Raw genomic sequence first — 144,179 nt, 5'->3', positions numbered from 1 at the left:
AAAGGAATTGTGACTTTTATTTTGCATAGTTTACAAAAGGCAGTGTATACCGACCTAGAAATATTGCAGATCATCAAGATATTCATTTGAAGGTTGTTTAAATAGCAATTTTTACAGAACTGGCAAATAATGTATTACTCTGTGATATATGTGATTATTTGTGGTTTTCATTTGTATGTATTCCTAAGTGCTGACAGATAAAGAGATCATTTCAAAAGATTTAGACTATTTTATGTATGCATGAAGGTACAAGCTTTATTTCCGAAAATAAACACAGATAGAGGGTCACTTGACTCAGGAAAACAAACTGGAATCTTCCCTTGCTGAGAGTCTGGACTTGTCTGAGCATTGCTCTCAATTCAATTTTTGTAAAAGAAATAATATCCAATGTGGAGGGAAACAGTGAATTAGGAATTATTACACTGATGTGCTGCTAATGTGTTTTCCCTTTTGAAATTAGGTAGGATGAGGCATGAAGTGAGAGTAAAGTGAAAAAAAAAATTGAGAGCATTTTTAGAATATCCATTTTGGAAGTTTTTGGCAATGAAAGCAAAAATGGAAGTTTCATCTGAAAATATATTTCATTAAAAAGTTTTTCTTTTTTTTTAATACAAGACATACCTATTTATATATGTGGCCAAAATACTTGCCTATATGTAAACATCTACTTATTTAAATTTATCCCTATCCTGTATATAGGACTCTGGGCTGTGCAAGAAGACCAGCAAAGACTGTGCTCTGAAAAAGGATGCAATTTGGGAGGGAAGACAGGATCCTGCAAAGCATCACAATGCAAAATGGAAGTGAGAACTACCAGCAAGTTTTAGAGGAAATTCCTGAATAGTCACAAAATTTCTCATAGCTACTATAGCAACTTCAGGATACAATTTCCTTCCTTAACCTATCCTTTACTATCAACTGAACTATATATATATTATTTGAACTATGTATTATTTGAACTATATATATATAGATAGTAAACTATCCATATTTGTTTACTAAATTTTGATAAGGCACTAGATATCTTTTTAGACTTTTAAATTTATACATAAATAAAATTGGATGTTATTAAATGCTAGAGTGGTCCTCACATACAAAATGATATTTTATCACTTCAATATTCTTAAATATACATTTTTTTTTCTTTGCAGAAGTCTAGTCCCTGATAAACTCACCCTGATCCCAAGTCTACAGCACAAAATATTGCTGGATCTAATTTTAATTATTTTGAAAATAAATCAGCATAGAGTACCAGGAGATCTGTGCTCATTCTGCAAGACTTGTTTAAATCCCCACCTATGTCCAATTATCACCCTACATTCACCCATATAACCCATCCATATATAGGATGCTTAGGTTTTTGTGAAATAACCCTAGTTAGTAGACATCAAGGCAGAGTGTGTTTTCTATTCATTAAGAATCTCTGATGCATAATTTTTGGCTAGTAAGTACTCAATAAATAATTGTCGAATGAAAGAACTTTTTTGAATTGTTTATAAGGACATTTGTGTAATACATACAAACACTTGACTATTTGGTCATTTGTTTATACTATATACTATGCATATACTATGAGTTACATGTATATTTAAAAAAAGATAATCCCTATGTTTACAGACTCTGAGTGCAAATCAAGATGTACTGATGATTTTCAATGAAATAAAAGCCATCTCATGAAATCTGTGGTATTATGAGATGGCTTTAATACACAGGTTTATTTTTCCACATTCCAGGAGACTAAAATTCATTTAAGATATTTTTGATAAATATCTTAAATGATTTTCAATGAAATAAAAAGCCATCTCATAAAATCTGTGGTATTATGAGATGGCTTTAATACACAGATTTATTTTTCCACATTCCAGGAGACTAAAATTCATTTAAGATATTTTTGATAAAATTGGTTTATTAATGGAAAAAATTGAAAATGTATCAACTTCTCCATAGTATAGATGCATACGTTTTTTTTATCCGAGTCAGAGTCACTTTTTATGCATCAGAAAACCAGCAATCTGGCCACACCTGAGAAAAATATCATAACAGAGGAAATACTATAAGCAGTCCCCGGCCATCTGAACTTTCCAGAGAAATGAGGAGGGGCATAATAAGAGGGTATAACTTTAACACAGTCTTTATAAACATTTTCACTACTGCCTTCGAGCTCTCTCACTAATAAGTATTTTTTGAAAAAAAGAAAGTCAAGATTTTGACTGCAGGGGATTTCAAAATCAGGAAGATGTTGAATTATTAATGAACCAAACTGGTCTTTTTCATTTTCTTTCTTAATCCAAGAAATCTTCAGGGTAGCTGTTTGAAGGATTTTTTTTTTTTTTTTTTTTACCTCCTGCTTTAGGCATTCATAAATATACTTGAAAACACTATCTCAGATATCACCCAATCAAATGATCAAGGTCACTTAGAAGAGTAAATTAAACTTCTAATACGCATTCACTGTTGTCATTTCAGCACATTTCTGATGAGGCTGTGGAAGTGCCTGCTTTGAATGTCATTTCTGCTTGCTTGCTAATGGTTTGTCGGCCAGTTTATTACACATCAGATTTCAGAGCCTTACAGAATGAAATGAAACTGTCTTCCTCAAAGTGATTTTCCTTCATACTATATTAATTCTTAGGATAGTGCATCAAAGATTTATTTTAAATTATAGTGTAATTAGTTAAGCTCTTGAGTTACACAGTCACTCAAAATAAAAATCCCATCCTGACTATTCTGTTACTGGAGGGAAAGCTCTGGTAGGGATTACACTGAAGCATAGCTTGTTGACAGCATATGCAAATTTGGAAGACAATTTGGTTTAAATGTCTGTAAAAGCAGAAATCAACATCTGTGGGAATGATTTTCAAAACTACAGTGGCATAGAAATTATTGCAAGTGGTGCGTAGGTACGAGCGGAAGTCTCGCAGTAGTCCAAAAATAAAATTTTCTTTTTTTTCTTTCCAGATAAGAGGAGTTCAAATAATTTTCTGGTTTGGAATTATGTACTAGGGATAGATTCATCATTAATTTAAGTCTGACTCATTTTGGGTTTTACCTTCTTTGCCTTCTTTTCCACATCCTCCGGAGAAAAGTCAGAAAGAGCAATGAAATACAAAAACAGCAGCACTATAGGATATAATGAGACAAAATGAACAAGCTAATAAGATTAACTGAAGGTTGTTGTAAAATGTCTTCTCAATTGTGAAATGTTATCTTTTCAAAATTGCGTCTCTATAACTGAAGAGTTATCCACATAAATACAAGTAATATTTTCCTCTATAAAGTATAGGTACTCTCAATTTTCAAAAACATTTGATGTACAGCTAAGTAATAAATAGAGTATCTCATCAAATGAATCACACACAGAGTTAACTAATGGTATTCTTTATCTATTCTATTTTTATAAACAAATATGTTGGACCAGACTGAAACCACTCCAGTGAGTGGTTTCCTTACTATTTCTTGGTATTTTCTTCTTCTTTAATGGAATATTCATATATTATATAAAAATGTATCCCTTGTATAAGGTTAAAAAACCAATATAAAACCAATGTATACATTCCACATAGTGTACCTAATACACCATCTATTTTAAAAGTTTGAATATTACACAATGCTCTTGAAAATCATGTTTTTCTTCTTTGTAGTAATCTTTATTCCAATAATATATAACCAGTATTCTCAAATTTCATTTACTTCCCTTATAAATTTAACTATTAGGTATTATACAATTCTAAACAATGTGTTGTTTATATTCCCATGCCTTGAACATATCAATTATAATAGATATGAATATATCCTACTATCAGCTTTTTAACATCAATGGCATCATGTTTATATTTGAATTTATGGTTCATTCAATCATCATTGTATATTACAATTGCATAAATATACTAAAATCTTTTATTCATCATTTGGGAGAATTGTTGGCAAATTTTGTTTTCTTGCAATAAAAATGTCAAAAGCATCAAAACTCATTCTTAAAATGTAATTTTATATCTATTTCCCACAGTTCCTTTAAATTTTATTCATTGTGTCTAAACTGCCCCTGTCTCTGATTTAACTACTAGAAAAATGACTTTTCAATCCACTTTTCAGTATTCATTTGAATTTGCAAATACAGCCATGCATCAGTAATTACAGCACCTAGTCAAAATTTTTAATCAAATTCTGACACGAGTTAATGTTAAATCAACTCCTGTTCCTCAGCCTGGAAATGGGAAACTCATGAAGAAATAAGACTTGCTGACATGTATTATCTGTTAATCCCTCCTATGCCACTACTTTTGCCTTTCAAGGTAGGTATATTCTTTTCATTACTTTCTTCAAATTCTTCATAAAATTTCACGTAAGGATGGAAGTAGACATAAGTAGTTAATCTTTGCTGCTTACCTGAAACTTTTCTTATCTTTATGATTCAGAATTTATTAGATTTTTTTTGTCTATTCATTGTTCCAGTTCTCATTTGCTATCATTTTTTGTGCTGTTCTTTTTAAAATGTGTAATTTTCTCCCATTTTAAAAGAGACTTATAAAGCTTTCAGTCAACTCAAAACTGCATAGATCTTTCAGATACCTGCCTTCAGAATAATTTTATTTTCTTTGAAGAGTAGTATATATTAATTCAATCATACTTTCTGAACAAGTAACACATATGTGATAGTATCTTTAATTTCCTTTCATCTTAAAATTAGGTAGCATATGATAAAAGTGTTTTGAAGTATATATTACTACAAAATATTTGATGACTATTGTTCAGTAATCAGATTAATTTAATAATTTAAAGAAAATTGTTTCATGATGTGCTTTTTTAGTAACAGCTCTGAGAAGTCTTTTACCTCCTCAATGAGTCACATACATTTTTAATGTGAATTATTCAGTATCTTCTTGACGGAATTTAGAATTCTTTTATGTGAGAATATATAAAACTGAATGAAATAAATAGCAATAGCTACAATTTACTAGTGCTGATTGATGCACTGTTCATTGAAAGTGATTCAATACAAAGCATTTTACTCTGCTATGTTGCAAAGGAATCAATGATATTTAGTTAAAAATCTAGGAATAAAGACATTTTTGCTTCTTTAGACTTTTTCATTGACAAACCACTGAAACAACAAAAAGAATGAGAAACAGATGAAATAAAAAAGGAACAAAATTAGACAAAATATTTGTTCTCCAATGAAGTCATAAAAGACTGAAAATCAAAAATAGAACTTAATGTCATAAATAAAGTTAAATCTGGTCAAATAGGGAGAAAATGGAATGATTCTATGTTTTATATATCTATATTTATAATCATATGCATATTCTTATTGATCATTCTATCTAATATATCTGATTATCTCTACTTTCAGTTCCCCCCTTTGTGGTATGATTGATAGAGATGACAGATATAGACAGAAATAATAGATATTGACATAGACATAGATATAGGCATATCACCTCAGAGGATACAGACTTCTAAACAACTCTATAGTTTTAATGGCCCTACAGGAACTACCTTTTACAAGTGATGTATAGGTAGTGGTGCAAGGTCTGGAATGATGTCAAAACATTATTTTATATATATATGTATTTAAAAGATTTATTTATTTATATAAGAACTGAGGTACAGGCCAGATGTGCGGGAGGGTGAGAGGATTCACCAGAGACTGAGCAGGGAGCAGAACAGGCAGACAGACTGAAATACACTGCTGAGGGAGCAGTGGACAAGACAGGAGAGGTCTGTCACGCCACATGGGTTTCTCTGTGGCTGGCTGGGATTGAACCTACACTGCAGAAGCTGCGGACACCTTCGCAGAGCATTCAACTGCCTGAGCCACCAGGGAGGCCCCAAAACATTATTTTTAAGTATCAGTCACACCAGGTATAAAAGCAGAAAGTGGACTTAAATCAGGAGGCCACAAGATTGCCTGAAGTTTGATGATTTGATAAAAGGTCAAAAAACTATCAACAGTTAACTTACAGTAAATGAATACAGATTGAAATTAGCCTACATGACCTAGCTCAGTGCCTCAGGTTGCAGCTCATCACCCTATACCCAGAGAAAAAAGAGATATACACAGAAATAATAGTGTTAAGGTAAATTAATCTAGTCAAACTGGTTAACTTGGGAATGGCTAAAGACCTCAATACACTTTATTAGGCAGAATATTCCTAGTAGTCACTTTATCAGCCTATCTCCTAGTAGTCAGTGAAAGCTGAACATTTCTTTTGGGATGTGTAGGATTTGAGCAATCAGTACATGTTGATTTAACCCTTTACTTCCCTGTCCACCCCATCTCAGCCCCCACCTCAGCCTAGGATAGTGAAGAAAAACTATTTTTCTGATTATGCATTTAATTTAGCATTTATATAACAGATACATCAATAATACCTACATAAATATTCCCCAAATTGGGAGAAGCTGGTACAAGGACACATGTATTTAAAAGAAACAACTTATGTGTCCTCAGAAATCATTAAATACATTTCCATACTTTCATATTAATTTATTAGTTATTTTCTCTTTTGATCTAATTGCTGTAAGCCTTATGATAAAGTTGGCAGAACTATTTAGCATTGAATTTAGCTGACAGATAAATTTAGTTCTTCTTTTAGTCAGTCATTTTCCATTGGTAATATATGAAATTATTATTTTATATAATAGGAAATTTTAACTTGATTCCCCAAAGCATTTGATCACAATTTCATCATTATCATATGACTTATTTACACAAGGTTGTTGAACCTCACTAACAATGCCAGTGTTGTCTATATTGCAGATAGGTCATGGCACAATTTAGTTTCATTACAGAACAAAACAGTGAGAATTATATAAGTATTGCTATGCCTTACCATAGAAATAGCCTTTGCTCATATATTTTTATGGATAAGAGTCATCACTATTGACCAAGATTTGGTTATTTCTGAATTCCAAGTAAGTCAAGGACAAATATCGGTCACAGTCATAGTTCAAGACTCGGACTGAGTTGGGTTTCCATTGTGTGTTGCTTTGTAGCAGGGCTTACTTCTCTTCTATGGGAGGACACAGTATTGTTCAAAACATTTCCTAGCTCCACTAACTGTACTGTTGAATATGATTTATTCTGATCCATTCTTCAGGCAAGAGCTATTGACAGTGATTAATAGTGCATCACTGTGAATTTCCAGTGTCCCCAGAGAATTTATGTAAATTAGGAAGCCCCTAAGTTTCCCTAAAGTGTGTCCCTTGATCCTCAGTAGGTAGGATGGAGAGCCACTGTCCCATAGTGTTAGGCCTCTATCTGTATTATAATAGGCCAGATGTCTGTTTGATCAGGGAATGAGCCCTTTTGTGAAGCTGTTCCTGGTATTATTCATCAGCAGTTGCTGAATCTGTCTGTTGTACTTCACTGAAGTCCCATATCTTGTAGAACTTTTCTTACCTTCTTTTTGGAAGAGTATTCATTCTAATCTGCTAGTTCTAGTTAATAAATCTTTTTCTTCTGAATATTGTACCTCATTAAAAAAAAAATCAGCATGTCCTACCATGTCTAGATAGAAGCCCTAAACGATTTTCTGTACTAGAGGATAAGGGTTAATTCACCACACAAGTTGTTGCCATTGTGAACTATTGGACTGAGTGTCATGAAAATGCAAGATTTGTACCCCAACATGTTGGGTCACCCCATACTAGAGTAAGATATAGTTTGAGTATGCCATAACACCTCCCGCAGCTCACCTCATCTTGGGGTACAGATATTCTCTAGGGAATTCAGATCCTTCGTGAGGTTTATTGCTTTATCCCCATAAGAAATCCAGTGTCCCAGGGCCTCCCTGGTGGCACAAGGGGTTAAGTCTCAGCATTATCAAGCTATTGCAAGCCACTGCAGCATGAGTTTAATCCCCAGCAAGGGAGCTGACCCACATGGCACAGCAGGCCTCTCCTGTTTGCCCACTGCTCCCCTCAGCAGTGTATTTTAGTCAATCCACCTGTTCTGCTCCCCACTATGTCTCTGGTGAGTCTCTCACCCATGCATCTCTGGCCTATACCCCAGTTCTATACATAAATAAAAATAAATCTTTACAAAATCCACTTTCCCTCTTTTCCTATTCTGTTTAAAAGCTTATTACCCATAAAAACAAGGACAGTATGTATTTGAACATGGACTATCATGGTATGGGGGGCTACCACTACTATATTTCATTCATTATAACCAGAGACCTAAGCATCTGAACATCTTGGTTTAAAGATACACAGGAGGCCCTCTCTGGGGGCACAGTGATTAAAGTCACAGTGCTATCAAGCTATCCTAGCCACTACAACATGAGTTTGATCCCCCACCAGGGAGCTAACCCACCTGTCTCACCCTCTGCTCCCCTCAGCAGTGTATTCCAGTAGATCCACCTGTTCTGCTCCCACTCTGTCTCTGGTGAATCCTCTCACCTCCTGTACCTCTGGCCTATACCCCAGTTCTTCTATACATAAATAAATAAAAATAAATGTTTAGAAAAAAAAGTTACACAGTGGTCATTCTGAGTGCTGTGTACTGCCTGATCAACAGACCAGCAGATGATGGTTCCTAAAACTCCTTCCCAAATGATATCCTATGTAGTAACCATAACACGAAAATTGAAACAGAAGATTTCAAGTTATCGGTTTCTCTCAGTTATTAATAATTAGTCCTGTTCATGATTATCTCATATGAGAAAAATGTCTCCCTGATCAAGTTCACTGAGGTTTTCAGGTTTCCACTTGACCTGGTCAAGTTTCAAAAGCAGGCTTGAGATGGCAAACACATGGTTTCACACTTTCATTTTTTTTTCTGACCCTCTCCAGATTATTCAGGTAGTATGGCATTTTTCTTGTTACATAATCCTTTTATTCATTTCTTTCTTTCAGCTATTATTTATCTCTCTTAGCATTATGAAAAACAGATGTAAGTGGAGCCTCCTTAAAATACAGTCATAGTTGTCATGGCGGAAAAACTACTGTCTGTATGGCCTGGGCTGAGACTTTCAGATTCAGCCAAACAGCAATTGTTTCCCAAACCATTGTTTGAGAAACTAGCAAGAAAACTACCATCCTTATCACAAAGACAGATGGCGATGGACTTTTGACAAAGCACAGAATCAGTAATCAATTATGTACGGCCAAGAATAGTGTAAGCTTGGTAACAACAATTCTTTTCTTTAACCATTCACCTCATTTTCCTCTTTTCTTTCCTTAGAAAACTTCAATTTCTACCCGTCCTTTCTACCAAATTGTATACCCCCCATTGCAATTATGAATCCCAAATGCACACATGATTGCCTCTCATTTCCACTTCATACTTTTAGGTGAGTACTATTCATCACTGAATTTAATCCAAAGATGTCTATATGTATAAGGTGTATCTGGTTCAGCCATTGTGGTTGTGGTTGCTGGCAGCAACACAGAACTTGGAAGTGCTCCCTTCAGCCCATCCCCACACATAGAAAGAGAGGTTATACAGGTACAGAACTAGTTGCTATCTCCACAAGCAGGCAATCCAGCTGCATTCACTATTCATTGCCAGCCCCGATTTTGTCAGATGGTGAAGGTACAATCTAGTCCATCAAGTGCTCAGCAGTTCTGATATAAGGGATTAAATGAACACTTAGTGTTACCTGCTTAGGGATCATTTCTGCTTCTGACTCCCATGATTGTAGCTCTGGTTTCAGCACCATTATATCAAATTGGAAAGAAGAAAATTGAGGTGACGTGGAGAAGAATCATATAGTTATACTAGCATTTTCTCTCACTTTCTCTGTATCAGAGTTTTTTTTGAGGAGGAACAAAATAAGACGCATATATATACATATATTAGATCATGTCATTCTTCATATATTATGACATGTATATGATAAAAGAGAGAAAGGGAGATGATGAGAGAGATTTCTTTCAAGAAATTTTGGCTCATGTGATTATGGAGATTGGCAAGTGGAAAACTGCAGAGCAAACCAGTAGGATTAAGACTTAGGGAAGGAAAATGGTTCAAGTCTAAAAGTATTTCCTCTTCCTAGAGAAAGGTCAGTCATTTTGTAATTAAATAATTAGTATTTTAATTAAGTAATCATTCCTTCAATTGATTGGATGAGGTTCATCCACATTATAGAAGATAATCTGTTTTATTCAGAGTCTACAGGTTGTATTGTAATTTCATCTAAAAATTTATGGCTTCACAAAAACATTTAAATCATGTTTGACTAAATATTTTCAAATTTTTAATTTTTTTTTTTTTTTTTTTTTTGCATAGAAGAACTGGGATGTAGGCCTGAGGTACGTGGATGAGAGGATTCACCAGAAACAGAGTGGGGAGCAGAGTAGGTGGATCTACTGAAATACACTGCTGAGGGGAGCAACAGGTAAGACAGGAGAGGTCTGCTGTGCCATGTGGATCAGCTCCCTGTCCAGGGATCAGACTCAAGCCTTAGCAATGATAGGCTCAGACTAAACCCCTAGGCTACCAGGGAGGCCCTAAATAATTTTAAGATGTATATTAATCTCTATATTTGTTTTAGATTCACAACACAATCTATGTCTTCAAAGTCCAAAATATGTGGTTTTCTTCCTGAAATAGAAAATAACTTTCAACCCACTTAAGTCAATAAGTACATTTAATCCTTGCATTAACTTGCAATTTCTTTAGATCTGTAGTCTGTTTATTCCTTTAAGAATTTGATGAAGCTTTAATCAGTTTAACATTTCTGAAAACCTGGATTTCAGTTGTGTCTCTGTGGGAAATTACTTAGGGATTGTTTGAAATTGCCTTAAAAGTCTCATCACACTGCTAGTTTAGTCCCCCTGCTATTTATAGTCACATGCCTAAAACAAAATTAACTATAGAAAGCCTGCAGGACTCCTCATTTCTAAACAAGTCTCCTAGGAGCAATGAAACATCACATATTAGGTCCAAAATCCATTACTAGGCATACAAAATTAATCCTGTTGAGGAATACATTTCTGCATCTTCCACTCAACAAGTTGAGAGAAGGAAATGTTCTATAATAAGCAAAGTATAATTTTACTAGGGAAAATATTTTTTCACCTATGTAATTCAGTTACCTATTGCTGGGTAATAAAGCATTTAAAAACTTAGTGACTTAACAGGGAATATTTAATATTTCTTACTATGTTGTGGTTGACCAGGTTCAGTCAGATAGTTCAAGTCCCTGTGTCCTAGCTGAGGTCACTAAGGCAGGGCATTCTGTGGGAGTTCTGCAGGGCTGGAACATCAGGATGGCCTTTTTGCTTCCAGGATCTTTTTCTAGAAAAAAAAATTATATTTAATAATTAAATCTGAACTCCTTTATAACATGGCAACTGGATTCCAGAGAGAGCATTCCAGGAAGGCAATATAGTTGATTACATAAAATATATAGTTGATTACATAAAATATATAGTTGATTACATAAAATATTTATTTACTTATTTAATTTTTGTAAACCTACATCTACTAAGCATTATATTTTTTGTTGTTTTAGCTTGATAACTAAAGTTCCAGTTTTTCTTTGAATTAGAATTCTTTAGGTCTGTTCCTTATTAATTCTGTTATTGAAAAAAAGAGCTATCATTTCTGTACACTATTCCATAATTATTTAAATGGATTTTGTGATGATCAAATAATATACTTAAGGATGCTATCTATGATTTTTCAGAGTAGGTACTGTAAAAAGTGCTGCATCTTAGCACTATTCTCACAACATAGATTTTCATTGTTCCAATGTTCTTATATTTTAATATAAAATTATGCCCAGACATGAGCAATTTATGACAAGAACTTTTTAACAGCTGGGAACAAGCTGCCTGTGTTAATGAAAGCAATATATTGGAACAATTTCCTAAAGCAGGACAGCACTGTTATTATTTATTTTAGGGTCATTTGTTTGATACTTAGTATCTGAACTCTTATACTATGTTTGAGGAAATTCCCATTTATGAATCTTAGTGAAAGATAAAAACATTGAAAGCTGAGATCCCCAGAGACTAATACTAATTTTTCCTACATCTTTTGCAATTGGACAAATGTATAGAGCCTAGGATTCACTCAGCCCAGACTTCGAATCAGAATTTTGTGGGGCAATGAACCAATGAAAATGAGACAGGTTCTGGCAGATAGGAGGTAGCTTCTGGGGCTACGTATGTGACTATGGAAGCATCTAGTGTTGATGAGAGCTAGTATCAGTTGTAGCATCAAATTCTGAGAACTAAGGATATGAAGAGTAGCAGAATATGCCACCCTAAAATATTCTGCTTTGGAATAAGGATGATTTTGAGTTGCAAGCAAATGAGAGGAAAACAAGAAAAATTCCTTCTCCCCCAACCCCTTTCCCATAGACCAGGAAACACAGGATGATTTTTACTAAGGACAACTCTAGACTCTTTCTAGCCCAGAGATGGTACCAGAGAATCTATGTAACAAATTTTACAAAGTAGTCCTTATCTTCCATCAGAGTCCCTATATATTTACTTTTTCATATTTGTCCTTCCGATGAAGCTCAAATCCTCTTTCTTATCTGGCCATTTCTCTACAAAATGTATAGTTCTTTTGTTAAGATGCTATCTAAGGCCAAGTTCTATAACCTCTTTTAGTTATTCATCACCGAGTGTTCCTACATGTATGAATAATGCATGTATCCACATATTTGTTTTTCCTTTTTTAAATATTTTATTTTTTAATATTTTTTACATCTGTTTTTCTTTTCTTAATCTAACTTTTTTCATTGTAATTTGCATGGCTCCAGTCAAGCAACCTAAAATGTCAACATGAATATGTCAGCAATGCTATCTGTAATATTTAGCAAAACAATGGCAGCATTGTTATCATTTATCAGTTCTTTGGATTAAATTAATACATCATTCTTGACAGCTGGATATTAAGCTAGTACATTTCTGATAATTTAATCCTATACTTAAATAAGATAGTACTGGACTGCATTTTGTAGGACAGAGGTCTATCTGAAAGCAAAATTGAGCCAAAAGGAATTGTGAATACTAAGTAATTGAACCTAAGGCTAAATGAGACTATATGAGGTGAAAACCATTAGGAGATGTGGTTTGAATAGACCCTGGCACACAATGGTGATGCAATTACTTCAAATTTATGAGATACATTCTCTGGGTTAAAAACAGTTTTGGTGTTGCTGAGTCTCATCAGCTCTTTGCAGATTTTTGTGATCAGTCCTTTATCATTAGTGTTGGGTGCAAAAATGTTCTCCCAGTTGGTGGGGTTTCTCTTTGTTTTTGTTATTGTCTCTTTTGCTGTGCAGAAGCTCTTTAATTTGATGTAGTCCCAGCTGTTTATCTTTCTCTTCACTATCACTGCTTTGGGTGATGTGTCTGTAAAGATGTCTTTGATGTGCAAATCCCGTAGTGTTTCACCTATATTTCCTTCTATGTATTTTATGGTTTCAGGTCTTATGTCTAGTTCTTTAATCCATTTTGAGTTGATTTTTGTGTATGGTGTGAGGTAGTGGTCAAGCTTCATTCTTTTGCATGTAGCGACCCAGTTTTCCCAGCACCATTTATTGAACAAACTTTCTTTGCTCCAATGCATAGTCTTTGCTCCTTTGTCAAAGATTAGTTGACCATAAATCTGTGGGTTTATTTCTGGATTTTCTATTCGATTCCATTGGTCTGTATGTCTGTTCTTGTTCCAATACCATGCAGTTTTGATGATTATGGCTTTGTAGTATAGTTTGAAGTCTGGGAGTGTGATGCCTCCATTTCCTTCTTTTTTTTTCAGTAGAGCTTTGGCTATTCGGGGTTTTTGGTGATTCCATATGAATTTCATCAATAATTGTTCTATTTCTTTGAAGAATGCCATTGAGATTTTGATTGGAATAGCATTGAATCTGTATATTGCTTTTGGTAGGATGGCCATTTTAATAATGTTTATTCTTCCAATCCATGAGCAGGGGATGTCTTTCCATTTCTTTGTGTCTTCTTCTATTTCTTTTAACAGTGTTTTATAGTTTTCTTTGTATAGGTCCTTTACCTCTTTTGTTAGATTTATTCCCAAATATTTGATTTTTTTTGTTTCGATAATAAAAGGGGTGGTTTTTTTGATTTCTTCTTCTTCAGATTTATTGTTTGTGTATAGGAAGGCTACTGACTTTTGCGTGTTGATTTTGTATCCTGCCACTTTACTGAATTGATTGATGAGTTGAATTAGTTTTTCTGTGGAGATTTTGGGGTTCTCTATGTATGTTATCATATCATCTGCAAATAGTGATAGTTTGACTTCTTCTTTTCCTATTTGGATTCCTTGGATGTCTTTCTCTTGTCTTATTGCTCTGGCTAGGACTTCCAGTATTATATTGAAAAGCAGTGGTGAGAGTGGACATCCTTGTCTTGTTCCAGATCTTAATGGAATTGCTTTCAGCTTTTCACCATTGAGAATGATACTGGCTGTTGGCTTGTCATAGATGGCCTTTATGATGTTGAGGTATGTTCCTTGTATCCCAAGAATTTCAAGGGCTTTTATCATGAATGGGTGTTGCACTTTGTCGAAAGCTTTCTCAGCAACAACAAAGAAAATAATCCAGTCAAAAAATGGGCAGAAGAGCTAAAAAGAAACTTCTCTGAAGAGGAAATGCAAATGGCCAGCAGACGTATGAAAAAATGTTCAACATCACTTGTAATCAGGGAAATGCAAATCAAAACTACCTTGAGATACCATCTCACACCAGTGAGAATGGCACATATTAAAAAAACTAGCAACAACAAATGTTGGCGAGGATGTGGAGAAAAAGGAACTCTTGTGCACTGTTGGTGGGAGTGCAAACTGGTCCAACCACTATGGAGAGCTGTGTGGAGATTTCTGGACCTACTAAACATAGAGCTTCCATATGATCCAGCAATTCCACTCCTAGGTATTTACCCAAAGGACACAGAAACATCAATTCCAAAGAGCACCTGCACTCCTATGTTTATAGCAGCACTGTTTACAATAGCTAAGCTTTGGAAACAACCCAAATGCCCAAAAATAGATGACTGGATCAAGAAGATGTGGTACATATATACCATGGAATATTACTCAGCATTCAAAAAAGATAAACACATGCAATTTGCAGCAACATGGATGGCACTGGAAGGGATCATGCTCAGCGAAATAAGCCAAAAAGAAAAAGAAAAATACCGGATGGTCTCACTCATAGCAGGAATCTAGAAAACTTAAATAAGGGACCAGGAAAATGAATATAAGAAAGTGAAAATCAAAATCAACAAAAAACTATGAACCAGAGACACTTTTTGGGGGTGGGGGGCGGGAGGGGAAGGATTGGGGTCAGAATGGGGCATTTGCAATTGTATGGGGGAATATAAAAATAAAATTTAATATTAAAAAAAATAAAATAAAATGAATTTTCAAATAAAAAAAAAAATAAAAACAGTTTTGGGATCTACTTACTAGCTATGTACTATGGACGAATCATACAATTGTTCAGTGCTTTGATTTCCTTACTATTAGATGGGAATAAAAACTAACTCTGGACAAGAACAAACATTATAAGAGTTTATCAATGTAATAGTGTAGAATAGAACATGATAAAAACAACTTTTATGCAAATTTTATTGTTATATTGTTTAATGTTCAAATTATTACCTCTGGTTTCCTGAGTGTAGTTACTCAGTGATGAGTGACTAAAAGTAAGTTAAACTAGAACTTGAACTCATATATTTTTAACAAAGGAATGATAAATTTTGGGGCCTCCCCAGTGGTGCAGTGGGTTGAGCACAGCGCTGTGAAGTGAAGCTGTCCACAGCCTCTGCAGCACTGGTTCAATTTCCAGCCAGGGAGATTCCCACATGGTGCGGCAGACCTCTCCTGTCTCACCTGCTGATCCCCTCAGCACTGTATTTCGTCAGTCTGCCTGTTCTGTTCCCCACTCTGTCTCTGGTGAATCTTCTTACCCCCACACCTCTGGCCTGTACCCCAGCTCTTGTATGCATAAATAAACAAATCTTAAAAAAAAAGAATGATAAATGTTGTAAAGAAATGCAAAATAAGAAGAATTTGAGCTTGAAGATATGTCTTTGATGAGCTAAAGGGCCATTGCTATGGAACAAAAAGTAGGGTACAAAATAAGGATAAAATGAATGAAATGGAAACCATAACCTTGTTACAAGGCAGAAAGAGGGGCACCCTGGGATCTCCAAACTGGCCAGCTCTAAGTGGGTTCTGCCATCCACCACATAAGGCCTTCAATGGAAAATAACTTTAACACAATTAGTGTGTAATACAGAGAACAGAATGAGAAATAGTATACTTTCCAAATCAAGTACCCAAAGTTACCCATCCCCTCATGGGCAAATACCCAGACAAACAGGGTTGGCCCAAAGCAGGGCAGCTAAGGCCCAAAAAGTTTGCCACAAGTCTAAGGCACCTTCTGGTGGGGACCCATATGAATGGGGCAGGAGGGGACAGGCAAGTCTGGAAGAAAAAGAACAAAATCAAAATAAAGATAAAGACTGCCATTGTCAGTCTCCTCACAGTTCTCTCTACCCATGTCTGTTTCAAGTGTCTCTTTCCATGTCCCCCAAATCTAATCCAAGGCTAAGAAGCAAATGTGTCTTTTTTTTTTTTTTTAAAGATTTATTTATTTATTTATACAAGCACTGGGTACAGTCAGAAGTGCGGGAGGATGAGAGAATTCACCAGAGCCAGAGGGGAGAGCAGAGCAGGCAGATTGATGAAGTGACGAAGTACACTGCCAAGGGGAGCAGCGGGCGGCAGGAGAGGTCTGCGCCATGTGGGACCCTTGCTGGTGGCCGGGGATCAAACCAGCGCTGCAGAGGCTGCAGGCAGCTTCGCAACCCCGCACTCAACTGCTGCGCCACCAGGGAGGCCCGAGAAGCAAATGTGTCTTATTCCCATGTCTGTTTGCTCCATGTCCCTCCTCCAGTCCTCTTCTTACTCCATGTCTCTGCTTCTTCTCCTGCTGCTCCTGTCTCTTCCCTGCTTTTCCCCTTCTCAGTTCCTTCTCCCAGTCCTTTCTAGTTTACTTCCTTGCCCAGTTCCACCCTTCCTTAGGGTGGGGCAGGCAACCTTGGAACCTCCCCATTTCTTGGGGATTATCCTGTCAAAATCTGACAACTCAAGAAAAGACTGAACTATGAAGTCTTCTCATCGTTAAGTAAAACCATCTTTGTTTACAAAATTAAGTGTAACTTTTTTAATTTTTTAAGTGAACTATAAGTCTGTTGAACTGATTGCTCAGACATATATTTTATATTAATGTTAGGACAACTGGGGATGAGGAATCCTGAAAATGTGGATGGCTATTTTTGAGAAAATGTGGAGAATGAATCAGATTCTACTTAATTTCCAACTACTGATCATTCTAGAAGGTGAAGGCAGCCCTTGATATCTTGTGTGATAAGCCTGTCTTTCATTATCTAGAGATCCCTTAAAAAGTTAGCTGACAGGAAAACTATGTCATTTCATACTCCTCCCACTATCCTCCTTTGCTCTAGACCTTTAAATAGAATCAAAACCTGACCTAATACAAAATTACAAGAGGGAGCACTTTCAGAAAAAGAGTAAACAAAAATGAACTATAAAAGGCAATTTATATCCAAAAAATCTAGTGAATACAAATGGGGGAAAATATGTACTTGGTGGCTAAGTGAAAACAGAACAAATGTTTAACTGGATTCAACTTATAAATACAGATGCCAGATAGCAGAGACTTGCTAACTGAATTTGTAATTTGAGCAACTGGGAGAATTTGTAATTATTTGCTAAGCTGATTGGTTGACACCTGTACTCAATTGTGGCCCATATCAAATGAAGGTAAGATAACAGAAATAATTTATTATAAATATGGGAAGAAATATGATGTAGGCATACAGGAATATCGACCAATATTATCATTTACAATTCAAATAATTCATGTTCTTTAATTATTTTCCCAAAGGACACAGGAGATTTTTTTCACTCAAGCATTATAAAACAAACCCTAACGTTGATTGCCTTTTAGTGGATGTTCTTGATAGTCTGAGAAAGCTAGTGGAGTGTTGCAACTGAAATGGACTCCAAGATTCCTAAATATCTATGTATGAATCTATCTAGCTATCTGTCATCTATTACCTACCTCTCATCTATACAGATGTTCTGACAGAGGCAAAGGAGCAGACCAATTTTTTAGGTAATTTTGATCTGATTACCTTGGTAGGAGACAAAACAGCCAAAATGGGTTCATCAGCAGGGAGCTTGATTGAAACTAAATATTCAGAAAATCCCAGATAAGCAGTCCACCAAAGTTAAAATGCTTTCCAGCCAAGGAGAAGCCTGGCATGAAGTCCAAGCAGGTAAAGTCAATGGCAGACATTCAACTCATCCAGAGTCAATTCACATACACAATCCTTCAAGGAAATAGAGGTTTGTCTCGAGGAAAATCCCCATAATCATTAAAAGGGTACAATGGAAATTTCCTTCCGAGTCTTCCCTGTTTCTTCTGTATCATTCACCAACAATACTAGGCAGTAGAAAAGGGAAAACTCACACAGTCTGGAGGTTAATGTAGACACTGGCTCTAAATTTATATTTTTTTCCTGGGGAAATCAATGCCATTTCCATGAAACAGTATAGTTAGTAGAGTAGCCGGGAAATGAATGGATGTGTTTATTTCATTCAAATTTGCTTTATGGTAGGTCAGTGGGAAGAGAACTTTCCTCAGTTCCACTGGGTAATAGTAGAATCATTACATAGGAAACATAACCTTTAATGTAGGACTATATTTTTACAAGAAAGCTTAAGTGGAAGGTCATTGAACTATCTTTCCATTCAAAAAAGGAAACAACAAAAAACAATACTGCATTCTCTGAAAGAATGATAAATTTAGCTACCACCATCAAAGACTTACAGATTGAGGATTGGTGATTCTTAACAAATCTCCATTAACTTGCCAATTTTGCAATTACTAAAGATAGACTAATGTAGCACAATGACAATGAATTATTGAAATCTTAATCAGATGGTGACTTCAATTACAGCTGCTATTCTAGGTTTGGTTCTTTTTAAGAAAGCAAATCAGCACAGCTGCTGGCACTAGAAACACAAGTATTCAATTGCGAAATGCTATTTTTCTGAAAGTCAATACACAGAGAAACAAGTACTTTGCCCCACCCCGCAAAAACACTATTTTTTTTTTTTTTTTACTCTCTTGCCACATAGTTGAGTCAGTTCATTGGCCTTGTACCAATTTTAGTCCACGGGGACTTTGATTTTTTCATTGCCTTGGAGTTCATTATGCTAGTGCATGCACAACTGATATAGTAATGATAGGACGTACCTTATGTTTGTTGCTCATTCACCATCCATGGGTCTGATTGTTATTTCTTTTGAAAGCTGGAACTCTGTAGGGTAAGAAAAATGTCAGGCTTTTCTGCCCTCCCGCCATCAGGATAGATGATGGATCCTTGTGGTCCCGAATGCATGCCTGATGGCGGGCGCCTGGAGTAGGGTGTGGGCATAGGTAGATGGGATTCACATGGGCTGAGACTGTGCTTTTAAGGGCGGCATTACGGGGATGCCAGCAGAAGCTGAGAAGAGCAGAGGAAGCCGAAAGAGAAGCCGAGAAGCAGCAGAACGAACTGAAGATCAGAGAAGCAGAGGGAACGCCAGAGAGCCCAGATAGAGTGAAGACTTGCTGGGGGCTGGGAGGCCTGCCAGCCTCCCGGCCCCCCAGAACCCCTGCCTGCCATGTACCTGCTAATCCCAATAAAAAGACCTGCAAAAAACCATTGAGAACTCTGACTCCTCCTTTACCCGGTCTGCATAGGATCAGAAAACCTGCACCGTGTCTGTTCCTGCCCCTACAAACTCCTTTAGGACTGTAATCTGAGGCTGTACCCGGACACCGACACATTTGACTTTCATCACCATAAAAATGGTGACAAAAATTGAAAGGGGGAAGTTGTTGGGGTAACTGCTAGCCCTTATAGTGCCAGCAAGGCACAGAGCAGGATCTCTATGATCCAGGCAGATGGGGATAGGAGAGTCTTGGAGCCCTTGGTGGCTTTTTCAGGCTTTTATTGAGCTTTTTACACCATTTGTAGTCCAGCAACCAGGTACATGGAAGGTGGGGCACTGGGGAGTCGGGAGGCTGGCAGGCCTCCCAGCCCCCAATGAGTCTTTAGTCTTTCTGGGCTCTCTAGCCTACTCTCGTGGGATCTTCTCTCGGCTTGTCTGCTGCTGCTTCTGCTGCGGTTGCTGCTTCTGTTTCTGCTGGCATTCCCGCCCTTATATGCCCAATCTCAGCCCAGGTGTGCCCACCTATGCATGTCCACACCCTACTCCAAGTGTCCGCCATAAGGGCGCATGTGTAAGAACACAGGTGTCTATCATTAATACTGATGGCAGGAGGGCAGAGAAACCTGACAACTTTAACTTACCCTACAACCCTGAATGAACTCCACCATTGATGTTTTATGGACTCCACCCCCACCTCTATGTCACCTCCATATCTGTGATAGGCACCAAGGAATACAAATCTCATCATGCCATGACTCTGTCATGACCCTTCGCTTCCTGAAGAGGGGACTGCTGGGAACTACAGGTGGAGTTAAGAAGCCACACTTGGTATATAAACAAAGACATGTAGGCCTGCACTATCTTGGTTTTTGCCTGCCTTCACTGTGCTCTCAGAGTTTCAGCTCAGACAGCATTACCAGCAAGAGACATTCACCAAGTAATTTCTCTGTCTCACTCCCTGGATTCTCCCTCTTTTCATTTCTCTTTGTAAACCTTTTATTAACGTTTTAAACCTTTTATTAATGTTTCTATGTGTGCCTACAGGTGGGTCTTATTCTGTTTTTCTAAGCACGCAGGTGAGGACTCACACTCAGGCCAGCCCATTTCCTTTTGGAGTTGCCCTGTAACAAGATGAACAATAAATTATCAAAGAATAGGAGAACTCATGCAATTATGGGGGGGACAAAACAAAAATTTTTTTTTTAAAGAGGGAAATAGGGAGATCTATCCTTAGATATATAACCTTAGTCAAAGGGTACAAACTTATTATAAGATGAGTAAGTTTGGAGGATTTGATATTCAGTCTGGTGTCTGTACTGTATTATATACTTAAAATCTGCTAAGCGAATAGCATAACACACATGTTATTATGAAGTGATTAGGTGAGAGGTCTGCTGTGCCATGTGGGTAGCTCCCTGGTCGGGGATCGAACTCGTGCTACAGTGGCTGCAGATAACTTCATAGGTTGCGTCTTAACCCCTTGAGCCACCAGGGAGGCCCCCCAAATTTTTTTTTTATTTTAGAGAGGAGGCACTATCATGTTATCAGCCTATTGGATAATAAATTATTTTTAATATATTTGAATTAATTTAATTGTTAATAGCAAATGTTATTTCTACAGTTAACCAACATATCATGTTATATTACAAATGAAACTATTCATTTATAAAAGTAGACATTTATGTTCCATCTTTTCTGAAAGAAGTCTGTATATTGTCATATGTATTGATATTTATTGAATCTTACTGATTGAGATGTTGTGTGTATTGACATTGCAAAGACCCTAACTGTGAAATGGAGGCAATTGAGATAGAGCAACTTATCAAATGAAAAGCAACCGCTTGTTTACAAAAAAATAAATATATGCAAAGTCAAGGACAGATTAAAGCCTGGGTGTATTAAGAGCCCCATCTAAATTCCATCTAAATTAGAATTAACAGTGATCCTGTAATTTGCCTCTGAAAATACAGACACCAAATTTAAGCCAATTTGAGATGCTGATGGACTCCACACCTGTGGTCTTGAAGATTTTGGCAGGAGATAGGGACTTTAGCCTGAGACATTGGGGATGTTGCCAGAAACATTCCTGGCCCCTCTGGTTGCCAGATTCTCAAGCTTTGCCAAGAGCTTATTAACCTTACCCCTTTTGCTATCAATTGGGTTGTAAGCTAATATTGTTGTAAGGTAGATCCCCCCACCCCTACCCCAATAAATTCATATTGTGGCTATATGCATCTGGTTTGAGTCATAAGTGAAACCTCCCCTCTCTGGTAGTATTTTTGAGATATAAAACTAATATAACACATATGGGTTCTACAATTTACCTTGATTTATTGCTTTTCGCCTACAGAACTATGTATCCAGAACCTTAAACTTGTTTCTTTTAATGATTGTGTTCCAAATTTTAGATTTTTGAGTGTTTTTGATTCATCTTTTGATGAACAGAAAGAAATTTTTGGTTTCAATGTTGTAGAAAATATAACTATCAATAATTTCTCTCATAATTCAACTTTTTACAAAATTTTAAAAGTGAAATAATTAAAAATAGGGATCTTTCTGGTTTCTTGTCTCTACCTCTTATTTACTTTCCTTTCTTATCCATTAATGATATCTGCTTTACCCCTAGGCAACTGCATCGTGGTTTAGTTGTTTTTTTTTTAAGATTGATTTATTGATGCATACAAGAACTGGGGTACAGGCCAGAGGTGCAGGGGGTAAGAGGATTCACTGGAGACACAGCGGGGAACAGAACAGGCAGACTAACTGAAATACACTGCTGAGGGCAGCAGCAGGCGAGACAGGAGAGGTCTGCTGCACCATGAAGGTAGCTCCCTGGCTGGCTGGGAATCGAACTTGTGCTACAGAGGCTGCAGATAGCTTCACAGTGCTGTGCTTAACCCCTTGAGCCACCAGGGAGGCCCCATGTGGTTTAGTTTTTGTCCTTCTTTTCTTGTCCAACCATATTCTCAATCCAAGAACTAAAAATACTATCAGACAATTCAAATGACTGATATAAGTTTTCAGTCTTAACTTTGCAAGAAATATTTACATTTGAAAACTTTAAAACCACAAGACAAATCTGCAGGGGAACATCTTTAAACCATAGGTATAAAAGTTGTTTCAGGATGGGTAATACCCCCACAGGGAGATCAGAACTGACACAATTCAATATAGCAGTCAAATTTTTGCCTAAATTGAAAATATTTAAATGGAGTTTCAGATACTACAAATGTTTGATGGAAGCATGTCATTCAGTTTGATGGTATTTCAAATCCAAAATATGAAACTGATTCAAAAATCAATATGAAATTATGGTATCACAATAACTAAAATGACAATTCCTAGATATATGAATAGGTTTTCTTCACATTGGTATCTATTAAATAATCCAATTTTATATCTGCATTGATCTGAGATATAGAATTTTCTTTCTATTTAGATTATAATGTAATCCTGCCAGATGTATGTAATAGAGAATAAGAGGGAGGAAAAAATCATGTGAATCAAATAGACAATTTCACATTACAAATGCAAATAAAACTTTGAGTGTTCAGGACCCTTTAAATTATTGTGTTGATTCTAAACATGTTAGAGGTCAGAATTTCAGGTATGGGTGATACAAAGAAATGCCAGTGGGATACTATATGTAATTTTAAATGGCCATTGGAAATGCAAAAACTTTAAATTTGAATTGAAAGAATGATTAGATTCACACATTGACTATTACATTAAAGAGATGAAATATTGTAAAGATACATGTATGCTATTCATTACAAAAACAGTACATATAAATATATTGAAATAATTTTCCTTATAATTAATGATTAAATTAATGGTATATCTTAAACCTAATGATGGTTTAGGCATTAATAAACCTAAATAAATATAGGCATTATCATTTATGTTAACAGTTCAATTAATTAAGTTATTGCCCTAAAATTAAAGAATTCCCCCAGCACAATTTCCATTCATTGTACTAGATGACTCTTACTACAATTCATGGACTGCAGTGCTTCAAGCAACAATCCCAAACAAATATGATTTCATAGTTTAAATTGGCTACAATTTAGTCCAGCTGGCTGGCCATTCTACTGACCACGATATCTAGTTCTATAGCTTTGACCAATGTAATTGTACCTATGTAGCTCAGCTGACATTTTATTCCAAGATAGCAAGTTAAGTTTAAATGTGTATCTTTAAAATGGTCAATTTTAACATGTTTAATTAAAGTTAAAATATTCCATTATTCTTATTTAGTATATATTTATAATTTTTATTAAAAAATTAATGCTAGATGTCTATAATATTTGTGACTTTCTTAAATGGCAAACAATAGTATAAAACAGAGTAGTCTTTGCATTATGACAGGCCTCTCAATAGGAGTTTTTAATAACACATTAATGAGGCTGTTATCCTGCTAACTTCCAGTTTTCTGAAGTCATATACAAAATATTTCACAATCCGATCCGTCATGGTAACAACTGCAACAAGAAGATTATAGGAATACTGTTATATGCTGTCTAACCAGTAATTAAATCTCTCTTAAAAATGAATAGTGCATTTTTAATAGTTTCTCCAGAGGTTTCATGAACAACATATGTTCTTTTAAGTAAGAGCTCATCTTTCATCAACACCTAAATTCATACCAAGGCTCAGTGGCTTTTTTCAGTTGGGCGGCTGCACATTATGTCATCCATCATCCTGGCACAGCAACAGCAGTGGAACAGAGGCATTAACCTGTCACAGTGTGATTCAGGAAGAAATGTGCTTTTCAAAGGAGCTTCAGCTTGGTTACCAGTTCAGAGCTCTAAAGTGTGTGGAGTGTGTGCATGTGTGTATACAAATATGTGCCGAACAGGGCGTTTAGATTCACATTGGAAAAAAAAAAAAAAAAACCTCAGACTGAGGAAAACAGCTTGGAGCAGAGTTGAATGTTTAATTAATTTAAAGCTTTATGGACAAAGCTCCTTCTTTATTCCACATTCTGTTCTTCTTTTGTTTAACACATTTCTATGCACATGGACGATCCCTGGGAGAATTCCTATGGTCTATTTATAAACAAGGAAAATGGTCCCAGAGACAAGGAATTATTCAAAAAGTCAGCCTCACCTGTGTATAGAACTCAGAAAATCATCCTGGGACAGACATTCATTAACAATGGCTATTGTTTCAGCCCAGGTAATTGAGCACTTTTGCTCTGTAACAGTCTGAATGTGTAGTGAACTGAAAAGGGGTATCTGTCAAGCGATCCAGTTTTAAAGTACATGTTAGTGAGCACAATCTTTTAATAAAGAGTTCTGAGAATGTTTACTTTCTGGGGCCCAGAAAAAGATCCGTGAAGGAATTGTTATAGTTAGAATTCTATCCCTACAACATCCTAACTTTATGGCTTAGATAATTTGCTCAAGCTTTCTGTGTCTCTGTTTCTCCTCTTTAAATTAGACATACTATCAGGGCCCATTTTACAGGGTTGCTGAGGGTTTATTTATTTATTTTTTTCTTGGGTATATGGCATACAGTCCACCAAGTTATCAGATACGAAGCAAAAATAATCACAGATAATTTTATATATTAGTAAAACCAATGTCTTTTCCTTTATTGGTCACTGGATGCATGCATTTTGGCTATGGAGAGTTTTTTTTTTTTAAATTATGCATACAAGAACCGGGGTGTAGGCCAGAGGTGCAGGGGGTGAGAGGACTCCTCAGAGACAGAGTTGGGAGCAGAGTAGAACAGGCATATCTACTGAAATACACTGCTTAGCAGAGCAATGGCGAGACAGGAGAAGTCTGCTGTGCCATGTGGATAGCTCCCTTACCAGGGATCAAACTCATGCTGCAGTGGCTGGTGATAGCTTGATAGTGCTGTCTTTAACCTCTGCACTACCAGGGAGGCCCCTGGGGAGGCCTGTTATGCTAAATTTTGTTCCCCAAAAGGATACACTGAAGTCCTAACACTGAGTATCTCTGTATTTATTTGGAAAGAGGATCTTTTCAGATCTCATTAGTTAAGACAAGTTATGCCTCTGCCTAGTATGACTGGTGTCCTTATAAGAGAAGAGACACAGAGAGAAGAAAGCCACGTGAGGATAGTAACAGACAAGGGACTCTGCAACGTAAGTCAAGGGATGTCTGGGACTCTTAAGAACCTGAAAGAGGAAGGAAAGAGTCTCCCTAGCAGATGTGAGAGGGATCTTTGCCCTGCCAGCAACTTTAGTTTGGAATTCCAGATTCCAGAACTATGAGATAATAAATTTTTGTTGTTAAAAAACAGTTTGTTGTGGGGGCTTCCTGGTGGCACAAGGGATTAAGTGTCAGCACTATGAAGCTACCCATGGCCTCTGCAGCACAAGTTTGATCCTTGGCCAGGGAGCTACCCACATGGCACAGCAGAACTCTCCTGACTTGCCTGCTGCTCCCCTCAGCAGTGTATTTTAGTCAATCACCCTGTTCTGTTTCCCCACTCTGTCTCTGGTGAATCCTCTCACCCCCCATACCTCTGGGCTGTACCCCAGTTCTTATATGCATAAATAATCTTAAAAAAAGTTTGTGAAACTTAATATTCCTTTTCATATTAACAACTTCATTTGTTTCAGAAATAAGATGCTTTATTTTTAATACTAACCAGTAATACTCAGTGCATTATGTTTGACTTTTAATCCAAACGTTACTAGCTTCCAGTAAAGGCAATGGAGCCATTTCAGATGAAATCAATATTTTACCTTTTAATTTCCAAGTGGAATCGAATGATTTTTATCTAAGAAAATGTGTCTTTATTGGAATTTCAGATGTTAGAAATAATTAGGTGAAACTAATTATTTTATAAAATACACCCATCCTTGGTTAATTTCAGCTGATACACTGGAAGGATAATCTGTGCCTCCTTTGAAAAAACATGTATCAATGTTTTATTGATGTTGAAGGACAACATTAACTTTTTAAGTAAATTGTAAACATAGATTTAAAATGAGATAAACTGATTAGGAAAAAAAAAATACAATACTTTCAAAGTTTATCAGCTATGGAAAGATGGCCAGGAACAAAAACTTGATTACTTTAACACCAAGTTAAGGAAAAGATAGAGATATTCATTTGCACAATCAGAGCCAATCTGGCTCTTTAAGTTAACAAATACCTGATTAATGTGTAATTTTATATGGGGCCATCAAAAAGGAAATATGATTGATTAGACCAGAACAATTCTACATTTTACCAATGTATCATTTTGTGGAGTAATGGGCCTGTGAATGAATAGTGAGTGAATGTAATTAATGTCAAAGTTAAATAAATTCTACTTGCAAAGCTACATTGATAAACTATTATAGAGAAAGAGACTGATGGTGATGAAATTTGAATAAAAAGTTTCTTTACATTTTTTTTACTTTTTTTTACTTTTTTAATTTAAATTTTATTTTTATATTCCCCATACAATTACAACCCCCTTATTTTGACCCCAAGCCCTCCTTTCCCCGCCCCCCACCCCCCATAGAGTGTCTCTGGTTCATAGTTGTTTGTTGATTTTGATATTTTCTTTCTTATATTCTTTTTCCTGGTCCCTTATTTAAGTTTTCTAGATTCCTGCTATGAGTGAGACCATCCGGTATTTTTCTTTTTCTTTCTGGCTTATTTCGCTGAGCATGATCCCTTCCAGCTCCATCCATGTTGCTGCAAATTGCATGTGTCTATCTTTTTTGATTGCTGAGTAATATTCCATTGTGTATATGTACCACATCTTCTTGATCCAGTCATCTATTTTTGGGCATTTGGGTTGTTTCCAAAGCTTAGCTATTGTAAACAGTGCTGCTATAAACATAGGGGTGCAGGTGCTCTTTGGAATTGATGTTTCTGTGTCCTTTGGGTAAATACCTAGGAGTGGAATTGCTGGATCATATGGAAGCTCTTTGTTTAGTCGGTCAAGAAATCTCCACACAGCTCTCAATAGTGGTTGGACTAGTTTGCACTCCAACCAACAGTGCAGGAGAGTTCCTTTTTCTCCACAACCTCGCCAACATTTGTTGTTGCTAGTTTTTTTAATATGTGCCATTCTCACTGGTGTAAGATGGTATCTCATGGTAGGTTTGATTTGCATTTCCCTGATTACAAGTGATGTTGAACATTTTTTCATATGCCTGTTGGCCATTTGCATTTCCTCTTCAGAGAAGTTTATTTTTAGCTCTTCTGCCCATTTTTTGACTGGATTATTTTGTTTTTGTTGAGTCTCATCAGCTCTTTGCAGATTTTTGTGATCAGTCCTTTATCATTCGTGTTGTGTGCAAAAATGTTCTCCCAATCGGTGGGGTTTCTCTTTGTTTTTGTAATTGTCTCTTTTGCTGTGCAGAAGCTTGAATAAAAAGTTTTTTATGGTAAACAAATGGAACAATGAAAACAGTTGGAATTTTAGTAAAAGGTGGCAAATAATTTTTGAAAAAATTGAAGATTTATGAGTTATTTCAAAGACATTTAATATTTATATCATGAAATCACATGTAGACAAATATTTTACTATATTTACTTCCATTTTTAACAACAGAAACCAGTAGGAATATCTAATCTACTTATCTAAATATTGCTATATAAAATGTTCTGATAAATGCATCAAACACACCAATGAATATAATTTACACACTAATTTCAACCCTTTCAAAAGACTTTGAATACATACCTATTTCAAATTAGAATTCATCTCTATCATGCCTTCTCTCATTAAAATATTTGACTTTATGGTGCTTAATAATGTGGATGCAGCAACATGATGATCTGAGAATGAATCAGAAAATTAAACCTTTGTCTGAGTTCTAGATTATTCTATCAGTCATGTTACATGACTTTTAGATAGCAACTTTTCTATTGAATTACCAAAATGACCACAAATATTTGTGACAACATATTATAAACAGCAGAAATCTATTCCAAATGTCTCCCTTATTTCCTTCATTTATGGTGGTAAGATGCATTTCAGGCTCTAATATTAATTTTGGGACTTCAGTAATAAAATATAAAGACAAATCACTTCCCTCATGGAGCTCAGTTTATGATGAAAGAGAAAGAAAACAACTGGCATATGTTTTATGTTAAATACAGGTAAGTAGTAAGAAAACGAATAAATGAAGGAAGAATTATGTATGAGGTAAAAAGGTTAGAAAGGGCAAGAAAAGTGTCTTTGAAAAGAATAATGATATTTGAAAACAAAATTGACTATAAACTCATTGGTTCATACCCAGCATGTTCAATGAACACGAGAATGTCAGCTTAGCTGCAGATGGCGAGAGAGTGAGCTGAAGAAGTGATACCAGAGAAATGAGGGGCTAAGGGAGGAATCACAGAAGCCTTGGCAGTCACTGTAAGGATTGTGCAATATAGAAAGTTATCAGTGGACTCTGAGCAAGGGCCAACATGATCTAACACATATTCATCATTTTCCTGTTGAGATTTCCTCTCATAAGGAGTTTACAAAATTCTCCATTTATAATATTACATTTCCAGATGCATCTGAGAGCTCCCAAATATTGATGCCAATGCTCTGGCTCAGAATTACATAACCTATTCACAGTTGTTAGAATTTACATGTATCATCTGGATGGCCAACAATATTACAGAATTTTTATACAGTACAAAATATTGTAAAAATATATCCAACAAAAATATTTTCATCAGATATGTTTTTAAAGCTTCAGATCAAAGGTTACGTAGAAAGTTAGAAAGGCCCTCAATTGTAGTTTTTAAATACAAAGGAGAGAAACACCAAGACAAGGTCTATAAATACATTCATGATATTTTATATAAGCTGCCCCAAATTTCTATTAACATTCCATTTCATTTTTACTCTTATTATAATTAATGCTTTTGTGGCACAAAAAATCTTGCCTATCCCAAGATGGTAAATATTACCTATTCATTCAAAATATGTTAAGGAACATATATTTTGATATGCTTGTGGTATATAAAATATCTAAATATGGTTGCCCAACATAGTATTTGTAAATCTAGCCAAACGCACAAAAATTACTATGCTAATAATTAGAAAAGGAAAAGAATGGTAGATCCATTCAAAATGAAACCAGTTTCTTCTCATTTTGAACATTTATAAAACAGTTTTTCCAGTAATTTTGACTATTCAATATTTTTGTATATACATTCTATACATTATTTCAGTTGGCTAAAATAGCACATAATTTTCATTAACCAAATCTGAAATGCAAGCAAGAATGCCAACAAACATTGATTGAATAATATTGATTTTGCTTAACGTGGATTGGAAATGCAAATTAACTTAATCCTACATCATAATTAAAATATTTAATACATGTTTTTTATTTTATTCTGAATAACTTTTGATAAAAGTTCAAACAATGAAAGTTTGAAGGAGTTAGTAACATTTTTTTAAAAACACAAATTCATTAAGAAGAAATAACATACTCACTTTAGAAAATTGAATTTTCAATTAGTCAATATTTTTTATTTCCTTCATTATTAATTAGCATAGATTAAGCTTGTCATGGTTTGTTGGAACACCTGAAGAAAATGTTTATTAGATGATTTTGAAAGAAATGTGCTCATTTCATGCAGATTACCACCAATTAATCAGAAAAATTGTGAGAAAATGTGTATTCTGTGATGTGTCATCACAGCAATAAACACTGAAACCTCTTAAAATAGTTGTTATTTTGGTATGTTGTTGTCATTTTTCCTGTGACTTTTTAAAATATAATGTTTCTTAAACTACAATGTCAAATACATATATAAATATGTCACAGTTGGTCTTTTTCTATTTATATCACACTGGCAAGACAGTGTTTAGTAGTGTTATGCCATTTAGAGTTCAAACATGTTTTGTATTATGTTATAGTTATAATGACTTGTTTGAATAATTACCTAATAAAATTGATATACAGATCAATTCATCACAATATTTATTTTCCAAATGCCTATTATAGATATTCTTTTGAACCACAGAGCCCTTTGAACCATAGAATTTGGAGACATTTTGGAATCAATATCCAAATGATTTGATGTTGGTTTTTAATAGGACCTGCTCAAAAGTCACTTGTCACATGCCTATGCTTCAGGCAGGGAGTCCAGTTGTGAGAAGGAAATGTCTCCAGAATATTGGGGATAGATGGGTTATGAGCTGGTAAATATATGAAGTAAATGAACGTAAAACCCACAAGTGAAACAGGGTGGTATGACAGGACATAACATGGGTTAAGGAAAGGTTATTGTAAATAGACAAGAATAGTCCTTCTGAGAAGACAACATTGAGCAGAGAACAGAATGGTATACACAAACAATCCATTAAAGGATATTTGAAAACAGCCTTAATTATGAGAGGTTCAACAGACATAGGGTTCATTAGAGGAGACTCAATGAATCATAGCATTCAAACAAAAGGAGACATGAGATGAGGTAGAGAACTGGGCAGAATGTACACATTTTTACACCATGGTAAACAATTTGAGTATAATTCTAAGTGCTATGAGTAGACACAAAGGGTATATGTATGTAGAACTGATTTATATTATGAAATATTACTTTAGTGCAGGAGAAAGAGGTATAGAGGACAGTGAATGCAAATAGGTAAGAAATGCTAATTCAGAAATACCAATGACAGATAATATTAGCTTATTTTAAAGTTATTTCAGTGGGAATCAAGAGAGGAGGAGAGAAATTAAAGAAGTGCACTTTAGCATTTAGGCAAATAAAACTTGACAAAGTGAGAGCAAGGAGAGAAAAAAAGAAAAATAATCAGACTTTAATCTGAGCAACTAATGAATCTGTAGTCTTTTTTTTTTTTTTTGCAAGGAAAATATCTTCCCTAAATAAAACAAAACTAGTATTCTGAATTGCAAATGCTTATTTTTTTGCAGAAAATCTGCCATAATTATTTTTTTAATGAATAGGGTTTTCCACAAAACAAGCTTGATTTTTAAACACTTCAGTCACACAATATGCTATCTACCTACATAACAGATAATTTAGCAGGAAAACAATCAACCTGATGGAAAGTTATAATCATCATCAATACACTGAAAATTTATACAATGCTGTTTTCCCATATATCATTTGGTATTTCTCCCTCTACTTAGAACCACATTAATTTGCCTCAGCAATGGTATCTGTCGTTTTAAGCATACAAATCTTAAATGTAGTTTGTTAAATATATTTCTAATTATTTTGTATTTTGTCAGTATTCACTAATAAAACTATTTGGACCTGCGACTTTCTTTAAGGACATATGCTTAACCACAAATTCAATTGCCTGTATATGTTAAACAAGTTGGATGAACAATTTGTATATATATGTGCATACATACATACATATCTATTGAAGGTGGATACCTCTATTTCCCTGAGTTTTGTATCTTGCATCTTTCAAAATTTTTCAAAACTTTGCCAATTTCTTCTTGAAAATTGAGGATCTCAACAAATTTGTACATAAATGAATTCCTGATATATGGTAGATGCATATTATACAACACAAGAATTACAAGGCCAATAAAATATGCTAGCTATTACATTGACATCCTTTGGAGAAAAGAAACCTCACTCTAATCTTCCAACTTTTGTAAACTCAATTTCAGTTTGATTGGATCTTTAAGTGTGAAAGGCAAAACAATAGCTCTTTTAGGAGATGGTATCAGAAAATAACATTATCTTGGTCTCAAATGACCAAGCATTCATAGATGATATTAAAATTAAGGACTTTTGGTAATCAAAAGATGTCCTGCTGTGTTGTCCAATATAGTAGTCAAAATCTACACATAGCCATAAAATTTTAGATTAGCTGAATTTAAACAAATTTAAAAATTTGCCTTCCTAGTTGCACTAGCCACATTTTAAGTGCTCAATGCTCACATTTAGATAATGTGAGGACAAGGTTGAATACACACACACACATAAGTCTATTGCATAATTACTGTAGAATGAGATAATGCTAGGGACAAAGTTGAAGAAATATAAAATAAATATGTGTCAAAGATCCTGTGTCTGCAATATATAAAAACTGTTGAAAATCAAAAAATAAACTCAGAGGCAGCTCAATATAAAAATGAATCACAGACGTAGCCTGTAAGCCTGGAGAATATTTTTCCTGTTGGATAGGAGTAAATGACAGAGCTATAGAAAATAAGATCAGAGAGAACGAGCCATTGGAAAACAATAATAGACCTTGTAGCACATTAGGTTTTAAATGTGATGAGAAAACACACTTAGCTATTTCCAAACTGAGAAGTGGCATGGATTGATTTCCTTTTAAAGGGACCAATCTGGCTATCGTGTGATTAGACAGAAAGTTGAAATACAGAAAACCCAGAGATCTGGAAAGATGGAATACTCACATGAAAGACTACAGAGGTTGATTAGAAGAGGAAGGATGAAACTAGAATTGATTAGCATCTGGATATATTTTGAGAAAAAAGCTGACAGCATTTATTATTTGATATAAGTATATGTGTAAATGTTTGGGATTAACCAAACAGAAGATATAGAACAATAAACAGCAAGTTATGAAAATATGAATCTAAAGTTTTATTTTGGGCTTATTTTGGTATATAGAATCAACTGTTCTGGAAGACACTTGGACATTTGATCCTAAAAAATAACTGAGAGTTTAAAGTAAGAGAAAAATATGTAGGAAGCATCTTATTTTTGTCTAAGAATGGTTAGAACAAAAGTGAATATGATGGGATACCCTAATTTTAATGTCACTGGTAGAGGAGAAAAACAGCTCATTATTAATACTAAAATGATGCTTTGGAAAAGTGAGAGGAAAACTAGATTAAGATGTAGCAAGCAGAGAGAAACGCTATGATTCAGAATAGATTTGTCATTTAGGAGATAATGTTGGTCCTTGTTAGAAATGTTTCAGTACAGAGGTGTTGGAAAAGTTGGATTGGGTGGCAGAGCAGGACTGATAATTAATTGGAAACAAAGGAGTTGATATTGCGATATATAAAGACAATGAAAATGAATAATTTGAGATGACTGCATCTGAATATATAATTTATGATACACTTATGATTTCAAATTTTGCGTTTTATTATATTTATATTTACTTCTTGTGTATATGCATGTATGCATGAATGCATGGGTGTTTTTGTGTTATTTTATTTCTAAGAGATGTACAGAAAAGCAGAAAAGAAAAGGTTGGACGGAACGCAGGGTTGTAAGTTCTTTATTTTTTTCAAATTACAAAGTCATGTATATAGACTGACTACAGATTGATTTAAAAGCATTATCAGTAATGACAAATTGTTAAAAATAAAAGAGAGAGAGATGTAAGTGATACACCAAATAAGTAAAAGAGATTAGACTGGGTGGAATAAAATTCATAGACTGTAGGGAAAGTTAGTTGCCATGGGTGTTAAATATTTGTTAAGTGAAAGGTCAGGAATTTTCTTATTACCTTATTTGATACTGACAAAATTATGATACTATAACAGGATGCAATATTTAAAAAAAACTGAGTTTATTATTAAAAACAAAGTCTACTTGACTAAAAATTTTCTTTTCTATGTGCTCGGTTTTGTCATTTAAATAGCTCTTAATCCAATCCAGACAGCTGATGAAAGTAAACTGTTACCAAAGAAATTTCTAATTTAACTTGGCTCATTTATAATTGCTTTATTTCCAGTAACCTAAGAATAAAAATTTATATATAAAATAAAAAAAATAGCACATCACCCAAAGTGTAGAGGTGTCCTAAAATCGTATTTTTTCTGTTTGATTCCTCAATCCTTCCTGCTTTACAGAACTTACTGCCTTGGACTTACTGTCCAAGAATTGGAGAGGCTTTAGGAAAGTAGTTTCTAAAGTAAAAATTATAAAACTAGAATAAGCCAAAGGATTAATTAATTAAGGAAATTAGCTTAAGTGTAAAATAACAAAAATTTAAAAACTTATGATGTTATATCTATTTTAAGAAGTAGATAAAATTGACCCATGCTTTAAACACAATTAAATCATTATAAAGAAAGCTCTCCTTCACTGTAAGATAGGAAGGTAACAAAACTGCTAATGTAAGAACTTTACTGCTATTGCTTCAAATAGGTTTTAGATTTATGAGCACAATATCCTTCAATTTTTCTACCAAATTTGGCTCAGATAAATATAATTCCTATTGGTCACTATGGGATTTTTGATGGAGAATGGGTTTCTGATACTTTGGCCTTATTTGTACTTCAAAAGAGAAAACATTCAGACCTCAAAGTGTTGAGAACCACTAGAAAAGAACTTAAGGGCTGCAAATTTTCTCTTCCCAAAACCCTTACCCACTGCAGAGACAACTTACATAATAAATGTTACATATCATTCTTCCTAAAGTTAAGGAAATACTTCTTCCTAAAGTTTAGTAAATACATTTACTAAAAACTACAACTTTGTGTATGTACATATATTTACATATTGCTATGGCAGTATAAAAAAAAAAGAAACATGGTTAAAGTGGCTAAGACTCAAAGAATAAAGACAATAAATGAATTTATGATTGTCATGATTGTACTTATAAGTATAGGGGAAAACAATTCACTTTTAGTTAGCTACTCAATTAAGGCTCCATATAAATGAATAATACTGTCATTTGAGTCACTGACATCCTAAAATTTTCAAAATGTTCTCTCTTTATACATGGGTTAAACAATGGAGAATTATAAAACACCTTACATGTATGTATGGGAAAAATTGTAACTATTTTTTAAATAGAAAGTGAGAATTAATCCTTTTAATTATGTCTTCTACATGTGTTGAAATTAGCATGGATTGTGTCAATGACTAGCAATACTACATAACATAGGAGTAGTACTGATATTTTCAAAATCTCATTAATATACTTAATATGTCTTAGAAAAGTATAGCCTGGTATTGAAAGAATATTTGTGCATACCATAATACATATGAGAGCTATAACTTTCTTAAAAATTATGGCTCCTAGTATTAACAGAGACTCTTAATTGTTAGAAGAAATGAATAACTAATATAAACCAAAAGTATTCAAAATGATAGCCAATATTCTATAGTATGTAACTTACTTTTTTCAGACCAGAGTTAAAATATTGCTAGTTTACTCTGAGCTGGATGCAGAGCAACCACTCATTTTACTGTTACTATTATGCAAAGTTACCACTACAATGATTAAATAAATCATTGATTAAATAAATCAGTATGATATGAAATATCATACTGATATTTCATAGAGAATTATTGTCAACACTTTGGCAATATGCATATCATGACTTACAATATAGTCATACACAAATCAATTCACTTTACTATAAAATTCTTAACATTAAGGGCATTTTCTTGCAGTTTATAGATTTCTAAAATTCTTTAAACTTTTTTTTAAAGATTTATTTATTTATGCATACAAGAACTGGGGTACAGGCCAGAGGCATGGGGGGGGTGACAGGATTCACCAGAGACAGAGTGGGTAACAGAATAGGTGTATTGACTGAAATACACTGCTGAGGGGAGCAGCGGGCGAGGCAGGAGAAGTCTGCCGCGCCATGTGGATATCTCCCTGGCCGACCAGGATCAAACCCATGCTGCAGAGGCTGCGGACAGTTTCATAGCACTGCGTTCAACCACCTGAGCCACCAGGGAAGGCCCCTTAAAGCTTTCTTGTTTACCAAAAAATGACATAAAAATGGCCAATAGATGTATTAAAGAAGCCATCCTCTTAGAAACAGAGAGTTTAATGGTGGTTCTATGGGTTAAGATTCAGGGATATAGGGAGATCTATCCTTAGATATATAACCTTAGTCAAAGGGTACAAACTTATAAGATGAGTAAGTTTGGAGGATCTAATATTCAGTCTGGTGTCTATACTGTATTATATACCTGAAATCTGCTTAGCGAATAGCATAACACACACATTATTATGAAGTGATTGGGTGATTTCACAGTAGATAAGTGTATCCAATCAACTTTATATACCTTTAACTTACACAAGGTTATATTTTGTCTTCTAATAAATCTGGTGGTGGGGGAGAAATTTCAAAAAAAGGGCTATTTAGTCTGAGGTTTCTGTCCTGGACTAAAGGGTGGTGAAACGCACAGAATATAAGCCTAAAGAAGAAAAAGGAACTCTCCTACATTGCTGGTGGGAGTGCAAACTGGTACAACCACTATGGAAAGCTGTGTGGAGGTTCCTCAATCTGCGTAAATGGAGCTTCCATATAATTCAGCAGTTCCACTCCTAGGTATTTACCCAAAGGACACAAAAACATTAATTCAAAAGGACACCTGCACCCCTATGTTTATTGCAGCACTATTTACAATAGGTAAGCTATGGAAACAATCCAAATGTTCGAAAACAGATGACTGGATCAAGAAGATGTGATACATATACACAATGGAATATTAGTCAGCAATCAAAAAGATAAACTCATGCCATTTGCAGCAACATGGATGGAGCTGGAAGGGATCATGCTCAGTGAAATAAGCCAGAAAGAAAAAGAACAATACTGGATGGTCTCACTTATAGCAGGAATGTAGAGGATTCAAATAAGGGATCAGGAAAAAAAAAAAACTAAGTATAATAAAATAAAAATAAAAATCAACAGGCAACTATAAATCAGAGATACACTACATTGGGGGGAGAAGGGAGTAGGATCAAAACAAGGGGGGGAAGAGCACAAGGGACTATGGTAATAGTTCATAGGTGAATGGGTGGTGGGAATTTTACAGGGACTATAACCAAGATGAAAATGCATATATTGTACAAAAATGAAAAATGATGTAAAAAATATAAAATAATTAAAAATAAATAAATTTAAAATAAAAAAAAGAAGCAACAAACATTGGTAGACCCTTTGCAGCAAGTGATGTGGGAGGTAATGAGGAGTCCACTTCAATAACATCTCTAGTAACTATCGATTCCTCTTTGACCGCACTTGCTCAAGAACAAAACAAAGTCAGTATCAGGAATCAGAAGATGACATAAATGTTTGGCATGAGCCAAACCAGCAAAGTTGGGAAGCTAGAGAAAATTGTTGCATTTTGAATTGTCTGTTTTGATAACAATTTGCAATTATAAGTTGCAATTCCTTTGTACTCATTTTGATTATCTTCCTTTAACTTTGCCCTTTCTCTTTGCATTTGTTGTTAGTGCTTCAACTGAATTCCGTTTTCAGGCTTATTTACCAGACTTGAAAGTAAATAATTCTGTAGTTGTTTGTAATCCTTCATTTTTTTCCCCTTAGATTGTCATTTTCTTCTTTTTATTCTCATTCTACTTTGCTTCAATATTACATCTTAGCTCGCTTCTTTTACTGTTTCGTGATTTTAGTAAATTATTTCTACAGCTGTAACATTTGTTATAAAAATTTAATGGACTATGGTGGTTGACTGTGGATGTTTTAGTGGTGGGTGCAGTGTGGTAACATCTGAAGAGAGAGATCCTGTACTTCTAAAGCATAAACAAGGTGAACCAATGATACCTTAATATAAAAACTGATAAAAAGTTTTATCCTTTTCCAACTGAGTGCCTCTGGACAGGTTACTTGATATCTCTTTACTTAAATTTATTCTCCAGAAAGAGAATGTGATACACCACATCAACAAAAGGAAAACAAGTCATATGATAAGTTCAATAATGGGAATAATGATGGTACCTAGTTTATATAATGTGAGAAATGAACAACTTAATAAGACAAGAGACTCAGAACAGGTTCTAACATGTAGTTACAGCTAGATGTTGGATAGTTATTTAGCTGGTATGGTTTTATAACCAATGGAAGGACAATTACTTGAAGGATTAAAATTTCACTAAGAATGAAAGTCATCATTTTTAATCTTATTTAGCATAGTCAATTGAACAGTGACTTCCCATTAAAATTTTAAAGTGTTAGAGATGGTAGGTGAAATGTGTTTTCTGTCTATACAATGGAATATTTAACATTATAAAAATGTAGTGATAAAGGAGATTGAAAGGAGTTTAGTTCAGGAAGACATTCTTTGGGAAATGAATCAGATGAAAATATTAATCCACATATCAGCATTTTGGACTTAATATATCATTTATAATAAATATATTTAGATATTATTAAATTCAGAAAACTGTCATTAAAGACACCCAAGAATTTAACATATATAATTAGTGCTAATCTATATCTTTGGACATAAGTTTAGAAAGTTGTACCAACCGTTAGAAGAATATCCTGTCATATGCACAAAATAATGTAGGAAAGTTTAGAAAAATAGTAGTAAGATACTTTATTATCTCAATATCTAAATGCACATTTATCAAACATATCCAAAATATAATTTTAATATATTCTAACCCAGCAGAAAATATGGACAGTGATCCTCATAACAATTTTGCAGGATAGGTTTCTATGTTACTGATAATAAACATGAGACTCAGAGAAGTGAAGAGATTTTGCCAAGACTTAATATCTTATAATTCATTAAAGGAAAGTCTGTGTTAATAGACCATGTAATTTATTTCACGTTACAGAATGAGAAGAGTATATACTTAGAATCAGTAGAACAAATAGTCTATAATTCAGATAATGATTCTGAAAGCAGATAAGATCACCACATAAAAAGAAAACTATAGGCCAATATATCTCTGATGAATATAGATGCAAAAATCTTCAACAAAAATATAGGCAAACCAAATTCAATAATATATTAAAGGAACCATATACCCCTACGAAGTGGCATTTGTTTCAGGGATGCAAAATTGGTTCAAAATATTCAAATTAATAAATGTGATACACCACATCAACAAAAGGAAAACAAAAGTCTTATGACAAGTTCAAGAGATGCAGAAAAAGCACTTGACAAGCTTCAACATCATTTTATAATAAAATTCCTCAACAAAATGGGTATAGAAGGAACACACTTCAACATGATAAAGTCCATGTATAACAAATCCACAGTTAATATATTCAACAGTTCATATTCTACTTCTCTGCTGACTTTTTTTTTCTTTTCTAGCTGCATCAACAATAAACAAAACAGTTCACATAGACCAACAGTATAATCTTATTCTCTAATACTTTTTGCCATTTTCCCTACTGTGTAGTAGAAGGATTTTTTTTTATATATGTATGTTGTAAAGTCATATGAAACAAAGGGAAATCACTTTCCTATAGGTCAACAAATGGAACCACCTATCTAGTAGGAAATGAATAACAGAAAGGGGGTAAATGGTATGCCTTATTGTTGAAAGTAGAAAGGTCTGGGGAGATGCTTATGGCAATACACAGTGAAGATGAGGTTGTTTCACTAATAAAGGGAATTTAGAAGAAATATCATCATGTGCTTTAAATTTGTTTGCTAAGTCTCAGAGAAGGAAGATCTATATTTTGTGAGTGAATGTGATATATGATGTAAGTTTCATAAGGAAAGCCAATGAAACTGTCACACCCATTTGTGATTATCTGTACCATAAATGTTTTGATCATATATTTTTGAACAGTGATAAGAGATACTGAATTGAGTAAAAACTAATATATTTTTGAAACAATTTCTTTAATGGAAATTTGATTTTACTACATTATGGGACATATGAAAACCCTGTATTTCAAAATTGGTTTACAAAGAAAATTCTTCCTTGATATGTCCCTTAAAGCAAAACTTAGAGATATTTTATATCTCATATTTTGATTATATACATTTTTTAAAAATATGCCTTTCTTGAGTTGTATTAAAACCAATCTCCTCTAAGATTTTTTTCTATAGTCCTCTTGCAAAACTTGCCATGCAAAGAAAATGTCTTTCCACTTCGTACTATTGTTTCTGGCATGACATTGCACAAGATCAGGGGTATAAGAACTTGAAGACCAAAAAAAAGAAGTTGTGCAAGAATTTTGTTAGCCTATAGTTAACTTTTTTTTTTTTGGTAAATAAAAAGAATTTTTTTTTTAATCTCAGGGAAGCTTGGCTTCATTCTACCCTCCCACAATATCTAAGCTAGTTGCCTTGAGGGATGGCTACAAAAACCACTAGTGATCACTCCAAAGATAACAGAAGGCAAGTTTAAGAACTATTTTAAGATGATACTTTTTAAGGTCACTATTAATTGGACAGGTATGTTAAATATTACATATATAACATATAATATATATGAAATTATTCATTGAAAACCACACAAACAAAAACTTCAGGATATTAAATTTTTACAGTTTGATGAGAGATTTAAATCAGCAAATGTTTTATTAAGTCTTTTTATGTGAAATACTATTTTCCACTGTTTCTGTTTATACCAATAAATCAAACCGTTCCACATCCATCCTCTCTTTTAATGAGTCTAGTATTAAGACTGGGCTGTATTATAATTTATTTTGCTAAGTTTTCCCTTGAATGTCATTAATTCTGTTGTTTGTGATCCAAGACAATTTTTAAAAAATGTTCAATACTTCTATAAGTAGTTGATATAATATAAATAATACATAGTGTGTCCTATATGAAAACAACATTACTTCAAAGTTCTGCTGCAGAAAAATATTTCCAACTTTAGAAGCAAAAAAAAAAAAAGCAGAAACAGTTTATAGCACTATAAACCACATGTAATAAAAACTTTTCATGATCTGACTATGTGACTATTGGCCCCAATAAATACATTGTTGCCCCAAGACTCACAGCTCATTAGAGAAATGGTGCCAGTTTTTAAACAAATGCACAAGCCATCAAGTTTAAGGCCAATCTTGATCAGTAGAAGAATTTTAATTATAAATGGCTCAAATCCCATGTACCCCATGTATTTTTACTGCATGGGTGAAAATACAAATGGGAGCTTTGGAATAAAGTGAAATTTTTCTTTCATTGATTCCTTTAAAAATCAAAGTAAGAGATTTTATAATCTCTTTAAATCATTTCATCTATAATGGTTTGTTGGCATGTTGGAAGAGGTTGAAAGCAGGAATGATTGGTTGATTAGTATTGCTTTCCATAAGAAATAAGTAGTCATAGTAATTATGAAAAGCAAAGCTAAATGAGAAAGTACGTAATCAATATTTCTATTTTTGATGCCAGATTATTAAGATAGGTAAAAATAATATAATTAAACTTACTTTTTTAGACTACATCAGGGAACATTTAATGATATCAAGTCATTACTCTTAACTACTCTCCAAGGTACCGTTTTTTTAAAATACACTATAATGTAAAGCTTAAATGTCAAATTTTATAATTTTGTTTCTGAGTAAATATTTTCACATGTACTTTAGAGCAATGGTGTCTTTCAATCATTATGCCAGATAAAAACAAGAAAGTATGCTTTACATTAAGAAGCAGCATATTGTATGTATACATATGCATAAAGTTACAGACGTTCCTGGCGCTCTTACCTTGTATAATTTCCTCCTATTGTTCTATGAGCAAGAGTTGTGACATGACATTAATGAATAGAATATGGCAAAGCTGAAGGGATTTTACAGGAGACTTCATAAAGCTGGGACTCCATGGAAGTGGGACAATCATAGACTCACTTCATTTGTCCCACTTTCTGAATGGCCAAATTTGTAAAAACATTAAATAAAAATTTTAATCTTCACATCTCTGTATTATGCTTTTCAAAGGGAGAGGTAAATAAAAAGCAATATATGTAATAATAAAAAGCAGTTAATACTAATAATCATTTATAATTATAAAAATACTTTGTTCATCTATTATTTTCAAATTTATTTATTATTTTTTTAATTTTTTTTTTAATAGAGGCATGTTTTATTTATTTATTAGTTTGTTTGTTTTGTTTATACATGCACTGGGTACAGTCAGAAGCGCGGGAGGGTGAGAGAATTCACCAGAGCCAGAGCAGGGAGCAGAGCAGGCTGAAGGACCGAAGTACACTGCTGAGGGGAGCAGCGGGCGGCAGGAGAGGTCTGCGCGCCATGTGGGCCCCTCCTCCGGTGGCCGGGGAGCAGCCGGGGATCGAATCAGCGCTGCAAAGGCCGCGGGCAGCCTCGCAACCCAGCGCTCAACCGCTGCGCCACCGGGGAGGCCCTATTATTTTCAAATTTAAAAGTAATACTATTAGATGATATAAACATGACTCTTCAACCCAATATTCCTTGTAACAGAAAAAAAAATACATTTAAAAAACATTTGCATAGTAACCATGGAACATAATCCAATTATCAGTAGGATAAAGATATTGAGGATATATATTTAATAAGTTAAAAAAACAAGGTTAAAAAGAAATATATAGGGAAAATACAAAAATGGATGTCCTCTATTTGATTCTCCAATTTATTTGCTTTTATTTTTGCTCTTCTGTATTTTTGAAGTATAGCAAATTATAGGAGAACAAAAAATCATAATTTACAGCTTTACCAATTTTCACAAAATGAAATCACCCAAAAAATTAGAACCCAAATGAGGAAGCTCACTATTACAAACATCGCAGCTACTTAAGTTTATCTCCCATTTTCACACTCACCATCACTAATTACTACTGCCCTCTAGAGATGAGATGGTGATAGCTCATTATGGTTTGCTCTTGAAATTGTTGAACATATTTTCATATACTTAACAGGACACTCTCTTTTAATAGGGAAATCTAAAGCAGTAAAATGGGCAGACAAGAAAATATAACACATGACCTCTTGAGACCACAAGGGAATATGAGTAGAGAACAATTCTCCAGAATCCAACCACAAAAACAGATGAGTTTATCTCCCTATCTGATTGAGAGTTTATAATTGCCATAAAAAAGAAAATCAAAGAAGTATATTTAACAAATTCAAGTAATAAGCTGATAATTAGATTTAGCAAAAGTAGAAACTAAAAGTGAATTTTATAGATGCAATTAAAATTAGACAATATATGCTTATCTATTGCTTTATATTTTTCTATAATGATAGTACTAAATGACAACATAGACGAAAGGACATATTCAAGATATATTTTCATATATCAATATGATCACAGTCTTATAGATGTTTTCAAAAATGCAAATTTACTTTTCTGCTCATATTTTTATACATAGACATTGAATTGTACATTAATTCATAAATCTCATTGAAGATAATAATTTAATTTTTTATCTTCATAGAATACAAATAAAACGTGAGTTTTATATTATTACAGTGAATTTTTAAGTGGTCTTTATTTATTCCAAAAGCAATCGACTTTTCTTCAATATGTTAATGCTTCCTATTCTTTTTAACATCTCTGCTTTATAATCATTTCTCATACCAGCTTAATTTTTCACGGATAACATGGCATTATAAAGATTGTCTAAATACATATAAATATAAAAGATAATCCCATTTCAATTCACTCTGAGATTGTGACAGCAAAATCTACTGTAAAATTATAATATTTTTCTAGGGATTTCATTGTCTATTTGAAACTAGAATTCCCTACAAATAGTTTCACAACTGCTATTCAATATTCATTCACTTTAAATGGCACAGTGAGAACACCACACATGAAATGTTGAACAGAAAGAACCAAATGTCCTATAACTCAGGTAGAAAGTGAATTCTGAAAGAGATGCACTAAACAAATGAGGCATGTGTTTTTTGACATTTCTTTTAACATTCTGTAATAGAGTGTCTCATACAACTAGGTTAGCTCAGGATGATTCACAAAGTGCTAATTTTTATGGATACTGAAAAAAGCAGGTGTTCTCGATGAATACTGATCTTTACCGCTCTTCTTATGTTAATTATAGAAAAATAAGTCGAGCTGCATTTGCATTCATATTTTACATTAAATTTTCTAGGCAAAGCAAAGCCTTAACATTTTCATAAGGTAAATATCTAGCATGGGTACAAAATAAGTACCCTTTACTTCTTTGAAGGGCTTATAATTTATTTGGTGTCTGTTTGTTTTGTTTTGTTGTTATTTTAAGACTACTGTCACCATGACAGAAAAATTATTCAGTGTTCTTTTAAGAAAACCATCACCTAAAATTCAATCTCATTTTAGAAAAAAAATAGTCAAATGCCTTGATTCGTGAATCTTTATATATCCTTTGAAAATCAAAAGAATATTTCTTTTGAGTGAATGGAGACATTTGGATTCAAGTAGTCAAATTCCTGATGGCCACATTTGACAAGCCCCTAACATGATGAATGTTTTTCGATGAATGCTATTCTACAACTTATTTCAGCCAATTTTTATGATAAGAATTGAACTTTTCAATAATGGTGTTTGATGAAGAATCAGAGAAAACCTCTGTCTCCAAACGAGGTGTATGTCTCAGGGTATATAAAAAGGACTAAGAGAATCAAAAAATTGTTATTCACTACAAATGTAGCAAGTTAGCTTCATTAACAGTAAAGCAAAAATGGGCCTCCCTGGTGGCCTAGGGGTTAACTATCAGTGATTACCACCTTGGAGGCCGGAGATGGATCAAGGGCCAGGGAGCTAACCCACATGGCACAGCAGAACCTCTCCTGTTTCATCCCTGCTCCTCTAAGCAGTGCGTTTCAGTCAATCCACCTGTTCTGCTCCCCACTCTGACTCTGGTGAATCTTTGCACACACACTCCCACTTCTGGCTTATACCCCAGCTCTTCCATACAAAATAATAAAATAAATAAAAATCTTAAAAAGAAATAGTACAACAAAACATTAGAAAAAGGCTCTGATAAATTTACCACCAGCTAATGCTCATGTTAACTTCATCTTTTACCTACTATTTCCTCCAAATATCTATTTGTCTTTTCTTTTGGATTACACATTTTACTGAAAATTTATCTCCTTTACATACTATACATGATTAACATCCCAAAAATTATTAATAAAGAAGAAAAATATTTCAAGACTGATCTACAGCATTTGCCAAAGACAGAGGGGCAAGCTAGGTTTTTAAAAAAAAAAGGAGACAGAATGATGTTTGTTTATTTAATGGATACTTTTCTACAGTTTTATCCTACTTGTCACTCATCTGTTAGACCAAATAATTGGCTTTTTCAACATATAAAAATACGCATAACATTCTGAATTCCTTCTAGAAAGTTATATTTTCTTGAATGATCAGAAGAAATTGATACAGCAATTGTTTAACAGTTAAAATAAAAGTAAATTTTGAAAAATCTCCCCAATTTATGCCATATCTTAATCTAATGTCTCAATTTAAGAGGAACACAGAACAGAGGGTCAACAACACTCAAACATTTCGCTGAATCTTCAAATTTTTTAAACTTTACCTCACTTAACTTTTTACTTCCAAATGATGAATTTAAAAAAAATTAACTTCCATTTCAGGGATTATTCAAATATAAAAAGTGATATAAACATGTGTAATATAGTTTATTTATTCATAAAACCAGTGAGATGTTGAAAGGATGCTAAGTTAACAACAATTGCTGGTGAGGATATGGAGAAAAAGGTGATGGGGATGCAGACTGGCTGATCTACAATGGAAAGCAGGGTGGCTGTTACCAAAAATATTGAAAATAGATCTAATATATGATTCAACAAGTCCACTCCAAGTTATCTACCCAAAGAATGCAAGAACACTAATTCAAAAGGACATACACAATGCAATACTCTCAGCTATAAAAAAAGAAGATGAACTCTTGCCATTTGTGAGAATATGACTAGAACTGGAGGGGATGATGCTTAGTGAAATAAGTAAGAAGTAGAAAGACAAATAGTGATGGTTTCCCTCATATGTGGAATACAGAGACAGAAAACAAAGAATCAGACAGAATCAAATCAATAACAAACCCTAAAACTGAGACTTCTGGCTGGGAGGAGTGGAGACTAGGGTGTGGAGTAGGTCCAACAGACGATGGTGAATGACTATGGGTGCGCCTTAGTAATGGGTGTGGTGTGGTAACAGATTTTAAAAGGTGTAAGCCCATATTTCTGAATCATATACAATATTGTAAAGCAATGTTGCTTCAATTAAAAAAAAAAAGAATTAGGGCCTCCCTGGTGGTGCAAGGGGTTAAGATGCAACCTATGAAGTAATCCACAGCCTCTGCAGCATGAGTTTGACCCCTGGCCGGCCAGGGAGCAACCCACGTGGCGCAGCAGACCTCTCCTGTGTCACCCGCTACTCTTCTCAGCGGTATACTTCGGTCAATCTGCCTGTTCTGTTCCCCACTCTGTCTCTGGTGAATCCTCTCACCCTCCCACGTCTCTGGCCTGTTCCCCAGCTCTTGTATGCATAAATAAATAAATCTTTAAAAAAAAAAGAACTAAAAATCAATTTAGATTTTCCAAGGTTGCAAGTATTCAGCATATTTAAGATCACCCAATTTGAACTATATGAAGACATAAGAAATATATTACAGCATTGAAGAAATTAAGAATGGCAATCATTTTAATAATCATAATGATAACACTAGCAACAACAACAACAAAAATGAAAGCTACTTCATGATTAAACCAGTGAATGGTTTATTGTTAATCAGCTGCTAATAAGAATTAGCTATTTCTGTCACTGAGAGTACATGGCTTTTCTATAATTCCTAATGCCCTTACCAGTTCTTTAATATATTTTTATTAAAACCTTGCTCCCATAACTATCAGCAGATAAGAGCCACACTTCACCTCCTTTCTGAAGTTTTCCAATTTTCTGCCTGTTATTTTTAGCCTATGACTTATTTGTTTCAGAGAGAAAATAAAAATCATCTAAAATAAACTTTTTTTTTTTTTTTTTACTTTTCACTCAAGATATCCCAGTTTTTTTCCTTCACCTTTCTCAAGCAATACTTTTCAGTCTTCTCATAAAAGTGCAGTTTTTCTACCATTAACAATGATCCTTGACACCCTGATTACCTTCTGTAATATTGCTTCTCTATTTTCCAGTTCCACCATTTGCTGTTTCCCAGAACTAAAAATACACTCAACTTTGTTCACCATTTAAAAAAAAAAAAAAAAAAAAAACAAAACCACAAAACTACTTCCTTTTTTATCAAAGGGAATAATGTGAAAAGGGAATAATCCAAAAACATGGATTTTTTTCCCAGACATACCAAAGATCAAGTTACAACTCTGTCCCTTTTTAATATTGGAACACCACAAAGCTACTTATCCTCTGTGATCCTTGATTTCTCAATTTGTAAAACAAGAGGACACCTAACAGTATTTTCATATAAATTGAAATCACGGATGTGAAAGTTCCAGTTTACCATATCTGGCATTGAGCAGATGCTCAGTAAATGAAAACTATGTACTTATGGTCATCTGTGAGTGGAGTGCTTTGGGGTTCCCTAGAGGCTGGAATGGTCAATACAAACCCAAAATACTGGGTTTTGGTGTTGCATCAGGCAACACCACACTGATAAAGAAATAGGAGTTGAGGAGCAGGTTACATAATGCAGGATGATACTGAAGAGCAAAATCCTGGCCTTTTTATTGATAGAATAATCATATAACATCAGTTGTAAGGGGAAGGAGGAAAAAAAGGATAAGGGAAAGAAAGTAACTAGAAAATGTACTAACATCTATATTATCTGGGATTGTTAGTCTGCTCTCCAGGCGCTTCTCATCTGTTTGGTGACTCAGTATCGTCATTGAGATCAAGCCCTAGTTCCCCAGCCATGGTTTTAATCTTATCAACAAGGCTTTCCACTGATCAGTTTCTAGGGTCCCTTGTCATACATTGGTCCTCAGCCCCCCTTTTTGGCCTCGTCTCCCCCCAGCATTCCCAGTCATACCTTGTGATGCATAGCCTTCCCAGTGATCAAACTTTAAGCTCTTGGCTCACATGAAAGGTACCTTGTAAGGTTTGACTCTGATTGATTGACTGGGCAGTTCTGACCTTGTATAGGAACGCAGAACTGCAGGTAACAAAATGGTGGCCAAATAGGCTGTTTAGGATTACAGACCTACATTGGTAACCCCCTCCCGAGTCTTATGTAGGTGACATAGAAAAGGAAATCCTTGGGTAATAGGGGTGACTACTCATCACAAGGCTGTTGGGAAAGTCACATTAGAAACTTTAATTTATTTGAGATTGTCCAAGCTGTTACCCAGGGTATGCACTTGCCTGAGGGGCTAAGATCAGTTTAAGGTAATTGCTGGACACAAGGACAAACAAAATGGACACTGAGGTGAGGCCATGGAGCTACCATGGAATAGTTTAAACTGACACTCTCAGTTGTTAAAGCCTTTTAGTTCTATAACAGAACAACCTAAGAATAGGCATCATATAGTATTCATTCATTCATTCATTCATTCATTCATTCATTGCTGCTGAACCACCTACGATGGTTCAGTCAGGTCTTTAAAAGTGACCATAATGCTTTTCATAAGCAATAGGTGGAGGCCCTAAGAAAATCAAAAGACAGTGGATATCTTCATGCATCTGAGATTTTTTTTCAGAGATTCTAAACTCTTATATTAGACCATACTAAGACTAAGAATTTTAAAGACTAAGAATTTTAAAAATTTCATCCACTTTCTTCTTACTGCTTTTATGGTGGCCACTTCTTCAGTGATCTGCCCGAGATGAACTAGCAAATGTATTCCCTTTCTACTTAGATTGTTTACTTATTCTGGAATAAAGATCATCTGTTCAAATCTCTGACTATGTTTAAGAAAATTTGCAACCTTTTAGATTTTCTAGCTTTTTCTTGTTAGCATGAGGAAGTGTCCTTTTGCAACTTTGTATATCCTAAACATAATTGGAACTCCTATATTTTTCCTTCTCTCATTACTTAGTGATATTGTATCACTTTACATAAATACAGAAGTTGGCATTATTAGAAATCTTCTGTCATCTTTATATTAGACACTCTAATATTGTTCCATAGAGATGAAGCTCTATGTTTTTAAAATCTATTTTTTTCCTCTGTTCTTCAAACTGTATCATTTTTATTGACCTAAATTCAAGTTCACTGACTCTTCCTGGTTTTCCTCAACCATAGTACACCAAGAGGCTGAACAGCATATGTATTCTTTCTGAGGAAATGACTGATGTGTGGATGCCAAATGTTTTTATTAATATTTATTAATAACTATTGCTTTTTCATAAGTTTGAACTCTCATATGCAGTGTAAGTTTTTCATTATGGTATTGTGCTATAAAGTCCCTTTTTATTTTTTGGCTGCATACACTTTCAATGTCAAACTCTTATTTAAGTCCTCTTCTTTATAACCTTTTTTCACTTTTTAGTTGAATTATTTCAAGATTTTTCTACATTTTCTGTGACTACTTAAATATTTTTCAGTATTTCTAGATATTAGTATGTTAGAGAAACAATTTTAAGGCATCCAGGAGAATAAATATGGGTTGGGGCTACATAATTTTCAGGTAAGGAAACAATCATGGCATTTACACCCTGAACACTAACTCAGGCTTGTCAATGTTCATAACCAGTATCTAAAGAGATCTCAAATTTGTATGTTTCCCTTTTTCTCTTTTCCTCTACCCATAATATGCAATGGTAAACTACCTGCTTGGCAGAGGCTTCTAATCTCCACGGTGATTCATCTTAAAGTTATTTTTATAAGATGCTTTTCAGATAGCTCTCACTGATGCCAAATTCTATTAATATTGTTGTATATTAAAGAATCTGTCTGTTTGTTTGTTTTTTCCCCAGAGTTCCTGGGATATAACTTCTAAATTCTTAGACTTTTCTGAGCAAGAGAAGTCTTAGTTATCTATGGTGGATACCTCTACCACACATGAGTTTATGTTAGTGAAATCATTCGTGATGGAGACTGGTCAGGCAATAAAGAACAACCACATGTAAGCTAGGCTATATCAACCCAGATTCCTCTTAGGGAGGGGAGGTGAACTAGATATTGAGATGAGTCTCATGGCCAATGATTCAATCAATCGCATTTACATAATGATAAAAGCTCTGGACACAGATGCTTGGATGAAACTCCTGGTTTTGAATCAGGGAGAACATCACAGCCTGATTTCCCGAGGTTAGGATACGGAGACTCTGAGTCACAGCCTTTCCCAGCTCTTGCTCATATGTCTCTTCATTTAGTAGGGTATGATTTGCATCCTTTAACATCTAACTATAGTAATGAATATAGCACTAGTACAACTTTGAGTTCTACTAGCAAATTATTGAATCTGAGGGGTAATGGAACTGCTGAATTTGTAGTTGTCAGAGTGTAATTGGTCTGGGAACCTTCAGACATGTGTCTGGCATCTAAGTGATGACTGTTTGTTCAGGACTTGTTCTTAATTTGTATCCAGTGGTTGGTATTAGACTTGCATTGCAGTATTTCAATGTCAGGCATTTTTAGAATTATTCAATTATGCTGCAAAAAAGTTACTAGTATTAGTTCATGTCCTACTCCTTATTTGTGTAAACCTTGTATTTTTCACCCACAAGTTGTTACTTAAGAGAATTAAATGGAAAAACATAAATATTTAAGGCATGTTTGACATTCATATATATTCATCAAATGGGAAGCATTTATTTTTATCAGTGATTAGCAAAAATTAGGACTTGCCACATATCAGTCTCCACCTCTTTTGGCAACATGAAAGATTGACAGTATTGACAACAACATGGCAGGTTATTCTTCTTACCTCTTTGCAAAAGGTTGAGCTGATCTGAATTTAGAACTTTGAATTCATTGGAGTTTTTGCTCTAATCACCTGCATGAATTATAAAGTTAAATGAGAAATTATGTAAGTGGCTAAAAATGAGTTATTTTTTTAGTTTGGCAAAGCTAATGAAATTGAAATATATGTTATTGCAATGAAACCCTGAGTGCCGAAAGAATAAGGAAACAGAAAAATCATCATTAGATCACACAGCAGTGATTGCTATGAGCTACATCTAGTGAGGGTTACTAAATTAATAAACAGAAGTTTAAGTAGACAGAATGCTTATACATTTAGAGATGGCTTCTGTGAGATAAAATGACTAGATGCACAACATTTTGGATATTAGACCTGGGAATATAAAGGAGCAGAAATAAATGGTGATGTTGCAATAAATCTGTATTTACCTGATAATATTACTTAATAATATTACTTGGTAATAAAAATAAGGTTTATCTCCTCTTTTGATCATTTTCCCATGATTATTTACGATGTTAACAAAAAGAGAAGTTAGATGAGGGCATAAGAACTTTGCAACTTTGTGTAATTCTAAAATTATCTCAACATTTAAAAATTATTTTTAGAGTTTTAAAGCATAAGATTAATGGTTGCTAAGGTTTTTGTGTTGAAGGAAGAGGATTGACTCCAAAGGGCACAAGGGACTTTTAGAATTGATGAACATACACACACACACATATATATATATATATATATATATATATATATATACACACACACACATATATATATGATGTGATGTGATGACTGTTACATAACTGTATCCACACTATGTGTTCAATTACATTAAATTAACATCAATTATAATAAGAAAAATTACTGAAATGTATTGATTTGCTATCTATGCTTGCTATGATATGCTATCTATATTTGCTATCTATCTATGGCTTGCAAGGTAGTATGAGATTTTGGGAGTTACTATAATAAACCTGTATGTAGTAATAACTTATTCTATTTCAGATTAACTTGTTAAAATGTTATTTTTATCTATTCAATATAAAAATTTCCCCACAAACTCAGTATAAATACACATTTGACTAATATATTTCAGATCAATTAAATATGGATGCAAAGAAAATGTCAACAGAGACCCATTTTTTTAATTTGTGCCAGGATAATGTCAAAGACCTAAAAATTAACTTTAATTTACCTAGTATAGCAATAAAAATATCTAATTAGAGCATTATCATTAGGAATCAGGCATTACACTTACATAGTCTATATGGAATATTTTTATTAAAATAGCAGAACAATTACCAGAGATGGTTATTGTCACTGTTTCCAGTTTAGAGCTTAGCAAGCTAAAGTTTATGTAAAATGGTAAATTTACCAAAAAGTATGTGCTGCAGCCTAGATACAAAGCAGATCTAGGACAGCCTTCCTAAACACACTTAAAATCAACTCTGGTATTCCTTTCAATTATAGTTTAAAATACAGGATCATCTTTGGTTCTGTTTCTGCCAATTTATTTATACCCTGTTCCCTACATAGCACACTGTTTCAAAGTATATTCTAAGACAGTAAGACCCAAAATCTTTCATTTTTTGTTAGATATTTATTAAATCTGAAACTACAGCTAAAAACAAAAGCAATCAATTTTAGTTTACCTTATCTTGTTTTCTAGCAAACTAATCTCTACTAACACTGTAACTGAGTTATTGTGCCTATTATTATTTGATTAGAAAATAACATTTGGGATTCAGGAGACCTCTCTCAGGGCATAAGCAGCATATTCAAATAGTCTCAGGATGAAATTCCTGTTTCTCATAATTCTGGCTTCAATAATATCTAACTGTCCATACAATAGGTATAGCTCATTCTTGATATAAAGAAATACATGTAAGTAACATTGAGAAATATAAAATTGTGTATGATTCTAAATTTCTGAATCATGTACAGTATTGTCAAATAATGTTGATAAAAATTATAAAATAAATTTTTAAGAGTCCTGTCAAGTATATTCAACCAGAATCCACCCCCCAACTCTCCAGATGTTTCCTCCTAGTAATTTTCAATCCAATGCCACCCAGTTTCTTGATTATAAATGCTCATTGTCAATGAAATGTTCAAAATCAAGCACAGTTCTACTGAAGTGTGTCTTTTCCCCTATTTCAATAGTTCCCGAGTACAATCTGTTTTTAACACTTAAAAGAAGGACATAAAATTATGAGGAAAAAATTAACCAAACCTATCATATTAACAAATTCAACCACTTTTAAATGAGAAGACATAAAATATCTTTAGGCATTTTTAGTGATGCTTTTTTTAACATTTAAAAAATGTTAGATAAAATTAAGACTAGTATAAAACCCAGAATGTTTCTATTTGTTTTAAGATTTATTTTTATTTATTTATGCATAGAAGAACTGGGGTATAGGCCAGAGGTGCAGGGATGAGAGGATTCACCAGAGACAGAGTGGGGAACAGAACAGGCAGATTAACTGAAATACACTGCTGAGGGGAGCAGCCGGGGAGACAGGAGAGGTCTGCTGTACTATCTGGGTCAGCTCCCTGGCCAGGGATCCAAATCATGCCGCAGTGACTAGCCATAGCTTGATAGCACTGAGACTTCAACTCCTGTGCCACCAGGGAGGCCCTGTTTCTAATAGTTTAAAGTTCTAATGAACTATCTATGCATTTATATATATTTAGTAATTAAAAATAAAGTAAAAAAATCACATTAAATAAAAGCGTCAAATACTGATATTCTTCACTTACTCCTAAAGAGGCTGAGGTGAATTATAGCAGTTAAACCTATTTCTAAATATTATTCAAAGCAAGTTCTTATTCAAGCATTATTTTTGTTGCCATGTGGATGAGTAGTATTCAGTAATGCATTTTATTACAGTGTCTATTTTCATTTATTCTGATCATATCTGCTATTCCACTGTGGATACGTATATGAAAATAATAACGTTTTCTGTTTTCTTCTTATTAAAATGTAAGGTGTATGGTGTGTTGGGGAAGAGTTAGAACTCTCGTCACTTTTAGCCTCCCTTATCTTTTTATTTCTCTATTTTCCAGCTAAGATTCTATGGTTCAGATCTATAATCACTCACTTGTAAATACTCTGATCCTATTATCCCTTTCTCTGCCCTAGCAAAATTCCAGCTCAGGTTATACCCAATTATTGGCCTATTTCACGCCTCCACCTCAACAGCTGATTGTAGCTGCAGCAAAACTTTTTACTGATGAACTTGTCTCATGCTTCATGTGAAAGTAAATGTCAATCAAATATTCCTGCTGGTTTGAAAGCTAACCTCTCCACTGTACTCTCAATCCAATCTCCTCCAATTTTCTCTAGAATATTTGTTTAACAATGTTTCTCCTCTCTTCTCTTTCTACAATGCCCTACTTCTCTTTTCCTATTTAGAAAACTTCTAAATCCCTCTTGTTAAATACAATAGTACTGTGTATCTTTACCTCTTAAGAACATTCATTTATTCATACTTTTTGGAGCCCTTGTAGATTTTTTAAATCTTTTCCTTTCAACATTTCTGTGTCATTTTGCAGTGGTGTGTCTCGTAAACAGCTCTCTTTAAAATCCAGCCTGTGTAGCTCTCTGCCTGCCTGTGACTGTGCAGGTGCCTCTCTTTTCCTTTCTCCTTTCCAATAAACCTACCCTTTTAAAATGTAAAAAAAAAAAAAAATCCAGCTTGATAATATTTATATTTAATGTAACTTTTGATGTGATGGGTTTAATTTGACAATTACTCAATTTTTTTTTCTATTTCCTTCAGTATTTATCTTCAAGTAGGTCTGTCATGCCAAAATCTCTGTGTTTGCATCTTTGAAACAGCCTTTGGTTTTCCTTAAATACCAAAAGGTGTTTTCACTAGCTTACATTTTATTGTCAGCACTTTTTTTTTTGAAGATTTATTTATTTATACATACAAGAACTAGGGTACAGGCCAGAGTCGTGGGGGGTGAGAGGATTCACCAGAGACAGGGTGGGGGACAGAACAGGTAGACTGACTGAAATACACTGCTGAGAGGAGCAGAGGGCGAATCAGGAGAGGTCTGCTGCACCATGTAGGTCAGTTCCCTGGCCAGGGATTGAACTCATGCTGCAGTGGCTGCGGATAGCTTCATAGGTTGTGTCTTAACCCCTCGTGCCAAGGAGGCCCTTTCAGTACCTTTTTTAAAGTTACTGTTAATAGCTTTTTAAGTTTCTATTGAGACTCCACTTTTAAGTATTGGGTCATCTTCTATGGCTGCTTTTCAGATTTTCTAATCCTATGGAATCAGACTCCAGCACTATGACCTCCTTTAACCTTAATTAATTCTTCAGCTGCCCCAACTCCAAATACACCACATTAGGTGTAATGGATTCTCATATAAATTTGCAGGGGAAACAATTCAGTCACATCTAAATATAAACATATTAACATATGTTAATATTAACATAGTAATTGCTTTGATATACTACTCTTGTATTTTATTCTGCTTTTTTTAACTTAGAAAATTATTTGTATTTTTGTCTATTTTATTCTATTTGCTGGTGTAGGAATTTGCTGCTTTTGGAACTGTATATATGTTACAAATATTGCTCAGCTTTCTTCCTCTTTGGGTACAGATATCCAGCCAATTTTGAAAATATCACAATTTTTTAGTAATGAATTATGCATAGATTTTTACAAAAGAGGTTTATACCAATCCTAATGTATAATTGTCTGTTTAGACCAATCATATGTAATATATGAAGAATAAAGCAAAATTTCATAATAGATAGATGTAAGTATGCTTTAAATCAGAGAAATGCATTGTATACACAAGGAGTAATGTAAACTATTTTGTTCATCAAAAGGTATCACCAAGCATTAAAAGTCAATTAACAGAGGAAGAATATATTTGCAGCACACATATCTGAAAAGAAACCTATATCCAATCTAAATAAATAACTCATCAATCAATATCAGACAATCCAGTTAGAAGATAATCTGATTACTTATGATACTTATGCAATCACAAAAGATAATTTTTATGCTTCAGATATAGAAGGATATACAAGGAAAATTCAAATGGCTTAAACAAAGAAAAAATTACTGAAAATGAAAACTCAGATATAGGATCATCATTAGACATAACTTTATCTGGTAGTTGAAATTATATCAACAAGAGCTAAGGTTATCTTTTACCTAGGTCTACTATAGACTTACTCAGAGCTTCCCTGTCTTTCACACTCATTCACGTGCCATACTAAATCTCCATGGTAACATCAATATATTCCCTCATCATACAAAAATGATTACAGCCTTCAAATACTGAAAGTAAGAAACTCATGGTTTTGGTTTTTGTTTTTTGTTTTTTTTTTTTTTTTTTTTACAGAAATTGGAATAAATATCACTTTATTTGTCATATATCTGAGTGAATTTTTTTCATCTTCCTAGAGATATTTAACCATGGCTACAGAAACGGGTTGCACTCAATTGATTAAAGCAAGTAAGAACTGTTCTGGAACTAACCCTGGGGTAAACCTCTCACAAATTTTAATTAACTTATTAATTCATCAATTATATCCTCATTACTCCTCTAATCAAGTTTATCAAATACTTCTAGCCAAATCTGACAATGTGTAGTCTTCATCTTATTTGAATATTTAGCATAGTTCATCAGAGTTTATTTACTACCTACTTCTAATAATATGTTTTTTGAATTTTCAAGACAAAGATTTTATCATCCTGAAAACTTCTCATATCAATGAAAGCTGTTTTTTTCAAAAATGAAGTCACATTCATTGTTTTTGCACATTTTTCCACATGAAAACTACTTGAAGAATCTTAAGACTAGGTCCGTGATCTTCTCTGCCCTTCATTTATGCTCATTTTATAGGTAGCTTTGAGTGGTACCATGACTTTAATACTATCTCAGCATTAATGAATCCCAAATGTCTGACTGTCCCTGGCCTCACTCATGAACTGCAGACTGCTATATACAATAATTCATGTGACATATGGACTTGGAAAATAACCATGTTTCTAACTTAATATAACGAAAACTGTTTTCACCACCTAAAACATGCTACCACCCCCCAGTTACCCTTCTCAATAAATTATATCAACATTCATGCATTTGCTCAAGGGTTAAATATCACATCCAATTAATCTGCAAATCTTATTAACTGTGCAATTAAAATATATTCCAAGTCCAACGATAGGTCATTGCTTGCCCAGATTCCACTCATGTCAAAGTCATAATCTCTTATTTGGATGATGTTAATTAATTTCTCTCTGAACAACTTCTCGAGTGTATTAACAATAAGAAGCAGAATAACCAATTCAAGTATATGTCATATTGTGTCACTTTTCTGTTCAAAACCTTCCAGTGACTTCTTAATTGCACTTAGAATAAATCCAAAGTATTTGCTATAGCCCACAAAGAATTATCAACCAAATTGAATTATTATCCTTAGATATTTACTGTTCCTTAATCTGTTTCTTGAAAATACACTCTGTTACTCTTATGATAAAGCTTTGAGGTTATTTTCCACCTGGAAAGTTTGTACACACCAGGTACTTCTATAATTTATTCCTTTCTAACATTTAATATCTTTGATGCCTCAGAAATAGCTTACCCTAAAAGATCTTAATAGTATGGTATTTTTATTGTTCCTTATCACATATATCATGACCTGCCATTACATTGTAGCAATATTATTCATTTGTTTATAGACTCATTGAGTAAATCCTAAGGGAAGGAACTTTGTCCCTTTTTGTGTAATTCTCTGTCATTACTACTTAGATGTATGTGTATTCTACAGTAGGGACCAAATAAATATTTGTTCATTTGTTAATTTATATCTATTTGGTATCTATTTTTATATTCTAGGTTAATTTAAATTATATTTAAATTAATTCTTATAGTAACCCATAAGTCGGATATCTATCTATTTTGTATACTTAGAATATTGTTAGATCTCAAATACAGTTTTTTGTGTTATTTTTGAACACCATTTACAGGCCCACCATTACAATAATCTGAAAAGAAAAAAGAAAGTTACACCTTTCAGCTACCATGCAAAAGCACAGGATACAACATACATTTAATTCAATTCTCACAATAATTATGAGAAGTTAGTATAATCATCTAGCAAATAATTGAAAATATAACTGAATTACAGATCTCTCTATATTAAATGATTCTACCTTTTTATCCCATGATTACTTATAACTGAATCATTTTTTATCATACATTATCTCCTTTTGAAAGTTCTTTGTAAATCCATTAAAATAAAAAAAATCGGTTTTGTGAAATGATACTTTTAGCACTTTGTTTCTCAATATTTATAAATGTGAATATTTGAAGAAGAAACTCTGGAAGATGAAAAAATGAAAGAAAGGAGTGGAGAGTTCAGAATCAATGATAAATCAGTATTATGCTAACATCTTACATAGTGAATATGAGAGTTAAGACACAGACAGTTGAAGCTAAAATTTGGGGTTGAGAATTCTTGGTAGGTGCCATCAATATATACTAGGGTTTTGGAGTTAAGAGCAAAGAAAGAAAAATAGCAGGATGTTTTTCTTCTGAGAATAATAAAAACCATAAAATAGGGGTCAATACATGTATATTTTTGAATCATCTGTTGTCGTCTCTAGAGCACACCTTATGGTAAAGAAGAAAAAATATTAAAAATAATAAAGCAAAAACTACCAACCATTTTGCTAAGTATAACTACTTTATATGTGTGGGTTTAACCCTGTCTGGTTAGGGCATAGATTATGTTTAATAATGTTATTAAAGCTGATCTGTTTAGTGACTGATACAGATGTTCTGAATGGGGTAATTAATTAGAATATAAAAAAAACTTCACAGTAACAATCTGAGGTTTACTAAAATATCTTCCTCGTCCATATCTCTTTTACATTCTAGACATACATCAACCTAAGTACTATGTTAACCCTTATTAAGAAATTAAAGTGGCTATAATTATAAAAAATAATTCAGGAAATCTTTGCTTTCATTCAGGAGACCAAAAACCTCCAGACTCACAGACTGTATACAATAATGGTCATTCACACAATAATTTTTCTGGTGCTGTGGTTAGGTGTGATGGTCAAATGCAATATTAAAGTAGACAGATAGGGCTTCCCTGGTGGTACAGAAGTTAGTCTCAGCACTATTAAGCTATTGCCAGCCACCGCAGCCTGAGTTAAATCCCCAGCCAGGGAGCTAACCCACACAGCCCAGCAGACTTCTCCTGTCTTGCCCACTGCTCCCCTCAGCAGTGTATTTCAGTAGATCTGCCTTTTCTGTTCTTCACTCTGTCTCTGGTGAATCCTCACCCTCAGCACCTCTGGCCTACACCCCAGTTCTTGTATGCATAAATAAAAAAGAAAGTAGACAAATAATTGTATAAGGTTTATACATGAACCAGTCACATGTATGGTAAAATCATGTGAATGGAGGTCAATAGAGAGTCTTATCCTCAAGGTATTAAGAGGATAAATTGGAAGAATGATACAGAATAGGCTGCCAGATGTCACAGACATTTTTAATTATTTTTTTTATTGAGGTAACATTAGTTTACTTTGTTGTTTGTATCTTAGAAGTTTAGGACCCTTCCCTTCCAGTGATGTTACCATAATGCTCTCACCACCCAAACACCCATAGTCCACTACGTAGTTCCACTCTGCTCCCTCCATGAGCTTTTAAAGAGAGAAGACATGTATATAGGATGAAGAATTATGGAAAATTCAACATGCATGCATTATTATTCCCGAACTGAACAGAGTATTCCAGAATGAACACTATAGAACAAACCAATAGAGGATATTCAGACCCCAGTTAAAGATATTACTTCAGAGTGCTGTTGAGATAGCAAGAGATCTGTGACTCAGGAACAGATATTCTGGAGAGGACAGTGAGAAAGTGATAGAAGGAGGAGTTTATGTAACAGAGTGATCCCCAGGAAAGGGGGAGGTTCCAGGTTTCCTGCCACACCCAAAGAGGGTGGAGCTGAGCAGGGAGAAAAGAAGCTGCAGAGGAGACTGAGGAAGGAAGGAAGCAGGATGGAGAGCCAGAAGGAGACCTGGAGGAGGTACATGGAGCCAAGAGACATGTGAAGAAATTTCATTTGCCTTTTGGTCGTGGACTGGGTGACACGGATTGGGTGAGAGACCCGTGGGGAGGTGACAATGGCAGTTTTTGTCCTGCTTTTGATTTTGCTCTTTTCCCTCCAGACTTGTCTGGTTGTTTCTGATCCTTTTCTGTGGGTCCCCACTGGAAGGTGATTTAGACTTGTGGCAGGCTTTGGGGCCTTGCTCTGGGCCAATCCTGCTTGGCTGGACTTTTAACCATAAGGGGACAGGTAATTATAGGTGCTTGATTTAGAAACTATATTCTTTGCCTTTCCTGTATTGTTTCCTAATTGTATTAAAGTTCCTTCCCATTAAAGTCTCATATGTTTTGTGTTGATGTGGCCTACAGCAGAACCTATTTAGAACAGGCAGGTTTGGGGGTCTGGGGTGCCCCTCTCCTTGCCCTGTAACATTTAGAAAAAGAAAACACTGAAACAAGTAGCATTTAGACTAAGTCAGAGATCAGTTACCCCAGATGGAACATCTACTCTATGCAGTCACCAAGAAAGTAATTAGATGCACAACACGGTGGAATATTGGACCAAATTTCTCAATGAACACTAATAATTTTTTTCAAGTGCCTGTGGAAGCATCAGCCTGGGGTTATAAATAACTGGCACAGTGTGAATTCTAAAAACTTCACTGAGGACAGCAAAATAAATGTTAAGAAACTGTTAGGAGCCTGGCTTTGGAGTAACAGGGGAGTTATTTGTTTAGAAGTTCACCTGAGTGAAAAATAACAGCTGCTCCCGGGCTGCAGCCAGTATCAGTCTCCCTGCAGGGAGTTGGCAGGAATGAGGTTTGATTCCTGTGTTAATGAGGTCTAATCATTCCATTGTGGAGCCCAGCAGCTTCTAATAGAGGAAAGAAATCAGGCCTTCAGCCATTCCTCTAAACGCCTCCTTTGTCTTCGTTCCTGGCAAACCCACTGAGTTCCAGACAAACTACTCTTTACACAAAAGCGATGAGATGGAAGTTGGTTAAGAGAAACTTTTTTTTTTTTTTTTGGTAGAAATGGCTGAGTAATATATTTACACAACTGTAAAAGATAAACCTATGGTGTGTAAAATAGAAATTTAAGGAGGTAATCCCCAGGAAAAGGGGAGGGTACAAGTTCTCTGTCTCACCCTAAGGAAGGGCACTGCTGAACAGGAAGGAGAAACTAGAGGAGACAGGGAGAAGGATGGAAGGAGATCAAGAAGATCTGGAGGAAGAACATGGCACAGAAAGACATGAGAAAAAGCTCTGCTTGTTTCTTGGACTTGTATCAGGGACTTGGGGACATAAGGAGACACTTCAAAGAGAAAGAGATGTGGGTGAGAGACCCTTGGTGAGGTTGACAATGGTAGGCCTTACCTTTTTTTTTAATTTTTAAAAAATTTTATATATTTTTTACATCATTTTTGCACACACAATATATGCATTTTCATCTTGGTTATAGTCCCCATACAATTCCCACCCACTTTGTTTTGATCCTACTGCCTTCTCCTCCCTCCCTGTAGTGTGTCGCTGATTTATAGTTGCTTGTTGATTTTGATTTTTACTTTATTATAATTAGTCTTTTTCCTGGTCCCTTATTTAGGTTTTCTAAATTCCTGCTATGAGTGAGACCATCCGGTATTTTTCTTTTTCTTTCTGGCTTATTTCACTGAGCATGATCCCTTCCAGCTCCGTCCATGTTGCTGCAAATTGCATAAGTGTATCTTTTTTGATTGCTGAGTAATATTCCATTATGTATATGTATCGCGTCTTCTTGATCCAGTCATCTATTCTGGGGCATTGGGTAAGCTATGGAAACAACCTAAATGCCCCCAAATAGGTAGGCTTTATCTTAACTTGAGTTTTGGTTTTGTTCTTTTTCTTCTAGCCTTGCCTGGTTCCTGCTCCCTGTTTCTGTGGGTCCCCACAAGAAGGTGCCTTAGACTTGTGGCAGGCTTTTGGGCATTAGTGATCCTGCTTTAGGCCAATTCTGTTTGGCTCGACATTTACCCACTAGAGGATGGATAATTTAGGGTGTTTAACTGGAAACAATTTTAACTATATTCTTTCTCTTTTCTTTACTGCACACTAATAGTGTGCACCTTTTATTGAAGGTCTTATGCACTACAGTATGTTTTGCCTTGATGTGGTGGAGGGCAGAACCTATTTAGAGCAGGCAGGTTTAGGCTGCCCCTTCTTCGGCCCAATAACAGAAATAGTATGTGGCTTACTATATTGAAAATAATAATAGAGTCTTTGGAGTAAAGCAAATCTAAACTAAACCTCACAAGTATGACCTATTTGCTCACTGATATAGGAACATTTATGTAGCACATTGGATTTTTCTGTAACTTGTAAAATGGAGGTAATACAATTACTCTGGGAAAGGTTCCTAGCAATTTGCTTGAAATATTATAGAATTCAGTACACTTTAATATCTTCCAAAATTGGGTGTTAAAATAACCTAAAATATATGGTTTGGTTGACATGTTATGATATCACAATGCACTATACAAAATTTATAACATGTTATTATTGTTTTCAATTTTTTTGGTTGTGATAAAGTGAAAGTCGAAAGCCACTCTCATTGTTTGCTTGTTCTTCAGAAGTTCTTTGGAAAGATTTGACTAGATTTGCTACTGGGCAGAGTGAGGGCCACCTTGGGACACTCCAACCTGCACACTCTAAAGAGGTTCTGCCATCCCCTCATGATATACATCCATCCAGACAGGGTTGGCCCAAAGCAATACCGCTGACGCACAAAAGCTTGTCATAAGTTCAAGGCACCTTTTGGTGGGGATCCATAGGAAAGGGGCAGAGAGGACCAGGCAAATTTGGAATGCAATGGAGCAAAATCACTGTACAAATCAAGGTAATGTCTGCCATTGTCAGCCTCCCCATGGGTCTCTCACCCACATCTCTTCCAAATGTCTCTACATGTCCCCCAAGTCCCTAGAGCAAATCCAAAGCTCAAAGCAAGTGCACCCTTTTTTTCCTCACATGTCTCTGCTCCATGTGCCTCCTCCAAATCCCCTTCCACATCACCTCAATCCTAGGGAGGTGGGATAGGGAACATGGAACCTTCCCTCTTCTGAAAATTAAACATTGTAGCAGGTTTTCTGATGACATTTCTGAAGAATTAATGAACTTGGGATGTTTGCATTTTTCACCCACTTAAAAGTTATTTTGAAATAACTACAGGTTCACAGGAAGTTGTAAGATAGTACAGTGAGGTTTTATGTATATTTAGGTGGTTACAGCTCACATAATTATGGTATCAAAGCTAGGAAATTGACTATGGTACCATGAGTGCTATAGTTCTATGACATCTATCTATGTGTAGATTCAAATGATCACCACAAAGAAGACCACGACATTACATCAGCACAAGATCTACCTGTGTTATCTTCTCATTAGTCAAATCCTTACCCTCATTCTCCTTTATCCTGGGAACTACTAATAGTTTGCCAGCATTATTTTTTTAAAAGATTTATTTCTTTATGCATACAAGAGCTGGCATGTAGGCCAGAGATGTGGGGTGGGGGGCGGGATAAGAGTGGGGAGCAGAACAGGTGGATCTTCTGAAATACACTGCTGAGGGGAGCAGCAGGCAAGACAGGAGAGGTCTGCTGCACCATGTGGGTCAGCTCCATGGCTGGGGATCGAACTCATGCTGTAGATAGCTTCACAGTGCTGTATCTTTAACCACTGAGCCACATGGGAAGCCCTAGTTTGCCTTTGAAAATCCCATATCAATGGAATCATACAGATTGTGACCATTTCAGATTGGATTTTTCACTCAGTATATGGCCTTGAGATCTAAGTTGTTGCACATACCAATAAATCATTTTGTTTTACTGAGAATGGCATTCCATGACATGAATGCACTGCTCTTTGTTCACCACTGAATGTTTTCTCTATATTCCAGATATGATTCGTTTTGTCAGAATTGGGTTTTGTAAATGTCACTTCCAACCTTTAACTTTTCTTTTTATTCTCTCAAAAGGATCTTCTGCTAAGCAAATGATTTTAATTTTGATGAGGTTTAATTTATTAACATTATTTCCTTTATGGATTATGGATTAATTATAATATTTTATTGAGGTTTTGTTTCTATATAACACCATATATGATTCAGAGGTATTCATTTATATCTTTTGCATCACACCCATATAAGTCTATTTCAGATTCTATTGCACATCAATTGACCAATTATATGTTAATTATATGTTACAATATTTTTCCAAATTCCCTCCTACTGCATTGCACTTCCCACTATCCAATCCAGCTAGAATCAACTTCAGATTCCTGAGTCATTTCTGCAGGAGGATTAATTAAATGCAGTCTCAATATTTGGTGTGAATTTGTGTCTGATTTGTGATTGTATTTGACAAGGTAAAAGGAAACCTTTATACATTCTTTATTATTTTCCCTTTAAAGCCCTGAAAGTAACTAAAGCTCTAAGTAGCCATCAATACTCCTCTTGGGATATATTCAGCTAGTGAAGATCAAAGTAAAGAACATACTTCCCACTTTCCCAAAACTTATTTTTTTAAATCTTGTTCAGTGTCTTCTCATTGCTACCTCTTCCCAATCTGACCTCTGAATGTCTGTCAGATTTTATGACCTCTGTTACTGCCTATCTTTTTGGATAACTGACCTAAATAAATTTCATTTATTTGGGATACTCTATTTTTTTTCTCCTTTTTGCACTTTTATATTTACTGAAAACCTATTACAAAAGGCAGTTTTCTTCAAAAACAAAAACATTTATGGAGTTTCTATGGCATGCAACTTAATCTACACAATAATATATTAAGGAAAGTACTGTCCCCATTTTATAGATGAGAAAGTTACACTTCTAAGGGATTAAATGCCTTGCTTTAATGAGGCAAAGCCAGAGTGAAATTCCAGCTTGGGTCTGTCTGATTCAAAACCCATTGTCCTTTCATTCTACCAGGTGGGCTAGGTTATACTCATGATATGTGCCCTCCTAAAGATCTTCACATCCTTGTGTGGGGGTCCCTAGAATTATTTTCTTTAAAAAAGCATGGCAGGCCTCCCTGGTGGCACAAGAGGTTAAGCACAGCACTGTGAAGCTATCTGCAGCTTCTGCAGCACAAGTTCGATCCCTGGCAGGCCAGGGAGCTACCCACAGGGCGCAGCAGACCTCTCCTGTCTCACCTGGTCTTCCTGTTCTGTTCCACTCTGTCTCTGGTGAATCCTCTCACCCCTCGCACCTCTGACCTGTACCCCAGCTCTTGTATGCATAAATAAATAAAACCTTTTTTAAAAAATTAAAAAGCATGGCATAAGTGATAAGTTATATAAAAGACCACGACTTGTGTCTTTGGTGTTCTCTCTCACTTTCTCTTGAATCTGGAAGAATCTAACTGTATATCCTGAAGCCACCCAATGGAGATATTCACACGAGTAAACTTAAGGGATATTTGTGACCTGACAACAGACAACTAAGTGAACTTGGAAACAAAACCTCTCTTAGTTAATTAAAACTTTACATGACTGTAGTCCTAGTTAATATCTTCATCTAGGTCTCTTGAGAGATATTGAATCAAATCCATGAAACTAAAATGCTCTGATTCCTGAACCTCTGAAACTGTGAGATGATAAATGTGCTACTAAGGTTGAGATAATTTGTTATGTAGCAATGAGTAATACTTGATTCAAAAATACATATTGAATAAATTAATGAATGAAGGGATGGATGAGTGACTAGATACCCGGGGCTTAGAGTATTGTATTTCTATCTAATTCTTGCATCTATTATATAAGAAAAAGACATAATTCATCAAAGAGACCACAATCATTAGTGAATAGTATGATCTTTATGATTTGATTACCTACAAATATACTAAAATTAAAATACACAGCGAATGGAATTGAGTTTAAAAACAAGAAACAGTTCTAGACAAAAAATATTATAAATACATTTCTCAAGAAAGGGTTTTAAATTTAGACAGCTTCTCATCTATCTACGATGGTTTAAGTCTTGTGCCTGAGGGATGGATTAGATGAGGTGGTTCTCACTCTTTGATATTATGATAATTAGCACTTATCAAGCCCCATGGGGTGCATGTCCCATCCTAGGTGCTACTTGAAAGCTAGTTTAGACATGATCCTTTGATTTGATACAGAAAATACTTCATACATATTAATTAAAATTTTTTTCCAACTGATTTAATTGACAACCGCTTGCTTTTCTAAACTTATAGCACAACTGCTGTACAGTTAACTTAATGGCAATCACTCATATACTGGCTTGTGGTGTTTCTTTAATTGTTATTTTATTGATATTCAAATCTTCATGTAAAGAAAACTTCCTGACTCATTACTTCTTAATGTGTATTTCTGCATTCTTTTTTAAAAAAGATTTATTTATTTATGCATACAAGAACTGGGGTACAAGGCAGAGGTGTGTGGGCGTGAGAGGATTCACCAGAGACAGAGTGGGGAGCAGAACAGGCAGATCTGCTGAAATACATTGCTGAGGGGAGCAGCAGGTGAGACAGGAGAGGTCTGCTGTGACATATGGGTAGCTCCCTGGTCAGGGATGGAACTCATGCTGCCGTGGCTGCCAAAGCTTCATAGTTCTGAGACTTGACTCCTTGCACTTCCAGGGAGGCCCGATTTCTGCATTCTGAACCACATCAATCCACGTAGTCAAAGTAACAGGTAGTAAATCCTAAGTATGTTTGATATGATGAGTACAGAAATATCCATCTTGCAATCACATTTTAGCCCTGATACTATACAACATATCTTTGAGACTCATGCCTCCCATTTGTCCCCGCCCTTCCCTTTTTTTTTCTTCTGTTGCACTCACCTATAGACCCATAGGTTATTCCTCATTCCTGAATGGTTTTGGATCACCATTCACTGTCACTATTATCCATGCTTTGGGGAAAGTATAATTAAAAACAAAACCCTTTTCCAAACTAGGACACCTCCTTACAAAGATAATACAGAAATAAGACAGTTTTATTTTTGAATAAATGTTAAACCAGAATCTGACGCACATCACAGGCAATTCCTTAAGAGACTGCAAGACAGAAAGAAATCTCACCCTTTGAATAGAATCCATTACATTTATGTATTAAGATAAACAATGATTAGTCCTCAAGTAAGAGTGCTTGACAGTACCATTTATCACACACAGTTCATCCTAAAGTCACCTGGTACTTCGGGAGACATTCTGTATTGGCTAATTGACTTTATTCAGAGAGAAAACAAATTTCTCTGATGCTTATGACAGAATAGATTCTTAAACTTAGAGCAATACATCCATTGAAGTTAGGCTGTTATTCTTCCACAGATGTTTACATTTCAAAGAGATGAATACTAAGGTCTTGAGAAAAAGATTTCTGGGTCATTAAGCTGGTACAAGGTTTGTGCACTTTCTATGAAAGAATATCTATAGCTACTAATTATCTCTATTATAGGTATAGCTACATGTAGGTATATAGAAATATGTGTCAAAGACATGGATAAACATGTTTTCTTAGGTAAATGCTCAAAGAAAAGGGAGAGATGTCTCTTTCCTTTTTTGTTTAATAGGGAAAATTATTCTCTTGTTTTTCAATTTTTATTTGTCTTTTGATGCAGATAATCTTTTGATACCTGGGAATCTCAGAGTATGTCGAGCTACCTTAACTATCCACTGTTAAATCTCACACTCACCTAACTGCAAGTTCTACATAATTAATTTAAATATCAAACATTCCTTCCCCAAATATCACCTTCAATTTTCCAACTCCCTCCCTCCAGTAACCAAATTGTAAATCATCTTTGTCATTTCCAACACCTACAGTCCATTGATCTTATACATGTTTCACTATCTCCATCACTATTATGTCCCTGTCATCCTGATATTGACCTTTGATTTCATTCCAAACATTTCAAAGCATATATTCTTGACTCCTTTGTCCTTTATCTTCTGGAAAGACTGAAGTCAGCAACACAGAAGTCCAACCTGCTGGTTCTCCTCACATACATTCACGACAATTGAATGTGACAAGAGAAAAACAGAGCTATGCTGATTGGTCTCATTTTTAATTCTTGACCCTTAACCCCGAAAGGAATCTTGTACTACCTATCAGTTCTACCACTTGTGTCTAATACATTGAATCTCCTGTCTTAGGCAAGCATTTTCTACTTTTTTATCACTTTCAACCACTTCTTCCATCTTGAAGTTTTCCAATTTCACTAAGTAAATAGGAGGGATCAACAGAAAACTTCCATATGTTGCCACATCTGCTAATCAACCTACATCTGTACAAATGTATTGTGTATATCCTATGGCTACCATAGAAGAACTTCAATGTTCTTTTCTAAGGGCATTATCTCCAATCTCCATTTGTCTGATAAGTCCATCTCCTCTTGCCCACATCAACACAGAAATTTGCCCTTCTATATTTATCTCGACATATATATATATATATATATATATATATAAACTTGCAATAATCAAATGCCTATCTTAAAAAAAAACAGCAATATAAAAAAATCCAAACAGATACCTCTTTAAGCCACATTCTTTCAAGCTACTTTTCTATTTTTTTCCAAAGATCTAGTTATTTATGCATACAAGAGCTGGGGTACAGGCCAGAGATGAGAGAGAGTGAGAGGATTCACCAGCGACAGAATGGGGAACAGAACAGGCATACTGACTGAAATACACTGTTAAGGGGAGCAGCGGGTGAGACAGGAGAGGTCTGCCTCGCCATGTGGGCTGCTCTCTGGCTGGCCGGGGATCAAACTCATGCTGCAGAGGCTGCGGATCGCTTCACAGTGTGGTGCTTAACCCCTTGTGCCACCAGGGAGGTCCCTACTCTTCTATTTTTTAAACTCCAGTAAATTAAACTCTATTATTTGTCCCTGTTATCTCTTCTTTCTCCTGTCTCTTTCTTCCTCAAATATATATCAATAAGGCTTGCTTCTCTTCACCATTGTAAACAGTACTTGTCTAGGTTATTAATGGCCTCACTTTGTAAAATATCCTTGTTAGCAACAGTCTCCAGAATCATCTTCCTGTGGTTATTCTTTTGATTAATACCCACCAATATCTTGACATTCAATTCAGAATAAAAACAAGACTTCATAATGACCTATAAGGTCGTGCATAACATACATATATATGTGATCTACCAGACTCCTCAGGCTCATATACATCAACCAGAATCCTATCATTTTTCTCTTTTACTCTCTGCTCTCTCTTATTTGTTGTCCTACAGCTACACTAATTTTTAATTTTTTTTTTCCATTCACAGTGAGTAAACTCCTGTGTCAGGGATTCTGAATTTGATGTCATTTCTGCCTAGAATACAATTCTACATATCTATGTCATTCATTACCATAGTTACTTAAAACTTGCTTAAATTTGTTAATTTTTCCTGAAATTTTGAAAACCACCACAACAAAAACAACAATGAAGATTTCCTGTTCTCCTCCTAGGTAAAGACTTTCTATACCTTTTTACTTGAATTATCATACCTGATATATTTGTCTATCATATATTATCTATTGTATTATATTTGTCTATCAATTACCCTTAAACTTGAATTATCAATACCTGATATACTTGTCTGTGTATCTCCTGCCACTGGCCACACACATTAGAATTGAAGTACTGTTGGACAGAAATGTTCCTTCTTTCCTGTTCTGTCTTCCTTGAACACTTTCCAGCATAGAACAGTTACTCAACAATGCTTTGATGAGTTAGTTGATGTGAAGCTGTTTGTGGTGACACCTTGTAGTACACTGTATATTTACATATTTTTTCTTTTCCTAATAGTCCAATAGTAAAAAAAAAAAACTTATTAATTTTTAGTACTCTAGATTTTTTTCACATTACTAGGGAAATATTTATTGCGTTACCAACCACTCATTTAGAACATGCAAATTTGTTAAAGGGACAGGCATTACCTTATATTTTTCATTATGTCTCATATTATCTATCACTAGAATTTTACTCAGTATTTCCTCAATAGAATTGGTGATTCGTTTTTTATTGCTTAATAAGTTAATTTTCTTAATTTAGTGAAAAAATACCTCAAAAAATACCTCAAAAAATACCTCAAAATTTAAGGGTCATTACTTAAAACATATTTTTCTGTTTCCCACAGTGAAGTACTATACAATCCCTATTAAGATATTTTTGTGCTATTTAATTTCTTCCATAATAGGCCTCACTCTTTGCTCTTCAGAACCATCTCCCATTATTTTATAACCTTCTTTGAAGCTAGTCAAGTCACTTAACTCACATATTCTCAGTGATATATATTCACTGCAAATATTCTCAGTGATTCAAAATGAATGCTTCCCTTACACTAACCCATATTTTCTGCATCTTTTCAAGGCGAACTTCAAATGTTTCTGTGACTTTATCAGTATACATCCACCCTGCCCTTCTTCAAACACCAGCTACTTTATTAGGCAGATACTAAATAGTAGGCACGCAGCAGTAACACCTGCCTTTGTTTCTCTGTAATATGTATAAATATTGACTCTCCAATTGGAAAAATAATCATTTTGTGTTTTTTTTACTCAACCTACCATCATGCTAAACATTATAAAAGCTAGTTAAATTAACCATAATTAATCATTAAAATGCTGTTCTAAATTATACTAATTGATTAATAATTTAAAATAAATCTTAGCCCCTCAGAGTACAAAATAATGGTGATTGAGACTTTTCATACTGAGTCTATATTTTAACTAGAACAGTAAATAGGAGAAAAAGGGAAGCTAAATTTCAACCCTAACTTAAGTCAGATATTTTCCACAGGAGAACTGGGCAAACTTGTCATATGATGTTTACTTGATAATCCTGTTTATATGGAAAGATAATTTTTTTAATGAGAAGTATGAATGACTGAATTTTTGGTCTTGTGGAGAATATTGTAGAATTTCTTTGGCGGAAAAGAGGACAATTTCTTTCTTTCCAAGCCCAGTTGGTAAGGAATTTGAAGGAATGTATGAAATGGGAAGAGTAGTATTTCATCCAAAATTTATAGATTTATAGATCCTGTCTGGTGAGGTCACAAAAATAAGGCTTGGAGGGCCTCCCCGGTGGCTCAGCGGTAGAGCGCTGGGTTGCAAAGCTGCCCGCTGCCTCTGCAGCACCGATTCGATCCCCGGCTGCTCCCCGGCCACCGGAGGAGGGTCCCACATGGCGCGCAGACCTCTCCTGCTGCCCGCTGCTCCCCTCAGCAGTGTACTTCGGTCCTTCTGCCTGTTCTGCTCCCCGCTCTGGCTCTGGTGAATTCTCTCACCCTCCCGCACTTCTGACTATACCCAGTGCATGTATAAACAAAAACAAAACAAACAAATAAATAAATAATACATTCCTCTTTTAAAAAAAAAATAAAAAATAAGGCTTGGTGAGAGAGTTTGCAAGAACTTAATATTTGAATTCTGGGATTTTGATGTATTTTTAAATGCAACAACAGGTGTGTTTCTCTTACTTGGATGAATCTAAAGATGAGAGACAATACAGAATTGCCAATGATGGTTAGTAGAGAACAAACACTAGAGAAAACATGCTCGCAGAAGGATAGATGTGTTCCCTACGACCAGATGGACACAGCATGCCTTAGCTAGGGATGTTTCCTATAGAGTTGAGAGTAGTCAGACCTATAGTGGACATTTGTAGAAATCCAGACAAAAAGCCCAGCACTTATATCAGGAACTTTTGTAGTATGGGAGTCCACATGGGACTTCTAAAGAACCGTTACCTAAACTTCATGGAAAGGCACATTGAAATACTAAAGAAAGAGCCTTTGATATTCAAGAGGCAGCTTCAAAAGAGGGGAAACTAAGAAACTAGTAGTTTTCATTTAATGACCCTTTCTTCATCATTTTTAATATATTTACAAGTTTGCCTGGTACAAAGTAATTTTTAACACAGCATGAAAGTAGTCAACATTTTATTTTCACATTAGAAAAGGCTGATGCTAAGGCTATGCACATGAAGCTAAGAGAATATTCTATAAGTATTTGAAGTAGAGTAATTCCTGTTTATTTGACTTTTATGTATTTGGACTTACATTTCAAAGAGGCAAAGACAAATACTAAGTTAAAAATACAAAAGATTGATTACTGAATTAGTTTCTTAGTGAGATTTTCATTTTTACATTAAATATATTAATCCTAAAATAATAACATAAAGTGATTTTATTTTAAAACAAAAATGGTTGATGATTTATATGCAGAATCATACATGATCTTTAATTTGAGTTATCCTTGACCTTGATATAAATTAGGATAGATTCTAGTCAATAATTTAGGATGAGGAAAAGTAAGTTCACATTAGCAAATGAACAAATAATCCACTTCTCCATCATCAGAAGAAAACCTATATTCAGGAAGCGATTCTTTCTCTGGGAAATGAATGGTGAGTCCCAGTGGTTATATTACCTATCCTTTAAGTTTTTCATTTTGATAATATCACTGAAACCAAACTTTGCAGGTCCAAGGAAACCAAAATATAAAATTATCTCTGGGCTGCCATTCTTTCCACACTGATTAAACCTGTAGGTGGCTGCCTCAGGAGAAATTTCATGATTACCTTTAAGAAATTAATTGATTTCTTTATGCACTTTTATCTTGCACAATACAAAGGAAATTTTACTTTTTGTCACATCTTCCCACTGAAGAGGTGATGCTGCATATCTCAGAGATTTTTTTTCCTGAAGGAGACTGCATTGTTTTCTGGCTATTTTCCCAGTCTCCTACCATACATAAGAATGAGGATCACACTACTGCTTCTGAAATACTTATATCTAAAATGATCCTAGCTGTTTTTTAATGCTAGAAAGTCATCCAAATACGGAGCTGATATTCCTGTCATGGCCTGTCATCACTTTGTTTAATATTAGATCAAAGTCTGCTTAAGTACCTTAATGAGATGAGCTACTTTACCTTCTGCCATCACCAATACCATTGGGTTTCAAGCACAGTTTTGTGGAATTGTAGTGACCTCTCTCTTTCTCTCTCAGTGTATATGCTATTTGGTCATTCATGTCTTCCTATGTGGTCTCCACTGGGGTTCACACATGGAGTTTTCTAGAGAAAAAGCTTTCTGCCGTAACCCTACATTTTCATTAGGAATGCATGCAATTCTATAGCTTTCTTGGCCAAGGCTGTGCTGTTCTTGTATTTATTCATTTTTTAATTGAGGTAATAGTTGGATACCTCCATCAGCCATCACCACCATACAGCACCCCACCAGCTCATCCATAGTCCACCACCCTAGTCCACTGTGCTTCCTTCCTTTTTTGTTCTTTCCCCCACCTCCATCCCTCTCTCCCCTTGGTGCTTCAGTTCTATAGTCAGCTCTCAAGTATGAGATTTTAGGCTAGTCTTTAGCTGACTCTCTCTTTTTTTAAAAAAAAAAAAGATGTATTTATTTATACAAGAACCGGGGTACAGGCCAGATGTGCGGGAGGGTGAGAGGATTCACCAGAGACAGAGCGGGGAACAGAACACGCAGACTGATGAAATACTCTGCTGAGGGAGCAATGGGCGAGACAGGAGAGTCCTGCCGCCGGGATCGAACAGGCACTGCAGAGGCAGAGGACAGCTTCACAGTGCTGTGCTCAACTGCCTGCGCCACCAGGGGAGGCCCTTTAGCTGACTCTTAATTTAACTATTTTATACTCCACATATTAGTGACACCACCCAGTATTTATCCTTCTCCTTTGACTTATTCCACTTAGCATTATATATATATTATCAATTAGGTAATGTGTGTTAGTTCAAGCTGAGAACAAAGTGTTGGTTGATTTTCTGGAAGGATTTAAAATGTCCACGTTTTTTGTTTTGTTCTGGCTTTTTCCAAAGAAAAAGCTTATCTCTGCCTGGGTGAAAAATATGACAGCATACAAGGATGGTTGCACAAGACTGGATGGGACAATAACAGAATGGTGACTCTGAATGGGAAAATGATTCTGACAAGTTTCCATCAATATTGACTCGGTCAGGTAGTCCCTGGAGGTCTCTGAACTAAATATCAATGTCAAAAATCCTTAACTGTTTTAGAGAGTGTGGGAGGGACTCTTTATGATGGTTTCACCTTATTTTTACTCAGTGTTCCGTTTAGGGTCCTTGCTCCAAAGTACCATGAAGCATACATTTATGGTTGAGAAAAGATATAAGGAACTTGAAGTCTGTGATATAACTATAGATGCAGCCTTTTAGAGGCATTAGTGGGTGTGAGGATGGGCAAAGGACCTTGAGGAGGACAATTTTATGAGCAAGCCCATAAGCTCTAAATAGGGAGCCAGGACAATAGATTAATTTAGATATTTTTAGAGCAGATGGACTATACCTGTGCAATTCTCCTACTTTTCTGATTTGAAGTTCATACAGATTCTGACTCCAGGCACCAGTAGTAACCAAATTGCAGAATAATTATGTAGCTTATCTTTTGAACTTTCTGAATCAGTACTTTGCTGGTTGCCCCAGTTTACAATGTTCATCCGTAACTTGTCTTGCTGTCCTAGATTCTAGAAGACATACAATCTTTCAAGTAGTTTTAGAGTATGGTCTGAGGTGGCATAGGATGACTGAAACTATCTATGCTTCATGTCTGCATTCCAGTGGCAAACACATAGAAGATACTTAGAAATTGACTCATGGAGGGTCTCCCTGGTGGCACAGGGGTTAAGTCTCAGCACTATCGCCAGCCACTGCAGCATTAGTTCGATCCCTGGCCAGGGAGCTAACCCACAAGGCACTGCAGACCTCTCCTGTCTTGTCTGTGGCTCCCCTCAGCAGTGTCTTTCAATAAATCCACATATTCTTCTCCCCACTCTGTCTCTGGTTAATCCTATCACCTCTGGCCTGCACCTCTGGCCTGCACCCCAGTTCTTGTATACATAAAGAAATTGACTCATGGAATAAAAGAAATTATTTCCACCTCCAATTTGCAAGTCTATCTATAATCACTATAAGACTCATATTGATCAAAATAAAAAAAGTCATATTGATCAAAATAAAAAAAGTCATATTTTGTGGTGTCATTTCAAGAACCAGAGGAATAATACATGTAAGTTCATTTAAATTCTAAAGCTTGAAAGATACACAGGGGTTATATATTTGCAAGATGTTTTCATGTAGCAAATAATTTAAAATTAATATTGATTTTCCCGAAGTGTCCTCTATGCCAAATGATTTCTTAAAACTGTTTTACAGTTTAACATTTATTGGGATGTTTTCAACAAACTTATCAGAAGAAGGAAATACTTGCAAAAACCTCTAATTGAAAACCTAGGAATCTCATTTTGTAACTTAAAGTTTATGATCCTGTGATAGCTGGGTATTTATTAATTATTAATATTATCAGCATCTTCAATCTAATAATGTGTCCCCCCCATACAAAGACTGTCAAGTATTAGGATCATTGACCATTGACTTCTTAACAACTGTAAGACACTTCCCAGAGTGAATCAGGACTATCCATCATTTATTATGTACCATTGGGGAAAAAAAAAATATTTTGAAATGTGACAAACTATGGATCTGTGGATAGATTTAATTAAGTCATCCAGTTTTGAGGAGAGAATGGTTACATAATATAATAATGCTTCATAGTAACAGATCTAAAATGCATAGGAACTTAATGATCATCATTAATTCCTCAAAAACCATCTGAAATTTCTTGTCTTTGGATTTGGTTGGGGGACAAAATACAGGGCCGCTTTTCTTTACTGAGAAACCATGGGCTTCCCTGGTTGCACAAGGGGTTAAGATGCAGGCTTTGGAGCTGTTCTCAGCCTCTGCAGCATGAGTTCGATTCCCTGATGGCCAGGGAGCCACCCACATGGCACAGCAGACCTCTTCTGACTCTCCCACTGCTCCCCTCAGCAGTGTACTTCCATTGATCTGCCGTTCTGTTCCCTGCTCTGTCTCTGCTGAATCCTCTCACCCCCACCCCTCCACCTCTGACCTGTACCCCAGGTCCTGTATGCATAAATAAATAAATCTTAAAAAAAAAAAAAAAGAAACCAGCATCTAAGCTTGCACTGCTTGATCTTCAAAATTACTCTCATCTCAAAATTAAGAGCACTGGGTTTTGTCTAAATTTAGTTGTGGGGAAAGAAAAAAAAAAAACAGTAGTTTTTAAGTTTGCTCTTCATTATCCTTTCAAGCCTATTTTTATATGTCATGATACTTTTGTTATATTTCAAGAACCTAGACTTTCTCAAATCAAAGCTTATGCAGGGGGGGAAAATGTATTAGTTTCTTCCCTTTGCATTTTGCTAATAATAAATCCCCCTTTGAAGGGAATTTATATTCATGTTGCTTCATGGATAGGAAGAAGACCAACTTAAACAAGAACTACTGAAAAGCAATAATATTTCTAAAATATTATCTAGTTAAACTTGAAACTGAAACTGGGGAAAAGAGTCAGGTGAAGTTTTATTCTCAAGAAATGCCTGCTAAATTAAATTAGAATATGCATGCTATACATTTTAGAATAAAATCTATTTGAAAGAGCCTTCTTGGTTGATATCACAATGCATTGATGTATTCTCTTCTAAATTTATTAAATAAGGTTCTTATAACAAGTATGGATTTTGTTCACCAAATAATGAAGTCAGTAAGGAACTCATAAATTGCTGAGTATAAATTACTACTGCTCAGGGCTACTGTTGCCTAATATTTTTCTTTTAAGGAAGATTTAATTCTGCCTACTAAATGTATATATTTCATGCCCAAGAACTTGAAATGTTCTTTCCCCAAACCTTCCTATACTTTAAATGTCATTTGCTTACAATTACTCTCTTCTGTACAAAATAAAAATCACAAAGAAGCAGATGTTAGAGTATAAAGGATCTCTGCATTCATTATATCATAAAATATGGGTTATATCAAAAAGTATACAAATTTTCTGAATCTTTCTCTTAGACTTTAGAGTTATTTTCAAAATCACAAATATATCTATATGGAAAGCTGAATGTACATATTTATGCACTGAAGTAAATATCTTCAAACAATTCCCTCAAAGTCCTAGAAATAAAAAAATCCAAAGAAACATTTCTACTATGTATGTATTTCTTTGACCATCAATACAACTGGTAAATGTACAATTTTTTCTTTTATTTTTATGAATCCAAATTCATTTGTTTTCACTTTTTTCTTTTTACATGTTTTCATTATCTTTAAAATGAATAAAATTAGAATTTTTCATGAAAAAATTTAAAATGTTAACTATATAAAACTGTTGACTATTGTTATTAAAATAGAAAAAAACAAAAGAACAAAATACTAGTTTTATTTTGTGTTCTACAGCAAGTTTAAACAATATGTATTTATTTCTTGTATCAATTTTGACATTCTTGATTTCATGTTAATACATGAAGATTTATTTATTTTTTAGGGTTAGAATCTACATTTAACATTATTATTTATTGATTGAGGTAACATTGTTTTAAAACACTGAATATGATTTAGCAGAAGAGGTTCACAATTTTTCAGATGAATGCCATCCAACCCCCACCATCCAATCACCCATATAGCCCTAACTGTAGCCCAATAGACCCCCAAATTCCATGTTCCTGCCCCTATCCTTGCTCCCCTCTAGTAGCTTCAATTCTGCAGTCATATTTGTCGGGCTTATTTTGGTTTAGTTATATCAGTTCCTTTATTCCTTTTTCATCTATATTTCATCTGGATGAAATCATCCAGTATTTGTCTTTCTCCTGATTTATTTCACTTGGCACGATTCCCTCCCTTTTCCTAATAGCTTAGTAGTGGTCTATTGTGTTGTTGTATATATAATTTCCTCTTAATCCACTGCTCTGCTGTTGGGCAGTTAGGTTGTTTCCATAAATAGGGTATTGTAAATAGAGTTGCAGTGAACATAGGAATGCATATATCTCTTCACATTAGGATTTTGTAATCAGATAGATAGGAATTGGATTGTTGGGTGATATAGTAGCTCCCCTTTAGTATCTTGGGCCCCTCCCATACTGTTTCCCATAGGGGCTAAACCAGTCAATGTTCGCCCCAACAGTGTACAAGGATTCACACCCTCACCAACATTTATTTTTTTGGCCTTTTGGATATGGGCCATTCTCAAATGTGTGAAGTGGTATCTCATTGTGTTGTATTTTTGGTTTTGTAATTTTGACTAATACATTGAGTTTGTATTCCAATGTTTGTATTTTACCTTTCTTCAAGTTCTTTCTAATTGCTTCTTTGTGAAATATGCCTGGACATTTTTATCTGTCTTCTTTTTTTCATGTTTGTATTTCTATTGTGATATCTTTAATCAAGTCTCTAAAATTCTTGATGTGCTTTCTCAACTTTCTGTTTCATTTTTCACTCATGGTGGATTCTTTATTTCCCATGTGTAATATAATTTTAGATTACAGTGTTAATTTTAGAATGAACTTTATTCTTGAGAGTTCTCTGTAGCCCCAATAGAGTAATTATCTGTCTAGGAAGGAATGGATTTGTTTCAAAAGGTTCCTGAGAGTTTACATTGGTATGTGAGGTATTATCATGTTACATTTTCAATTTGATGATTACTGGGCCTCAAAGTGTTTCTTCAATCTTCAAACCTTCTTTAGTGCAATCAGTAGTTTTTATTTTTTTGAAGGTATGGCTTTAGAATATCTATCATGTTTATTATGACTATCTCTTTTTCTATTTCCTATTTCATGGTATAAATAATCACTTTTGTTCTAATTATGTGAAAGTCAAGCCCCTACTTTTCCAAAACTATCAACTCCTCAATCCCAGTAAGTGCTGCTGGATCAAATTATAGTCATGTTTTCATTGTTTATTTCCCCAATTACTTATTGCCTTCAAACTTAAATACTTATAAACATATCTTGGTTATATCTTATTTTTATAGGAGTGATTTTTTTTCCAGCAGAAGGATTTCAGCTTATTCAGTTTACAAATTTCCAGAAACTGAAACTGCTCTTGTTTTACATATATTTACTTTGAAAATACCTCTCACAACTGTTCAGAATGCTGAAGTTTCTATGTTATTTATTTCCATCAATTTCCTCATAGAACTAGTAACAAATTTTCTATTCTTCTTAAATAGTCAAATTTATTTTCATCAGGAGACTTAATATCTTAGTCAATGTTGTCCACCATGTAACTATTTAGAGCAAAAGTCCAAAATATTGTAAGAAAGACTGCTAACAATTTGGTTTATTAAAGAACTTTGAAATATATTTTTATCTACATATAACAGTTGATGCTGAGTAGATGAGCCATTCTGCCTCATGAGTTCATTCACGAATCTAGGATTCCACTCTCACACTCTCATATCAAAATGACAATCCATATTGTCATTTCAATTTCCTTTTATTACTAAGTCTACCATCATGTAACTACTTTATAAAAATATAAGCATATTTATAAGGATTTTGATGAGTTTTTAATACAAATATGGTAATTTCAATGCTTATCAATACCTAGCCAACATTAGATCATAATTTCTTATGGTCATCATTTTTAGGAGACAATATGTTTGAGTATTGTTTAAATTCATATTTCACTATAGCATAGTATTTTAAAATACACTGGAAAATGCACTGCCATATCTCACTTTAAGAAGGAACCTTATTTTTCTCTCCTAACATGTGTGCCAATTTAATGACTGAAGAATTGAACATGGTGGAAATGACAACCTATGATGTCCTTCAATAGCTATAGAAGACATTGTAGCTTACGCTTTATTCTCATTCTTAGATCATTCTAAGAATTCTTAGATACTTTCTCCAGGTAAAGTCAGCTACCATGTTTGGAGAACACTCATCTAGGTCAATGGAGAGAACTGCATCCTGTCAACCACCAAGAAAAGTTGATGCTTCTTTCCAAAAGCTATATGATGATGGATTCATGGATTGAATTCTGTCCCCCGCCACCAAAAAAAAAAACAATCTTTGTTGGTATCTTAACCTCTCATATCTCAGAATTTGAACATATTTGTAAACAGAGTTCTTGTACATATAATTAATTAAAATTTGGTGATTAGGATGAATAAGCTCTAATTGAATATGACCAGTGTCCTTATAAAAAGGAAAATTTTGAATAGAGACCAACACACATACAGGGAAGACAATGTGAAGACATACAAGGGAGAAGATACCACATATAGTCAAGGATAGAGTTGTGGAAAGAATTCCTGCCCTGCTAATAACTCACATTTTAACTTCTAGCCTCCAGACTATGAAACAATAAATTTCTGTTCAAAGTCACCTCATGTGTGGCACTTTGTTACAGCAGCCCTAGGACACTAACATACTTTGTGGGTCACTTGGGGAGCAGATGACATCAGTGTCACATAAATTGTGAAATAATAAATGTGTGATATTATAAGCTTCTAAGTTTTGGGGTAATTTGTGGCTTCAGTATTTTACTTCTAGTTTCAAGTTCTCATATTTAGTTTTAAGATAGAACCAGAATCCCATTCCAAGAAACTATTATAGGTTTCATAAAATTAAGACTACTCTAGAACTTAATTGTCAATTAGAAATGAAATATTTGTAAATCCTCTTTTTTGATATAATTTTTAAATTAGGGTAAGATTGGTTTACAACACATATATATGATTGAGAATCTTTTCTTGCAAGGGAAAATCTCAAATATTAGTTTCTCCAGGGATGAAGAGGCCAAATACAGACATCTCTCATAATTTGCTTACAACAGAGCTAAATACTTTCTTTACCTCTAAGATTTAAAATAGGAAAAAAGTAGAGTTTTTAGGGCTTGGTAAAAAAAAAATATACCATGGAGTATGTATTAATGCCTCTATTTCCATTTTTATGCATTTTTTAAAGATGTATTTATTTAATGCATACAAGAGCTGGGGTACAGGCCAGAGATGCGGGGATGAGAGGACCCACCAGAGACAGAGTGCAGAGCAGAATAGGCAGGCTTACTGAAATACACTGCTGAGGGGAGCAGCGGGCAAGGCAGGAGAGGTCTGCTTTGCCATGTGGGTTGCTCTCTGGCCATCAGGGGATCGAACTTTTGCTGCAGAGGCTGTGAATTGCTTCATAGTGCAGTGCTTAACCCCTTGTGCCACCGGGGGGCCCCTTTTATGTATTTTGAAATGATAAGCTTTGACCTCATATTCTTCCCAAGAAATAGGTATTTGTAATCAGAAAGAAGCCATTATTTATAACCATCGGGTGAGCTTATAGTGGGTGTGATTTGGTAACATACACTCGAAAGTGTGATCCTATAACTCTATATCATATAAAACCATTGTAAACTAATGTTGCTTCAATAAAAAAAAATAATTTCCCACTTAGAATGCATTAGACCTAGAATTACATTTAAAATGTAAATTTTTAATATTCTTCTGTCTATTGATATTTGATATAAAACCGAAACAAATTAAACCAAAACAAATCAAGTAGCCAAAAAAAAATTAGCAAAAATTTGCCAACAAACTATTACATTATACTTAGAAGGAATTTATTAGTTCCTATTAACATTCTGGGCTATAAAAAAGGAAAATCACATTCAAAAGGTAATGTCAAATTGGAAAGCAATCGATATTTTTAGCTTACATAACATAAAATAGAGAAAATAACAAATATATAATATTCAACATATATATAAATGGGTTTAATATGATCTAATATTACCTAATAATTTTCTTATATTAATAAAGCTGATATCATCTCTTTATCCTCTCAGAAGAATTGAACTTTCTATGAAGATTAATGCAGCATTCACTTCACTGCACATTAATGTGGACGACATTATTACTTTGAGCTCCAGGAATTCCCAGTAGCAAAGGACATTAAATCATAAAATCCACACATTGCCTTTTCGGTTCTCCTGCCATGTTAGCCTAATTCCCTAAACTCAGCAGTGACACTGTGATGTGATTTTGTGCTCAAATTGTTACAAAACAGACTTTTATTTAAAAAACAAGGTATCGGAACCATTGCATCAAAATTTTTGCAGTTTTTTAATGCAATTCTTTATTATTTGCAATATTTCATAAGATTTCCCTGGGGACAGGTAAGCATTATTTTGAAAATCATGAAGAAATAATTGAACTTTACCTTTCTTATTTTTATGTTTCAATCTCTGTTTATCCACTGCCTTCTAGTTTTCACTAATGACTTGTAAGTTAATTTGTTCCTAACTAAAAAGAAGTTTAATGTCTATTAATAGTTAATACTATTAAAATTAAAGTAAATCAGATTTCATGTATGAGTAAACATGTATAACATCAATATGGACCTTATATCTGGTGATCAAATTATCAAAGTAAGATCTTTGGTTCTACTTTAACTCATAAAACCTCTAACCAAACCAAGTATATTCTGCTCTCCAAAGATCCTACATGTCTCCTCTGCTTAGTGTGTATGTGTTTGCTTGTGCTTTTTCTCTCTTTTTCAATTTCCTATGATATCTTGTGAACAGAAAAGAAAATGTAGGAGCAAAGAGTTAGAGAATAGTTTGAGACTTCCTGCCATATGGGAAACGCCTTCATTAACCATATATTCAGAAGTTGGGGAAAGAACCTTCCCATGCAAGAAAATTTAGGGTATGGTTTAAGTTTTATGCATTGATAAATATTTATCTTTGATAAAAAACATATATTTATTTGTTAGATTATATTAAGGTAGGGAACCTTATCATGACCCTTAGTTATTTACTCACTGGTAGTGGAATACAGGAAAAAAAAAAAACTGAAAGACTTTATTTATATTATTTACTGAGTGTTTATTATTGAAGTAATATTTGCATTACAACACTTTATAAAGTTTCATGTATGTATTATTGAAAACAACATGAGTATATGCTACATTAAGCCACCACTAAAAGTCCAATTCTATCCTGTACCCTACAATTGTCCCCTTTGATCTAATCTATCCACCCCTCTCCCTGCTGTCCTTCTGGAAACCATGCCTTGATCTGCAATCCGAAAGTTTATTTTTGTTTGATTTACTCCATCCATTTATTTATTTCCTCTCTATACCACATATGGGTGTCATTCTTCACAGAAACACATATACATAATAAGTGAAATTTATTTGGAACTACAGAAGATCCCAAATAGTGTAAATGCTTCTAAGATAACAGAGCAAAATTAGAGGTATCATATCCCCCAACTTCAAACTATGCTACAAAGACAGTGTAATTAAAATAACACGATATTGGAATAAAAACAGATGCACAGAGAAATGCAACAGAATTGTGAGCCCAGAAAAAAAAAACACACACATATATAGAAAGCTAATTTGCAAGAAAAGAATCTAAGCTTATAATGGAGCAGAGAATGTCTCTTCAGTAAATAGTGCTGGGAAAACTGGAGAGCCACCTGCAAAAGAATGAAACTAGACCTCTAGCTCACACCACACACACATTCACTCAAAATGAATTAAAGACTCATATATTTTCACTTTATTTTTATAGCAACTGAAATGTTAGCTGTCAATATAGGAAAATCTGTATTTTTTTCAGTGAATAAATAGATACATTTAGAAAGAATGGGATCAGTTGAGCAGACTTTCCATTCATTTGTGCTCAACTACAGACAGGTAGTTAAATTAGCTAATATCCGATAAAAGGACCTTTGGACCTGTAACAGTGATTTTAGACATTTATGAATTTTGGAGGTCCTTTAATTGGTGATATTAACCCCTTCTCAATGTGCTAAAGGATGGACAATAAGTGGAAAAGTGGCAAGTGCTGATAACTGAAAAGTTGGAGCAAGTGAGATTAAAGAGTCAGCCAGAGGAACTGAAGGGAAGGCTTGGTAGCAGGTCTGTAAGAGTGCAGAATCCGGAGCTAACATTCTACCAGACTGGGAGCCAACGTGAAGTAGAAAAAAGATAACTAATAAATATTGTCATTCAGCAGCTCCCTGCAATAGAACTACAATAGGATCCTATGTTTGGAAACTGCTCTGCTTTCACTAGATGTGCTCTCAGTTATAACTTTGAGCCTTTGTCACTTTATAACAGATTTAAATGAGATATTTCAAAAAGACACTTATAAAATTTCAAAATTTAAATAATTCACCTGCTAACTGCCATCTTTTTATATTATGTTTATAAATGCAATATATAGAGATGGCTATCTATTACAATGTTGGACTGTCACCTTTGTTTTCACTTTTCAAATTGCATTATAAATATAGGACTAAGTTATTTTTACTCCTACTCAAGCAGCAATACACTTACAAATCACATTGTCCTACTTATATAGAGAAACAGTATGTCCTTACCATCTTATTCCTTTTTTTAAAAAAAAATCCTGCTTGCTGTATTTTATACAACCAGTTTCAACATTTATCTAATTCATGCTAATATGTTTTCCTTTCATTTTGAAAAATACATGACATAATATCTGGGGAATTATGGGTAAATATCTGGGGAATGGGTAAATTATTTTTATGCCATTCAAAGCAGAGAAAGACTTAAAATAGTTTTTATTGTATATGAAATTTCTGGAGTTTCTTAGTTTAGTTAGAAGATATATATATATTTTTTCTTTATCAGGTTGATTATTTCTCCAATATTAGTGTACTGCTTAGGGAAAATATGGATATAAATGCCCAGAATAATACATACTTAGTTTCTGCTAGAATAAGTGGAATTATTCAGTGATAAAATACCACTGTGCACAAAGACAAATTTCTCCTTTGCACATGTCACACATAAATGTTAAAGCAGTTACTTTTCTGAATTTAAAACTATGAATATAAAATCACTAAGTGGATGTCCACTTAGAGTTTTTAAGCATTTACATACTTTCCATTTAACACAACTCTGAAGGTTTTCTATTGATTTCAGTGCTTTGGTCTAATTCAGAAAAAGCATGCATTTTGATTTTTCAAGGCCCAATAATACCAAAAGTTCAACATTTAAGACATAGTCAAAGTGTGCAAGGTGATCTTTTTCCCTTGACAAATCTGATTAATTATAATGTTCTTTGTGATAATACCAGGAGAGCCAGAAACGTCAACATATTCCATTAAACCCCCTCTCCACCCCAAATCATTTCCAATTGGATGGGTCATGTGATCCATTAATGTCTTTCCCAGGTGGCCTATTTAAAAAAGAAAATTCCCATTGCCGTGTTGCCAAATTTAGTTCTTTACTGTCTGATTTTTGTACCACTGCTATAAACCCCTGAAAGATCTTGCTTCACAGAGATATCACCTCAAACATATTCTCCACACAGCTGCCAGAAGGTTCCCCCACTCCCTGCTTTTAATGTTCATCAGATTCTTATCCTTTTCTGATAAAAATTCCTCAATAATTACTTCTAAAGAATAAACTCAACATCCTGTATATGAGGTCCCTGCTTTCCTCTTGCCTGTGCTTTTTGCAAGTAACTAGTCCTTCTCAAATTCTACCTGTACTCTGCATGTGCCCTTATGGCTGGGATTACCAGATTCCATAGCACATACTAATTCCATGCTTGTGGCCTCTATAGAATATATGGTATTCCAAGATAGATAGTATGTCATTACTCAATTTTGAGTCCCTTAATACCCACACAGGACTTTCTAAGAAGTGATCCATAAATGAACCATTAATATTTATTTACTAAATAAATAAATGAATAAATAAATAAGAAAAGATTTCTCTAGGACATTTTCATCCAATCTGGGAAAGTTGTTCAAGATGCCAGGGTAAATTAACCCATGGCTGTACCTTCGAATCTTGTGTTTTCTGTGATTAGTATTCTTTAGACTTCACAGCATCATTACACCGGGACTGCTGGAAAGGAAATTAAGCATAAAAGCCACTTCCCTCCCCCAAACTTTAGAGAATGCTCCTTAAAATATATCCCATGTATGTATATATGTATGAGTATATTGGTGTGCTCGTCTGTAAAATAAGAGAAATGTGTTTTAAGCTATGGTTTTATATAGAGAAACCACATAAATTTGTAGAGTTCCAGAGTACTCTTTCGTATAGCTCTCTCCTTTGTTAGCATGACTTACAAAACATAATCATTTGTAATTTCTTGAAATCAGATTTTTTTCTCCATTTGAGAGCAAAGAGTTCTATTTTTAATTGTTTTTTATTATTATTATTATTATTATGACCTGGTAACTAACTTTAATTCACAAGATGGGCTAATTTTAAGGGTGACCTTTCTGTTTCCCAATTGCAGGACTCACAGCACTGTGCTGCCGGCTCTCTGGGCCCTAAACAGCATTCATTTTCTCATAACTTGTCTAGTTTTCTAGTGTTTAACAGAACAAAGGAAAGTCCTATAAAATGGAAAGAAAATATCTGTCAGTTGTTTTCTTTTAATATAATGAGTCTATCCTCTTTCCTTCAATATTGAAAATATGACATTGACACTGTGAGGCATAAACCCAGACACACACATACAAACACACACACACACATGCACATGTGAAAAAGCAAACACATATATATGTATTTACTTTCTTGGTTGAAAATTTTAATGTTTCCTAAGTCCATAAAAAATTTTGATTTTTTTGTTTCTCAAATTTAGTTAAACTAATTACCTGATAAGATTAAATTCTTATACAACCCTGATAAGATTAAATTCTTATACAACCCATTATGCATGTATCAGAATAACTCATGCTTAAAAATTTGTATTATGTGCTTAATTCCCATGGTTTGAATATCAAATACATAATTAGGAAGTAAATAAATAAACAAAAATTAAATTTTAAATTGATATTTGAATATGCATCAATTTGGATTAATTGGAGATGTGGTGATACAATTCTTAAATTGTATCTTAAATTTTTAAGAACTTCTTAAAAAATACGAGGAAGAAAATTCCATAATGCTTAAGTCAAGATGACGGAATAACCAAATTCAAGTATTAGTGTTCATAAGACAATAGTATTAAAATATAATACAAATATGGCATTAGTAAACACACCATAATTGTTTTTAAAGATGAAGAATAAAGGGGTAAAATATGATCACTATTTTATCTCCTCACACCACATAGTTTTAACTTATATAGCATAATACTGAGTTTGTTTTCTCTAAATAAATAGATTTCTTTTAAAGAATAAAAAGACCCTCTGAGCAGTTAGCTAATTTCAACTTTCATGAAAATATCTAGAGACTACTTGATATTTTTCAGATTTATTTCCTGGAATCTTCCAAATTTAATAAAAATCACTTCGAATGGTCTACCTTTTATTAAACTATTCTAGATATTGAGAGGGGTAATAAAATATGATAGATAAAAGATAAATGCAAGATGTCATATATATGAAGAATTGTTTACTTGAAGTAGGTTTAGGAGAATAGCAACAACAAAAATATAAATGGAGAAAAAGGATAGAGATATTTAATTTGAAGTATATAAATAAAGGAGGAAAATATATCACTGATAAGGGATTAACATCCAAGATATATAAAAAACACATATAACTCAATAGTCTACCAATAGATAATCCAACTAACAGATGGAAAGCAGACATGAACAGCCGATTCAGTAAGAGGATACCAAAAGGCCAAAAGATATATATAAAAAAAAAGTTCATCATGCTTTAACAAGAGAGATGCTGATTAAACTTACAGTGAGATACTACCTCATTGCTGTGAGAATGGCCCATATCAAAAATCCAACAAATAACTGCTGAAGAGGATGAGGAGAAAAAGGAACCCCATGACTGTTGGTAGCAATGTGAACTGGCAAAAGCATTATGGAAAGCAATCTGGATTTACTAAACAATATAGAAATAGTACTTCATAGCCTAGCATTCCCACTCTCGAGCAAACAGTCACAGAATATGAAACCATCATCAAAAAACCAGTATGTTCTACAATATTTATAGCAGCGTTATCCAAAATAGCTAGGACACTGAAGCAGCCTAAATCTCTTTCAGTGGAGAAATGGATCAAAAATATGTGGTACACACATGTCATGGAATATTATATAGTCACAAGAAAGGATGAAATATATTCATTTTCAACAAAATGGAGGGAATTTGAAAAAAAATGTATACAGTAAAACAAGTCAGAATAATAAGAACAAATATTGAACATTTATAGAACAGGTAATTTGAAAAAATAAAACACTTTCAGAAACTACTGGGCATCAATAAATGTACTGAGGACTCTGAGGTTTAAATGGTTGGGGGAGGGGCAGGCTGGTGGGGGGATTTTAAAAATAATGTATTTGATATGAGTCACCTAGATTAATCATCTGAAAACATTACAGACTGACTTTAGAAAAATGTAATTACTTTTTCTAGAAAACTAATTAGAAGTTAGCAAGAGATAAATGTTATTTTCACCAAACTAAGGTTTCTCAGGACTTAAACACATGAAAATTAGAACATTGCTCTTTTGAGAACAATATTTAAAATCTTATATTTTGCTTTCAAATACATTCTATAAGCCACCATATGTTTAGACTCTTTTTAAATATGATCTTAGAAAAATTCAGACTTGTCACAGCTAAGCTATTTAGATTTCTAGCCTCTGACCCCAACTAAAAAATCTCTCCACAGACTGCCTTGAAAACAAACAATGCCTTTTTCGTAGGGTCCTGGGTCTCGTAATCTTCATTTCACAGAGTCATATATATTGTTTTGTTTTGCTTTTCTGAAGGAAAGAGTCAAAAAATTAATAAAAAGGTCGGTTTTCTGCAATCTCCATATAGTTTAAAAATGCCAACTGAGTAAAAAGAAAATTCAGGATGTATCTGAAACAGTGTTTGAAATGGTAGTTCTATTTTATTTTATTATCATTTTTAAAGATTTCATTTGTTTTTGTGAAGAACTGAGGTATAGGCTGTAAGTGCAGGGGGTAAGAAATTTCTCCAGAGACAGAGTGGGGAGCAGAACGGGTGGATTAACTGAAATACACTGCTAAGGGGAGCAGTGGGCCTGACAGGAGAGGTCTGCTGTGCCATGTGAGTTAGCTCCCTGGCTGGGGACAGAACTCAGACCACTGAAGTGATAACACTGAGACCTAAACCCTAGGCCACCAGGGAGGCCCAGTACCTCTATTTTAAAGTTGCAGCTCATTGCACCCTTCACTGCAGACCAGTCTGTGACTGACAGAGTTGCCAAGCTTATTACCTTTACCAGACAGACACTCAGAATGGAATAGAGGGCTCATTAGCACACACAAAGCAAGGACTGTCTTTCAACAACTCACACCAACAAATTACTTAGACTCTGGAAAAGTTGCTGTCTACAAATTTAAGTGGAATAAGGAGTGATCACAAGACATGAAATAATCAGAGCAAAACCATGGTTTAACAGATGTTGGATTTCTCAAAGTCAGGTAGCTGTCAGGAGGAAAGATAGCATGCTACTAGTTTTTCTCACTGTGAAAGTAAAAATGAAAAGAATGGTTAGGGTGAAGTAACATAAAGAAAAATGTGTGGACAGAAGAATATATTAAGTTTTTGTCAATGGCGTGTGTGCGTGTGTGTGTGTGGTTGTGTGTGAGAGAGAGAGAGAGAGAGAGAGAGAGAGACAGAGAGAGACAGAGACAGCAACAAGAGCAGAATCATCAGACCCTTGAAATCTGTGAAGTTTCCATGAGCACACTCGTGGCCTAGTCTGAGATTTATCTTCATTTCTTTTTCATTGCTTTTTTTTTTTTTTTTTTTTTTTTGGCCACCCCCTACTCCCCGCCCTCTCGTGAAATCAAATTTAGGTCAGATTTCTAGGGTTTGTTTTGGCTTGGTTTTGTCTGTTTCTTTGTTTTGTTTCTCTATATTCCACATATACTCGAAACCATCAGTATTTGTCTTTTTCCTTCCAGCTTATTTCACTTAGCACCATCCCCTCCAGTTCTATCCATATCATTGCAAATGGCAAGATGTTTTTTAATAACTGAATTGTACCCCACTGGGAATATATAACAGCTTCTTAATCAATTCATTTCTCCTTGGTCACTTAGGTTGTTTCCATAATATGGATATTGTAAACAGTGCTGTAATGAACAAAGGGGCCCACGTAGCTCTTTAGTGTTTCTGCATTCTTTGGGCCGATACCTAGTTATGGAATTGGTGGATTGTATGCTAGATCTGAAATATAACATTTTTTAACATCAGAACAAGATTACATGAAGATATAATCACATTGTACTCTTATATTCCATCCATTAGTTAATTATGTTAACTAATGTAAAACTATGTCTATTTTAATAACTATGTTATTCTTAAAATTAAATTTTTCTTGTCTGTGTGTATGTGTGAAGGAAAATAACTAGGGATTTTTTTTTTTTCACTGCAAAATCACCTTTTTTAAAAATGTATTTTTACGTTACTCAAAAGAATAGAACATTTTTCTTACTGTCAGGCCACGTACCGGGGAATTGCAAAGTTAAACTGTGTATTCCTCTGAGGTCACACAAAAACAAAAACAAAGAAATAAATATAACCTTGATCAGGATAGAGGCCTATAAGGTAAAGATGTGGAAAACATGCTGCTTTTAATGGTAGTTTTAAAGAAATAGTTTGACATAAAAAAAGTAACAACAATTATTTATTAACTTTAACCCAAACATATATGAGATAATTTTTGCCAAAAAAAAAATGTACATCTTAAGTAATGTTTGGTGTCTTTTACATCAATATTTTGGAGAGGTAATATCCTGTATAGAAAAGAATAATGGTCTTAAGATTATTAGGTGAGTGTTTCATAATTCTGTCAATATTCTGACTATTTCAGAATAATCTTTATTTATTAAAAAGATTTATTTATTCATACAAGCACTGGGTACAGTCAGAGGCGCGGGAAGGTGAAAGAATTCACCAGAGCCAGAGCGGGGAGCAGAACAGGCAGAAGGACTGAGGTACACTGCTGAGGGGAGCAGCGGGCGGCAGGAGAGGTCTGAGCGCCATGTGGGACCCTCACCCAGCGGCCGGGGATCGAACAGGCGCTGCAGAGGCTGTGGGCAGCTTTGCAACCCAGCACTCAACTGCTGAGCCACCGGAGAGGCCCTTCAGAATAATTTTTATTTCAGAAGTATAAGTCATCTTAAGATAGAATAGAGTGCTTAGTAACTTAGTTGTTTTTGTCTTTAAAATAATATATTATAAAAATCTATCCCTATCAGTGCAATAGGCTGGAATAACGCACAGTGTAGTGATACAACTGAACAACCTATTACTAAACTTCTTGTATCATTAATCTCATCGACCAAAATATAATTTGACAGTGATCATTAACATTTTGCCCCACTCCAACACATGTGGAAAATTGAGGGTAATGTCATCACTAACAATATTCGCTGGGGCCAGATTTTTCAACCCCTTTGCAGGAGAGAACAGATAATCTGAATGGGAGATAGACAGAGTTTGTGACGTATGTGTCTGTTTATATTCATTGATTTGCTGAGCTATAATTTACAGCAGATAAAGTGCACCATGCTTACGAGGTCAGTTACATGACTCTTGACAACTGTAGGCATCTATGTATCAAATACAAATTAAGATAGAAAACATCTCCATCATCCCAGAAAAATTACCTTATGCCCCTTCCTACACATTTCCTAGGCCCATTACATGGGCAACTATTTTCTGACTTGTACTTTGGAGCAGTTTTTTCTATTCAGGATCTTAATATTAATGAAATCATTACATATGTTTTAATTTACGTCCAGTTTCCTTCAATCTCAGAGTAATATGTATATAATAGGTTGTTCATATTGGCATCATTAGTCTGATTGTTTTACTGCCTGATATTATTTCTTCATACGAATATGTGACAGTTTGCATATATTCTCCTCTTGACAGACATTTAAGTGATTTACATTTGTGGAATAGTATGAAAAATGTCGCTCTCAATTGTCACATACATGTTTTTATGCAAATGTAAGTTTTGCTCCCTTTTTTCAAATTACTATTATTTATATTTCTTGTCATGTCACTTTGGTCTGAAGTTCTAATGTATCATACTAAATTCTAGCATTGTTTTTGAATTTGTGGAAAAATGACTAGTCTCACTATTAAATTCAATGTCTCATTTATAATTATCTATAGTGCTCTAACAGAATAAAGAAATTCCAGCCAATCCTTACTTTAATGAAAATTTTTATGAAAGTTTTGCTGAATTGTGTCAGTTTTACTTGATTTATTGAGATACTCATATTTTTTTCTTTTTCTCTATTAATTTGACCAATTACCATGATTTATTTGTTAATGTCCAATCAAACTTGTACCTCTGGAACAAACTCAACTTGTTCAGGGCATATATTATCCTTTCTATATATTGCTGGTTTCTATTTGATAAGATTTATTTTTTTGATAATGAACAGATTCTTCCCTCATAGCTCTCAGAGGATCCAAGTTAACCGACACCTTAATCTTGCACAACTACTTCTCCAAATACAACTGAAATCTTATTTTACATGCAATCAGATCTTCCTTGACTTATCAATGAGTTATATCCTGGTAAACCCATTATAAAATGATTATATCAAAATTTGAAAATGTGACAGCTCACTGTCCCTCTGTGTCTATGCAGGCATCTATTGCTTAAACCTATCCTTTGCAAATATGCTGATGAATGGTGGGGAATCCAAAAATGCATTTAAATTGCCTCAACTATTGAATATCATACTGAACAAGATAGGTTGCCCTACCTTAAACATGCTCAGGATACTTATGCTGCTAATAGAGTACCCTGTATAAGACCCTTGTTTACACTCATGATAATGTGACTAGCTGGAAGTTGTAAATTCATTGGCTGCCCAGTCTGGGAGTATTATACTACCCAGAAAAAGGTCAAAATTCAATATATGAACTATAGTGTCTACTGACTGCCTGTTGTTTTCATCCCATTGTCAAAAAGTAGTTGAACCATATTTAATTTGGGGACTGTACTCATAATTTTCATAGATGTAACTTTTTAGTCTGTTAAATAATGAAGAAAAGAAACATTTTTATGTTAGGTTTATCTTCCTGCAAAACTTAATATTTTGAAAACTAAAGCAAAAATGAAACAGGAAAAATTTAGTTTCTGTTTCATCTTTAAGAAAGGTGATACATAATAATCTTCAATAGATTGAAAACTGTTGTGGTACAAAGAGGTTTCTGTGCAAATATCAAGGGCTCAAACATGATACTATATCATTTCCCTTCAAAAATGAATTGAAAAGGACTGGATTGAAAGTTGCTGAGAAAATTTTTAAACAAAAGGAAAAATGTACTTTACAGGCTATTAATGTCTATAAACTCAGAAAACCTTATATTGCTAATCTTGATTATATACTCTGAGTTACACATTACTAAGAATATTAAGGCAACTTATTAAGTCAAAATTTACTGAACAATAAGATCTTGTTGAAAATTTTTTCTTTTTAAATTCACAGTATTGTTTTTCATGGAGAAGTGGAAGTTAAAAATAGAATTTTCTTCTCTTTTTATCATTTATATTTTGCGAAGTCATATCCCATTTCAAATTGCCAAAAGAACCATCCCTATACATTTTTACCGGATAAAAATTACATCCCTTTGGATTTATTATGCTCTGACAGCTATACATAAAGTTGAAATAATGGGATTTGGCATCTGAGAGCTCCTTAATCTTCTTTCATCAATATAGCTATAATAATTGAAAATGCCAAGTTAAAATGATTGCTAGCTACAGACATCTGTCACTTATAATCATAAAAATTTGGCTTTGATTACTAAATGTATGCATCACTTCCAAGTCTTTTATAGAAAGCATAATTATTTGCAATCCCTATAAAATTGTGTATCAGTTTATAGTAATTATATATATAACAAAATATGACACTAATTTACAAAAAAGAATTTAAGATATACATCAATATAATTGCAAATATGTAACACTTATTTATTGCTGGTAAAATATACCCTATGGTACTTAAATAATTTGGAGAACTAGGCAATAAAATAAGTGACAAATCTATGGTTTTGGGAAGAAGAAACCTCTCCTTTGTCCATTATATCCAAATATATTAATCAGAAAATAAAATAAAACTTTGACATAAAAATTCATGAATCCAAGTGAGGACTTTTGGGACTGTTTTAACATAATTTTGCAATCTTTTTTCGTGTCTTGGTTTTCTGCTGTTTAAACATAGTATCTTTTCACAATTTTATGTTGTAGCTTTGTATTACTAGTATAATTTCATTTCTTTAACATTTGTTAAAATTGACTTCATGGTGAAAATGACTAAACCAGACTTTTCACTGGCACCCAGAAAGCAAACTATGACCCACAAGAATGTCTTTGCATGAAGGCATTTATTGTACTAATGGCCACCAAGGGAGCCAATAATCTGGTTAGCCCCTTCATAAAACAGGCTCCATGACTGGTGGAAGTGCTCTGATTATGAGGGGAGTGGGAGAGGGAAGTATGGGGTTTCCCACAGCCAGGCAGTCGAGGTGACATGAGTTTAGTTGCCTGACTTTCCCGAATGGGTGTTTCTGATGCCACTATGAGCCTGAGAGAGGCACAGAGAATATTTACTAGGGATGTAACACAATCAGTTTTTCAAAATTTCCAAAAATGCAGTTGGAACAATGTAATGGCTCATCATAAAGAGAGAGTAGGGGGACTACAACTGGGGTGAGTTACCCAGGAGTTAGAGGATGGAGCAGAGGGAAGGGAATGCAAAGGGTGGTTAGTTTAATATGCTCATTTTGCATTTTTAGTCTAGGGGAGTTTGTTGTAAAATGGAGGGGATCCAGCTACAATAGCACAAAATACTTGATGTGTTGACTATTTTATCATGGGCAGTTAGAAGACATATTTATTCTCCTGTTGTGTGTCAGCATATTTTAAAAATGTGCATTAGGTTAAGTTGGTGAATAGTGTGGTCCAGGCACTCTATAAACTACTGGGTTTGAGTGTACTGCCTCTGTTAATCACAAACAGACGTATGTGGCCTTCTCAAACTACATTTGTGGAGGTCTCCATTTTTATTTTCAGTTCTTGAGGATTTTTCATGTAGCTTTGAAATTTTGCTTTAGGTGCATGAACATAGGAAAAATTAGAACCCTTAGGTCTCTTGCAGAACAGATCACTTTAGGATTATATAATGACTTTTTTTAAATCCGTGGTAACATTCCATGTTCTTAAGTATTCTTTGATAAATATTAATGCCATGAATTATGAATTGAAGCTCTGTTTTTATTAGTATAGACCTGATACACATTTTCCACTAATTTACTTATAAGCTTACTTTGGTTTTCTATCCACAGTTGAGCGAGCCCTTGAATATAGTATAATGTTGCTTTTTAATTTATTTACTCATTTTGATACTCTTTGTCTTCACTGGATATTTAGACAATTTATATTTAAGGTTATTTTTAGAGGTAGAACTGAAATCTACCCCCTTCAGAGTTATTTTCTATTTAATTCATCTCTCTTATGATTTTCCCTCTCTGTTATCCATCATTTGGACTGAGCACTTTTATGAAACCATTTTGTCTTCCCTACTCATCTATTATTTCATTTTTTAAAATATGTAATTCATATTCCATAGCTGCATTCTTTTAAAATGTACAATTCAGTTTTTTAAAACTGGTTTCAGTTTATCAAAAAGTCATGCAACCAATATCACTGTCTACTCCCACATCACCTCAATTGATATAAAATGAGGGCCTCCCTGGTGGCATAAGTTGTTAAGCATAGCATTGTGAAGCTACCTGCAGCTTCTGCAGCACAAGTTTGATCTGAGCTGGCCAGGGAGCTACCCACATGGTGCAGCAGACCTCTCCTGTCTAGTCTGCTGCTCCCCTCAGCAGTATATGTCTGTCAATCTGCCTGTTCTGTTCCCCACTCTGTCCCCAGTGAATCCTCTCACCCCCAACACTCTAGCCTGTACCCCAGTTCTTGCATATATAAATAAATCTTAAAAAAATAAAATAGAAAAATAAAAGGAATCACCATATCCTGCAACATTCACTCCTCGCTTGGGCATGCCAACAATCCTTCACACTCATAGAACCTTCTAGATTTCCAGGAATATGTCAAAGCCTCTAAATTTTCCTTAGATAAAGAGTATACATCAACTTTTAAGAGTTTTATCAGCTTCCTATTTACCACAAATGTTTTTCAATGATAAATGATCACCACAGATTATTTTCAATAACCATCTCAGAGAAAAGGCTATTTTTAGTAAATGAGTTGTGAGGTAGGGCAAATAAAAAGTTATGAGAATAAGAGTCTTCCAGATGGGTCAGAGTATGATCACCTCTGGGGATATGATTATGGGGAAACTCCAGACCCACTCTGCCCACTTCAGTGGCCTGTTGCCATAATTCACAACCAAAAGCCTTTGAAATTTAATTTTTTAAGCTACTGAAGATCTGGCAAAAGAAGTACTGAAATTGGCTGCCATAAAACTGGTCTTACTAAAATCAAGTTATTTTGTTCTTAATTGAATGTTTCTCATTAATAGATTGTTGAAGTGGTTAATTTCTAGATTCCTAAAAATTTAATGATGACTTTTTTCAGGATTTTTGTTGCTTTTATGAAGGTTCATATTTCCCAAGGTCATATTCTACCGTTCCTTCTGACACCACCAAATCTATTTTCTCTCTCTTGTTTTTGGTGTTTGACCTGTAGTTTCCATCTATAATTAATTAAGCCTATAATAAAATGAAATTATATCTTTCTAAAGATAGCATAGAAATTATATCTTTCTTGGGGCAACATACAATTCTTTTTTCCTAGTTTTTATGCTACTGTCATGTTTTTACATTTTTATATGCAATAAACACTATTGTTTTAATTATGTTCTCAAAAATTTGAAAATAAAAAGGAATTTTATAAATTAACTTTGTTTACGTTATCACCAAGATGAGAAGTACACTTCAATTCTGCCAAAGTCAATTTCTCTCTGATATTAATATCCTTTCTGCTGGGAAATTTTCCTTTAATAATCTGATAGGGAAGATCCCCCTAAAATTAATTCTCTCAGCTATTGTGTTTCATATCTGTATTTTCCCCTAATATTTAAAAAATATTTTAATTTACTACATATAATATTTTTGGATGGCCAATTTAGTTTCTATTTCAACACTTTAATATATTAAACCATATCATAGACTGTTTAACTTCTGATAAATGTTTTGAGAAACAGCATGTTTCCCAAAGTTATTAGACTCTCCATTCTGTTTTTTTTTTTCCCTTTTTGTTTCTGTTTGAGTAATCTCTATTAACCTAACCCCAAGTGCACTTAATCTTTTTTTTTTTTAAGGTAACATTGCTTTACAATACTGTATATGAGTCAGAAACACAGGTTTCCACATTTCCAGTATATGTTACTGTTTTCTTTCCTTGTTTGTTTGAGATTACTGACAAGCCAACAAAAAAACATTGTCTCCTTTTGTTATTTTTACCTAGCATTTACATTTTATTCTTTTTATGGTTTTCATCCCTCCATTGAAATTACATTTGTCCATCTTTCCCATTAGTAACTATCACCCCTTGTGATAATTCCAACATACGTCTAAATCTGGTTCTGTTGATCACTTTAATTATAGACAGGTTTTTTTTTTTAAGCTGCTTTTCTGTGTCTCTCAAAGTTACTTGTTAAAGTTAAAATTCTTATGTTGAACAGCAAAGAGTGAAGTAAATAGGTTTTATGGCAAGAATTTGGCATACCTTTCCTTTAGGGTTTTGAGGGGGGAATTGAGTTTTCCTAGTTTAGGAATTTTAGCTGTATTTGGTGTTTGCTTATGCTAAGATTTTCTTAATACACCACAGAATGCACCACCCTCCTCTGCAGTTGTGTTGTATTTAGGCTGTATTTTGCTTCAGGGTTTTATTCCCCAACTTTGCTCCACCCCCACTTGAGAACTTCCCCTGGTGCTGCTTACTGGCCTCTGCACACTCCCCTCTCTCACAACAGGAGAGGAGAGTTCCTTGGAACTCAGTGTTTCTGTGCTTTGGGAGAGGAAAGGGGATGGGTCCAGGTATGCTCTGCTGTACTTAGTAAATTTCAATCCACAGCTGTCACTGTATCAGGGATTAGGGGCTTCTCTGTGATCTTGCCCACTGCCATCTGCAAACCTGTGTGCAGGATGCATCCATGGTCTTCAGGAGCAGGTTTTTCTGTTCCCTCCCACAAACTATAATAGGATGTTACTAGTGTCCTAAGGTTGGCAGTGTTCATTTGCTCTTGACTTTTTAATTCATGGTTTGATATATGGGCAAGAGAGGGGAGAAAGATGAGGCATGACTTAAATTCTTCCCTATGGTGACCCACCTCTCTGAGGCCTGAACCCTGAGTTTTCTTTCTCATATCCTTTGGTTTCTCCAGGTGAGTCCTATGAAGAAAACACTTTGAGTTGGTTTAGTATGCTGACCTGGGTAGTCTATGTTATTTCAATAACCTACATTCAATTTTATTAAAATTTTTAGGTGAAAAGTGATTGCTCAACCCAGCAGCATCTGCCTTAGTTAAGAAGGTCATGGCAGCTTGTCTTTTTAGATAATATCTGTCTTTCTTCAAATCTCAAGAGAACTAGTTAGCCTATGATTTTTGTGCTCCAGTGGGTTCAACAAAGATACTGCATTTGCAGATTTGTGGGATAGGGTAGTGGTGGTTAATGATGAAATCCGTGCTATATCTACTTCCCTACATCTTAAATAAAAGATGAACATATATTGAAGATTAAGTTATAATAGTTCTTTCTATCATCCTGGTCTTTACTCATGTTTTCAATGACTCCTTTTGTTATCTTTATACATATTGTATATAAGTAATTCATAGTCTCAGATCATTTTAACATTTTAATTTTATTTGTTGGTGTTCTTAGTGTATTATTACAGCATCGATCATTTTGTACATATGATTTGAGTGACTGACTCAAATCATAGCACTTGATTTGAGTGACTGACTCAAATCATAGCACTGCCTTTGAAAACTAGGGTGAATTACAATTAGAAAGGGGTCTTTGGGTAGAAAATGATCATTTGGGAAAATAGTCATTTGTTTCCTATCCATGAACACCTCATCTACAGATGCACTGAGGATACCTCAGATATTCAGTGAATAAAACAATTCCATTAAGTGAGAGAAGACTAGAAAGAACACAAGATCAAATGTTCTCATTTAAGGCCATGCACTTATACAACATTTATTTGAACCCCAAAATATAAGGGAACTGTAGAAATAAATCATGAAAGACCATTTACCCAAAAATAATTGAATAAACTGGAAAAGGTTATGATGCCTTTAAGGCACAATCATACCCACTCATGGGTCTCATAAGTAAATTGATTTCAGATATAGAAAACTGAAGAATATTTCTGTACATACAAGTTGCAATTTCAATTTAAACTGGGTATTCTAAAATGATTTACCATTGATAGCTTGTTTGTCAATACTAATTTTATCTATCATTTAATTCAAAGAATATCTTTTCAAATTATAATGAAATGATCTTTCTATTGTTAGTTTCATTTAGTAATAATGTGATATTTAACATTAATTTTATTATTATTGCTATTTGGTTTGAATCTTTTAACCTTGATCCTTATTTCCCTCTTTTTATAATAAATATTCTAGGAACCAATTTAAGTTGACAATATATTTTTTTTTCTTCTTGTTCAAAAATAAAATCTATTATTTCACATTTTAATAATAATTATAGTTTTTGTAAGGCCCTCACTTTAAATAAAAGTAGTATTCTAGCTACAACTTGATATTAATTCCTGGAGTTTATATTTGTTATTTTCTAAAAACAACACTGAACAATAAAAGATATGTTTTCTTCATTAGAAATACACAATGTGATTATTTTTCTTTCAGATTCTCACTCATTTCTCTATTAATAAGTCCCTAAACAAATTTATATTCAAGGTTTATTGCTTGATTTTCATCTCATTGTCAGAATATAATTTTATAATTAACACTTACAGCCCTTTTTTCATGTACTTAAAAAAGACAACTCTTTGTCTAAACTTTCATCTTTTAATAGATGTGAGGGAAAGTTTCTCTTTTTATCTTGATGATGCAGGATTTTTATTTTTTTCTTTGAATACTATAATTAGTTGAAAGAATAAATTTTCACAAGTAGGAAAATACTGTGTATTTCTGTGTTAATTTATATTGCAGATAGGTTTTTAAAGACTGCTTTCCTTATTAACAGTTAAAGAAAATAAATGGAAAGGATAGCAACTTAATTGAGAATTCTTACATAAATAAGCATTATTAACATTAGACCAGGATTCTTATATATTTACTTGCAGCTTTTTTATATGCCCACTGTCAAATTTTTCTTTTCTAAACTCAAGCAGGATAATTTAAAGAACTTTTTGCACTCCTCCTGATTCAAAATAAAATGTTTAAATGTAAGAGTTGTTGGAAGCCTATTATGTCTCTTGGTTTCCTCATTTTTTGCTATGCCTTTATACTTGATTAAAACATTACAAGAGCAAAGAGGTGAGATTCTTCCTAGAGATATATTTCATAACATTTGGTTGAACATTCAAATCACCTAGAGAGCATTAAAAATGGTCTTTGGCATCATCTTCTCCCCAATCTTTCCATTTAATTAGTTTGTGTTATTCTAATAGATAGCCAAGGTTGAGAATCATTGCCTTGGTATAACACATTTTCATATGTAATCTTCCTAATAATAACCAGGAATCAAAATAATTCAAGATAGGGAATTTTTCTAATTTTTATTTTCTAAAATTTTTGACATTTTACAATGAGCTCATATCATTTTTCTTACCAGAGGGAAAATAACAAGTAGTTTAAAGATTCTAAGCTAGGGGTCAGTAAGTCCTTAAAATAAGGAAGATAATAAACACTTGAGACTTGCAGGCTCTATAGTTTCTGTGACAGTTGTTAAACTCTGCCATCGAAGCATGAGAGCAGCAATAGGTAATGCATAAACAAATGAGTCCTATAAAATTTCACTTACAAAATATGCAGCTGGTCAGATTTGTCATGCAGGTTGTAGTTTGTCAGCTTATATTCTAAATTATTAATAGCCTTAAATTTATATAAATTCAACAGGCAAATTCAAATCTCATACTTGTGTATGAGATTTTTATGATGTCCACTGTATTTCTGAAAACAAACTATTATCTAGCTAATTTCTCGATAGTTCTATGAGTGTGTCTACTCTTTTGCTTTTATTGGCTTCTAAAACAATATCAAAACTTGTCAACTGAGAGAAATAAATTATCTTTCTATTATCTCTATCTTAGATATCATACTCCAATTAAAATAGTAAAACATGAGATTATTTTCCCCCAAATTAGCCATATTTAAGAAACACAAAGGTGAATAAAAACCATAATATACATGGTAGACAACAAAGAAACCACTTCAGCCATTAGCATTTTCCTATATTAAAATAATCCTGCTACATCTTCTTTTCTTTTCAAAAGTTGATATAATCTTTCATTTGAATTAAAATACTTACTTTAATTATTGAAGTGACAGAATCAGTACAATCTCTATAGGATCTATACTAAACTCAAATAATTATCTATCTACGTATACCTCCACCTTATATTTGTTCTTATAATAGCTATATTATAAATTTCTTCTACCTAAATTTCCATTGAATGAGCCAAACATAGAATTTCAAACATACAGTTGCTGTCATCTCCCTAAAATGAAAATATTTACTCAGAAAGTGAATATCTTATTTATACAATAACATATTTATTACATGTAAATATAGGTACATATATATTATGTACCTGTTACAAACACTTGTGTTTAGAATCTATCTACTTATCATTGTTAGATTAATTTTGTTGTGTATATAGACTTAAACATTTCTTAGTTTAATTAGTTAGGAGATGAGAGATTCTAATTGTTGGTCAGAAAGCATTCTAAGTCATGAATACCCACCAGCTATCTTAGACTTTTTCACCTGATATTTGCTTTGTCTGATATCACTACCCTAGATTTCTTTCCTTGTGCTTGCAAGATACAACTTTTTGTTACTTTTCATGCTGCTATTTTCTGTCTTTATATTCTCATTGACATTATATTTTTAAGTTATTCTTTTTTATTGAGTCTGAAAACATCCTTTTAATTGCAGTGTTTTGCCATTCCAGTTTGGGGCAAGAGGTACTATCTGGCTTTTAGTAAACTCCAGATATTATTCCTTATATGCTTTTCAATATCCCTTTCTCATTCTTGGGTAACAAGTAATTTCTTACATAAAATGCACATTGATTATTTTCATATATTAAGGATGATTGCCTTTTGTTGTTGGTTTCCTGTATCTAAAAACCATCGCTTTATATATTCCATGGATCAGCAAGCTATGGCCCACAGGTCAAATTTGTCAATTCTCACACATATTCATATAGTACATGATTGATTTTGAGATATAATAGCACAGTTCAGTAGTTTCAATAGAAACTTCATCTCTCACAAAGCTGGAAATATTTTCTATATGGCCCTTTTCAGAAAACATTTTTCAAGTCTTTATTGATATATTTTCTCGTTACTTAAGGTAGTTTTCACACAGAAACATAAATCTTGACACCGCTACTGTATCTTGTCCAGAAACAGGATTAAGTTCGTTCTTTATTGACACATTCTTTGTTTCTGAACTCTTAATACAGATTGGTGTTAATCTCTGCAAGTATTTGAAAGAAAAACGATCTATGTGTATGCGTTTTCAGGTCTATAGGTAACCAATTTCAACACAGGAGACAATCTTATACCAATAGATTGATTTTTTTTTTTTTAGGTGCTACGCCTTACACTGTGTCAAATTTCTTACTGTCTGTAGAGATTCTTAATATTCAAAATGACAGACAATTCTATGCTATTTTACAACACTTAATCTTCTAAATTCTGTTTAGTTGAAATTTGATTCTTGCTTTTTTTTGAGGGCTTTACTATTTGATTTTGTTAGTAAACTTTTATATAAGTACAAAATGATACATTCATTTTTTTCTTAATTTTTTTAATTTAAAGAAATCTCAATTTTTCTTAATTTCTAACCTAACATTAATATATTATTAGCATATTTTATATATAATTCATTTATCAAATATTTTTTACTTTCTGAAAGATTGAATGTAAGTCTAGTAAGGTCTGTACCACAATTAAGAAACCCTTATAACTGAAAAACAATGCTATCATTAATTGCTTTTCTCCACCCTTTTTTGGTCTAGTTGAATATGAATACTAAATTTCTAATACTTCACCAGAATGTTCCTTGAGCAATTTTCTCTGAATGATTAACTGCTGCTATTTTTAATGATCTTTCTTTATTCACCTCCCTAATTTCTATTGCTGATATAAAATCTTGGGAGGAGTCCATGTTATTTGTCAATGAATAAGCATATGCTTTAAGTATATTCTGCTACCGAAATAACTTCACCTATTATATTGGATGCTGATTTTGACTATCAAACATTAGAGAGACAAAAACTTTCTACTAAACTGCTTTCCAAAAGTATAATTATAATGTACTTTGGATTTTAATTATTGCAGTTCTAATTAAGTCTCCTGTGATGCAAGTTAAAGCTTATGAAACAGAGATGAATGTGTACAGTCATGAACACTTGCTTAAACCAGGGAATGTTATGGTAATTTACTTATATCAGCCTAAAACAGTAAAATTACAAAGTGTTTTCTGGTAGCACTTGCTGGTGAGGCATACCATCATCTTGATTTATTGAAATAGACTTATGTCATTATGAGGTAATCATCTTAACATTTTATTTAGAAAATCAGTTTCAAATGCTTACCTAGGAGGGTTTTGAAAATGTATGGGAATATTTGCAATGTTGGGCAATATTGGGAAACAGAAAGGATTAGTATAATTTGGTTACTGGGGTCAGGAATACAAAATAACTTGAAACAAGTAGGGAATGACTACATAAAGAATTACCCCTTCCAGAAACCAGCAATGTTCACATGGAAATTGTGGATGCAGGTAAAGAACAGGAAATATGCCAACATGTCATCTGTGTTCCATAACAGCATGACCACACATGTGAAAACAAAGTGTTGTTGTATTTTTATTTTCAATTATTTCATACGACGATTGAAAACAAATTGACCTGATACCTTTTAGCTCTGATTAATTTATGGTCATATCTATAGCAGGAAAACATTGATTTCTCCTTTCATAAATTTCCATGGAGAAGTGTGTTTTTAAAAATATGGTAGGAGAGCTTCTAAACCTTTCTATTTGAAAGAAGTGCTGTTTTATTCCATGTTGAAGAAAATAACTATGTGTCTTACTTTCTCTTATATTTTCAAATCTACCTGTTAAAGGGGTGAGTGCTGGTATTTTTTCTTGTAGTCAATTTAGATATATTTACCCTTTAGTTGAAGCTTGTAGTTGTTTTTATCTAAGTTCAAATGTTGAAGTTTGTAATTGAAGTTTTTTTTTTCTTAGAAATTATAATCATATTTTCTAGTTCGAATTTTTCAGGAAAATACACTGATGTTTATTCAAAAATAGGATTGAATTTCTAGCAAAACAAAACATTTGTGGAGCTTACTTTCTACTAGAGGGTGATAGATAATTAAGTAAGAGATTTATATAGTACATTAGGAGATTATGAGAGTTAGTCAGGAAAATAAGATATGGAAGAAGAATATATAGATCAGGGAAGAAGGGTTGTTTTATAAAAAGCATGGCCACAAAGGGTCTTATTAAAGATGTGACAACTGAACAAAAAAAAACAGAAAAAAATATTATGGGAGCAGCTATTTGTATAACCAAACAAATTACTTTTCAAATAGATGAAAAACAGGTTTGTTGTGGTCTAATGCAGGTCCTTCCTGGAAACTCAGAGGAACAGAAAGGTGTGTTCACTGTGGCTGGAGTGGAGTTAAAAAAAGGGGGGTAGGAAGGATAAAAGGTTAGAGAGGCAATTGGGCTGTATCAGATAATACAGATTGAGGTACATGATTGCAAAAGGAGTGACTTTCACTTTGAGTGAGATTGCTGAGCCATTAGAGGAACTAAGCAGAGTGGCATGATCTCATTTTGTTTTAAAAGGATTACTTTGCTAAATTGAACATAGACTATACAGATGTAAAATGGTAGAGAAACCAGATAAAAGATTATTGAACAAATGTAGCAAAGAAATGATGGTTTTATCCCCTCCAGGGTGAAGATACATATAATGGTGGTACAAAATAGAACTATATTATATATGTTTTGGTGAATTGTAGGATATAGGAGAGATGATTTTAAGACATTACCAACTCTGCTTGTCTAGTTATCCCACCTACCTATGTCTCTTTGTTTATCATGTTTATCTGTCTATCTATCTATCTATCTATCTATCTACCTACCTACCTACCTATCTACCTACCCTATCTACCTACCTACCTATCTACCTACCTACCTAGCTATCTACCTAACTACCAATCATGTATCTCTTCACTCACTCATTTGCTTATTTATATACTTACTCAGTTTTCCTGAGCAATTAGAAGACTGTAATAGCCATAACTTATAGCAATAAAGAGCACAAGTACTGGGAAGAGGAGATGATCAGAGATGTCCAGTTTTGAATAGGTTGAATTTAAAATATTTATTGTTCATACAAGTAGTGATGTAGTGTAGGCAGTGGGCACTAGGGTTTAGGAAGAGAGAAATATTAGCACTATCCATATATAACATTTATCAGGCCATGAGGCTGAATGTGATCCAACAGTGAGTGTGGAATACAGACATCGCAGGACCAAACCTAATGACCTAGTAATGTTAAAAAGTATGAGGAGTGAGTCCCCCCCCCCCGATGGTGCAGAAGGTTGAGTGCAGCACTGTGAAGCTGTCTGCAGCCTCTGCAGCAGGGGTTCAATTCCCGGCCGGCCAGGGAGCAACCCACATGGCACAAGCAGACCTCTCCTGTCGTGCCTGCTGCTCCCATCAGCAGTGCATTTCAGTCAGTCTACCTGTTCTGCTCCCCACTCTGTCTCTGGTGAATCCTCTCAACCTCCCGTGCCTCTGGCCTGTACCCCAGTTCTTGTATAAAAATAAATCTTTTAAAAAAAAAAGATATGGTATAGATAGTATAGATACACCATCAAATATATTTTTTTAAAAAAAGTGTGAGGAGTGAGAAGAAATCTCAAAAAAAAAAAAAAATCTGGGCCAGGGAAATAAAGTAAATCAGGAGAATGTTGTACTTCAGGTCTAAGTGAAAAAAAAAAAAATGATATTAAATACAAGGGGGGAAAATAGAAGGAATTTACTTGTTGCCTACCTCTTAAAATCTCAACAATATACACTAAACTTTATCTGGGATTCTATGTGAATTTTTTTGTCCCAGAATCACCGTGAAGAAAGGTTGAGGATTATATATAAAAAAAAAAAAAATCAAGGAGAAAAGTATTAAAGGTATACTCAAACTTACAAAAATTTAAATAAAATGCCCACAATGAAAAAAATAGAGCAATAAGCCCGGATTCCCTAAATTGTTGTTTATAACACTGCACCTCAGATAAAGATGCTGTTACTGAAATCTCACTTTTTTTTCACAAAATTTAAGTTGTATGTCATACTTCCAAATGAGTTCAAATAAGAGAGGCCCAATTGATATGTAACTAACTTTAGGAATGTTGACTCAGATACTAAAAAGTAAATAACTGTCCAAATTGTTAATTTATTCATTTACATATTCATCCACTTAACATTGATCATTTATTTACTATGTCCCAAATAAAAATTTTATAGAAGTAAATGGGACTGAGCAGAGGCAAGGGTGTAAAGTAAGACATAAATGCCAGCATATCCTTTAGGCTGTGATTTAAAGAGTGATAAAGAAATTGCTAGGTGAAATAGAAAGCAAGTGGAAATAGCAGGTAATGTTGGGAGAATGCTGACAGAAAAGCCCACAGAAAACACTTATGGAAGTGCCTGAAATATCAGAGGGATGTGTCATTGACAACACAATGGTTAGGGGAAAGTGAGTAGCAAGATTAAGAACTCAGTTTGAAATGTAAATTGTGGACATTTCTTGAAAAGCATTTTTTTCTCAAGCTAAGAATCTTGGATGTTACCCTCTAAGTTATAAAAAGATTTTAAGCAGAGTTATGACATGATAAACTTTGTTCTTTATAAAGAAAACAACAGTGGCTCTATAGAGTCATGCATTTGGTTGGGAACAAATATCAATCAAGCTGCTGGCTGTTTAGCATCATGTAGACAACTTAACTGGTAGATCGAGTATTTCACAATTTCAGCCAGTTGTTTTAATGTGTGTGTGTATATATATATATATAGCCTCAAAATTAAAATGGTATTTTTACATGTCTGATTTAATCCATAATTCTTTATAGCAGCTATATTTAAGAGTCAATTCTATCACAAAATGTCAAGTACAAATTTCATATATAGATAGACAGATAGATAGATTAAGAAACATATCATGAAGTATGTAAGCTAGAAAGTGATGTTAACTAAACAAAAAATGAATAGTTGAAACTTTAAGAAAATGTAATCACATGCTGTGTTAAGTAGTAGAAATTAAGGAACACAGACAAATTTTAGGTTGTATTTTTATGTCACCATTCAACCGATGCCAATGGGGACTTCCTGTCTAGTAATAAGTTGTTAATTCACTTATTTTTATCCTGATACTAATCCAATCCTGCTCAAATTGACTAATTATGAATAATAAAGAAAACATAGATCAATTTATCTTTATTATTCATAACTAGTCAATTTGAGCAGGATATCATGTCACATATCAGGAATAAGAAAAAGTATTACTAAAGAGTGCTAAATCAAACTAGACATAGATATGAGCTTGATGGAAATTTCTGAGTGTACTCTGAGTGGGAGTTATAGGCATAAATAACAGAAGGCAAGTTTTCAACACTTAATTGAAGAAAATAAAAGAATTTATGGGTTTATGGTTCTCATGATGTCCTTTATAATCAGAGCAGTAAATTGCAAATGAGTAGGTGTCCAGTTGGTATAAATAAAAGGGGCTTTGTAGAAAAAGTAAGAGATTGGATCAGTATCATCACACATCCCCACTGACCCTTTCCTTTTTGTATTCTTTCACAGGTTAGTGAGCAAAGAATTTTGTTTTTTTTTAAAGACCGATTTATTTATGCATACAAGAACTGGGGTACAGGCCAGAGGTGTAGTGGGTGAGAGGATTCACCAGAGACAGAGTGGGGAGCAGAACAGGCAGACTGACTGAAATGCACTGCTGAGGGGAGCGGTGGGCGAGACAGGAGAGGTCTGCTGCACCACATGGGTTGCTTCCTGGCTGGCTGGGGATCGAACTCATGCTGCAGAGGCTGCGGATAGCTTCATAATCCTGTGCTTAACCCCTTGTGCTACCAGAGAGGCCCTGAGCAAAGAATTTGACCTGCCATTTCTACAGTAAGTTGTCAACAAAGAAACAAACCAATGAAGTAGAAATTCTTTTAGTGCAAAATTTTTCTGTTATTGCGAATGATTTCGGTCTATAAAAATTTGGAGGGAAGTTTTATCATATCACGTAGAATAAATCACCAACAAATAAAAGATAAGATGATAATGGAAGTAGGGCATCTGGACAAAGAAGAAAATAATGCTTTCTGCAAGCCTACAAAATAAGCCTTAGTAATGCAAAATGTCTTTAATACCTGGGTAATTAAAGAGACCTCAAGTATTTGCTACATATTCTACTTCTTGTTATCACTGACCTTAATCCCTTAACTTGTACAATGATCCTATTGGAAAGTTAGCGTTGAGATCCCTTACTTTGAGTTACAATTTGTTGGGACAGGAACTTTGTTGGCACTTTGCAGTGGGAAGCACTATGAGGGACACAAAAGTCTTGGAGCAGGTTTGCAGTGTAACACTCTGCTCCTTGAGTACAAGTTCTTTTTCTTTTTTTTAAAGATTTATTTATTTTTGCATACAAGAGCTGGGGTACAGGCCAGAGATGCGGGAGGGAGGGGTGGTGAGAGGACTCACCAGAGACAGAGTGGGGAACAGAACAGGCAGACTGACTGAAATACACTGCTGAGGGGAGCAGTGGGCGAGACAGGAGAGGTCTCCCTCGCCATTTGGGTTGCTCCTTGACCCACCGGGGATTGAACTCGTGCTGCAGAGGCTGTGAATTGCTTCATAGTCCGGTGCTTAACCCCTTGCGCCACCAGGGAGGCCCAGCCCAAGTTCTTACGCCATTTATTGAAATCATACAGACTAGTAAAAACTGATCATGAGACAATGTATGAGGAGTAAGGTCCGGAGGGTGGGATTGGAATGGGGGACAAAGTTTTACGACGACAGAGAACAGAGAAGGGGACATTGTGACCACATGTAAAGAGACATTTGCATCAGCAAAGTATTTGATGTTAGCACAGCAGAGTTATCCTGAGACCAGCATGGAGATAGCCACAAAATCAGGTCAACAGCAGCCTAGGTGGTCCCAGGTCTGCCTCGGGATATGGGGCTATCCTCCGTAGGTAGGTGGAAGAATGCTCTGCTGTAATTTGCAGACAGCAAATAGGACATAGTTGCCCATGAGTGGCCAGCTAGTAGTCAGCTCATAGGAACCCACAATATATGAGATTCAAATAACAGTTTTCTTCCTTTGATGGGAGCATTTTGGCTAGTGAAGAGGGTATATATAAATTAAAAGCACATACTTGGCAGCAACATGCATGAAATAACCAGAATCCATCTGTGGATTTTTCAGTGCTAATTGACAGGTGCTGCAATGCATAAAGTGCTCAGAATCTACACAAATAATAAGAGCACCAGATGGGACTTTCCCAACAAAAAATCTCAAAAATGTTTCCCTTCTGTCACTCTACAAAATTACCAAAAATATTTATTGTGGAATGTTATTTGTTGTGATAAAAAGTATATCAATTGGAAAGAAATTAAAGAAATATTCAGGCCATTTAAATTTCCTAGAATTTTTAATCTGTGTATCTCTAGCCTTGCAATGTCATGTCATCTAAATTTAAATATTGACAAACATATTTAATTTTTTTATTGTAGCATATGTGCACATGAAGTATATATTTATGATATTATAGATCTAAAACATCATAAATGCTTACAATGAAACAACTTTACTGCCATAATACTTTTCATCCATCAGCCTATAATCAAAAAGTAAATATTTTGAATATTTTATATTTTTCATATCATGTATTTATCCTTCTATGTCTTGATGTTCAATGTTAAGCATTATCTACTGATTTTGTCTTACAAGTATATAAGGATATATATCTTTTATACTATATATTCTTCTCCCCTAACCTGCTCAGAATAGTCATACCACCAGTTAAAGTAATCAAAATTATTTTCATTGCCTTGATTATGTTCATTATAGTCTCAACTTGTATACTGTAATTTTTTCATAACTCAGCATCTAAAATTTAAATTTTCAATAGCTATTTGCAATGTGTTCCTTAGTAAACATTCTTATATAACTTTTATATCAGGTATAATAGTACCATCTGGGTACCCCAATTTTTTAATGTTATAAAATAAACTTTATTTTTAGAGAAGTATTATATTCACAGCAAAATTGAAAGTGCAGAAGATCTTATGTACCAAGAGTATATTTGGTCTCTATGTTGTGGATGTCAGAAACCTTTTAGAGCAGGCAGGTATGGGGGCTCCTGGGGCACCCCTTAGCCTGCCTGCTAAAATTAGAATATAATTATATATATTTTTTTTATCCCAAACAAGTTTGGGATTATAGTGAGACTTCATTCAGAAAGTGAGGTAACCCATGACAAACAAGAAAAAGGCACCAAGGCCTCAAATTAGTCAAAATTCTTGAGGTCCCTGGTCACTCCAAGGACAAGGATAGTGGCTAGCCTATCCTTGACCCTTGAACTTAAAACAGTGAACTTATTTAATGAGTTAATTATGCACAGGGAATCCTCATGAAGGTTCAAAACAAAATTCAACCAATCTCTTTTCACAGAGTTCACCAATATAATAAGACATCCAACAATAATCTTTAGGTCAGTTTACTGTAAATTCTAGAGTATTCATCCTCTTATTAAATAGAATAAAACACAAGAGAAAACAAAAGCAAACAAACCCTTCATATAACACAAATGAATAGATAAAGCAAAAGTAACAACAGCAACAGAAAAATATCAGATTAAAGTGAAAGATATTTACAAACAGCTCACCTACATATGATTCATTCCTTAGAACACAAAAGAATATAGAGCCTCTCTGGCACAAGGGATTAAGCACAGCACTATGAAGCTATCTGCAGCATCTGCAGTCTCTGCAGCACGAGTTTGATACCCAGCCGGCCAAGGAGCTACCCACATGGTGCAGCAGACCTCTCCTGTCTCACCCGCTGCTCCCCTCAGCAGTGTATTTCAGTCAGTTTGCCTATTCTGTTCCCCACTCTGTCTCTGGTTAATCCTCATACCCCCCACACCTCTGGCCTGTACCCTAGTTCTTGTATGCATAAATAAATCTTTAAAAAAAAGTTATACTGCTTATATTCTGCAATCATTACTTGACATGCAATCTCTTTAAAAGGTAGGTTTAAATATTTTCTCTATCTCAATTTGTCCAAATTTTAATTTACTTGCAGTATTTGTTTTTATTATTAAACTCTCTAATGGTAATTACTTCTCTATTTCATTAAGTTAATTTATTATTTTTATTATTACTTTGCCATATTTTGCTGGTTTCAGAGAATAAAAGTGGAAACATTTACTTTACCATCTTAATGGGATATTCCCTATATTCTTATTTACTAAGTATAAGAAATAAACTTTAATATCCTTTGCAAAAATTGTGGTATAAAGCTGTGGTCTATTTGTAGCTGAAAATGACTCAAAACACATTTTTTGTTATATTTTAATTTTTCACTTAATTTAGAAAATATCACTTTCTCTAAAGTGCTTGGCATAAACACGGCATATTTAGAAACATAAAACAAACACACATAACAAATGCTTACTTCCACTGTCCCTCGAGGCTTTATACAGTTTATTTTCTTGTAGATTATTAATGTCACTTTATATTACCAAAATAGTTAAATAAAGTTATCAGAAAGATTTACTATAGTATAAATTGTACTATTTCAAGAAAGAGTTCACTGTAAATATTAAGAATAAAGCTAGATATAAATTGAAGGAAAATTAAAAATGTATCACAATACATTTGTTAAAGGGAATAAAAATATATTATGTGTTATTTAAGATACTTAAGTAAGTATAATTATTTTGTTAACTGAGATTCAAAATGGTTTGTATTGTCAAAGTTTTGGCATTAACTGAGGTCAGGCTGCACAAATATTGGTGATATATAACATCTAAAAGATATTTAATCCACATTGATAAGAGAGAATTTTTGAAGCTATATATTTGTGGTTATGTACATATATTTATGTATTATATATTATGAAATCTGAAACCCTCACCAAATATAATTAGTTTGGTTCTATGATTTTTACAGAAGTGCTTACATCAAAGAATCTTGATATTTACCAGTTTGTAATATAATTCATTACAAAGAAATAAGATAAACAGTTTTTTGTGTTTTTAATTGTGGTAACACTGCTTTACAACTCTGTATGTGCTCCAGAGCATAGGAATACACCTCTTTAGGTACATGACTCACCATACCACACCCACCAACAACATACCTACAGTCCTCCACATTTTGCTTCCTACTCTCCACCTCTTTCTCTGATAACTTTAATTCTGAGGACATATTTCTAGTGTTGATTATTGGATTGGTTATGTCTGACACTTTTTAAAAATGTCTATTCCACATATCACTGAAACTAAATGATATATGTCTCTCTCCTAACTTATTTCACCTAGCATTATCCTTTCCAGCTCCATCAATGTGGTCACAAATGGCATAAGTTCACTAATACCATTAATCTACATATACCATTAATCTAATCTGTCCTTGGGTAGTCAGGTCGTTCCCATAATGTGTCTATTGTAGTAGTGCTACAATGAACACAGGAGTACACATATCCCATTGAATTAATGTTTTTGCATATTTGACACATACCTAAAAAACAGGTATATATGTGTGTGTGTGTGTGTATATATATAAATCAGGTTTATGTGTGCAGTCCCTGAATGGAGTACTAGAAAAGAGTCTGGTGAAAGAAAGTGTAATTGTAAGAAGCCATACTTGCTTGTTGATTTTGATTTTTACTTTATTATAATCAGTCTTTTTCCTGGTCCCTTATTTAGTGAAGTAAAAATCAAAATCAACAAGCAACTATAAACCAGAGACATACTACATGGCATGGCAGGGGGCAAGGGGGAAGGGAGTAGGATCAAAACAAGGGTGGTGGGAATTATATGGGGACTATAACCAAGATGAAAATGCATACATTGTTCAAAAATGAAAAATGATGTAAAAATATACATAAAATTAAAAAATTTAAAAAAGAAGCCATAGCTATAATATTTAATTACATAGAAGTCAATGTATGAGATGAAATCAAAGAAGCATGCAATAAAGAATAATATGAGCAAAGTAGAGTATTTGATATTCAAATAAACAGAATGGTAATCAGTTTTGAATGATGTAAAAGAATCAGAAAACATGCATCTTTCCTTAGATGAACATAATTAAGAATTCTGGTGCCTCGTAGTTGTAGTTTGGTATAACTAAGATAGTAATTTGAATAAGAATGTACATTTTCAAGTCAAAAGTTAATAATATTCAAGGCAAAAAGTTAAAATGAGATAAAAAATGAGAATGAGTTGTAGGATTCAAGATGCTGAATTTCCCTTAAAGGAGAAATTTAAGAAAACTCATATTCATGTTCTACTTTTTTTACTCTGCATGTATGTCTAAATATGTCTGATTTTTTTTAATTTTACTTGCATATTAAATATGAATTGCAAAGAAACTGAACAAAGTTAAATTAACTTTTGTGTTATCAGTAAATGAATGAAATTAGCAACACACATGGAGATACTAGAAAGTGACATATTTTGTGACAGAGGTATGAGGGTTTGGGTTTACTAATTCAGAGATCTTCTTTAATCAGATTAGAAGATAACCTAATCTCTATTCCACAGTTAAAATAATTATTTCCTCTAAATAATAGGTAAGAGCTGTGGACAGAGATTTCAAAAATATCAATTTAAGCACATGATCCTGTTCCATTTTAAAATTGTACTAAACTTATTTTAGTCATTGATTTTTATATGTACTGTGAAATAGATAAAGCAATCACTGTTACCCAAGAAAATATACCAATATAAGTAAAATCAAATTTCATTTTTTAGCAAACATAGTTAAGAATCCCCATTCATTCATAACTACTATGAGCATTGCTATTCAATTTCTTTGTATTTTAGTTTCAACTTTGATGTGAATATTAATTAAAAGTCCTAATAAAATTGTTTCATGTAAAGTTGTGTCTGGAATGTTTTAAGGACTTTTAATATATTTTTAAGTAGAAAACTTATGTTAATTTTATTACTGCACATTTTGTATTATTCAAGTATTTCTATCTTCATAAAATGTATCTTTCAAGTAGAAAATGCATGATTTTAAATCTCTACTAACCTGAAAAACTGATAAAATGACAAAACTTGAATCCCTTAGGTAAAATGTTTGGTTATAACCTTGAGTAGATATACTTTAAATAGTAACCTCTTAACAGTTTCCTTATTTTAAATGTGTGAAAATCTTTACCTCTTAAAATATTTGTTTTAAAACAGAATTTTTTCCTCAAATTTTATTGACTTGTCGATTGTTTATTTAATTATGTAGTTAATGGAATATTACTCAATTATTTAAAAAGATGAAATTGTGCTTTATAATATTTCTATGACTTTCTTTTATACTTTCTTGGTAAAATTCACTTTGTTTGGGAAAAAAGAAGGAAGGAAAAGATAGCAAAGTAGGTGACATCCCTGTCAGTATTCCCCGAGTGAAATACTGGATTAAGTATTTTGTTGTGTTATAGCTTAAACTTTTCCCTTAGTCTCCAAATTTGACACAAGTCTGATCAAATTATTACTAGTTAATAAACATGGATTAATTCTTCATACTTCTTATATTTTTGAAAAATTAAAAATGGAAATAAGGAAACTAAGACCAGATAAAAACAATGATAGCATTAAATATATGAATATTCAGAAAAGAAACTAAGGGATTTGTGTTTATTAGATGGGGTGGAGATGCCAGATAGTCAGATTTATGGCTTAATTAATAGCAATTTATTTCCACAGTTGCATTTTTGCTGCAAGGAGCAGATGGTAAGAAGATACAGGATGACAAGAAGGCAGAGACCTTCGTTAAAACCTGTAAAGAGGATGTGTAAAGGAAAGTAGAACTGAGGAAGAAAATTTCAGCAGGTGTCAATGCCCTGAAGTTTTCGCACATAAAATCTATGCAGGAGTCAAAGTGAGAACATTCTAATGATGCAACTGCAGTGTCTTAATGGATGTTGAAGGGAGGTATTGAAGACAGGGACCAATGTCTAGGATCTATGGTGATAGCTAGGGAAAAGAGGTGATGCAACAAAAAGAAAAGAAGATTTAGCAAGAGATACTCATGAATCCAGGCCAACTACCTAGTAATGAGGATAAGGTCCAAATTATGGAGTTCAAGTGGCTGCTGATAGCACAGAAATTAGACGCAAATCCATTCATTATTTTTATGAAGGCAAACTTATATATTATGATGGCTGAACTGTATGAAGGCTGTGACCTTCAGATAAAGACCTTGGTCTTTAAAAACTGGGACTACTTAAGTTATCAGAAGGACGTCATTAAATGATCTCCCAAAAAATATGGGGACAAAGTGGGTGGCAAACATTAGATATTTTAAATATATTTATTTTAGGGTGTCAGAGAGTTTAATATGTTTATTTATGACCAAAGTTCATAGGGATAGAAAATCTGTATCATTGTGTGTTTATGTTAAATAATTATTGATTTTGGGTGTCTTCAGAAAAATATTTCAGTATTTCAAAATGTCATAAATAAAGACAGGTCAGAAAAAATTTCAGAATGATAAACCAAATGAAAAGTGAATTTAGATGACCTGAGCTAATTAGTAGGCATACTGTTATATAATTATGCTATGTAATAAAATGTCTAATTAAATGTTTTATGGTCAACATTATACCAACTATATTCAGATATATGTTTTACATTTCCAATTAAATACCTCAGTTAAATTTTGACCTTAAAGCATTAGTTACATTAAAAATTAAAAATGTGGTCATTTTAAGATTATAAAATAGCATATTGATTTTTTATAAAAACTTAACATAATTAACCAACTAATAGCAATTGATGACATCAAATTGGCAATTCCAATTTCACCTGCAATTCTGAGGGTTACTTTACTCCATCATATTTGTAATTTTATATTATCCCAATTCCTTTAAAAATTACATGTACGACTTATATAATAGATTATCACTGTCAAATTATTAGTCATATTTTATCCCTAAATTTTTCCCTGTTTAATTTGAAATTTAATTTTAAATAGATTATTTTAAATTGCCACAAATATCTGTCAGTATCTAAGTTGTTGCACATTGTATTTGTTTGCTCACCCTTCTAGTTTTCTCTTGGTAATTTTATAGTTTATTTTAATTAAACAATTTTGCATAAGACAATATATAAACCATATATAACCATTTCCTCACATGCATCTTCTAAATCAATTACAATTGAAAATATTATCACTTATTGATTTATTCAGCAAATGCATGAGAACTTAAGTGTGATTTTTGTCATCACTGTTTTGCACCCCTAAGAGACAGAAGCAGATGAGTTTCCTTTATTTAGTACTGACTTTATTGAATATATCTGGCATACAATATTGTGTAAGCGTACAGCATGTTGATCTGATACATTTACGTACTGAAGTATGACTACTACCATCACCTTAGCTATCACTCTATCATGTGGTATATTTGATGTGCCTCATCACATAATTATCATTTCTTTCTTGTGATGGGATCAATTAACATTTACTCTCTTAGCAACTTTGAAGTTTATAACAGTATTTTGGCATGGTGCTTTCCAGATTTTCTTTATCTATAGGCTCCAAGTTTGTACCCTAACACCACATACTCATGATTTCCTATATAGATGACCTTGTGTATAATGGATATCTTAACAATAGCAATTCTGTCTGTGAACATGAGTTGACCTTCCATTTGTATCTCCTTTAATTCTTTCATCCATGTATTATAGTTTTTATTGTAGAGAAGCTTTCACTTTCTTACCTAAATTTATTCCTGTGTTTATAATTTTTTGATGTTATTGTGAAAGAAAAATATGACACATGTTTACTTGAAAATGAAAGAAGTCTACAAATGCAAAATAAAATACTAGATTGTGGTTGTTTATATGAGTGAATAATGTAGGAAATAATTTTTCAAAGGAAAAACATAAGGAAGTGAAAAAAGGTAAATGTTTGTTACTTGTGATATTCATCTTACTGATGAAAGATGAAATATAGGTGGTTTCCAAGAAAGAAATTAGGGAGATACATGAGTGAATGTAGGAAAACATGCAAAAAGCTTTAAATATAGAAAGTGATCATGTCATGTACCTCTTGAAACTTTCAATTATTTATAAAATGAAAGCCTGAAGATCTTTATCTGTTGACACAGGACATTTTCCTGCTTTTTTACATTCTGAGTACACACTATTTTTAGATATTCTGTATGTCATGACCTCTAACTTCAAATCCTTGCACTCACTCATCCTTCATATCAGACCAGCAACCACTTCTTCATTCCCTACCTCTAATTAACTTCCACATACATTGAAGGTCTCAACACAAAGTTACTTCTACAAACAAGAATTTCTGTACACACCCCTCTCTCACACTAATGTAGATTGATTTCCAACTTATAAATTTTTAGAATTTACTCTAAAATTTTCTTCTAACACTTAAAGTGAGTAATTATATTTTTTGTGTTTAGTTTGACTATGTGTTTCATTAAATGGACTGTTTGTTCCATAGAGAAGAGTGTATATCATATCTGTTTTTTTTTGTTTTTTTTTTTTGTCTATAGTAGCTATCTCAATACTTGGATCCAACATTTATTTATTGAGTGGATTAATAAACTTTCCTTTAGGATAAAGAGGGATATTCACATAACTTGATCTAAAGTGTACCATACTTTCACCATTTCTGCAAATGTTCCATATTTCTTTCCTTTGGTATAGAGAAAAAAACTTGAATCAGATTTCCAAAAAGACCCAAATGACCATTAGTAAAGGGTTAGTTAAATAAATGAAATGATATTTGGCCATTTAAAAGAATTTCCACTTCTTTATACTGGTTTTTTCCCTAACGTAAAGAAATAGGAGACTGTACTAAAAATATAAAGCAAATATTATTATATACTGAACAACAATAAAGCAGGATTTTGATCACTTAGAAAGATAAAACGGGGAGTCCTTCCCTTACCCTGATTTTCTACTGAAAGACAATTTATATACCATGTGCAATGAAAGTGATCACAGGCAAAATATGTGTCTAAAGAGACAGATGAGACTTCAGAGGGATTGAGGTAGTGGAATTTGTGAAGCAAATTGAGAAAAGGGATCTAAATTTAAGACCTAAAGAAATTTCTATATAAATAATACCTTTCACTCTTTTACTGAATACTAAGCTATATAATTGTCAGGTAAAACTTAAAGAGGTTAAAAACATAAAAATCACTTGGGAGATGTAAACAATAATTTCAACAGGTTATATTGGATTGACAGTTGAATTTTGACAGGTATGAGGAGATTTCATATAATGCTAGAAGTCTTTGGCACAAGCACAAAAAAGGGAACACCTTAATCATAGTCTCAATCTTCCCAGAGATATGACTACTCTAGATTTGTATTAATGCTGTTTAAAATAAGCTGAGATATTTGAGATGAAAAGTAAATCAAGAAACTTGAAGACATGTCATTTAAGATCATCTAGTCTAGGAACAAAAAGACTGGAGTGTATTATGCTTAATGAAACAAGTTAAACAGAGAAAGACACTATATTATCTCGCTCACACAAAATAGATACCAAAAAATAATAATTGTCACTACAAAGAAAGACAATTTATAATGATAAAAGTGAAGAGGTAATCTACCATGATATAGCAATTATGTCTAACAACAAAGACCCAAGAAACATGAAATAAAAATGACAGATTTAGAGCAAGAAATAGCAATTCAGTGATACTAGTTAGAAACTTTAATTTCACAATTTTGGTAATGGTTAGGACAATAAACCGAAGATTGGTAAGGAAATAGGAAATTTGAATATCACTATAAACTATTTTGACCTAAAGACTTATGTAAAACAGTTCATAGTGTATATATACATAGAACAAAGGTAGCTACATATGGAGCACATATGCATATGGAACATAGTTCAGATAGATGATTATGCTAGGGCATAAAAAAACTTTATTAAATTTAAAAGTAATCAAAACTAAGTATGTTATTCAATCATAATGCAATGAAATTAGAAATCAATAACAGAATGAACTCTGAGAAATTTCAAAATGTGTAGAAATTAAACCACAAAATCCTGAATAACTCAGTTAGATAACTTAAATGAAACCCAAGGGAAATTGGAAAATATTGAGATAAATTAACATGAAATCAATGTATTAAACCTATGGGATAAAGTTCAAGCAGTGGTTGGAAAGGAATTTATAGCTGTAAATTCCTATATTGAAAGTGAAATCTCAAATGATAATCTAACATTTCTCCCAATTAAAATATAAAAATAAACACAAACTAAAATGAAAGCAACAAAAAAGGAAAATAATAAAAACTTAGTTGTAAATAACAAAGTAGATAATAGAAAACTATAAAAGAAAATCAGCAAAACCAAAAGTTGGTTATTTGAAAAGATCAACAAAATTGAGAAACCTTTAGCTAAATGAACCAAGAGAAAAAAAAGAAGACTAAAATTATTTAAATCAGGAATATGGAAAAAATTCACCAGCCTTACAGAAATAAAAGTGTGATAAGTAAACAAATATCAACAACCATATCAACAATATATGCCAACAAATTAGATAACTTATATGAAAATAGTCATATTGATATATGCTATATTTATATATGATATATTGAAAACACAATGTGAAAGAAGTCAGGCATGAAAGTTTACAAATTGTATGATTTCAATTTTATGAGATGTCCAGAATAGGCAAATATCTAGAGACAGAAAGATCAGCAACTGGGGGAGGGAGTAGGTATGACTGCTGTGGGTAGGAGATGTTTTGGAGGTGAGGAAAATGACTTGATATTGTGATGGTTGCATGATTTTTGAATATACAAAATCCACTGAATTCTACTCTTTAGATGGAGTAGATTTTATAGTGTGTTGGTTATATCTCCATAACAAAACAAGTTAAAAAATCAAACCTAAAAAATATCAATACACTATATAATGTTAATCAAATGAAATATATTCTAAAAGAACAGTAACATAATTTACACATTTGATGGAATACATGACAATGGTAAACATACAAACAAATTTTCCTACATAGACAGAGGCGTGGATCTATGTGATACATGATGAGGAGCAAAATCCATCAATGGAGACAGGCTCAAAGTTAGGCATATGAAAAAATATTAACAAATAGAATCTAGCAAAATAAAATGGGCAATACATCATCAGCAAATGAAATTCAGCTCAGGATTGCAAGATATGCTTAACATTTGAAAATCTAGCAGTGTAATTAATTTCATTGGTGAAATATTGAATACGTCCAATAAAAAGATAGAAGTTTCCCATTATCTATTTATATAGTTAATACATCAATATAAAAAAATTAGACAGTAGAGAGCTTCCCTGGTGGCACAGGGATTAAAGTCTCCACACTATCACGCTATCTCAGACACTGTGGCATGAGTTCAATTCCCAGCCAGGGAGTTGACACACATGACGCAGCATACATCTCCTATCTTGTCTGCTATTCCCCTCAGCATGTATTGCAATGGATCTGCCTGCACTGCTCCCCATTCTGACTCAGAGGGTGAATCTTCTCACCCTCTGCACCTCTGACCTACACCCCACTTCTTAAACACATAAATACAAATAAATCTTTAAAAAAAAGAAACTCTGTACTCTAATATATATATATATATATATATATGTGTCTGTGTGTGTGTGTGTATATATATATATATATATATATATATTTAATTTAGACAGTAGTTAAACTAGGGAAAGAGTAGAGGAGTTATCAAGTACTTTGAACTATCTGACTTATTGGACTTAGAAGATATTTTTAATGGTATAATGTTTCTTTTGGATTATTGAGGTAGTTTACAGTTCTCAATTCCCAGAGTTTTGTTGTGTGCCCATCAAACTGAATGGTTGGCAAAGCAGGAAAGGCAGAAAAATGAGATTATTGTACAATATACTATGTGCAATCTTCCTTGTTTTTCTCCCTTAGTACAAGGTGGTTGCATGTCTTTCTTTAGGAAGGGTCATTTCTCATAAAAATTCTAATCAGTATATCAACAGATATACTGATAGCCTCTGAATCATCACACTGCTATCTTTGTCTACCAAACATATTTGAATTCCAAAGCCAAATATCCTGAGAATCCACTTCATAGGCATTAACTTATGAGTCAGCAAGAATTCTGTCCAATATACACTTCTACTCACATTATCAAGTTTTTTATTTATACATTTTAAATATCTGAATCACTTCACTATTGCTTATCCAGAATATTAAAAGAAATTATTTTTATATAATGAATTATCACATTCAAAATTCTGAAGATAACTCTTGCTACCAATCCAAGAATTTCATTCTGCATGTGACCTGTTTTAGCATTTTATGTACCTGCTGCACCTATATCTACTTGCCATGTATTTTCCCCTTTGATCTGGCAAACCAAAGTCCCCAATTTTTTCAAAAGTCTGGTAAATGACTTCATAGTGCCTTGCTCTGAGGTTATAGTTTCTTCATACTTCATACTATCTTTAATTTTATATTACATAGAGGTGGCTCACATAATGATGTGTATTCTTTTACTTGTACTTAAATACGATGATTGCAATCATCCTCTTGTAATACTTTTCACTGATATGTGTTTTATTTAATTACCTCATTTTATTAATTACAAAAATAATTATTTCTATCGCCAGCTCACATCCAATGATGGTTTTGAAGGTGCAAATAGGAATCAACTGAAATGAAAATTGAAAAACTCTCTGTCCTTAACGTCACGACTAAGATTCACTTGGTATCTAAATGTGATATGTAAATTTTTGGTCACAGAATGTCTATCATTTGGAATTATTCATTCTTTATTAGCCATGTATAGTACATGTGTGCCATGTGGGTAGCTGCATGGCCAGGGATCAAACTCATGCCTCAGTGGCTGATTGGTGATAGCTTGATAGCACTGAGACTTTAATCACTGCGCCACCAGAGAGGCCCCAATTCCTCTCCATTTTTGAGGTCCCCTACACATACTGATCAAGCCACAACTATTTTTGAAAAAAAAATCTTTTGAACAGTAACTTCCCAAAAAAGATGAATTCTAATTGTAAAGATCAAATAATGTCAATATGACAGTAATATTTTTGAGGTGGTCACAGTGGTTAAAAGAAATAAATGAGATTTCAATTGCAATGGGCAGTGCAATTTTAAATTCTGGATAATTTGAATTTTCTGTTCATTCAAATGTGAATTTTTTAAAACATAAACTATAATTATTCAGCATTAGCCATAGTAATTGAATGTTTGCCTATCAATGCCATATGTTGTTAGAACACTAAAAATAAACTTGGTACTCAGAATAAGGCTGTCTACCACCTTATTTTTAGCAATACACTGGGGTGATAAGCAGCACACAATAAAACAACACACTTGTATCAAACAAGGCTGATAAGAATTGAGCACAGGACACTTGATAATTCTAACTAGAGGTAATTTCATTTATTTCTGGCCCTAGGTAAAGTTTAGCTAGAGATGGAGTAAATGATTCAAAGACAAAGGAAGATATGAATTCCTACGTGGTACTTGGTAATGAACTTTGGTTCATCTGGATGTGGTTCTTTCTTTTGTACATGATTGACCATGGCATGGATTTCATATGATCAATTTAGCCAATAAATAGGCAGTGAGAGCCTAAAATGACAATTTCCTTAAGTATAAGGACTGTGCATGCAGGACATTGCCGAAGACCTGATGGAACTTTTATCCTCATGTTTATATTCATATAAGAATTACCATGCTGATGTCTTTCTTACATACATTTAAACAAAGATAACACTGCATTTTCCTGCCTTATAGTCATCAGCAATAAAAAGCTATTTTATAAAATCCTTGATTCTTATCTTGCATCATTACCTTTATTATTCAATTCTCAATTTAAGATCCAAGCACTAGGATATCATTCCTACAACTCGGTAAGTTCAACAAGTAATGTGGTGTGTGTGTGTGTATACATACACATTTGACAGAGAAAGAAAAAGAGGAGGAAAGGAAAACAAAAACAAATAAGGCAAAATATTAATGTTGGAGAAATCTGGTAAGAAATTTCTATAAAATTGAAATTACATCAAAATAAAAAACGACCACACTTCCTAAAAAAAATTCTCTTTTAGGAGATGCTCTTGTACTGTCACACATGGAGATAAAAACAGACATACATTTTACATACAAATGAGAACTTGCAAACACTTTTATTTATTCATTTTTCATCCATTCACCCATACTTATCTATTTGTGACTGTAACACTGGTTTACGGCACTGTGTATGATTCAGAGTTATAGAATCACACCCCTTCAGATCGATGCTACCATACCATACCCACCACCAAGGCACCCAGAGTTCTCTACCACAGCCCATTGGGCTGCCTCCATATTTTCAGATAATGTGTTTCATTTCAGATTCTATTCTACAGGGTACAATGGGAATAAATACATGAATACCAGGATTTTAAACTTTGCACAAAATATTTGTTAATAGTTTTCTCTTAATTCCATGAAACATACTCCTAGGAGGCACAATTCTGGTTTCTGATACTCTAAATCTATAGAACGCAAGGTGCAGGACAACAAACCCTCTAATTCTGTAATGAAAAACAGAAAATGAATTCCTATTTTTTTCTACCAAGAGCAAAATATATTCCTTCCAGCTAACATATCCATTAATGCAAGCTTTGCATCCTAACTAGATTAACATAATAGTAGGTGTGGGGAATATACCATAAGTCCTTATTTAATGTCACCAATAAATTCATGGAAACTGGAGTGTTAAACAAAATGACCTTTAATAAAACCAATTTACCTCTGGTTAAATGAGATAAACAAGAGTTAAGTTTCTACTGCATATTTCTGGTCATAAAAACATCAACTTACATCTAAATAAAAATTCAAAGCACTTCTAATATTATATAATAGTTTTTCATTCATTCATTCATTCATTCATTCATTCATTCATTTCCCTGCCTGATTATTCCAGTCTAGGGTCAAGGGAGTCAGAGGCTATCCTGGCAGCTGGGTGGAAGGTAGGACCCACACCTTGACAGGATCCCATTCTATGACAGGGAACACTGGCAAACACACCACACTCACTCACACTGAAATGACCATGACAAATCAAAGGATGTCTTTGTGATGCGCATCTTTGGAATGTGGGAGAAAACCTGGGGAGGAACATGCAAACTTCACACAGACAGTGGCCCTGACTGAGAACTGATTATTTTTATTAATCTTATAATGAAATGACATTGAGTGAAATGACTGAGTGAAACGACATTATGTGAGCACCTGCTGTCTGTAACGAGGAAGTCAATACCTATTAATTCTGACTACATTATTGCCAGTATATTCAGATATGATGTATGGAGAAGTAGGTGGATGATGTTACACTCTCCTGCTTAATTAAATTTATCTGAGTTGATTTTTTTTTAAAAAAAAACAGGGTTTTTTTTCATTCTTTGGTATTATACATAGTTAAATTTGCCATATAATAGAAATAGTGAATCTGTATATAAGAGAAAGAGAATTTCTAGCCAATAGGCTAGAAATGAATCATCTGAGTCTATATACCTTTACAAACAGATGAATAACACCAATAATTATTTATAATCACTGATTCTCCCATCAGACAAACAGAAGTTTGTCATTTGTTGGGTCATTTATTCACTCAACAAACATTTATTTACTATCTCCTATAAGCCAAAGATTCTTTCAGGAGCTAAAAGTTGGGTAAAGAATAAAACAAGAAATGAAATAAAATCTGTTTTTTGCCTACTTGCATATGAACAGAGGAAAAATAAGGATATACTTAAATTGAACATATTGTATATAAGAAGATAAGTGTAACAGTTTAGAAAATAAAGAAATACATGTAAAGTTTATATGCTGGCAGGTGAAGATTATTTTAAATTAAGTGGTTAGGGAAGTCCTCATTGGTAAAGTGACATTTCGCTGTCAGTGAAAGAGTAATTCATGCAGCTATATGGTGAGAGTTTTCCAGTAGAGAGGTCTTAACACCTAAGAATATTCTTGTCCTATCGGGGAACAAAAAAGGAAGTGTAGGGAGAGGAGAATGAGAAAAGATAAGAAAGCTGAGGTCTGAGGAAAAAAGGGACTAGATTGCATAGGAACTTCAAGAACTTGAATTTTAACTCAGTGAAAAGGGATGCCATTGGAAGCTTTTGAGCAAAGCTCTGAGCTGATTTACTGAGTAGAGTCATAATGAGCATAGGGAGAAGGAAGATGAACACTTGAGAATCTATGATTGTAATGCAGTAGTTGGACAGTAGAGAACTTGACCAACTAATGCCTAACAGTTACTGCAGACAATTGGTAACACAAAGACAATCTCCATTTCCCTATATATTGAATAGAACATCAGTGAATTCAGTAAAGTAGACTTGGTGATCGATTCTTTCAAGCTTTAATATCCTATTAAAAACTCTGAGTGCCCTAAACTGGAAGTCACAGTCAATTAGAGTAGAAAACAAGTTCAATAAAACAAGCAAAACATTTTCTTGTATGTGAACACGCATACTCCTCCTTCTTTTAACATTTGTATTTGTATTTGCAGAGTGGCAATAGAATTGATGGTGTATCTGTCGCTATCTTAACAGAAGACAGATGGCACACGCAAATTAGGATAATTTGAAGAGGAATTATAAATAAAGAGACTAATTACGGAGGTGTGGGCAGGATGTAGAGGACCTACAATGGAGAGAGCAGGACTCTGGGCCAACAGCCAGGAAGCAAATACCATCTGTTGGAACAAAAGAGCAAGGAAAGGGTGAATTTATTGAAATCATAAATGAGAGTTCTGTAGAAAGTCTCATGACAAATAAGAATGACCCATTATGAAAAGAAAGCCCAGTTGATGATGACCTCTCGAGGGTATAACTAGGACATTAAGTGATCAAACTTCACTCTCCTCCTGTACTTGTTCCCTCTAATGTCATTGGATAGAAATGAGAGTCAGAGTGACCCAGGAATCTATATACTTTATATTTTTATTAAGCTCATTTCTGAGTAAATTATTGATGTATTTCTTAAAGGGAGAAAACAAAAGACAGAAACTGGAAGAGTTAGCTCTGGAGGGGCAACTGGAAAATATTTGCAGAGAAGGCAATGAAAATGGCCTTGGATTATTCATTCATTTATACATGCATTTGTTTGTGTATCTATTTAAGCATTCCAAAAATATATTGAATATATCTACTATGGCAGAACTACTAACAGACCTTGAATTTCATGTGACAATTTGATGGGAGAGGTATTCTGTTAATAGCAAAAAAATTCCAAACCCCAAACTTTATCCTAATTCATTCTGTATCTCACAATCCATGGCACACAATGCAGATAAACAGAATTTATTCATTATTATGGAGTTAGTCTACTTCTAATTTCATTCTGATTTTCCAATGGATAGGAGTCTAGACCCTTTCTGGAAATCCTTTCTGAAAATAAAAGGAAGATCAACCAAGTTTCATACAGACAAGTGGGTATGAGGAATCAGGGAGGAAACCCTGCATCTTGGAAAAGGATGGCTATTCCTGGGTATCTCATATAGAGTCAGAATATAGCCAGTTATGGCATAGGCACTATTAAAATATAGCCAGTTATGGCATAGGCACAGTTCTGATTAAAACCCTCCCTCAGCTAAGAAGACTTAGACTAATGGCCATTCCCACTGATTCAGATACAATTTAATGATGTAGCCAAAATAATTGAAAAGTAGATGGCAGATCACACCAGCCCTCATTCACAGCACCCGATGACTTGGTAGATCACTGAGAATTAAAATAAAGCTCCTTAACATCACTCATGAGAATCTAAATAAACTTGGTTTCCTCACATTTCTATCTTTGCAACCTCACTTCCACCTGCATCCCATACCCACCTTGTCCACTCTCTCCAGCTTTACATTTTGCTGTTCCTTGAAAATACCAGGCTTGATCCCAGCCCAAGGCCTTTCCACTGTCTTTTATCTCTGTCTGGGATGTTTTATTTTTCAAAGATGTTTGTAAATCAGACTCCAACTCATCCTCATATTTCTGCTCATGTAATTTTATCAGTGATACTTTTCTCACCATCTGATAAAATGGAATAAAATAGAATTTTTCACTCTAATTCACCTTCATTTGGGTTTTCTCTCACCAATTTCTCTGCTCTAATTCTCTCCATAGTCTAGTCTAGTGATAATTATTTACCACTATTAGTTCACTTATGCTTTTTACTTATTTCTTTGCAAACATTTAAAAAAAATCACAACTAGAACTTTATTGCCCTATGGATACTGAATATTTGCAGGGTACCTTGCTAGCAAAAAGGGAGCAGTAAATAGATTCCTGATTTGCATGGGTAGTTCATCAGAACACAAAAAAGAGCAAATATGAATGACATTCAGAAGTTATTTTTCAATTACATAGATTTTTACTGATTTCAGGTTGATTTCAAGAACTAAGGAGGAAAATACAAACTCATATTAGCAATAATAGTCAAGAAAGCTAATAGGGAACAGTCCAATATGTTTAATTTCAGAAAAACAAATATCAAAGCCACCCATGAAAATGTACTGTATTTTATTTTTACCTGTGCTTACAAGGGTATGTCTGTTAAAATCATTCAAGCTATACCTTCAAAATCTGTGTGTTACTGAAAATATGCTGCAATTCATGTGTATGGAGAGGGCAGGAGTCACATAACTAGTGCTTTCAGGCTAAACTCCATCTGCTGCCCAATTTTGTAAATAAAGTTTTATTGAAATAGTTAACCCATTCATTAATTTATATTCTGGGGTCACTTTCATGTTCTAACTGCTGAGCAAAAAAAAGTAGAACAAGGAATTGTTGAGCCTCAAATCCTTAAAACTTACTGACACTTGACAGAAAAAAAGGTCACTGAACCCTCATACATCAATTGTGTGTGTGTGTGTGTGTGTGTGTGTGTGTGTGTGTGTGTGTGTTGAATAGCTGAGTTGAATACCTACCCTGTAGTGTATAGGTGATAGCTGCAAAATTTTAAGGTCTGAAGGAGAGGAGATCATGTCTGGAATAAAGTGCATTGTGAAATATAATTATACTGAGCTTCCCTGGTGGCTCAAGGGTTAAAGACAGCACTGCCAGGGAGCTGACCCACAAGATGCAGCAGACCTTTCTGGTCTCTCACATTGCTCCCCTCAGCTGTGTATTTCAGTAGATCTACCTGTCCTGCTCCCCACTCTCTCTGGTGAATCCTCTCATTCCCTGCACCTTTGGTCTACACCCCAGTTCTTGTATGCATAAATAAATACATCTTTTAAAAAAAAGAAATGTAATTCTGGACTTTTCCCTATGGAGGGTTTACTTTTGCATGATTTCATTAGCAGAGATTTATCTGCAGAATTTGACTTTTCTACACAGGGTTGGATGATCTGATGTCTGAGAACACCTTATATTGCTGATGTAATTTGCCTTGAGGGTGACCTTAACATGAAGATTTTGGATAGTGATTCTGATGTACAATCAAGAGGCTGTAAATACTGCTTTAGTGTATGTATCATTTTAGAGATATTTCAAATAAGATTAACCTTTATTAACAAATTTTGTGCTTATATTGAAGTAACAAGGTTATCTATCCTTTGAAATGTTACTGTTTCTCACATTCAAAGTCTCAAAGTGAACTTTAAAAGTCCCTAGAGTTTCCTTAAAAAAATATGAGAGTAATGGAACAAAGTAATTTTAAGTACATTGTTTTTCTATATGGAAATTTACAGCCTCAGCTGTTGTTGAAAACACGACAAAGTAGTCAGATGCTTGCCTTTATACTGGACTCACTTTCAGAATTTGTGTGAATGCAGCAGTAACAAAAGCAGACTGATTGAGTTGTGTTGTTTTAGCTGCTTAAATACTGTAAGGAGAATTGTAGACAGGATATAATTTCCTAAAATATTAAAACAACACTTAGTAAAGCTTTGAAGAATATGCTAAATCAATCATCTCTTGATTTACACATCAAATGCATTCCTGAAAATTGTACTGCACATTAAAACCTTATAATAGAATATGTTTGTATGTGAAATGGAGTTAAAATATAGATTCCAGAGAGCATCCTTAAAAGCAGCATGATAGAGAAAACGCATCAGAGATATAGTCACCTTGGTCCCCCATCAGTATCATTCCCCAGTGATTGTGACAATCAAATATGTGTCAAGTTTCCAAAATACTTCTAGGGATCACTACCACTTCTATCGAAAACCACTCACATAAGCGATTGAATGTATAGCATTGCAGGCATAGTTAGTTTTATGCCCAGCTCTCATTATCACAGCTGAATCATTCAATAATTCATGTTTATTGATACTTCTTTATTAAAAACAACTTTCTGTTATTGGCAAGCTTGATAACTGAAAGTATTTGAGATATATGTTCAATGGGAACTCCAGAATAACGCAGCCTATGATGGACCTCACTTTTGGTAAAGGCAAACATCATTTCATTATTAACTGTGGTATCTATAATGACACAAAACAAAGTATAGAGGTTCACAGAATGCACCCTGAGAAAGGAAGCATTCAGTCTTTTGAAACAGAAACTCATGCAAAACTTTCAAGTCCAGTATCTATGAAGTGGATTGTTTGCACGATCAGAGCAACATCTAAACACTTATACAAAGACCTTCTTGGAAAACTGTTCTAGGAACAAAGTGAAAAATATACATATCTGGCAAAATTAAAGAATGAATCCTCACTATAATCAATTGGAAAAATTCAGATTTATTTGACTTCATCTTCAATTGCGAAGAGACAGCATGTGCTGCTAGTTATGTGTGTTTAATAGAATAAGAAATCTACTGTCATGTAGGCACCATCAACATGAGCAGTGAGGTTACCCAGGAATATGACCTCTTGAGTACTTGGCTGATCTGTCTATTAATTCATTGTGGAGGGCACAGAAGATGAACTAAAATGAAAATGTGAGAAGGAAAACTACAACATCTTTTCTACACCCACTCTTTCTAATTAGGCCCTTAACTGAATTTTCAGTCCCACTCAGAGTGAACTTCAGTGTCAAGTTGTCTAACTATTCCATGTTTTTCCCAAAAAGGTCTTTAAAATTTCATTTTAAAATGCTCTTCTTCCTTAATGATTTTCTATATGGAAAGAGAATATGACATAACCAAGCTGATTATTTTGAAACAAGAACAAGTACACGGTGATAAAGAAGATTTGGAAGAGGGCCTCCCTGGTGGCCGACAGGTTAAGTCCCAGCACTGTCACCACCCTGGCCCGAGTCTGATCCCTGGCCAGAAGGCTGATCATTTCTATGGCACAGCAGACCTCGCCTGTTTGCCTGCAGCTCCCCTTAGCAGTGTTTCAGTAGATCTGCCTGCTCTGTTTCCCGCTGTCTCTGATGAATCCTTTCACCCCTTCCCCCAACCCCTGCACCTCTGGCTTATTCCCCATTTTTAAAGAATAAAATCTTAAAAAAAAAAGAAGACTTAAAGGAAAAAAGCATTAAGGAAATAAGTTTAGTAGTAAAGGTTGGGTAGGCAGCAGTGTAAAAACACATCAGGTATTACTAGGGTGGCAATACCTCATGGAGCTATCCAAATATTATCTCAATTAAAAAGTAATTAAAAACATCAGTTATTACCAAGGTTTCCAAAGGAACCAAGTTTGTAGACACTGTGCTTTTGCTGGGAAAACAAAAATTTTCTACCAGAATTTTCGTACACATAAGAAATATCACATATGTTTAGGCTTCATCATCACAAAAGGAGATATTTTTGAGTTATAGAATGAGTAACGTATAGAAAAGATCTCCATTTTAAGCCTAATTTGAGCATACTTCAATGCTTACAAAATTTGCAATAGCCATTGAAATACGCAGTATGTTGTCAATACAATTATTTGTGTCCTTATCCATTTCTCTGATGGTCCCTTTTTTAATGTAACTAAGCTTACTTAACTAAGCTTGACTGTCTTGTGAAGTCACAGATTCTATAAATTCTCTCAGATGTTAGGTATTTGCTTTCCTAATGCCTTTTAGCATTAGATCCAGATACATTTTTCAAATTGCTTCTATTTTTAAACCACTGTTCCCATTTACTTCTTAAAACAACCCAGTTTTGTATCTCATATAAAGAAACCCCCCTTATTGTAGTCATGTCCATACCAATTTACATTGACACCAACTGTGCGCAAAGCTACATTTTCTACATACTCTTGCCAGCACTTGTTATTGACAATCTTTTTTTTTTTTTAAAGATTTATTTATTTATTTATTTATTTATTTATTTATTTATTTATACAAGCACTGGGTACAGTCAGAAGCGTGGGAGGGGGAGAGAATTCACCAGAGCCAGAGCGGAGAGCAGAACAGGCATAGTGACGAAGTACACTGCTGAGGGGAGCAGTGGGCGGCAAGAGAGGTCTGAGCGCCATGTGGGACCCTCACTGGTGACCGGGGATCAAACCGGTGCTGCAGAGGCTGTGGGAAGCTTCACAACCCAGCCTCAACTGCTGCACCACCGGGGAGGCCCCTTGCCAATCTTTTTGATATAGGCTATTCTCATGGATGTGAGGTGGTATTTCATTAAGGTTTTGATTTGCATTTTCCTACTAAAAATGAAGTTAAGCATTTTTTTTTTTTTTGGCCATCTGTATTTCCTCTTTGGAGAAGTGTCCATTCACATCTTCTGATCTTTTTTTTTTTTATTGGGTTGGTTTTTGTTGTTGTTGAGTTGTATGAGTCAATGATATATTGTGGCTATTAACCCACTGTCAGATGTAGGATATGCAAATATTTTCTCCCACTCAGTAGGTTGTCCTTTCATTTTTGTGGTGTTTTCTTTCACTGTACACAACTTTTGAGTTTGCTAAAAACTGATAGTCCCACTTTTTAATTTTTGCTTTGGCTTCCCTTGAAGTTGGAGTCAAGTTTCTGAAGACATCTCAAAGGTCAATGTCCAGGATGTATTACCTATTTTTTTCAATGTATTCGGGCATTAGATTTAAGTGTTTAATCAATGTTGAGATAATTTTTGTGTATGGTATTAAATAATGATCTAATTTCATTTTACTGCCGGTGACTGCCCATATGTCCCAAGACCATTTGTTGAAGAGGCTTTCCTTTCTCCATGGTATGGTTTTTGCTCCTTTGTTATAAATTAACTAGCCACATATGTGTGGGTTGACTTCTAGACTCTCAATTCTATTCCACTGATCTGTGTGTTTGTTTATTTCTTATTGAGAGCCAAACGTAACTGGAAATCAGGAATTTTAGTATCAGAATTTGTTCTAAATTCTAGTTTATTATAAAATTTATTATATAAAATTTATTATAAATTTGTCATTTATAATACAGACTTTGGTTCATGTCTTTTTAGTGAGGATTAGATTTTATGTCTAAATTAGGGATATCAATATTAGCTGTGCAATATTGGTAAAATATAAGTCATTCTAAGGACAGTGTCTGAAACACAATCATCACTCCAAAAAATACTACCAAATCCTAAATATCTTTTAATAGTGTGATTTCCACAAAACTAAATTTAATAAATATTACAATATTGATTCCATGTAGAGCACTTAAATTGGCACAGAAATATAAAGTCTAATAAAATATGGCTTAGAAACACCTCTTGGAATAATAGAAAAAAATAAATTAGAATCTGATATGAAATGAAAAGGGATTGTGATGATTAAAAATCAGGTATTGTGGGAAGTAATATAAAAAAATAAATAACAAGTTTCACTTGAAAGACTCTGGGGGAGGTAAGGAAATTACCATGTGCATGGGTCTTTAAGGATAATATCAATAGTTGAAGACTCATAGATCATAATATCAAATCCAATTATCAATATTTATATCTTTGCTTGCCTTATTCAACTTATTACTATGTTAATACTCATAAATGTTTATGAAATTATTGCTATATTGCCTATAATAAAGGCAAATCAATAAAAAATTAAAAAGTAAAATGATTTGCTCAAGGCCATAATGGCACAGTACCACAGTGGATAAGATTCCAAAGAAGGGGTAATATGGAAAATTTGGGCCATTTAGAAACAAAATCTCCTAAAACTAACACCACATTGATTAAAGGATGTATATAATATTGAGACAGGAAGGTTATGTTGGGATTGAAATAATAGCCTCAATGTCAACTCAGTTGATTGATCTTTATTCATTAAGTACTGGATCATTTTTAGTTGGCTTGAAATGTTATGAATATCTGAAATACATTAATAAGAAAAGAATTGACTTGAAAAAATATAAAGTCTATAGAGGGAAAAAGCATTACTGGTATAATCATGATTTTCAACAGGGGACAATTTTGTCTCCCAGAAGACATGTATCAATATCTGGAGACATTTTCAGTTGTCACAACTAGGAGTGGGGTACCAGAGGCATCTAGTATATAGTAGGCCAGAGATGATGGAAAATGTGCTAAAAAAATAGGATAGTCTCCCCCAAAAAAGAATTATCTGACTGAAAATGTCATTAGTGTTAAAGTAGAGAAAACTCTGTGCTATGGAATTGTTATCAGTTTGTGTTAATCTTGAAACTTTTAAAGCTACATAACACTTAGAACACTATAAATACTCTTTCAATGTGCCACAGGAGATTGCACAATACTAAGTTCAAGAGCTGATTTTCATCTTAAAATCCTTAGTAACTTTCACAGTTCCTACTTACTAGTAAATAATTAATGGATGATTAATGATGTTAATTGAATTAAATAATGAGATCTTAAATCCAGACAGTAAACCTGGGAATAAAGATGATGAGAACTGATATGAAAGCTGTTTCATGTTAGAATCAATAGATCTGGCAATTGATTACTATGATAAAGGAGAGTTTAGTATCTAGAAGATTTTGACACAAGTAAGCAGGTAGAGAATAATTTCAACTTTGAAAATGTCCATGTAGTTGCTGGAGAATACCATACTATTATAGATTGACCAATAGACTGGCGCAAACTCAAGTCTCAAGTGTATAAAAGTATTCAGTTTTCAATGCAAATTGCTGCACCATCTATAAACATGGAAAAATATGAAATTTTCTAAGGAGACTGTATAGAATAAGAGAGAATATCAGTTGATGACAAATCCTTGGAAACACCCATGCCATACTTAATGTGTGGCTTGTGAAGAGTAGCATGAAGAGTCTTAAGAGCATTAGAAAAATAGAAGAAAAATAAAGAGTTCTATAACATAAGGCTGGAGAGAAAGCAGTTGTGATAAAGAATCCAGAAAAGATCATTACATAAGCAATTAAGTTTTTTACATAAGTAACAACAGAGAAGACAAAAAAAAAATCTGTACTAATTTATCTTGGTTACTTGGTAGAAGAGATAACACAATATTTAAATATTTTGGAGGATCCGTTTGACATTTTGAATAGCCCTAAATAGTGGGCTTGGAGAAATTCAAATTAGATACTAATAAGAAGTAATAATAATAAAATATAATGATTAATTTGGATGACATTTTGTTGTGATGAAAGTTATAGAATGATAGGGACCTAAAATTTGATGAGTTAAATATAGTGAGGATGACATATTTTTAGCTCTAATATGTGGGGAACAGTCTAGTCAGGCCTGAATGTCTTTGAATATCCGTCTGAAGTCAGAATTGTGGTAAGCTAGAGGTGGAGAGGATTCACCAGAGAGAGAGTGGTGTAATTTTTTATTACTCAATTATTTCAGTAGTTAATTCCTGATGAGTTAAAAGCATATGTGATTATCCTGGATCTTGAAACATTTTGTATAGTTTTATTTCCTGCCTCAGCTATGTTCATAAGCACAGAAACAGAATCACCGGCTTTTTACATTTTTTAATGTTAAGTCTCTTTGCTTCTACACTCCATATGGTTCTCCTCTGCTTTTGTTCTCACCAGCAAGTTTAAAATTGCATAGTATTTAATAGAACCAGCTATTTTCTCTCTGAAATTTAGTTTTATTTGCTCCAACTAAGACATGTTGCTGTGCATTATATTCATTGTTATTGTCACCTGGATTCACTCCAGATTGAAAGCGAGGTTCCGATGGTTTTAGAAAGTTGTAGTTTAGAGCTTGAGGCTAATTTTAAGAACCATTAAACCCATTAAAGTAAAACACTTCAAGCATTTACCTTTGACATTTTCCTCCTTATCCACTCATCCTCCGCATTTTTTTCTTGATGTGAAGTGAAAGTACTTAGTAAATATCCGTGGAATTATTCTGAGCTATTCTATTGTTGAGCTGGTTTCTTCCTTCCCTGAATTTCTGTGTCACTTAAGAATCACAATGCAATCATGTATTATTTACAGCTTTCTTATTTTTTTCTTGAGACTTTGTGTTCCTGCATTAAGACTTCTGAACAAACTATCTACTTTTTTAGAGAAAATTCCATGGTTTTGCTTTATTTCATCTTTCTCTCACCAAAGAATATTTCTTCCTTTTTGTAAAATTTTTATTTATACATTGCTTGCCTGATTCCTCATCACCACCAATCCTGCCAGTATACTTAAGGGGCAGGAATTTTTTTTTGGGGGGGCAGGATTTGTGAATTACAAGACAAACACATTTATGAAACCATAGAAATACCTCAGAGCATTATTCAATTTTTAAAATATTTTCTGTTTTTAATTTTTACAGCTTTTTAAAAAATGATGTTAGTCCATTTTTTGTGTGATAATGCTTACTGTAGTTCTATCAACTGAGCATATAAAGAGACAGATTGTCCTCTGATTTATCTTTTAATCATGCAATTTTCTTACCTGTTTTATCACATTATAGGAATTTTGATCTCTTTCAACTTCTGATTCTACTGCTTCATTTCTATACAACCTTAAATAGCTTCACTGCTTTCACTTCCCACATTTCTTCACTTGAAAGAATCCCTTAGCTCAGACAACTATTTGCACCCTAGAAGATCTAGCATACACCAAAATAGAACCATATGAATATCCAGATCCCACTTTAGAGAAGATGCTTTTCTCTTTTGTAGTTTGAAAATTTCCAGGGGAAGAGTGATTTGCATGGAAAGGAAGATGTTGACAAATGCTCTCCTCCCTACACACATTGGCATCAACTAACATCGACAACATGCAAAGTAATTCTACACTGCACAATATTTTAACACATTCTCTTAACAAAAGGGTCTATAATAACCACGTTTTATATTACTGATATATTATAGATGAGTAACCCTATTCACTTAGGAAGAATAAGGCAGTGTTTGATCTGCAACCTTTTTCCAGGTCTTGATTACACAGTTTATGCTTTGGAATACATGAATGTGCTTTATAGGTCCATGTGTAGCCAATGCTGTTTATAGGTGGGGTTATCAAATTATCATTAAGGTATAATTTGAAGATTGTTTGAAAATATTGGTTCTATTGTAATTGTATTATTAATGTTAAATATGTATTGGGAATACTGGGATAAGTATTGTATATCTAATACTTATGAGGTAGGTAAAATCACTATTTACAGAAAACAGAAGTTTAGAATGGGTGAATATTCACAAATCACCTATCTGTGGAAAATGACATCCAGTGAAATTCATAATACTTAAGAACAGGAAAGCTAAATATAAATATACATATAAAATTTTAAAAGCTCAATGGATATATATAGCAATTTTACTACCAATTACTAATTTAGTTTTAAATTTATTTATTACCTCTAACTCCCAGCAATAAAGAGATTTATCTCTCTTACTCATTGTTTTTCCCACACTCAGAGTAAGACTTGAGATATAGCAGATATTTGAGTGATCTATGCAGAATACAAGAATAAATATTTATAAATATTTTGGCAAAATCATCCCTAAGGTAAGAATCCATATCCCCATGAATAGCAAGAATATATTTATCCATTAAAGATATTACAAAGAATATAGGCAATATAAATATATAAAACTTGGTAAAGCTTTTTCTCAAATGGAAAGACTTAGTAAGCATTAACATATTAATAAAAATATCTTTGAAAATATTAATAATACCTACTGATACAAGAACATCATAAAACATTAAAAGTATTCTTGAGGTATGTTTATCTACTTGAAGAGTTACAGGAAAATTCTACTGTCAAAAGACAAATCTACCATGAGATAAATGTGTGAATAATTTCAAGAGTTCAGTGATAAAAATTATAACATAAGGATATAAGAATTTAATACAAATTATCATTAAAAATCATCACATCTAGTTCATCAGAACATGAATATATGTTTTGTTCTTTGTGGAATTATTTCAGGACACCATTACAGCAAATAATAAGAATATATTAAGAGTTACAAGATCCTACATACTGTGTTAGGGTCTAGGAATTGAATGTTCCCTACCAACATGGTGATTGCATCTTAGTGGGAAGTGCAATGATAAATAAACCAAAACCAGCATAATATTCTGCTCCAAATAAATTTATTGTGAATACACTTATGTGTATGGAACTCTCATTTTAAAATAGTTAATATGTTTTCAAATAAGGGTAGATGAATGAAAACAGAAGTACATTAAGAGAAGATTCTCTATATCTACTCTTCCATCTGCCAATATGCAAGAAAATTCCTCCAAGATTTATTGCCAAGAATTTTATACCATAATGAGTATCCCTCCTATGAAAGAGTCCTTTAATCTCTTTCATGGAAACTAGTGGTTTCCATGGGCAGGTTCTAACTAGCAAACAGAAGACACAAAGCCTGATTAACACAGCTTGCAGGAATTAATAGAACCCTTGACATTGACCTTGCATTGGGTAGTCAAGGAAGGAAAGTGTGAAAAACAGATCCAAGTACAAAATTGCCCAGGGCCAGAACACAATGGTCAGTGAGTTTAGAAATGAGTGATAGATGACAAGGACTTATTCTGAAGATACTGCCTTGCCAGAAAATTCATCATGGACTTTACTTTCTTATCCATGAAAAACATATACCACATAGTAGATTACTTCAAGAATAAAGGGCCAAAATACAGTTCCAAAAATAGAAGTCCCCTGTAAAGGACTAGATGTTCAGTTTAATCTCTGTAGGGCATTCATGTAAAGTCTGTGTTACTCTACACTAGCTCTATATGACCCAAGGAAATCCACTTGGACTTTGAAATACTACAGGTTCTTTGAATGAAAAAATGATGCAAAGTCTTTTGAGTATATTTCATCCCACATACAGACAAAATTGCATTCAGACTCCAAGTTTTCCCTGTCTTCTAGAGTTCCTCCAATCTAGAAGTGTCTAATGCAAGAAGACAATTTAGACTTAATCAAAATGGATTATAAAGGCTACAAAAATGAATACTCTTAGACAAAAACAAAACAAAACACTCTTAAAATTTCACCTAGTAGCCAGACATCAATACTGGACTCTCAAGGAGAAATTTTCCATCCTGACAATCTGTCTTTTTTCCACCTATTTATTTATTTTTCTCTTAAGATTCCCCCAGGTCTTCTTTCTTTCTGGGATGTTAGATGACTAGATAAATAAGTATGAAAGGAAGGCACCTTTTTTGATATGCATTTATTTTTCAACAGAGATTTGTGCTCACAAAGGGAAAGGCAAAACATGCTGGAGTATGTTTGGTTGTGCTGTGTGCTCCTGGAATATAAAAGATAATAAAAACCCACCAGAGAATGAGATGCTGTGGCAGGAAGCTAATCAACTGGAGCTCTTTGGTCAACTGAACCGATCTGTAAGGCTGCAGGATGAACTTGATGCCCCATGGTAACTGAGAAGTCTAATCCCATTTCTGCATTTAATGTGTGCACTGACAGTTTAATCTACTCCTGAGTATATGGTATACACGAACAATAGAATCTCTATCATACACAGGTTGTTTTGTTTCCAATAATGTGTTGTTTGAAATTATTTTACATATGACTCCTTGCTAGACAAGATTGAGTCTGAAATGGAAGTTTTATGATATGGGATCTTAACTTTGAAACAGTGCTCTCTTCAGTTTTATCGACAATGTTTTCTAAAACTAATGACTTATTTTCTCTATAAAACAGCATATCTATCAGATGTAGACACAAAGATATATATGCACATAGGCTATGGTTAAAATGTTATTTATTCTCAGGAAAATCTAGAGACAACTTAAATATCTAACAAAGGGGATGGAGAGATGGTTCAATAAATTGCAGTTTGTACAAACAAAGAAGATATGCTCTTCCAGGGACTACCCCTCCTGGGCCCCTGTTTTGTTAATAGGAATATATTTCCATATACTTTGTTATATTTTATTGATCAAGCATGCATCCTTAGCAATAAGAGTCCTCCCTCCACTATATTAATTGGATGTGTCTCGTAACTGACGTGTTAACCTTAAAATTCTCCTTTATGTCATCGACATATGATTTATCTGTTATGATGTGATCTGATAATATTGACACATGCATTTACCCACCAACTGAAATTTGTTGGCTGTATATTTGTCATATAGTTCAGCAAGTCCTTAACTTCACATTGGCAGCTAGATCCAGAGTCCTGTGGTGTTCTGTCCACTAGGAGATGCACAGTATCTGTTTTCCCTCCTTTTAGATGTAAGCAGTTCTGTGATGATGCTCAATGCTTAGATCTATTAATTCTTGGAAATATCAAATAGTGAAATGGTATCATCTTATTTATGTTTATTAGCCAGAATACTTTAATCAGAAGATGCTTCTCTGCATTTGCAATTTGGTAATATAATGGTAAAGTTTATAGAGAGATGAAATACCTTACCTTTTCCTTCCTTGTATCCAGTTTTTCAGACAATCACTTTATTATGACCCTTACACAACAAATTCATGGATTTAAATAAATAAAGGCAATATATATCACTTCATTATTTTGCATGGTATGTTAAATCACTTACATGTGCTAATACAATATTAAAAATCAATTTATAGAAAATATAATGTCAATTGCAACATTCCATACAGAGGCAGATAAACTGGAAATTCATTGAGAATGACTTTATAACTAGCAATATTTGCAACTGACTTTGAAATCCATGGAGAAACTTGAAGTCACTATAACAATATTATATTTGTTCATGTACTCTAAATAGAAAAAAATTAGAATGATCTGAAATAAAATGAAGTGAAGAGAACAGTGGAAATCACTTATTATTCATAGAGAAATGTGATTGACAGGAGCTATATAAGACATACCAGGTAAAATATACATGAAAGATACTAATTAACTTGATGAATTATAATTGCTAAGAACAATGTCCTATCTGAAGTTTGAGCTAAAACAATCCTTTAAGGACAAAAGAGAAATAATTTCACATTTAGATTTAGCATGAAAAATGTAATTAAAGAGCAACATGGCGGCGAGGAGACGCTGCGAGTAAGATCTCCCACTAAAAAAAGTGAATAGGGAGGAAAGCGGCAGGTCCCAGTGAGAACTGGGACACGGAAGATAAACGGGTGACTCCAGCGAACTGCCCGAAGAAGAAAGTGGCCATAAAAGAGGACTAGAAGGGAGGGAAGCTCAGAACCCTGCTCCCCTCCCCCGCCCCACAGAGCGGCACTCTCCGACCGGCAGAGAGGAGGAAACAACAAACCAAAACGGCCCACAAGAACAAACTACGCAGCAAGCGGGACTGTGAGTGGAAAGGAACTATTGCAGCCACCACACCCCGTGAACTGGAGCTGAGGCGAACCCTGCAGGATCCGCCGCGGTGGTGAGCGAATGGCTCCGGGCGCCATTAGAGAAGAACAAAGACCCCGGGAGACGTGCACACAGCCCGGGCTGCCGGTAAGCCTGCGCGGGAAAGCGGCGCATTCGGCGTGCACTTGAAAAGTAAGTGCACACCTGGATCGCAGCTGCCCAGGTCCCCGCGCCTGCGACCTAGGCTTGCGGGGAGACGACCTAGGCTTGCGGGGAGACGCACGGAGGTCCTCACTGAGGTGAAGGTCCCTCCCTGAGTGAGCAGGAACCAGGCGCCCAGGCACGGGAGCTGTGCAAAAGGCGCCATTCCAGCGCCACTGAACTGGGCTACAGCCCGCGTCCTGGAACTGAGGGCTTTGAACTGAGACCCGGGGCACGAAAATTCGGGGCGTGGTTTCTCCACGACGGTGGGGCACAAGGCAGACACAGCACCCCAAAGCTGTTGAGGTGTACCCTACCATTCCCGCTCTGTTCGCTGTCCCACGGGGGTAGGCGAAAAACAGCCCCCAAGGACAATAGGAGAGATCTCTGGCGCCACCTAGCGACCAGGAAAAAAAAAAAGTCACTAACACCCTATAAAACAGGACATTTCTTAAGACTGCTTGAAAAGGGCAGAAGGTTTCTGGAGGACCCAGTGGCCAGCCGGGAAGTTATTCCACGCCAGGCCCCTTCCGACCAGCAGTCTGAGCCCACAGAGGGAGCAGGCACCCACGTCCGGGGCAGACCGGGTGCGCAGAAGAGTGTGCCTGAAACCGGAGGCGCAGGGACTGCATCCCGCTTCGCATTTGAGAACAGGACATTTCTTCAGTAAAAACTGCCTAAAACCAGCAGAAAGCTCCCCCAGAAGACAGAGATGGCTCCTGGAAGAGCCAGAGGGGAGCGGAGAAGTTCACCCAAGATGTCAGTCAGTCCGAGCAACACAGTGTCCCAACGCATACGACAAATTAGAAAACAGACAGTAGGGAGTAGAAGAACCACACGCAACCTAAAAACTCCTCAGGAAAGAAGCACACCACAAAAAGAAAACCACTCCCCAGATTGCAACGACAGCAACTTGGAAGAACTTCTGAGCCTTCCAGAAAGAGAATTTAAAATTGCCATGATTAAAAAAGTGATAGATCAGAAGAAGGAAATTGAGTCCCTAAAGAGGGAAGTAAGAGAAATGCAGGAGATCAAAGAATTAATGGAGGAACTAAAGAACTCTGGGAAAAGCAATGAAAGCAGAATAGATGAAATGGAAGAACGAATAAGTAATCTTGAAGACACAGAAATAAAAAGAACCAAAACAGAAAAGGAAAGAGAAGTACGAAGGAAAAAGAATGAAGAAAGACTTCGGGAACTATCTGACTCCATGAGGAAAGGAAATATAGAGTTATAGGAATACCAGAAGGAAGGAGAGAAGAAGTAGGAACAGAGAAAATATTCATGGATATAATTGAAGAGAACTTCCCAAATGAGAAGAAGGAGCTGAAAATTGATATACAAGAAGCAAGAAGAACACCAAACTTCCACGACGAAAGGAAAAACACAGCAAGACACATAATAGTAAAGCTCCCAAGAATCCAGGACAAGGAAAAAATAATGAAGCTGACAAGAGGAAGAAACAGATAACATTCAAAGGAAAACCAATCAGGCTGACATCAGACTTCTCTGAAGAAACACTACGGGCAAGGAGAGAGTGGAGGGACATAGTCAACAGACTCCAAGAAAACAGATGCCAACCAAGAATACTCTATCCCGCAAAGCTCTCTTTCCTCCATGAAGAAAGAATATGGACCTTCCCAGACAAAGAGAAACTCCGGAATTTCATTGTGACTAAACCCCCACTCCAAAAAATACTACAAGGAATCCTAAAGCCAGAACCTCAGAGGGACGAATAACAACGAAAGAAGACCAAAAAAAAAAAAAAAAAAAGTTATTAAAAGAATAAATAAATAAAATCAAAGGAAAGACAAACATAATGGCAAATACAGATGCTAACATATCAATATTAACTCTAAATGTAAATGGACTAAACTCTTCAATAAAAAGACACAGAGTTGCAGCCTGGATTAAGAAACAAAACCAACATTTTGCTGTCTCCAGGAAACACATTTAGCTACAAAGATAAAAATAGGCTCAAAGTCAAAGGATGGAAAACAATCCTACAAGCAAATGGGCCAAAAAAGAAAGCAGGAACAGCTATACTTATATCAGATAAAACAGACTTCAAACTCAAAAAAAATAAAAGAGACCCAATGTCACTACATTATGATTAAGGGGACAATACTTCAAGAGGAAATAACACTCATTAACATATACTCACCAAACGAAAGAGCACCAAAATATATCAGACAACTGTTTCCTCTCTGAAACAGACACAGAGAAAACACATATGTAGTGGGAGACTTCAACACACCACTATCAACAATGGATAGATCAACAAGACAAAAAATAAGTAAAGAAACTAAAGCTCTAAATAAGGACCTAGAGCATTTGGGCTTAACAGACATCTATAGAACACTAAAACCCAAAAAAAAACGGAGTAAACACAATTTTCTTTCAAGCGCAACGGATCATTCTCCAGGATCGCATCACATACTGGGGCACAAGACAAACATCAACAGATACACCAAGATTGAAATCATACCAACCATCTTTTCTGACCACGAAGCATCAAAACTAGAAATAAATCATAAAAAGAAGGCAAGAACTATCCTACCTCATGGAGATTAAAAGCCACACTACTGGAAGACCACTGGACTAACGAGGAGATCAAAGAAGAAATTAAAAATTCTTTGAATGAATAACAAGGAGGACACCAATATCCTAAATGTTATGGGATGCAGCAAAAGCAGTAATAAGAGGAAAATATATAGCAATAGAAGCTCACATCAAGAAACAAGAAAAAACTCAAAGAAACAACCTAATCTCGAAGCTCAAAGATCTAGAAAAAGAACAACAAAAAAACCCCAGAACCAGTAGAAGAAAAGAAATAA

The sequence above is a fragment of the Talpa occidentalis genome, unplaced genomic scaffold (genome assembly GCF_014898055.3).
Source record: "Talpa occidentalis isolate TD23 unplaced genomic scaffold, MPIMG_talOcc4v2.1 talOcc4.9, whole genome shotgun sequence".
NCBI classification, from domain to species: domain Eukaryota; kingdom Metazoa; phylum Chordata; class Mammalia; order Eulipotyphla; family Talpidae; genus Talpa; species Talpa occidentalis.
The sequence above is the reverse complement of the archived record's forward strand: the minus strand, read 5'-3'. Positions refer to the sequence as shown.